At 37.6% G+C, this 135,964-nt stretch overlaps 12 protein-coding genes across 21 annotated transcripts; 6 read left to right on the forward strand and 6 right to left on the reverse strand.

The window, feature by feature from the left end:
• The first annotated feature begins 9,664 nt into the window (after positions 1–9,664).
• Positions 9,665–11,639, forward strand: LOC140887647 (small ribosomal subunit protein eS6). The gene is made up of 6 exons (XM_073295042.1): positions 9,665–9,757; positions 9,856–9,920; positions 10,537–10,594; positions 10,697–10,805; positions 10,882–11,154; positions 11,235–11,639. Exons 1-6 carry the CDS (start codon positions 9,752–9,754, stop codon positions 11,471–11,473), a joined length of 750 nt encoding a protein of 249 aa, XP_073151143.1. The 5' UTR covers positions 9,665–9,751; the 3' UTR covers positions 11,474–11,639.
• Positions 11,640–13,982: 2,343 nt separating this feature from the next.
• LOC140886630 (uncharacterized) lies at positions 13,983–20,073 on the forward strand. The gene is made up of 15 exons (XM_073293316.1): positions 13,983–14,254; positions 14,519–14,607; positions 14,905–14,971; positions 15,089–15,204; positions 15,470–15,536; positions 15,696–15,744; positions 15,880–15,965; positions 16,118–16,383; positions 16,494–16,549; positions 17,117–17,202; positions 17,962–18,054; positions 18,179–18,509; positions 18,643–19,166; positions 19,279–19,513; positions 19,585–20,073. The coding sequence occupies exons 1-15, from the start codon at positions 14,078–14,080 to the stop codon at positions 19,830–19,832; spliced, it is 2,490 nt and encodes an 829-aa protein (XP_073149417.1). The 5' UTR covers positions 13,983–14,077; the 3' UTR covers positions 19,833–20,073.
• A 1,305-nt stretch (positions 20,074–21,378) lies between these two features.
• Positions 21,379–24,697, forward strand: LOC140886631 (ABC transporter G family member 1-like). Of its 3 annotated transcripts, none has more exons than XM_073293317.1 (8): positions 21,379–21,622; positions 21,957–22,036; positions 22,191–22,658; positions 22,860–22,946; positions 23,037–23,162; positions 23,252–23,461; positions 23,573–23,659; positions 23,791–24,697. In XM_073293317.1, the coding sequence occupies exons 1-8, from the start codon at positions 21,439–21,441 to the stop codon at positions 24,460–24,462; spliced, it is 1,914 nt and encodes a 637-aa protein (XP_073149418.1). In that variant the 5' UTR covers positions 21,379–21,438; the 3' UTR covers positions 24,463–24,697. The 3 variants fall into 3 exon arrangements, with proteins under 3 accessions (XP_073149418.1, XP_073149419.1, XP_073149420.1); XM_073293318.1 differs by having other exon boundaries at positions 21,554–21,622; positions 21,957–22,049; XM_073293319.1 differs by having other exon boundaries at positions 21,592–21,622; positions 22,165–22,658.
• Positions 24,698–25,289: 592 nt separating this feature from the next.
• On the forward strand, positions 25,290–28,400 carry LOC140886315 (serine/threonine-protein kinase SAPK2-like). Of its 2 annotated transcripts, none has more exons than XM_073292860.1 (9): positions 25,290–25,609; positions 25,700–25,774; positions 26,285–26,386; positions 27,025–27,057; positions 27,145–27,237; positions 27,319–27,411; positions 27,510–27,614; positions 27,718–27,816; positions 27,974–28,400. In XM_073292860.1, the coding sequence occupies exons 1-9, from the start codon at positions 25,490–25,492 to the stop codon at positions 28,256–28,258; spliced, it is 1,005 nt and encodes a 334-aa protein (XP_073148961.1). In that variant the 5' UTR covers positions 25,290–25,489; the 3' UTR covers positions 28,259–28,400. The 2 variants fall into 2 exon arrangements, with proteins under 2 accessions (XP_073148961.1, XP_073148960.1); XM_073292859.1 differs by having other exon boundaries at positions 25,292–25,609; positions 27,004–27,057.
• A 634-nt stretch (positions 28,401–29,034) lies between these two features.
• LOC140886597 (peroxidase 17) lies at positions 29,035–30,330 on the reverse strand. Its single transcript, XM_073293259.1, has 3 exons — positions 30,082–30,330; positions 29,803–29,994; positions 29,035–29,728 (listed from the first exon to the last, which is right to left on the reverse strand). Exons 1-3 carry the CDS (start codon positions 30,268–30,270, stop codon positions 29,135–29,137), a joined length of 975 nt encoding a protein of 324 aa, XP_073149360.1. The 5' UTR covers positions 30,271–30,330; the 3' UTR covers positions 29,035–29,134.
• Positions 30,331–33,198: 2,868 nt separating this feature from the next.
• LOC140886596 (ubiquitin carboxyl-terminal hydrolase 4) lies at positions 33,199–37,680 on the forward strand. The gene is made up of 6 exons (XM_073293258.1): positions 33,199–33,429; positions 33,596–33,709; positions 34,444–34,542; positions 35,369–35,557; positions 36,189–36,370; positions 36,969–37,680. The coding sequence occupies exons 1-6, from the start codon at positions 33,313–33,315 to the stop codon at positions 37,372–37,374; spliced, it is 1,107 nt and encodes a 368-aa protein (XP_073149359.1). The 5' UTR covers positions 33,199–33,312; the 3' UTR covers positions 37,375–37,680.
• A 496-nt stretch (positions 37,681–38,176) lies between these two features.
• On the reverse strand, positions 38,177–46,370 carry LOC140887273 (calmodulin-binding transcription activator 3). 3 transcript variants are annotated; one of them, XM_073294418.1, is made up of 13 exons: positions 46,186–46,370; positions 45,253–45,372; positions 45,038–45,153; positions 44,746–44,834; positions 44,202–44,244; positions 43,585–43,789; positions 43,314–43,424; positions 42,727–43,028; positions 41,301–41,846; positions 40,437–41,134; positions 39,576–40,137; positions 39,130–39,453; positions 38,177–38,625 (listed from the first exon to the last, which is right to left on the reverse strand). In XM_073294418.1, exons 1-13 carry the CDS (start codon positions 46,226–46,228, stop codon positions 38,518–38,520), a joined length of 3,267 nt encoding a protein of 1,088 aa, XP_073150519.1. In that variant the 5' UTR covers positions 46,229–46,370; the 3' UTR covers positions 38,177–38,517. The 3 variants fall into 3 exon arrangements, with proteins under 3 accessions (XP_073150519.1, XP_073150517.1, XP_073150518.1); XM_073294416.1 differs by having other exon boundaries at positions 42,727–43,067; XM_073294417.1 differs by having other exon boundaries at positions 38,178–38,625; positions 42,727–43,052.
• A 471-nt stretch (positions 46,371–46,841) lies between these two features.
• Positions 46,842–54,427, forward strand: LOC140886481 (cyclin-dependent kinase C-1-like). The gene is made up of 12 exons (XM_073293069.1): positions 46,842–47,103; positions 47,920–48,001; positions 48,093–48,183; positions 48,277–48,306; positions 48,393–48,502; positions 48,587–48,659; positions 48,741–48,861; positions 48,944–49,061; positions 50,173–50,312; positions 50,409–50,466; positions 53,308–53,378; positions 53,493–54,427. The coding sequence occupies exons 1-12, from the start codon at positions 46,994–46,996 to the stop codon at positions 54,019–54,021; spliced, it is 1,533 nt and encodes a 510-aa protein (XP_073149170.1). The 5' UTR covers positions 46,842–46,993; the 3' UTR covers positions 54,022–54,427.
• A 378-nt stretch (positions 54,428–54,805) lies between these two features.
• On the reverse strand, positions 54,806–56,646 carry LOC140892038 (ras-related protein RABH1e). Its single transcript, XM_073300776.1, has 6 exons — positions 56,488–56,646; positions 56,145–56,215; positions 55,844–55,932; positions 55,623–55,734; positions 55,450–55,540; positions 54,806–55,238 (listed from the first exon to the last, which is right to left on the reverse strand). Exons 1-6 carry the CDS (start codon positions 56,602–56,604, stop codon positions 55,092–55,094), a joined length of 627 nt encoding a protein of 208 aa, XP_073156877.1. The 5' UTR covers positions 56,605–56,646; the 3' UTR covers positions 54,806–55,091.
• Positions 56,647–57,544: 898 nt separating this feature from the next.
• LOC140890439 (UDP-N-acetylglucosamine transporter ROCK1) lies at positions 57,545–61,059 on the reverse strand. Of its 5 annotated transcripts, none has more exons than XM_073298218.1 (8): positions 60,885–61,059; positions 59,603–59,651; positions 59,296–59,522; positions 58,840–59,038; positions 58,600–58,672; positions 58,234–58,308; positions 57,966–58,021; positions 57,545–57,867 (listed from the first exon to the last, which is right to left on the reverse strand). In XM_073298218.1, the coding sequence occupies exons 1-8, from the start codon at positions 60,995–60,997 to the stop codon at positions 57,703–57,705; spliced, it is 957 nt and encodes a 318-aa protein (XP_073154319.1). In that variant the 5' UTR covers positions 60,998–61,059; the 3' UTR covers positions 57,545–57,702. The 5 variants fall into 5 exon arrangements, with proteins under 5 accessions (XP_073154319.1, XP_073154322.1, XP_073154317.1 ...); XM_073298219.1 differs by having other exon boundaries at positions 57,705–57,867; positions 58,600–58,743; XM_073298221.1 differs by lacking the exon at positions 57,966–58,021 and having other exon boundaries at positions 57,545–57,864.
• Positions 61,060–73,392: 12,333 nt separating this feature from the next.
• LOC140891169 (uncharacterized) lies at positions 73,393–76,916 on the reverse strand. The gene is made up of 8 exons (XM_073299512.1): positions 76,674–76,916; positions 75,734–76,242; positions 75,565–75,637; positions 75,342–75,422; positions 75,190–75,253; positions 74,427–74,514; positions 74,243–74,327; positions 73,393–73,733 (listed from the first exon to the last, which is right to left on the reverse strand). The coding sequence occupies exons 1-8, from the start codon at positions 76,827–76,829 to the stop codon at positions 73,650–73,652; spliced, it is 1,140 nt and encodes a 379-aa protein (XP_073155613.1). The 5' UTR covers positions 76,830–76,916; the 3' UTR covers positions 73,393–73,649.
• Positions 76,917–78,411: 1,495 nt separating this feature from the next.
• LOC140892748 (uncharacterized) lies at positions 78,412–81,197 on the reverse strand. The gene is made up of 5 exons (XM_073301724.1): positions 81,058–81,197; positions 80,900–80,973; positions 80,036–80,171; positions 79,454–79,768; positions 78,412–78,929 (listed from the first exon to the last, which is right to left on the reverse strand). The coding sequence occupies exons 1-5, from the start codon at positions 81,163–81,165 to the stop codon at positions 78,657–78,659; spliced, it is 906 nt and encodes a 301-aa protein (XP_073157825.1). The 5' UTR covers positions 81,166–81,197; the 3' UTR covers positions 78,412–78,656.
• Between the last annotated feature and the right edge of the window lie 54,767 nt (positions 81,198–135,964).

The following is a 135,964-nucleotide window of genomic DNA, read 5'->3' on the forward strand; positions in this document are numbered from 1 at the left end:
GCCGCCTGCCGCCGTCCCAGCCACCGGAGAAGCTCCCCTAGGTGCTTAGCTTGGTGTTTGGTTGAAGTTCCACTCTCATCTCCTCTTCTTGTTCGAAATTTGTTGGTAGATTGGTGAAGGCAAGTGTAACTATTTCTTTGGGCTAACATTCAAGCAATATCTACCCCCACCCTTAAGACTTCTTGCAATAATTTCGAAAATGCATGATGTTGTGATGTTAGGGTTTCGAATTTGGGCATTTAAGGGGCTGATTTTGCTAAATGTGTTATGGGGTTGAGTTTATGTGATTTAATGTTGAGTATATGTGCAATGACATGGATTTATATGGATGTTCTTGCCAAAATTCGAATTTTCAGAATGTATAAGGACCTAAATTTCGAAATTTTGCATGTGTAGGGGCTGAAATTTAATTGATGTTGAAGTATTTAATGGTCTTGCATTGGTCTTGATTGATTGTTCAACATTTTGGAGTTTTGATGGTTAATTCTTGATGTTCTTGATATGTGTTGTGAAAGTGTGGATTGAGTGTAACCCAAGTGTTTGGGAAAAGTCCTAAGAGAGTTTATTTGAGGTGTTTGGGTGTTTGGTGTGGAGATAAGTTGAGGAAAGTGGGCTAAGTGTTTGAATTGTTGGAATTGGAGGTGTGTGAGTGTGCAGGGCAGCACTGTTCACGGGGAAGGGCAGGGTCGTGGCTGAGGTCTGGGCAGGGTTAGGCTATTCCATGGTAAAGTTCATGACGTTGTGGTCGCGTCGATATAAAATGGGCTCGATTCGGATAAGAATTGAGTGAGTTATGGATTTTTCAAAATTGGGTGCAAGTGCAGATTTTTCCTTTGAATAGGGGCTGTCCGATTTTTGTGTTTTGTAAATTTGCTCTTTTGATCTTTTGATGATACCACCTATTCCTTGGGATGATTTGGAGTGTTTGTTGAGTGTCGGTTCAAGCGGGACGGGTTTTGGATAAGGCATGACAAAGTTAAGGGCTTTTCGGTTTACTTGCTCGAGTTAAGTCAAGTTTGAGGATTTTGTTGGGTAAGTTGTCTTCTTTGGACTTAGGGGCAGCCACTCATCCACCTTAAACTCACATTTTCGAGTCGAGTCTCATGTCTTAAAGATTGCTTATTCGTGTGCATTTGACGTGTTCTTGAGTTTAATAAAGAAAAAGAAAGTTTACTTGTTTGCATGCCATTTAATGTATGAGTTGAGTCTTTATAAATGAAAAGGGAAAAGAAAGCAAATATTTTTGAATGAAGTGATCTGTTTGTGACAAGAGGGGTGTTGCTAGGCCGGGGGATGCCTCGGTCTACTCACCAAGAGGTTATAGAGGTTAGGCAAGGAGCAAGAGACATCTTGTTTACCCTTGCCACAGAGGGGCAATGTGGGATCGGGAGGCATCTCGGTCTCTTTGCCATAGAGGGGTTAAGTTCGTCAGGAGAAATCTCGTCGTCTTGCCGGCATAGTGCACTGCAGCCATGATCATGATCGAAACAGAGGGTCACAAATCAGAGATCGGATTTCTAAGAGGAAAAAGTAAAGAAAAGTTTAAAAGTTAAAGTTTCACAATTTTAGTTGACTCGTTTTGCATTGATGTCAGTCTTTCAGTTATGCATGAGTCTAAGTTGAATGTTATGAAAGTTAAAGTTTATCATAGTGTGAGTTCATTAATGCATGATTTCTATATCTTTCTAGTTTCATGCATATTACAGTTTAAGTTGAGTTTTTGCATCATGTATTTTAAACTCTTGTTATTATCCTAGTTATGCTTGTTGAGTCTTTAGACTCACTATGCTTGAATGTTTGCAGGTGAGGATTTTGTGGAGGAGACGGAGGGGCGTGATCTACTGGGATGAGGCCATCGGTAGTGCAAGGCCCAGTGACCGTTGCTTCCTTTTAGTTTATGTTTTTCCGCACAGTTATCGAATTTATAATAATGAAGTATTATTTGAGATCTTGTAGTATTTATAGCCAGGATGTGCATTTCCTGTGCTACAGCTTATGTTTTGAAGTACGTTTTCCGCTTTTGCAAGTTTATGATTATCGTTGGAATTAATTTTAAATGCTTTAGTTTACTTTATGCTGTAACCGGGAGGTGGTTACTAGGATTGCATGTTTATGTTTAACGCACTTAAGTTTTGAAGTCAATTTTCTTTCCTTATTTAAATTGCTGTTTGAGTCTTGATGGCTTATTTGTTTTACAAATAGGTCATGGCAAAATTTTTAAAAATCCGTAATTTTCCTTTATTTTAATTATAGTCTAGTAGCGAGTAGTTAGGGTCGTTTCAGTGGGTGGATCTTTTAATGAGGTGCGTGACTTCGGTATCTTACTCTTTTCGGTTAAATCAGAAAATATATGGAGTTTTTCACCCACAAAGAGGATTGCGACAAGGAGACCCTCTATCTCCATATTTATCTGTTCTTTGTGCGCAAAGTTTATCATCCATCCTCTCGAAAGCGGCAGAGCGACAGTTATTTAGGGGTGTTAAGATTTCTAATTCTAGCCCGATCATCTCGCACTTATTTTTTGCGGACGACAACCTGGTTTTCTTCCGAGCCAAGAGAGCTGATTGTTTGCAAGTCCGCAACTGTTTACAGGCTTATGAAAAATCTTCAGGACAGTTGATCAACTTTGAAAAATCAGCTCTAACATTTAGCCCATGTACTTCTGACTCGGATATTGAAGACATCAAAGAGGTGATGGCAGTGGCGGTGGTGAAGTCTCATGATTTCTATCTGGGGTTACCTACCTTTTCTATGCGCAGTAAACGTCTCCAATTTGCTTACATTCGGGAGAGAATCTGTAAAAGAATCCAGGGTTGGAATTCTAAACTATTTTCCATGGGTGGACGCGAAGTTCTTATTAAATCAGTGCTTCAAGCGATTCATTCTTATGATATGTCATGTTTTAAGTTGCCATCTTCTCTTTGCCAAGATATTGAGCAAATGTGCGCAAAATTCTGGTGGTACAATAACAAAGAGAGTAAGAGAATGCATTGGTTGAATTGGAGGGATCTTTGTAAGCCAAAATGCTTAGGTGGTATGGGCTTTCGCAATCTTGTGGCTTTCAATAAAGCTCTTTTGGCTAAGCAAGTGTGGAGAGTTATTCAAAATCCGGAGTCTTTGATGGCGAAAGTACTTAAAGCTAGGTACTTTAAACACTCTGATATTATGGCAGCTAACTTAGGTGCCAATCCTTCTTTCGTTTGGAGGTCTTTTCTGTGGGGGAGGGAGCTTCTTTCTAAGGGGCTGTGCTGGAGAGTAGGAGATGGTAAGAAGATTTTGGCTAAATCTGATCCTTGGGTCCCGTGCATCCCTGGTTTTAGAATTCGGCAGCATTCCTGGTTGAATGATAACCTCAAAGTGGCTTCTCTTATCTCTCCGAACGGTTATTGGTATGATTCCATTGTTAGACAAATTTTCTCCCACACAGAAGCAGAGGCCATCCTTGATATACCTCTGAATCGTCGCGGTGGCGCGGATGTTAGATTTTGGCATGAAAGATCCAATGGTAAATACTATGTCAATGTAGGTTACAATCTGGAAAGGAACAGCTTCTTACCTCCGCCTTTTCAATCTTCCTACTCTTTGCAGACATGGTGGAAATTTATTTGGAGTCTCAATATTCCTCCTAAAATACGTATTTTCTTATGGAGAGCTTCAAAAGACCTCATTCCCACGACTTCGAACTTGAAATTGCACCATGTACCTTCTAATGGTATTTGCCCATTATGAAAGTTTAGTTTCGCTACTACAAGTCATTGTCTCTTATATTGTTCTCTTGTTCGAAAGATCTGAAAAAACACAATATTTTGGGTTTTTTTGAGAAAACATCCCGGGATTTCATTTCTTGATTGTTGTCTGATGTTGTCAAAATTCTATGTGAGAGAAGAGTTTGAAGTGTTTGCTACTTTGACATGGGCGATTTGGATCGAATCTTGTAAATTAATGCATGATAAAAGTGTGCAGAGGGGGTGTGTTATTGTTGATTGGGCCTTTGTTTTCTTGGATGCCTTCCGAAATGCAAATAACAGGTGCTCTGTACAAGTGCAACAATTGCAAGTTCTTGGTGCGTAGAGTTGGTTGAAGCCACCTCTGAACCAACTTCGGTTAGATGTGGATGCGGGTTGTGATGTCCAGAGAAACGTGTTCAGTGTAGGGGTTGTGATTCGTAATTCTCAGGGATCTATTCTTGGTGCCAAGACAGGGGTTTTTCAGTACTTGGGCTCAGTTAAACGAGCTGAACTTGTAGCAATCAGATTTGGAATGGACTTATGTGTTAATCATAATTTCTCTAATGTTTGTGTATTCTCTGATTCCCTTCAAGCGGTTCAAGCTGTAACCGATCCTGGAGATGATCTTGATCCATCTGGAGTTTTGGCAGGGGAAATAATTCGATGCTTCTTGAGACTGCATTCCTCTCTATTCATCATATGAAAAAAAAGGCCAATGGTGCTGCTCACCTTCTTGCCCGCAAAGCTCTTTCGTTATCTTCTAATTTCGAATGGTTTTCGGGGGATTTCCCTCCTTGGTTATTATCTATTGTAAATGTAACACCCGATATTTTTAATACGTAAAATTCGCATGCATAATTAGGGATTTTATTTATTTAGAATTTTAGATTTTATGGGTTAAATAATGTTGTGAAATTATTGGTGCATGTTTTAAGTTATTTTTAAGCATTTAACCCATAATTAGAGATTTTCATGATTTATGGTAATTGAATTATTTTATCGCGTTAACGGGACCGTGGACGGACGAGATGACAACTTTCTATCCAATTTATTTCATGAGCATTTTTAGAGCCTAAAAATATTATTTTGAGTTATTTCCTCAAAATTATTAGTATTTAATTTTATATGATTTTAGAAGTCCATTTTTATTCAAAATAAGCCAAAATAATGACTTTTTATTATCTTTAAAATTCCTTTAATTATTTATTTCGGGATTTTTAAATTAGTTATCAGATTTTAATTATTATTTAGAGATTTTATTATATATTTCATAATTAAAAATCCATATTAATATTTTATTATCCTAAAAACCTATTTTTAAATTAAAACCTTACCCTAAACCTACCCAACCCTCACGCCTCCAAGCTCTCAGCCGACACTTCCACCTCTCCTTCATCTTCTTCATCGATCAACAGGCCCTAGGACTCCATAGCCGATTTTCTTCGAAGTTTCAAGGTTGCTCGTCGTCCCGTCGTCCCGGATTCGTTCTACACGCTCCTATCTCTTCTTTTAACGGTGCAAGACATGTCCATTTTCATTTTAACGTGCTATATCAGTGTTTATGCGTGTGTGTGTGCGTGAGCATCAATTTCCTTCAAGAATTTTCAGAAAAACGAGAGTTGTTATGGTTTTATGCGTTTGTTCTTGTGAATCTTGATCATCTTCATGATTTTCCTAGCCATGGTTCGTACCACTGCTGGTCGAAGGGTTGTAGGGTGTGTGAGGGTTGACTAGACTCGAATGGCTCGAGTGGTTCGAGCCAAACGAGCCCAGGAAACCACAATGTTCAGACGGCTCCCTTGGATGCGCAGGCTAGGGTTTCGTGGAAGGGGGCTCGGGTGTTGGTCTGTGGGTTGCATGGGACTGGGTTAGTGGTCAGGTTAGGACCGCCCAGACGTGGGCTACGTCTGGGGGGCGGCGCTCCGGCCAGGGGCGGCCGGAGCAGGCCGGCAGTAGCTAAGGAGTGGCTGCTGCTCGCGGCCGAGAAGGAACAAGGGAGGGGCGACGGGTTTAGGGTCTTCAGGGTGGGTCCGGGTCAAATTATGGGTTCGGGTCGGGTTTGAAAGTAAGTGGGTTAAGTTAGTTGGGTCCGGGTTTGGGTTAAGTTAGTCGGGCTCGGGTATTTTATTTTTAAGTTAATTATTAAGTTTAAGTGTTTAATGGGCCTAATTAAATCCCAAAATTTAATTGGGTTCCATTTAAATTCTTTTGGGTTGAATTTATTTGTTATTGGGCTTATTTAAATTTAGTTAAGTTAGTCCGATAATTTTTATGGGCTTGGGGGCCCATGGAAGTTATTGGGCCAGTCTTTGGGCTTTTGGGCTCATTGGGCCGGAATAGAATGTTATTGGGCCAGGATTGTTTTAATGGGCTTTAATTAATTATTTGGGCTTAGAATAATTAATTATTGGGCTTAAGTATGTTAATGGTCAGTCTCAGGGTTAATGGGCCAGAATTTAAGAAATTGGGCTTGAGTGTTAGGGCCAGCAGTTCAGTACAACCCATGAGAAATTGCATGTGTCCTGAATATATATTTAATTATTTTTATGCATGGAAGTTATTTTTAGTATTTATATGTTAGTATGAAATTAAATTAAATATATATAAGGACACACATTTTATTTAAGTACATGCATTCATGAAATAATTTTTATGCACGACTTAATGTTTAAGGTTGAGCAAAAGAAAATAATTTTATGTTGGAAGTTGAAGTAGTGTGAAAATTTAAGGGGGATTCGTCCCCATATGTGAACTATTGAAGGGCAGTTTACTGCCAATTTAAGAGGTGATTCGTCACCGCCACGTACGTTGGTTTACCACGCTGATCAGTATTTAATGTATGTATGGTTACACTATGGATACGACCTTGCGATGTTAGAAAATACTTTGCTCAACAAAGTTTATGTATTATTATGATTTTCAAGTTTAATTTAAGTTTATGTTATGTTCATGATATTTTTTTTAGCATGCTCATTCATGTATATGTTATGTATTAGTATTAAAGTGATTTAAATTATTTTAAACCCTTGTTATGTTAGCATGTTGGGCCTCTAGGCTCACTACACTGATATGGTGCAGGTGAGTACGTAGAGGAGGACGTAGTACCCACCGGCGGCGAGGATCTATGAGCGGATATTGCAGTAACCCCGTGACCGTTGTCTGAGTCTATATGCATGTTTTGAATATTTTTTTATCATGTCATACATTTTACTTATTTTCAGTGATGAATATTATTACACATTTTATTTTAATATTTTCAGTGCATGCAAATTTTTATTTATTTTGCTTATGTCAATATTTTATTAAATGTTAGACTCAGATATTTAATTTATTAAAGGTTGCATTTTTATTTAAGTTATTTATTTTTAAATCTATTTATTTTGTGCATATATGCATGGGCATGTATGCACATATTTTTACTTAGTAAGTATAAAAAAAAATTTCTCATATTTATTTATATTTAGAGAGTTAGGGTCGTTTCAGTAAACAAGGACTTGCTTTCGTCTTCGTAATGAAGATTTCGTTTCTCGTCAAAAAAAAAAAAAATTACTTTTTATGTCAAAATGTTATATTTTTATTTTAAATATAGCAATGATTGACTCTTCTATGAAAATTCGTGATATCATCTTGCAATAACCTATTCAGATTTATATCATTATTAATTGTACACAGATATTTTCAATTCTCAAACCATCACTTTTCTTTATCTTATTTGTAGGTCCTTGAATTATATTGAAGAGAAACTTGAAACGATCGACAATAATTTTTGTTATGTTTCTTTAACAAAATACTGAGCATATTATTATATGAGCAGTTGCACATATCTATAATTTGCAGAGAATAATATTTTTGATATATAAAGTAATATTTTTCACGAGTTGATCGAGTAGATTTATATTATAAAATTGGACATGTAAGATAATATCATAAACAATTTTGCATTATCAGAGTGATTTGCCAAACATCAAGCATGCACACAAAAATACGCTAAGGTACCGTTTGATTTAGATGATAGAATAATAATACAGAGATAACTAATATAATGTGATAAAAAATAAATAAAAAATTATAGTTAGTATAGTGATTGATTTGATTGATAGATTATACTATATTTGATTTGATTGATTATATTTTATATAAAATCATAAAATGACCATTTCGTCCTTTTAATAAATTAATAAAATATTATAATAATATTATTCATAAAGGGTAGTATAGTAATTTAAATTAAATGATTTGATTGATGTAAGAAAAATAATTGATAATTTGATTGATGTAAGAAAAATAATGAATATATGGATAAATAATATAACAAGAAAAACGTAGTATTGGATGAAATAAATTATGCATAGATTAATAATACTGGCAACCAAATGGTGCCCAATAGTTATGCATCTTGTGTAATATGTATAATATCTCTCCCTATATATAAAGAATCCCTCCTTAGACATCATATTTTAAATTGTCGAAATTGCCCTTATGTAATATAAATATTACAATTTTATTTTTATTTGTTTTTTTTTTGAAATTTTGAGGTTTTAAATTTTCATATTTTTCTCAAGTAAACATTGTAGATAAGATAATTGGATAAAAAAAAATTTAAATCTATTTTTATATTATTTTATAAATGTTAAAAAATAAATTTAATATTATTGAAAAAATAATATTTATACATAACATACAATATTAAATATATTGTATGAAACACACGCAACGCGTGTGCGATTATGCTAGTCTTAAGATAATATTTGCAACCTCTAAAAATAAGTTATTATGATTTTTTTAACAAATTTAGATACGTGGATTTTTTTAAAGGTTACAAACACTACCAAAATAATCTAATTTGTAGATACGTGGCCACGTCTTCGCAAATTTAGGAGTAAAATTCATTTTGATACACGAACTATTGATAAAATATCAAATTGGTATATGAACTATTGAAAATTGTTTAATTGGTACATAATCAATTTATAAAGTCAATTTTACCCTTTATCTACATTATTTTAAAGTCTAATATTTTTGTTAAATTAAAATAGATACACATTTTATTTTTCAAAATTATTTTACTAATAGAATTATAAGCATAAATTTATATTTTATATTATAAACAAGAAATCGTACTTATTATACGAAACATTGTAAATATTAATTAATACAAACATGCACATACACACATATATAATGATTGATAAATTATATATTCAAAAATAATATATATTAAAAATATATAATAAAACATATTTTTAGGTTTATCTATGTTATAATATTATTATTTATATTAATCAAAATAAAAATGATATATATGTGTGTGTTTTTTCATTTATGATCTACAAATTTTACGTTGAATATTTTTTCGTATACATGATATATAATATTCTTTTTATAGTATAGTAATTAGTAAATATGAATTTATATTTACAATTATAATTAATATAATAATTTAAAAGACAAAAATATGTATGTAGTTCAATTAATCAATTTAATAACAATATTCAACTTAAAAGCAATTTAAGTAAAGAACAAAATTGACTTTTGAGTTTGATCATATATCAATTAAACCATTTTCAATAGTTCATATACCAAATTGACATTTTATCAATTCATGTACCAAAATAATTTTTACTCCAAATTTAGAAAAAGAAGAGAGCTTTCGGTTGGAGTTAAAGTTACAAACACTCCTATTTTTCTCTTTTGTCAAATTAATTAATACTAATATTATAAATCAATACATATCAATTTGATTTAAAAAAATTATGGTACTCGACCAGGGGGAAAAAAAAACCGAAGAAGAAAACCCCAGTGCTAAAAAAATAATAATAAATCTTCGACAAAAGAAACACAGATATATTAGGGCCCAATGGTCTTCGGCCCGGTGCAATAAAAATATTTGGGCCGAGGATACCCTGAAAGCCCATTTATGCGCTACTTAATATGTATAGGTCATCACAAAACCCTAGCAACGGCTGAGCCATATTTGAGAACTCTTTCGACATCTTCGCCGCTTTCTCTCCGTTCCGTCGAAGATGAAGGTTTCTGCCCCTCCCTCGTACACTATGTAGATGTGATTGTGCACCTTTATTCAAAATGGAGTTTTTCTATCGTATAATGTTTGGCTTGTATCTCGCAGTTCAACATTGCAAATCCGACCACAGGATGCCAGAAGAAGCTGGAGATCGACGATGACATGAAGCTGTATGTCTTAATTTTCGATTTAATATAGATAATCTTGACAGTTACTATCGATGCTTTGATAACTCGTTTATTGGGTTTAGATCTCTGGAAGTTTATTTGCGAATTTTTTAAAAATTGCACTTCTTTTTTCATTGTTTTTGTTATAAAACTTATTACACCGGGGGCATGATATGGTGTTTCATAATGAAAGTACATCAAATTATTTTATCTTGTTCGGTTTCTCTTTTTATTGTTTCTTACTTGAAGAATTTAGTTGTAAAGAGCGTCAAAGCTGATGTCTTTGAGTAATTGAGCTGCATAGGGTACTGTAACCTTTGATTGATTAAGCTTTGATTTATACGCAAGTGCTATTTCTTTTTTCTTTCTGTTGCACGTCTTGTATAGAAAAAGTCTTCTACTGGAAAAATTAATGAATGAGTTCTGGCAATTTGAGCTTTACGCCCGCATCTAGCAATGCATTTCCCTTGGGCTTGATGTTGTTTTGTCAGGTGTTGTGTCACTCTTTTTCCTTTGCTCACTCAACAATCTGCCTGCATAGGAAGCAATTTTTTTTTTCTTTTGATTCAGCCCTTACTCTTGAGTGAATTTGGCTGTGCCTTGTGTATATAAATTGCAGTCGGGTGTTCTGGGATAAGAGGATCTCTCAGGAGGTCAATGGAGATGCCCTTGGTGAGGTATGATATTCATTTGAAGTTAAATTTTATACTTCTGACACGATTATGCATTTTTCAAGTGTTGATGGTTGCTTGACATGTCTATATCAATTGATGTTTCAGGAGTTCAAGGGGTACGTATTTAAGATTATGGGGGGTTGTGACAAGCAAGGTTTCCCAATGAAGCAGGGTGTGTTGACACCTGGTCGTGTGCGACTCTTGCTGCATAGAGGTGCGTATAATTTTCATCCGACCCCATCTAATCAGAGTTTTTTTTATATCTAAAAATTGGGTGTGTGACCGAACAGGTACCCCATGTTTCCGAGGTTATGGTAGGAGAGATGGAGAGCGTAGAAGGAAGTCTGTTCGTGGGTGCATTGTCAGCCCTGACCTCTCTGTTCTGAACTTGGTGATAGTGAAAAAGGGTGATAATGATTTGCCTGGATTGACAGATGTTGAGAAGCCTAGGATGAGAGGTCCGAAGAGGGCTTCAAAGATCCGCAAGCTCTTCAATCTCTCCAAGGAAGATGACGTTAGAAAGTATGTGAACACATATCGCCGTACATTCACCAACAAGGCTGGTGAGTTTCTACTCGAAAACATTTTGGGTTGATGAATTTTCATTCTGAAAAAGGGTTGATACGAAGTTATCTGATCACAGGTAAGAAAGTGAGCAAAGCTCCCAAGATTCAGAGGCTGGTGACTCCCTTGACATTGCAGAGGAAGAGGGCTAGAATTGCTGACAAGAAGAAGAGAATTGCCAAGGCCAAGTCGGAGGCCGCTGAATACCAGAAGCTTCTTGCCACTCGATTGAAGGAACAGAGGGAAAGGCGAAGCGAGAGCTTGGCAAAGAAGAGGTCTAGACTTTCTGCAGCTTCAAAGCCGTCGATTGTTTCTTAAGTAAGACCATGACTAGAATGCATATCTGCTGGTTATAAGGGGTGATGTTCTTTAAGATGAGGTGATTTTGGTGCTTTGGTTCATTAAAATACCTATGCGCACTGCAATTGATATTTTGTTTTGTTGATGTTGAGTCCCTTAATATATCTATAGCTTTCTTTCAGAATTTTATGGTCGTTTCAACTTGGTTAATTTGTTGAATTTTGTGATGTTTGGATATTTCAAACTATTTATGAATTTTATGTTTTTTGAAACTGAGATGAGATTTCAAACTTAAATTTTTGTGCATACTGATAAATGTTATGGGCAAACGTGACTTGACTAATCTTCTAGGTTCTAAATTTCGTTAGCCACTCTGGTGGCAGACAAGCGCCCAACACTTTTTAACACACATGCACACTCCATATGCCCATACAAATCGATTTCTCCCACTTGCTTTGAAAGTTGGGGCGACATAAAATTGAAAGATGAAGATGAAGTTTGGTGTTGGGGACTTGGGGCATAAGTTTTCTTGTTGGGCCTTAGTTTAAGGCCTACAAAATTGGGTGTTGGTAAGCCAACACAAAAAATATATTTTTTAAAGTTGATTAAAAGTACAAACTAAAAAAAGCCTTCTAGGCAGCCTTAACCAATTAGTCAGTGCCTGGGCTGGCCGACTAACAACTACTAACACTTTTTCAGTGCGGTTTGGTCGACTTCTAGCGGTGAGGCCGATTTTTAGAACTGATGTATGTGCAAGCTTTCTGGTGGTCGTGTGATATTAATTTAGACAACCTTGAGTGTTTCTTTCCAAGAAGCAACTAAAAAAAATTGTTAGAAGGATTAGATGATAATTTCAAACACTACGTCACTGCGCATGACAGCCATATAAGTATATATAGCATGTATTTGTTATACGATAAAACACAGATAAAACACAAGTAGTTAAAAAAAAAAGACGATTTTGATGTTAAATTTTTTGATTCCACCTGCCAAAGGGTGCAAACTCGTGAGTCTGAGCATGAAGTTCTTTGAAAGAAAATGCAAAATTACAATACTATACACACACACACACACACATAAATATAAATATAAATGAATGAAAAGAGTGAATGCCAAGGACCAAGAAAATTAATATAAGGCTCGAGAGATTATCAGAATTTTAAAAATTTAGGGACCTTTTTGTAATTTGGATACGAAACTACATTATTCTTTCCTTTTTCGAAACTACATAATTTTTATTTTCCATATTATTATTATTATTAATAAAAAATTTAAACCTAACAAAACAAGTGTTACACCAAGGGTAATACCCAATTCATACATCCAATGGTTCATATCTCTACACATAGCGTAATTAATGATATATTGTTGACGTGACAAATCATAAGACATTAGATCTATCATTGAGATAATACCTATAAGATAGTTTGAACTCTACCCTCGTGCAGACAAAATCAACACCCGAACAAGGAACCTCTAATCTAACACATTTCAGATTGTCCCACCAAAAAACACGAATTAATTAGATTTTATTAATTTAAAAATTATTAAAAACAATTTATAAGTTCATATAGTGTTTATAAACTATTTTAAGAGTTTATAAGACGGTGTAAATTCTTATTTCAAAACTATGTTATTAAAATGAGTGGATAAAGTAAGACAATGAATTTAAAATATGTTCATGTATTTGGTATATAATATATATAAGCTCTTTTAAAATGATACTTACCAAAATAAACCATAACACTAAAAACAAATACAATAATTATGTTAACATATTACCATTATAACTCTAGCCCTAATAATTAAATAATAGTATTAGTACTATTTAAATTTATAATATTTTAATAATAATTATGAACATTATTTTAATAATATCAGTATTATTATAATATATAATAATAAATTTATATGGGTAATAATACAATATTAATAATTATAATAATAATATAATATATTTATCATAATTAATTATATGTATAAAAATATTACTTGTAATAATTATTATAATAAAACTATAAAAGCCAATTACTATAATAAAATAATAATATTACTTATACTCTTTTTAGAAAAGTGTTGACCCAAAATGGACCCCATTTCACATGAGTGCCCATTAGCTCATGCGAAGGGTAAATTGAGGGATGTGCACGAGCGGCAGAGACCTGAAGGGAGGAAGCACATGACCCAATCCCCATAGCATACCCCTCACAATATTTCAGGAGAGAATATACTCCACACGAGGATCGAACCCGCAACGCTAAAAAATTTCTTTTATGTCATCTCAGATCTTACCAACTCGCCTATGGCCCTATGCCCCTATGCCCCTGTGGGCAATATTAATTGTACTCTTGAGTCTTGATGACGACGATGAAGAATATTTTGAAATTAACCGATAAGCTCTGTTTCAATTGGGCTTAACTCAGCCAATTCTGTGGACAGGGATAGGAAATGGGCTTCTGTTCACGAGGGCCTTAAACCCTAAAAAAATATTATTAAAAACTTAAAACCCAGAGTCAGCAGGTCTGGCCCTTAGTTCACCTCCTCTTCCTGCTTGCAGAAGCAGTAGCCAGCGGCAGCCAAAAAAGCAGCAGAAAAATACGAAAATCGAAGCAAAATTCATAAATGGGAGGAAGGGGAAGGTCTCGCACCCAGAGAAAGCACTTCCATCAGAGCAGAGAAAATGTTTGGAAGCGGCCCAAGTCCGATGGTTCTGTTACTGGCACACCAGATGACAACAAAAGAGATAATCCTTGGGAGCCTTTTACCTCACAGAATTCAGGTTTCGATGAGTATTACAAGGTAAGAAAGAAAAATGGGTCTGAAAAAACGAATCTTGAATCGAACTTTATTGGGTTGTTTTTTGGAGTGTGAATTGTTGTAGGATATGAATATAGGTAGAAAACGGATCACGCATGGATGATGGAACAATAGGCTCGTGTCTAAGAGTTTGAATTTTTGGTTTAATATGACTACTTTTGATGAATATGGTGAAAGACATGAATTTGCGTAGAACTGTTACTGATTCATTTCGTGGAGAATGAATGTGTTGTTTGACACGTATAGGAGCAAGAAATTGTGCCGAATGAAGAATGGGATGTTTTCATCGAGTATCTTAGGAAACCACTGCCTGCTGCTTTCAGAATAAATTCCAGGTTCTTAAATCTTACCCAAATTTCTTTCCGGTCTTCCCCTTTTTGATGTGATTTTGCCGCATGATTTTATTTTTTCTTTACTTGTCCATGCCTTTTGGCTTTTCTGTGACACTTTTGTCTTCATGAAATATTTGCAGTGCAATTGAAGTTCCGTGGAAACATTTTTATAATGTTTATTGCATTATTGTTAGCATGCAAAACATTTTTAATTGTCTATGCATTAAATCGTAACTTAATATTAATGCGCTGAAACTTGTTTGAGCCATATGCTTTTTTTTTTTGGGTCCAAATTTGCAGTAGCCAGTTCTATATTGATATCAAATCGCAGTTAGAGAATGACTTCATGAAATCTCTTCAGGCAGAGGTAGGGTGGTTGTACATATTCGTAGTTTTTTTTATTACAGTTGCAAGTGAGGTGTCACTGCTCTTTCGATATGGTTTTGTTTTAATGTTTTTTTGTCTCTGAATTCAATTTAATCAGGATTCTAATGGATGTGAAGTGGAGGCAGTAAAGCCTATACCATGGTATCCTGATAATCTTGCTTGGCAATCAAACTTTTCTCGGAACCAGCTGCGAAAGAACCAAACCCTTGAGAGGTTGGTGATTTTTTTTTCTTGACATGAGTTGTGGAGGCTAGATGTTTTAACTTCTAAGCATCTGATGTGTTTTTCATTCAACAAATTTTATATGGTTGTACATCTTTATCACTCATGTATGATTTTAAGCTGACTGCTGACAACCACTAACAATCACGGGGCGTCTAAATTTTCTATGATGGGTTTCCCGTCAATTTTCTCCATTTTATGAGAATGAACTATTTTAAATCTTTCATATGCACATAGTTTTAACCTCACTTTTCAGGTTCCATGAGTTCTTGAAGCTAGAAAATGAAATTGGAAACATTACGAGACAGGAAGCTGTCAGCATGGTAGGCAGCATTTACAAATCATTCTTTTTGAAATTTTTTTTTTTTACTCACCATTCTTTATGCAGCTCAATTAGAGACTATGTATTGAAGCTTTTGGCGATAAAAATGTATGAACCACTCTTTTGCTTTCTGAACTAATTGCTTCATTTTATGATTCAGGTTCCTCCATTGTTTCTTGACGTACGTCCACACCATTTTGTTCTTGACAGTAAGCTACACCTGTGACTTTAAATGCAATCCATGTCATGTTTTCACCAAGGGTGCTACTATTATAGTGTTATACTATGTGTCACCACATAATGACTGAGGTCCAAACTCTGTTAATTTCTTGTACATAATGCAGTGTGCGCAGCTCCAGGTTCAAAAACATTTCAGTTACTTGAGATGATACACAAGTTGACTGAACCAGGAAAGTTGCCTAGTGGAATGGTATAATTTCTTCTAGTTCTTCTTTCCTCATTAATTTTGGTTAGATGCTGACAAGACTTTGTTTCTGAGTTTCTTCAAACCATGTGGCTCGTGTTCTTGTTCTGATGCTCCTATGACTGGACAGCTATATTAAGAATGTGCGTTTGATACAGATCATAGCAAATGATTTGGATGTCCAAAGATGCAATCTTCTTATCCATCAAACGAAAAGAATGTGCACCGCCAACTTGATAGTTACTAACCATGAAGCGCAACACTTTCCAAGTTGTCATTTTAGAAGGAATCATTCAGTTGATTCTGAGGTGGAAATTGATCAGGAAATTGGTATCAGGCAGCTTGAATTTGACCGTGTCTTGTGTGATGTCCCTTGTAGTGGAGATGGAACTTTACGTAAGGCTCCAGACATATGGAGGAAATGGTAATTAGTTTAATATTTTTGCTTTCAATCTTCATTTTAAACCATTTCCCCCTAGTTTTGGGCATTATGTTATCTTCTGGCCTTATATCCTGTGCCCTTACTCATCGCAGGAATGCAGGAATGGGCAATGGTCTCCATGGCCTACAAGTACAGATTGCGATGCGAGGTGCCTCTTTTTCTTTTTCTTTCTTAATTTGATGTTTCTGTTTCATAGTTATGAGGTTTGGCAGTAGATGGCCACCATCATTTGTTTTAGCCTCAATAACTAACGTGATCTCAGCTTTTCTTAGAGATGGAGCTTTTAATGTTGTTTATTTCCGGCATGCATTGGTTGGAATGTTTCATAATTGATCACTAAATTACAAGTATACCAGAGATTCAATATGAATTGGGGTTGATTGAAACTCTCTCGTCTGTAATATTTCAGCATTCTTAAGACAAGGGATGTAATACTAGTGGTGAACTCATGTTTTTTTTGGTTTCGTCAGGCTATCAAAAAGTGTATAGTTTGTGTTAGAACATTTCATCACCGTCTTACATTTTCATGCCATCTAAGCGAGAGGTTTTGTTCTTATGTTGATGTAAGAATGGAAAATTCTGCATGTGTGAATTGCAGGCTGCAGCTATTGCTTATGTCCTGTCTAGCAGATAATTTCTTTTGATTTCTCATCTATTTTGGTTTATCTTGAGAAAAGCAACTAAAAATGTTGGTTTTCAACACAATGCATTTCAGGTGTAGCTTTGCTTAAAGTTGGTGGTAAAATGGTATATTCCACTTGCTCAATGAATCCGGTAGAGAATGAGTCTGTCGTTGCAGAGGTATAGTTTACAAAGTTTTAATATTATGAAATCTATATGAAAAAATCTTTACGTTTTATATTTGTTGTAATACTGTTTTTAAGTTTATAAGATTTTCATATGATCAGGAGATTAATGTGTTTATTGTGTGTAACCTTTCAATAAATAAGCTTCTCACTTGGGGGAAGAGAAAAATGATGAAATAAGTAGGATCTTATCTATGCATACTGTTCGTCAAGCATGGAAATACAATAAGCATATTTAGATCTTCTTGGTGGGCATGTGTGTATTCCGGTTCTTGCATGGCTTGTTGGGGTGGGCGTCAGGTCCGGTGTCGGGTAGTCATTTTGAATACCCAAACCTGGGCCAAAGTAGTTTTTTTTGGACAGCGAGTTCATGCTATCTTCTTTCACAAACCTCAACCTTTGACTCTGGCCGACGACATCTGTGTTTGCTCACTTTGTTGGATGCGTTTCTGTCGAGTTCACACAGGTGAGAGATTGACAAATATAAGGCCTTCTTTCTCTTATCTTTCTCCCTTGTGTTGAAAGGAAAGGCATAGGAAGCTAGCTAGGGTCAATCATTGCGTGACACTGTAGCAAATTACAAATGGGTAGACCTATATAGACTTTGTGGTTTTTTAAAAAAATCGGTACACAAACCCAAGCCGATTTTTTTTTTCGGAAAACTGACTGCTCCGGTAGGTTTGTGCCCAATGTAAAATGTCCCACCCTAAAGGCTTGATACCCTTGCGTTTTCTTGATGCCTGATTTCTCGCAGGTTTTACGGAGATCTGAAGGATCTATGGAGCTCGTGGATGTCTCCAATGAGCTGCCTGAGCTCATTCGTAGGCCAGGTCTCAAGAAATGGAAGGTTGGTTGTCGTTCTCAAGGCTTCTGTTTTCCCCGTCACAGCATAAGTAGGGAAGGAGAGTTAGCTAAAAGAAGATTGATAATTCTTGACAAGCAATTTCTTATACTTGCATAATTTTAATCAGGTTCGAGATAAAGGGCTGTGGCTGGCATCATATAAAGATGTCCCGAGGAATCGTCGGTCTGTAGTAACTCCAGGCATGTTTCCTTCAGGAAACGCTCTCGTGGAGACATCTGAACATAATGATGAAACAGCAAGTAAACCCTTGAGCAAGAACAGTGACGAGAATTCTGAAAACGGGGTTGACTTGATAGATGATTCTGTAGCTCCAACAAACAATTTAGAGGCTGAAGTCTCAACTCTACCTTTAGAACGTTGCATGCGGATAGTGCCTCATTATCAGAATTCCGGGGCGTTTTTTGTTGCTGTTTTTCATAAACTTTCTTCCCTGCCTTGTAAGTTCCATCTGAGGGGAAATCCAAAAATTCAGTGGAGTCGATTATTAAAAATTGCAAACTACTGGAATTATTGCTTCTCTGATTGCATTTTAATCGAAAATATCATACTCATTTTGTGATGATTCTGCAGCCGCACAGAAGCAATCTGAGAACTGTCCTAGAAAGACACATTCATGTAATGCTGAAGCTGAAAATTTGATAAATGAGGTGAAAGGCGATTCAAACTGGGAGGATACCGATTTAATTAGTGGCACAGACGATCCAATTTCGGAAGCAACTCTTGATGTTGACGTTTTGGGTACAGATCATAGTAAAAAATGCTTGGAAAATGAAAGAACGGAAACCGATACTTCTCCAGATGCAGAAACTGGTGTAAAAACTACTGCGGGTAAGAGGAAGCTACAGATCCAAGGGAGATGGAGAGGAGTCGACCCTGTTATCTTCTATAGGGACGATTATACTGTGGGCAGTATAATGGAATTTTACGGAATTCAAGATTCATTTCCATTTAAAGGTCGACTCATCACGAGAAACAATGACAACAAGCATGTGAAAAGAATTTATTACATTTCGAATTCTGTCAAAGAAATTCTTGAGTTGAATTTTCTAGCTGGCCAGCAGCTTAAGATTGCTTCTGTTGGAATAAAGATGTTTGTAAGTTATTTGCAATTTCTCTCTCTCTCGATGAGCCATCCATCTCACTTACTTATTGGTTAATGTTTCTCGTTCTTCTTAAGATAATAAATCGAATTTTGCTTAATTTCAGGAACGGCAGACGTCAAAAGATGGAACGGCTGCACCCTGTATATTCCGAATATCATCAGAGGGATTGCCTTTGATTTTTCCATACGTGACCAAACAAATCTTAAGCGCTTCTGCAGTAGATTTTAAGCATCTACTACAATACAAAAGCATAAAATTTTCAGATTTTGTTGATCCCGAATTTGGAAAGAAGGCATCAAACCTACTACTTGGTTGTTGTGTGGTGGTTCTGCATAAAGGTTCGAATTGTTTGTTACCTGATGTAGTCTTTTTCACACACTTTCCATTCTTGACATGACACTTTTGCCAGATGGCCACATTCCATCAAATGGTTGCGAGGAAAAAGAAAATCTGGTGGCTATCGGTTGTTGGAAAGGTAGAACGAATGTGACTGTAATGGTGACAGCACTTGATTGCCAAGAATTGCTGGAAAGAATGTCGATTCTCTTCTCAACAGACGAGAACAAGTCCGAGGCTGAGCCGGTAATGCCCAAGGTTAATTCCTCTACCTTGGATGCCGGTGCAGAAGCGAACAAGTCCGAGGCTGAGACCAACTAAGAGTTGATTGAACCAGCCGTACGTGAGTATGTTTATTGGATGTATCGCAAATGTTAGATCATGTTTATGGGAGTTGTGATTCTTGAATTTGAACTTTGTCTTTTAGTTTTATGAGTTGGGATATTGATTGGTCAATTACGGCGAGCCATTGTTGTAATTATAATTTACATCAAGTTTGTAGAGGATTTGATCCATTTGAATGAGAATTGTCTGCTTGAATCGGTCAAAACTCTTCATTTTTCCAAAACAACGAAGGGACTTTTGAGATGATAGATAAGTACTGTTTCCCTTTTTGGTACGTAATAACATTTCACGCTTTTGAATTCACATCATCATCCATTCAAACCATTAATTTCAACTCTTGTAATTAAATTCCAAATGTATTATTTATTCCTTCATTTATTTTCTCGTCAAGGTAACCTCCTACTAAAGAATTTATTTAACTAAATAACCTTCGTTTGACCATGATTTGAAAATATAACTTTCTCAATTTTTTCCTTTGTTTTGTTTTTGCATTTTTTTTGTATTTGAAGGTCATTTTGCAAATCTTTTTTGAAGAAAGATAATAAATTAAAAAATTTGGTTGATCAAAACCATTTTTCAAACTCTCTCGTTACTAAATTAGTTAATCAGAATAATTTAATATATCCATGATTATCGGTTGCATAGGTCAATATTTTGCCACATATTATCCACGATGGCGATACATCATTATTCTTGCATGAAACGCAGGCAAGCATATTTAGACTTTTTTGTCCCCCTTTTAAACACATTAATTATGATTATTTGAATAATAAGAAAAAATGAATATGATCGAGAAAAATAAAACGACATCAATACTGTGATTATTAGAAATTAAGTTGCCATGACGTCATTGAGTTTTTATTTATTTATTTATTTGTTTGAAAAAAAATTTAAAATTATGTAAATAGCTCACTTATAACTTTACAAGACCTTAATTTTTTCCTAAAAAAAAAAAAAATCTTTGTCAAACAGTTGACACGTATTATCAGTTTTTTAGATTACATTAAAAAAAATGAACGTAATTCAGTTGCATGAACGTGACGTGACTTAAGTTGTTATAATCAACTTTAAGCTACCCCCGAAAAGATGTTATAATACAAACAAAACTTTTATGTACTGTTTATTCAACAAGGAAACAGATGCTTCCAATGGCAGTGTCCGGCTTGTAGTTGTGCATTTTTCCTCCTTGTGCATTCAATCATGTGGACATCAACAAATTATTAATTGCACGTTCCAAGTAAATTCCTGTTCTTAAATATAATTAATGGAACTTTTATTAATTATGAATCATGTGATTTATAATACATACACGCACCCACCGACACATTAATTGTTGATTTGATCGTTGTGCATGGCTGAATATAATTAAATTACATGCCAATGCTCGTGTTGATTGCCATTCTCGTGTCAAATGCGTGCACGTTTTAAACTGTTTACCTTTCGATATGTACATTACTGTCGCGCGTCTATATATATATATAGAGCTGTTGATGTTTCAACATATACAATTTGGCAGCTGGTATATTTGTGCATTAATATATATATATATATCGTGCAATCTAGCTAGCTCGTTAGGTTCCCAATGGAAAATGGAGATGGCGGCATTAGCTTGACGTGGAAAGACTTGTGGGTGACCGTCTCCGATAAGAGGGAGGGACGACGCCCCATTCTCCGGGGACTAACTGGTTATGTCCGGCCGGGACAGTTTTTGGCCATCATGGGTCCTTCCGGATGTGGCAAATCTACTCTTCTTGATGCTTTGGCAGGTTGGTTCTATCATATATCAACCTGTTCAAATATCATTAATCTACCTAGCTATACATGTAATTACATACTACAAATTAATTAATGAAACAAAAATACTTCCCCTCAACTCGATACGTGTACGGCCATATATATATATATATATATATATATATATATATATATATATATATATATAGCTTTATCTTTTTGAGTTGGTCTTATTGTTTAACCGATTATCTAGCTAGCTATATATGTTGAGTACTCTAAATTACCCTTTTGTTATTCATATGAATAATAGTACGCTTGGAATAAATTGTAAGTAAAAAGAATTACAATATATATATGTGTGTGCAGGGAGATTAGAATCAAATGCAACACAAATGGGAGAGATCCTCATCAATGGCCGCAAGCAACCACTAGCCTTTGGCACTTCAGTAAGAAATAATGGTGACAATTAACCATTTTTATAAAGCAATTCATGAAGTTTATTAATCTATATATATTTGAATTCTTTCAAAGGAAAATTAAAATATGGATCGATCTACTAACTAACCAGTACTAGAATGAATATGAATAATATTATTTCAGGCCTATGTAACTCAAGACGACACCTTGATCACAACCTTAACAGTGCAAGAAGCGGTGTTCTTCTCCGCAGAGCTGCAGCTCCCGGAGTCCATGTCCAAATCGGAGAAAAAACAAAGGGCGGAAGCAACAATCAAAGAGATGGGATTACAAGAGTCGATCAACACAAGAATCGGCGGAGGGTGGAGGAGTAAAGGGCTGAGTGGTGGGCAGAAGAGAAGAGTAAGCATATGTATCGAACTCCTGACTCGGCCTAAGCTCCTGTTTCTGGATGAGCCCACCAGCGGCCTGGACAGCGCCGCCTCGTTTCATGTCATCAGTCGCATCATCAAGCTGGCGGAGCAAGATGGGAGGACCGTCGTTGCGTCTGTGCATCAGCCCAGCGCCGAGGTCTTCGAGTTGTTTCACAACCTTTGCCTTCTCTCGTGTGGGAGGACTCTGTATTTTGGCTCTGCTTCCGATGCAAATCAGGTCCATCATCCACTTATTACAAACAAATTAATATATCTTTTCCGATCCTTAATTTTAATCAATATCAATATTCCTAAAAATTTCTTGATCAGCTTTTGTAGATCAATTAATTTAAACAAATTAACGAGCTAGCTAGGCTTTTTTTTTTTTTTTTTAAAAATTCAATTTTAGTTGATGATGCATGTTTATTCATTAATGCAGTTCTTTTCTTCAAATGGGTTTTGTTGTCCGGCTATGAGGAATCCATCAGATCACTACCTCAGAACAATCAATCAAGACTTTGATGTGGTATATATAAATATTACATGCATGCATAAGTAATGTGTATGCATTGGACTTACGTAGTACGTTTGAATATTAATTGATATATATATATAGGATGTGGAACAAGGATTTGGTGCAAAGTTAACAGCTGCGGAAGCAATTAACATTCTTATTAACTCGTACAATTCATCGGAGACCTTCCAACAAGTCAAGAGAAGTGTCAATAAGATATGCCAACAGGTGTACATCAATATATATGATCAATTTAATATGTATATGTATGTATCACTTACCAAATCTAATTAGCTGTAATCCCTTATTCCGTGAAGAATAATTCTGGTGTAGCATTATTGGAGAAGACGTCGTCGGAAAGACGAGCAGGATTCACCACTCAATGTCTTGTTTTAACTCGAAGATCTTTCACAAATATGCATCGTGATCTTGGCTATTACTGGTTGCGCTTCGCTATTTACATTGGTTTAAGCTTGTCTATTGGGACCATCTTTTACGATCTTGGCTTCAGTTATAGTTCTATTCAGGTACGTACGTACGTACGTACTAATTTCCATCATATAGTAAGTATACATATATATGGTCTGATGATGAATATATATCCCATTTTTTCTTTTTTCGTTTGGCCGGATATATAGGCTAGAGGTTCAATGCTCGTGTTTGTCGCATCGTTTATGACATTTATGGCAATTGGAGGATTCCCTTCTTTTGTGGAGGATATGAAAGTGAGTCGCCTTATAATTAAGCTACACCTATAGCTAGCTCCTTTGATCCTTGAATGCTTCTTCTATCTCAAATCAATCTTGTTATATATGAACTAATTTTCTTTTTTTTTGGGGGTCAATTAATTATGTAGATATTTACACGAGAAAGATTAAATGGACACTACGGTGTGACAGCATTTGTGGTTGGAAACACAGTATCCTCCATTCCCTACATAATATTAGTATCCATAGTCCCCGTGGCAACGGCTTACTACTTATCCGGCCTACAAAGGAGCACAGATCACTTCGTCTACTTCGCGTGCCTCATCTTCACTTGCATGATGCTAGTGGAGAGCCTAATGATGGTTGTGGCCAGCATCGTCCCGGATTTCCTAATGGGGATCATAACGGGTGCTGGAATCCAGGGCGTGATGATATTGAATGGAGGCTTTTTCCGGTTGGTGAACGATCTTCCGAAGCCGTTCTGGAAGTACCCCATGTACCACATTTCTTTCCACAAGTATGCTAATCAAGGATTCTTCAAGAACGAGTTTCTGGGATTGAGATTTCCCAACGCGCATTTTGGGGGGACAGCCAATGGTACCATCAGCGGGGAAGAGGTTCTGACCAGTGTTTGGCAAGTGGATACAAGCCACTCTAAATGGGTGGATTTGGGCATCGTGGTAGCCATGTTGATCCTCTACAGGCTTATGTTTCTAGGGGTTGTTAAGGGCATCGAGAAGTTTAAGCCTCGATTGCGCGCTTTTCTTGCTGGTTTGGTCCGTCCCTTCTCTAAAAATCAAGAAGCCATTATCATAGTCTAGAGAGACTTGTGACTAATTAAAAAGGGAAAAGAAATTTTTTTATTCCTAGCTACATGATCTTATTATTTTGTTCTTTAATAATTTGTATTCGTTAGCGGCCAATATATACAAATCATTGTAGCTACAAGAAACTCATAAAACAGAGTTTGATGTTGTTTGTAAGATTATCTCAATCAAAGTGTATATTACGAATATAATGCTGAATTTGGAAACACTACCATTAATTACAGATTCATCAATCCAATACCGGACCGGGATTCCTTAGCTTTTTTTGTTTTGTTATGCTTTGCCTAATTAGCAGCATTTACGTACAGAAACCAATAACAAATGAAACAAATCGTTTTATTCCAACTTTTTAACGAAAACATGACGTCGTTTAGTTTCATCTGAATTTATATTTTCAAAAAAAAATATAAGAGAGATCGAGGATTGTTTGTTCCTCTTTTTATCTATTCGATCCTTGAAAAACAAATAAAATCAAGAATTTAATTAGTTATGGTCATTCATTTCCTGTCAGTGGATCCATAAGCCCATTTAGAAATGATTCACAGCCCAGTCTAGTTTATTATGGCCTGGACAAGATTTACTGAACAGTTAGCAAAGCCCATTAATCTTACTGGGAAACTTGCTACTGTAATAATGGGATGGAGTAATTGTTGTTTGTCACGTGTAGGTCCAAAAAAACATCTTGCAACCACTACTACTCCGCCACGTATAAGCAGAACAATTCTTCTGTCGTCGTAAATACTACATCCTTATTTAGAATCTTTCAAAAAAAAAAATCCTTATTTAGAGGATTAAGAATTTTCCAGTGTGCAAGACTTGGACATATCACTGTTTGACAGCTCCCACGCGACCATTTTTTTTTAATATCTTGAATGACAAATATATACACACAAGCAATAGCATAGGCTGCATAGCTGATCCTTCTCTCTCTCACATAGAGGAAAAACAAAAGTAAAAGATTGGAGCTGAGGAGGTATAAATTCGATTCAAGGGTTTTCTGTAATATCACTCGGTACAAAAAATGGAAAGGTATGAAGTTGTGAAAGATATAGGATCTGGGAATTTTGGTGTGGCCAAACTTGTGAAAGATAAAAGGAATGGTGAGCTCTATGCTGTCAAGTACATTGAAAGGGGCAAAAAGGTTGCATTTTTATGTCCTCTTTCGATTCCAATATTGCTGGATCTTAGTTGTCTTTAGAAAATTTGTTTTTATTCATTCATCTATTTGCAGATTGATGAGCATGTACAGAGGGAGATTATGAATCACAGGTCTTTGAAGCACCCAAACATTATTAGATTCAAGGAGGTAAATGTCTGGAACCCTGCCACACCTTGATTTTAAGAATATGGATATTATCCCTTGTATACATATAGAAGATAAAAAGGTTTTGTGAATGTTGAAATTTCTGGGCATGCTTGTGGTTTCTTCATCTTTGAGAATAATTGTGATTTTTTATCTTGATCTGAGATCAGTCCAAGATTTTGGTTGTAGGGGAACTTAAATTTATGTTAGGAGGTTCTTAGATTTTTAAAATGTTATGGATAAGTATAGCATTTAATTTTATTATTATTATTTTAATTCAAAACCGTTATCTCAACTCACCGGTGAAGCCTGATAAAAGAGCATAAAACATTATCGGATTCTCCTTCATCCATGTTTTCTTTTCTGGGTTAACTTTCGACTGCAATGCCCTAACCATGCTTTCAAAACTAGACGCTTTTCTTCGTCCCACGAGATGCACTGTCTAAGAGTTGAAAATTTTCCAGTTTGTATCTTATATTGTTCTTAATATAAGTGGCTTATTACATTTTTCAGGTTTTGCTCACTCCTACACATCTAGCCATAGTAATGGAATATGCTGCTGGAGGTGAGCTTTTCGAACGAATATGCAATGCAGGAAGATTCAGTGAAGATGAGGTACATTTTGTTCAAGAACAGGACCAAAAGTTTGATTTGATCAATAAACATTCATATTTGTAGGTATAAGGTAAAATAACAAACAGAGGAAGGACAGTGGAAAATCTCTGCGAAAATTAAATTAATTGCAAGTTGTGGAATGCATTGTGATGTTAAGGTCTCTTTAACCTAATAGCTAGGGTTTTTGAATGCTCCTGTGTATGGCCTAACACCAGTGCTCTTGTTTAGAATGTACACTCAGTGGAAGTGATGACTTGGGAATATAAATCAACGGTTAGCGTGGATAAAATGGACTATGCTTACATTATAGGTTGAATTTAAGCTGCATTATCTAAATACTGATATGTATTTAAATGCCGTTTAAGTTGGGTCATCATGGTCATCAATTTCCTCAGTGGAGGGGCAATCGTACATGCCCCGCATTGTCATCATAACAAGTCATGGAGTGGTTGATGAACTTGAAAGATCTCCCGCCTAGCCTAATAAACTATTACTTTGGGTTTGAATTATGATCTCGAATTATTGGCGTACCAGCAATCCTGAAGCTTAAAATATGAGTGTCATTATTGTTTTCATATAGTTCAATTTTGTACCTCGTTTGTTTTCATCCATTTCAGGCCAGGTTTTTTTTTCAACAGCTCATATCCGGTGTCAGTTATTGCCATTCCATGGTAATTAGGACCCAACTTAACTAATTAAATTCGTTCCTATTTATGCACACATGAGAAAATGTGAAAACCCATAAATTTTCAATGCAGCAAATTTGCCACAGAGATCTAAAGCTCGAAAACACATTGTTGGATGGGAGTTCAGCCCCGCGTCTCAAGATATGCGACTTCGGATACTCTAAGGTTGTTTCTCCATCATTTCTTGCATGTGAGAGCTAGTATGTACATGCAGAATTAGTTCTTAATTTGGTGTTCAAATTTCAGTCAGCTGTGCTGCATTCTCAACCAAAATCAACGGTCGGGACACCTGCTTATATTGCTCCAGAAGTCTTATCAAGAAAAGAGTATGATGGGAAGGTAAATTTTAAAAATTTGCTTGAGTCTTCCTTTTCGATGGGTGTCACGATTAGTCTTAACTCTTAATTTTTATTAATACTTTTCTTGAATTTTTAAAGATTGCAGATGTTTGGTCATGTGGGGTAACGTTATATGTGATGTTAGTTGGTGCTTATCCATTTGAAGATGCTGATGATCCAAGAAATTTCAAAAAGACGATAAATGTGAGTTGGTTTACCAAGTTAAAACATTAATTTGTTGACTTTATAATTTGCATTTAATTTGATCAGACTAACAATAATAAAATGTACTTTTTCCTTTTGCCAGAGAATACTTAGTGTACACTATTCAATCCCTGACTATGTCAGAGTATCGAAGGAATGCAAGCATCTCTTATCTCGAATTTTCGTGGCCGACCCTGAAAAGGTCTAGTTTTTTATTTTTCTCAAATATTCAACAGCCCTCTTTCAGAAACATAACAACATATTCATAAAAAGGATTATGTTTTTTGAGTTGATCTGTTTCTGTCATCCATCGGCCTGTTTTGTGACATTTGAATGTTATCATCAAATGTTTGGTGCAGAGAATAACAATCCGGGAGATAAAAAAACATCCATGGTTTATAAAGAATCTACCCATAGAATTGACAGAAGAAGATGAAAGCAGCTTGCAGATGAAAAATGGAGACGATTATTGTACTCAGAGTATTGAAGAAGCATTGGCAATAATTCAAGAGGCTAGGGTAGCAGGAGAAGCTCCCAAAATTGGTGGAATTTTGTTGGGAGGAAGCATGGATCTTGATGAAATTGATGATGTTGATGTAGATGATGATGTAGAGACAAGTGGGGATTTTGTCTGTGCTCTGTGAAATGGATATGTATTCTGTGTTTGTATATTTCGATTACCCTTCTACATATCTAAACACATGAAATATTACAATGTTGATTTTGTATGTTTTTAGGGTAAAGATAGGCGGTACGCTGCCTTAATAAACGTGTGTTTGTGATTTATCTTTGTACCATTACATATTAATACCAGTGGTCATAGTATTAATACTACAGACTCTCTATGCACACGTGAAAGTGTATTCTAACACTGATAAATTGATAACAGCTTAGTTACCATAACTTTACAAATAGTTGCTCAAGAAAAACGCTTTGAAATAATGATTACTTTCTGTGTGAATCCATATTTGGTAAGTTTCCGAAGACCATCCTCTTTCTTGCCATCTTTTCCGAAGATTGAAGGCGATCTCTCCCTCGAACAACAAAAGATTGACGATGATATGAATTTTGTGGTGTTTGGATATTTCATACTATTTATGAAGTTTAGGTCCTTTGAATGTGAGATTTAAAATTCGTGAATGCATGTATATGGCTATAAGTTTCAGCCATCTTTCTCCTGGTTCGTCCTGTGGTATATTTGGATGCGATCATATCCTATAGACCATTGTTCGTCCCCTAGGTAAATCCGACGGGCGAGCGAACCTGGTTGTCTTGTGACTGACTGTATACACTATTCAATCTTTGGCTGAGAAGCTGCTCAAAAAAGCTTTTATTGTTAAAAGGATTTGATCTCTAGTTGGATTATTAGTTTTAAAGAAATGTTGAAAGTACTGAAAATCATAACACAGTCATTGGACTTGGATGTTGGTGAATTTTATTATAACATTTTCATTCCATTCATATATGATTATAATAGCCTATCAACAATTTCATACACTAGTTTCCATGCTCCATATAATTCAAGCCTCAAAGAATACCTCCACGGGCTGGCTATTAACCAGCCTGCAGTTCCTCCTAATTTCTCCGGGGTGACCGGAGAGCAGGTCGCCCATTTTAATCATCCCTTCAACAAATGCTTTAAAAAACCGTGTCTGGCTCCGACCGAACATTTTTACATAATCTCTCGTCTGTGGAGACGTGAACAAAGTTTGATCTGAATTCAAGAACCCTCTCCCATTCATCAAGTCCTTGAAATATTGGTTATCGAATCTCTCCGGTGTGGCATCCAAGTCCCCTGTTACGCTATCGTCTCCTCCAAGTGGACATAACTCATCCAGCTTCTCCCTGAAACCTGGTTCGATGGAAGGGTCAGGTCTTCCTGAGCCAGATTGGTTGTAGAGTCGGAAGACGATGGAGAAACATCTAGCTTTGCCAATGGAGTGGGAGCCGGAAAGGGCTACTAAATCTTTGGTGGAGAGGTTGAATCTGGCGAAGAGTTGAAGGAGGGAAGTTGCATTTGCTCGGGGACTGGGCATTATTTGATTTGATGCTTCTTGGCTAGCTGTTAAACTATCTAGTCTTCCTAGTCTCACTTGCCAATTTGGTCCTCCACTCTGGTTCAAATTCCAAAATATATTATATGAGACGCAAGCCTAGAGTAGTTCCGTAGTATAATAATAAAAATTACCAGAACAACAGCATCACGTGCGGCCATGATGACAATATCAGCACAAGAAACAACACCTGGGCAACGAGTCTCTAATGCTTCCTTAATCTCATCAATCACCTCGTACGATCTCAAAGAATCTATGTTTGACAGAGCTTCTTTCTCTCCAATCATGTTTGGACTGTCATCCAACAACAATGATCCGTCACAGCCCTGCAACATAAATTAATTGTTTCGTTAATGTCTCCATCTTCATCACCAACCAAAAAAAGTAAAGCTAGCTTTTTGAAATGATATTACGTTAACTAAACAATCATGGAATTGTAAGCGCATAACAGAGGCAACGCTTCTGGACTCTCTGGCCATGGCACTCTTGAGGATCTCCCGGACGACGAGCTCCGCTTGGGGGCAAGTTTCCGAGTAAAATCCCGGTCGGAGGGCCGTGGTGGAGCCGAGGAGGATGGAAATGAGGAGAAGGGTGGGAGACATATTTTTCGATATTCTCAATTATGAGTGAGCTAGGTAGATGGACCCAACCCAAATAAGTTGTATTTTTAGAGGCATATATGTGTCAGACACTCATAGGCTTGGTTTGTTGTTGTGAATGAGTGTGGGAATTATTTGAAACAAGAGAGTTTGTTGCGTGTCGGGCCTCAATAATTTATTATTAATCGTAGAGCTATTCCTAGTTTTGTTACAACATTTATTATGCACTCATACATCATTTACCTCTTATGAACCATGGTCGAGAGTGACATGTCTATATGTATAGAACCCAAGTTTTCATAGGTTCAAAAAAATATCGAGTTGTTCTCAATTAGTGTCTAAGTTGGTGGAGTAGGTGAACTCTTGACAAAGGTCAAAAGTTCAATTCTTCCTACCAACATTTTCTTGGATTCTGTCACACAGGAATTGCCTAGTGTGGTTTACCTGACTAACGTAGTTTGTAGACTATTGCGTTAGTTCGGGGTTTATCCAGTGCGCATCAAAAAGTAGCAACCGCGAGTTTCCATATCATAAAAAAAGTGTCGAGTTTTATTAGGTTGTTTGCAAACAAAGCATAAACTTTATTGACTATCTATTCAAATCGTAGTTTTGCTGACTAGCTTGTTACATTTTTTATACCCATTTATTTTATTTTTTCTCTTTTTCTTGTGCAAATTTTTTCCTTCATGCACCATATAGTTTTGTCTTTCTGAACCACTACATGACAAAGCTAATCCATGTGAACACATTTTAATGCTAGTTCAAACTCTTTTCTAGGTAATTTTTGTTTTTACGAGACCAATACTTGTTCATTCCTCATTCTTTGTATGTAGAATAGGGATCGGTCGATGCTACCCCATCCGGGTAGTGTCCGGGTGAGGTATGGACGGCCCGAATCTCTTTGCAGGTCAAATGATTTGACCTGCATTTGACCTACAGCGATGATCTATGCCGTCCGATCTGGCTTCAGGACAGTGCCCTGAAGCCAACATCGATAGATCCAGTAGAATAGAGGTTTGTGAGATTGAGTTAATGAATCCTTTTCGATTCTTTCTTTTTCCCAACCTATGGACGCTCTACTCACGAAAATTGTTGTTATATGTCCCATTCGAAACACCTCCAAAAACCGTTTTAACAGTCAAATTGGTCAGACCAATCAAGAACCGAAAAAACGATTTTTTGAATTTTTTTATTATTAAAACCTTAATTTAATATTTTATTATATATATACATGATTATTTAAAATTTGTATTTTGTTAAAAATATTATTTAGCAAATACTAGATTTTTTAATTAATTTATTATCAAAAAAATATATAACTATAATTGATGTTTTGAATATATTTATATGCTTATTATTTAATTTTCAAACAATTGATGGTAAATATATATATTTTTAGTCTATTTAATATTTATGTACATCTTTTAAATTTTTAAGATTTAAAATATCAAAAAAAAATTAAAATATATTATTGATTATATTATATTATATAAATGGTCGACCGTCCGATTCAAACAATCCGATCTGTTGAACTATTTTTTAAAAATAGATTGATTTAATTACCAATTCAGTTATGAAGTCATTGATTATGATTTGTGACGTAAAAAATTTGATTTGAAGATATTTATTAAAGTTCACATAAAATATACTATCTTACATTTTATTTGAGTTCTATTTATATACAAAGATTATTTGAGCTCTATTTAACGATGTAAAGCAAACAAAAAATAAGAAGCCCACAAAATAGAAATTAAATCATATTTTATAAGTGATGTATTTGTTCAATCAAAAATTTGAAACCGATTCCCGAAAACAATGCATTCAACAAGAATGTATTGTTTGGGAGAGCTTCTAGGTAGCACTTCTCAGCTTTTCGTTGACAAAATTTTATTAATGAAAAGCCGAAAAACAAGGTTCTAAAAAACGCGAAACTCGTCGAAACGTGGAGATCAAGTTTTTCAAGTTTAAACGAGATTACTACGAGTTTAAACGAAAAAAAAAAACGTTTTCAATTTTAAAATAAAATGATAAAATTACCATAAATTTAAGATTAAACGAATAAATTTCAAGTTCTAAATAAGATAAAAGTATTAAAATTATATTAATTAATATTTTTCTACATATCTAAAAAATAATATAATAAAAATAAGTTCATTATCAATTAATAATATATTCTAAAAAGTAAAAGTCATGCTTCAAGCTTTTTAAGCTTAAGCGGTATTAATAAGGGGTTAAACATAAAAAAACGTTTCTAATTTAAACTAAAATTTTAAATATCTCACACAAATTAACGGAGTAAAGAATACATAAATATAATAAATGTAAGTGTAATGCATTGATTTTTTGCCAAAGTCTAATTCAATTTATTATATCATTCATTTTTATAAATTGTCATCAAATACAAACTCAATTTAACTGGACTACTTTAAAATATTAGCATTAACATTACTCAATATGTACTGCATAATCATCATTGCTACACTTAACTATCCAAGATTGTATATTTTTTACATTGCTAGCATTACTTACTAATAAATTTGATAGTTTATGTTCTTTCTTCGTCTTATTAATCAATTTTGGTATTTTAAAAAATCGCACTTAAGTGTATTTAATGACACTTAATATGGTCAACATGTGTTTGACCGTTTTTTTTAAGGTTTTTAGCCAAAGCGAGGCGTTTTGGGGAAGTTTAAAGCTTAAACAAAATTAAACGAGGTTTAATCAAGCTTTTTAAAACACTGCCGAAAAGTGGATTTCTAAAAAATCTTCCAAACACTAAAAAAACAGACATGCTTCTCATGTTGCAATGATTCACAGCCCATTTTTCTTTATTGTTGTGTGGGCAGCAAAGAAAGCCCATTTGGCAATGATTAGAAGCCCATTATCTAGTTTATTATTATTATTATTATTATTATAAAATGAAAGCAAAACCCAGGTGATGGTGGTGATCTTCTGAATATTTCCCAAATTTGAACCCTAAAAAATCAATTCATTTCATTTCCAGTTGGATATGCAAACTGACGAAGTGGAGTGAGACTGGTTCGGATGGGAGCAGCGGGTTCCAAGCTGGAGAAAGCATTGGGAGAGCAATTTCCTGAAGGCGAACGCTATTTTGGCCTCGAAAATTTCGGAAACACTTGCTACTGCAACAGCGTGCTTCAGGTCTGTGATTTTACAGCAGTTGTTTGCTTGGAAGTTGTGGTCCACCTTATGCTTTGTGTGGATTTTGTTAACGCTTGATTGCCAGCTTCTTTACACTAAACAAGAGCCTATTATTCATTCAGAACTTCCTAGATTTTTTTGAATAATCTTGTTTATTTCTATGCAGGCTCTTTATTTCTGTGTCCCATTTCGTGAACAGTTGCTAGAATATTATTCAAATAACAAAATCCTGGATGCTGAAGAAAATCTTTTGACATGCTTAGCAGACTTATTCGTGCAGGTACATTATCATTGAAATTGGCACAACTTCTGACTGAATTAGTTTATTGCATCAGTTGATTGTGCTTGTATTTAATTTTTCAATTTTTGTTTTTCAGAATTATTTTGTGTTCCTAAACTAGATTCATTCCCTTGTTCATTGCTCCTATTCTAAAAGAAAGAAACTGAAGCTAGAGTCCTGGTGTAAAATACTGAGAATTGTTGAGAAAATATGTTACTTTTTAGGTTGCATTTGGATCGATGGATTTGAAGTTGGAGATTTCAAATCCATAATAACAAATCCGTTGGTTTTATTTGGACAAATGCACTTGACAGAGGATTTCAAATCCCAAATAGATATTTTTTTGAGTCGTGGTGGAGTTCAAATTCATCCAATGTTGGGAGTCATTTCAAATCCTCCCTCTAATTCAAATCCTTCAATCCAACACAACCTTATTTATTTGATTAAGATTGAAATTAAAAATCAGGTGTGATCTATTTAGCCAGATAGTTTGACTTTATTATGTTACTTTTTTGTAATTACTTGCTGATAGTGAATGATTCAAAATGTTCATAATAAGGCTTCAGTTGGATTTTATGTCTCCACACATGAATTTTACGACTTTATAAAATGTTTCATTTCGTGGTTTTGTAAATTATGAAGGGATTATGTGCATATAACCGACAAAAAGCCAGTCTTTTCCAAATCTTATATGTCCTTTAGCTTCACTCTAATGATTACTCTTCATTTTGTAGATAAGTTCGCAAAAGAAAAAAACAGGTGTTATTGCTCCAAAGCGTTTTGTACAGAGATTGAAGAAGCAGAATGAAATTTTTCGCAGCTACATGCACCAGGTATGAAGTTACTGTGCCACTTGTGAATTATTCTGATGGCATGTTACAGAACATCGGCATTTCAAAAATTCCCTTGATAATTTAATCATAGATAAATAGAAACCGAGATATAGATTGGGTTGATACTGACACGTTCGTCATTGTTAGTCAGCTGTAGACACTGACAACTAGTGTTGTGTAAAATTAGGTCTCAACTTTTATTGCCCAACTGAAATCTTTTTCAGATTCTAGCAGTTTCATTCTTGGATGAACACCATAGGATGCGGAAGAAGAATTGTATCTTTGTAGAAAACTACGTATGGGGAGGATGTTGTCAGAATGTATCATGCAGTTGTGGTTGAGATGCGAGGATTTATGTGATTGTAGAAGTTGATGAAAGAGTAACTTGTGGGTTTAGATGAAGGCTTGTTGCGTACTCTGACGATTGCTTTAAATAATATAGAGTAATTATGATTACCTGACTAGCTGACTCTAGTAGGAGTTCGATCATCATATACCGGGACAACTTGATTTGTTTAACAAATGATCTTTTAAGTTTTAACAAGGAAAGTTTAGAGAGATTGATTTCCAGACAACAATGATTTTTTTAGTTTCCAACCTTTTCTTTGGTTTAGAATGTTATGTCTTACATGTTAAGCTTTCATGTTATGCACAACCACTCTTAGCCATTTAAATAGTTCTGTGCTATAACTTACAATCCATACCATTTATCTTCCTTGACATCTTAATTTACAAATATTGATGCTTTGTTACATTTTGCTCTTTAGTCATGAGGTCTTTTGACAATTTCAAATCGGTGTATGTTGTATGTGTTTTTCTTCTGTAGGATGCCCATGAATTTTTGAACTATTTACTAAATGAATTGGTTGACATACTGGAGAAGGAATCCCGAGCTTCTAAGGTTGATCAGGAAACTTCCTCTCCGTCTGAAAAGATTGCTAATGAACCAAAAAGTGTGTCTTCCAATGGTGCTCAAAAGGAACCATTGTTCACCTGGGTACACAAAAATTTTCAGGTGCCTTTGACTCACTATTCATCCTCAATCTACTACTTCTGTCTTGTGTATAATGAACATTATGAAATGTGCCTCAGCCTGTGTTACGAACCCGATCATTATTGGGCTCAGATATTTAAGAAAATTTAGGCCCAAGACTGGAGGGCCCATAGGCAATTACAGACGACAGTTTACGTGGAAGGGTAGGAAAGAAGAAGAATAAAATGAGAGGAGAGATGAGACGAGAATATTCATTCAGTTCATTTTCTTTGCTTGAATGTTAATTAGCTTGTGCCAGGGAGTAGCTTTGGCTAGGGTACAGAGATCATCTCTGGGTTATCTTCTTTATATTCAGCTTGTTCATCTTCTATTAACATATATAAAATTGTGGTTGTAACAGCCTGCTCTTGAAAATCCATTCTTGTAATCTTGTTTGAAAGAGCGGGATTTCCACCACTTTTTTACTTGTAGAAATGTCTCTTCTGTGATGACAAAATAGTGACTGATGTTGCTTTTATAACATTTGGATGTTGCTTTTATAACATTTGGGTGATCTTTTTTTGCCACCATCATGCAGCTAGTGAGATTTAAATGCATTACAGGGCTCTGTGGATACTTCTTTTCTTAATCCCAGTTTTCTGTAATGTGTTAGGGTATATTGACAAATGAAACAAGATGTCTCTGCTGTGAGACAGTGACAGCAAGAGACGAAACATTTCTTGATTTGAGCCTTGATATAGAACAGAACAGTTCGATTACTAGCTGTCTGAAGAACTTTAGCTCCACTGAAACTTTAAATGCAGAGGACAAATTCTTCTGTGACAAATGCTGCAGGTTAGTCATAGTTTACTTGTAGATTATGACTTTTGCTGTGTGTTAGGATTAATTCCGTTATCTATTTGTTGGATGTGATATTACATTGTTAAAGATTGGGTTAGACTATGGTATAACTTGGTCTTTGGTCAAGCTATCTATTTGGTAGAATTTTTTTGTTCGCCATAGAATTCCTCAAGGGCCTTAAGGCAACCATCAAAAATAGGTTTAATGTTGTCATTCACCAGAAATAAAGTGGTAGTAGGATTCACGAGATTGACTGTTATATCCGCAGCCATTTCCCAATAGAGAGGAGCAGCCAAGTCGATAATGACTTTCAATAAAGTGGCTATTTCAATAGCTCCATATGTGTTCTGCTGATTTTTTAATTTGTCTTTTATTGAATAAATTAAATGATCTTACAAATATTTTATTCAGCTGAGTTCTACCTATTCCCTGAAAATCATTTTCGTCCCCCTCAGCTTGTAAATACGATGACTTGTTTTTGAGTTTTGGAGTGGATGCTGGAGTTGCAGAAGAATAGCACATGTTAATTTGTTTTTGAAACTTTTTATTTTATTTTTTGTTATCCATGAAGTAAGCTTTGACCAATTTTCAGCTTGCAAGAGGCCCAAAAGAGAATGAAAATAAAAAAGCCACCTCACGTATTGGTCATCCATTTGAAGAGATTCAAGTACATTGAACAGCTCAGCCGGTACAAGAAGCTCTCATATCGTGTTGTATTCCCTATTGAACTAAAGCTCAGTAATACTGTTGAAGATGCAGATGCTGAGTATTCCTTATTTGCCATAGTTGTCCATGTTGGGAGTGGTCCTAATCATGGACATTATGTCAGCCTTGTGAAAAGCCACAACCATTGGTTATTCTTTGATGATGAAAATGTGGAGATGATTGAGGAGTCAGCCATTCAAACTTTCTTCGGATCAGTGCACGAGTATTCAAGTAATACAGATCATGGTTATATTCTGTTCTATGAAAGACTAGTTGCTGGCACCACAAACTGAGAGCTGATCCAAGTTCATCACGAGCCACTGTTTCCAATTTTGAGTCCATTTCATTTCTTGTTCCTATTTCCATTTTCGATGTATGGTTCTCCCGTGTTGCAATCAATGGGAGAGTTTTCTAATATGTTAAGAGGCTGAGATGACTTGTATTTTGATTAAATACTATTGAGGTAGCCCTGTATAGTTTGATGTACTTCCTCAATAAGATGAGAAATTGCTGTGTGGGTAATGCTTGTGTAATTTATATTGTATTTTGTGATCAAACTACTCCTTTATTCATAAAGAAATAACGTGCAGCTTGTGACTTTGGTGATCCGTACATTTTTTTTTTGGAAAGTAGACTTTGATGATCCGTAAAATTTTCTTTCCTCCCTCTGCTAGTCTACTTGATATGAGTCTTTTATTGCATTATTTTGCCAATCATGTCACGGGGATAGAGTAACTGCTCCTTGAATGGAGCCATCAGTTGCACTCGAACAAGGTAATGACCAGGCAGGATCAAAATGAGCTTGACATGCTACTTTCCAACGCTCATCAACAGTTTCAAGTTTAGTACGGACATGCCCGCACACTACGGGAGCTCAATTCAAACGAGTGGATGCTCGAATTTGACTCACTTCAAGGCCAGGGAGTATATAAACAATACAGCATTTGCCAAATCGAGTTTTTAGGCAAACAACAAAAGAAAATAGGTAAGATAATTGCAACCAAGCATATGACTTTTATTCATGATTGCAAATCTCCGCAAATATTTGATAAACATTAACATTGCATTAAATCAATGCCCGGCACGTCACATACATCAATTATGTTTGTCACGTGTGCTATATTGACTAAAAAAATATTACTAAAAGTACATACAAGTACATTACTAAAAGTGTCAGAAGATTTTATAAGTGGTTAGGTACAATAATCTAACTTTAATTGCATAAAATAGGTTAAGTTTTAACAATAGCGCTACCACTTGTATCAAATAACAGTTCTCTTCACACTAGTATTCAACTTTACCATCACTTCTTTCCACTCTTGACATACGGTTAACGGTTATACAAACTGATCGACTCTAATTTACAAGATAAAAATGTGCAACCCCATCCCATATCAATGGTCTTTTTACCTGAATAATAGGTTGAATTAATAAATTTAAGATATTGTAGGCATCAAGATATCATCCTCCAACAAAGCTTGTAGATCAATAAGATCGTTGTCAAAATGAACTTCTGGATTGGCCATTACTGTATCATGCGCAGCCTGCAGGACAAATCAGGCCATTCTAGATTATGCTGTAATGCAACATTTCAGAGAGATTTGTATTGCTCAAAAAGCTACAGGCCATTCTCACCAAGATATGAATTTACTTCAAATACAATATACTAATGTGACACGATTGGAAACTAGAAGGTATAACAAGTAGTACCAAACCTTTACTCATTATGCCAGCAATACAAATCACATTTGCAGGCTAGATTGTGGCCCTAGAGGTGACAAGAGAAAATGGAAAAAGGGCCCAAAATTACTTTTGTTTGGCAAAAGTATTGATCAAATACATATTCAACTTTTGGATGTATTTCTCCAGAACATCTACAATTTGCCCAGTTATCACACTTCAACACCATGTGGGAATGCAGTGACACAGTGAGTGAGTAGTCATGAAAATGGACACATGTACATGTGTTTTATTAGTTCCATGTGAAGCCTACATTTATGAATGATTCCGATATTATTCAAAAGTATGCAAACCAAGATTCGTTGTACCTTCGTTTCTTGCATTTCTGAAACAACATTGAGCAACCTGCGGTATTGATCTCGTGCTTCTGGATACTGAACCATCGATCTCACCCTATCAAGGGCTTTCTGCAGTCTCTCCTCGGTCTGCTTCCTACCTTTTTTCAAGAAATCATATTCATCTTCTTTTGATTCGGTTTCTTGCATACTTGAGCCTGTAGTAGGTGCTTCAGGTTTGAACCCACTCAATCCTTTCCCTTTTCGTCGCCAACGTAAAATCACCTTATCCAAAATTCCAACAGACCAGATTATCTTTTTATAGTTCTTCCTCACCTGGTGTCCCCTCACATGGGCCTTTTGCCAGAAAGCCAAAAGTCAGAATTTGTGCACGAATTTGTTCAAAAATCAATTGAAATACATTCAAAAAATTAAAATAAAAAAACATAAGCTGTTGTGTTTGTGACAATGCATAACACCTGAATTTTAATAATTCGCTGCCGCATTAACAGAAAATCGTTTCTGCCTTTCCAACTGCGAAATTTGTTTTGTATCCGTACTGCAGCAGCATGTGCGGGTTCATGCTGCCCCACCTTGTTGCCCTTTCGAGCTAGAAATGAAAGACGTTCGTTTGACACTCCAAATTCACCATCATCACTCTCTTTCCGCTGCTTTCTCTGAAATGACTGTACTCTATAGACTTGATGAATGCGAGCTGCAGCTTGAGTTGCATTACGCATAGCAGCTAATGAGTCCTTCAAGGACAGTCCATGGGGTAAATCACCAACGCTATATGGAGTTGCAATCCTCTCCGAAACTGTTTCTACATCTTTTACTCCACTATCACCCTCCTTCATATCCAACTTGAGTGACGATAGGTGGGAGCTCAAGGCAGACTCTGCCAGATAACCAGCAATGCCTTTGTGCCCATTGCTGGAGGCTAGGTCTGCTGGAGTTCTTGCCGAAGGATAAATGGGGGTGGGATCCGTCAATAATCCTGGAGCTGCACCAAGGGCGATGAGGAAAGCCACTGTACGCTCCCTGACATAGCAAGTGTTTAAAGCAAGAAGTTACCAGAGGAAAATAAAAGTTTGGCAGTTAAAATAAGTTGACTTCAGAAATCAACAAAGATTTCTGATCAACAAAATTAAGAAAGAGAATTTTAAAACATAACTCATGAAAAGTTGAACCCAGATGCTTTTAAAAAATAGAGGATCCTTAGTATACACACAACGAAAACAGACAGCAGCATATAGTTGATGTAAAGGAAGCATACACGAAAATGGTTAAGGCAGCAGAAGTATTATAAGAGAAACTCAGTATGTTTTTATCCCTCCTACCTGCCAAAGAGTGCTGCCCAGTGAAGCGCAGTCCATCCATTTGAATCCCGAAAATTGACACTAACTCCTGCAGCCACGGTGGGCGGTATAGCCCAGTCATAACCTAGAGCAGCTGCAAAATGCAGCACACCTTGACCACCCTCATCTAGTACACAAGGGCCCTTCCCACCTTCAGTAACCTTCTGGATAAGCCAACCGTGCAACTTCTCCTTTAAAGGCTTTTGTAGCAGTTGATCCTTTATCCCATCCTCGGAATCTTCATCCTGTTTAGTAAGGTATAGCATTTCTTCCCAGTCAAAATCATCCTTCAGCAATGCACTTATTTTACTACACAAATGGGATGTTTCAGCAGCACTGCTTTGGGTACAGGCTTGAGGGGTCACTGGTCCTAGAGATAATAATTTTCCAAATCTCATATGAAGAAGAGTTTCTACAGAGCTGATGCTTCCTACATCTGCAAGATCTATATCTTGAATAACACTAGTCCGGAATTCAAATTCTCGCACTTCACTGCACGCCAACCGATTCGAACATGTAACGTAAAAAGGCACCATTCCAATCTCATGCGGGGGAGTGTAGCAACAGAGAACACCATCGGCAATAATCTCTGCAGGAACTTGCAGTTCACCAAACATGCAAGCCCATCTGTAGTTCTGTATCTCCTCCCGACTCCTCAAGAATGTTCCCGTGATCAGCACCTGAACATGAATATGAAATGACTGAAGAATCTTCATGCATTTCTATACAGTAACATTTTTAAAGATATAGTGTAAATGGTGTCAAAGGCATAAAGGTTTAAATATATACTTGAGTAAATGGTGCAAGAGACATTTAAAAGGACAAAAGAGTAATTTTAATCCAAACCTTAATTTCTAATCCAGCATGTGCCCAATTTGGCGAGAAATCAAGAATGCTAAAAAGTTGGTCCTGGGAGAGAGATGGGCCAAGGAGGTAGTTTTCTGTGGGAACAGGAGCAGAGATACCAGAGTCATAAACTCCATCTCCAGCTCTGACAATCTCCCAGTCTGCCCCAGAATCAGACTGCATTCTTGTCAAAGTCACATCTCCGAGTTCTTTACTCATCCAACGGTCAAAGCTGTCCATCTTTTTCAGATCACCTCTTAGAAAGTCATCCAAAAGAGGTGGTTTTAAGGCTGAGTGGTTGGGTTTGTTTTCTAAGTTCAGGTTGCCGTCAGACACGGACACAAGAGAACTTCCTACAGCATTTAAAGCAGGTACCTGAAGATCATTTTGCACTGGGTGTCTACTTCGTTCAGGTAGATATGTATTGCCAAACAGTCGCATTTGATGAACATCATTCAGTTTGGAAGTAACATCATATACAGAACCCTGATGGGACTTCTTATCCATAGACCACTTTGATGTGTTCACTGAATCAACTTCAGAAGTCTGTTCAAAGTTGGAAAATTCAAAAAGCTGTTAGAGATGTCGAATGATGCTATCATCAAAACGCAGCATTCACAGAGAATTTAACTTTCGTGAATATGTGCATAGCATCAGATATCCCCTTAAATGTTGAGAGGATATTTTTCCCAGCTGCAGTTCATACATCCAACGGACAAATTTGAATTGCTTCACACATGTTTTGTGAATGAAACAGATAGCCTAGGTCTACACAAAATCAATGGTTAAACCATAAAGTCAGAAGAGGTTTAAATTAAAACTTTTTGGCTATCTTTACCATTATTTCCCATTCGTTCTATGCAGAAGCTTAGAGCCCGTTAGAGTAAAAAAGGTGCTTCATTATTATTATATATTTTTTAAAAAAAGTCCTTTTATAATTTTATTTGTGTTTGGATGTGCTTTTAAGGGCTTTAAAAAGCACTTAAAGCTTAAATTAAGGCTATTCCAAAAGCCCAAATATGTAGCTTTTTAAGTGCTTCTCTAATTTCTATTAACATAGAAACACCCAAAACAATTCTTTTTAACTAAGGAAAAATTTCCTAGATCCTGAATCACGGGGCAATTTTCTACACGAAGCTACCATATGAAGGACCAGTCACGGGGCAATTTAATGCCATTGAATTAACTTCCAATAATTTAACAGGATAGATCCCATTCATAACATATGCATCCACAAGATATTCCTTGCTTACTCTTACCAAACCTACTTATTCCACATCACATGCTCCTCCCCAAAGTGTTGTGCCACATCCCATAGGTGGAGCGGATGGAGGGAATAGTTTAAAAGAAGTTGCAAACATCATGCTGTAATGTTGTAACAGAGTTATGGTACATAATGAACGTGCAAATATTCATATTTAAATACCTGACATGCATCCAAGCCATCAAAAAAGCCTCCAAAGTCCTGCCTTTCGCCAGCTGCACCAATCAAAACTTTCCTCAACAGTTCATTTTCTCGTCCAAGCATCATGCTAGTTGTACCAGGTTGGATCATAGGTAGTAAAGGCTGAACATTTACAGAATTATAACCACCAGTACCGCCGCTTCCCCCAATATTTTCCCATGAAGGGTATTCAAGGTCTCGGTCAAGCTCGTATGGTAAGCCACTATCCATAGGTCTCTCTTCGTTTTCTCTGTGCCTAACTAATCCAATCATACCAGGAGTACCTGAAAATTGTCCTTGATAATTATCTGTCAAAACGTAAACTGTCAAGTCTGTTACTGACATAAAATAATAAAAAGTTCGGACTTTATAATTAATCACTACTACTTGAAAGTTGATGAGTATGAGAAAATAACGTATACAACAATTTATACTTTAACCACTGAAACAGCCAAATGACACCGAACAACCAGATGCAGTTCCAGACAAAGGAGTAATGGTTGTGACCAGAATCCAGATAACAGGAGTAATGCATGGTTTGTGATAAGAAGAGGACAACAACACATTACTTGATGCAAGGATTGGATTGTAAGGAACTGAACCCCTTTCCATCTTCTGCACTGCAGGTGACTGTAACTCTGGAATAGACTGGAATCCTGGGCTTGATTGCTGCCGGTATGCTGCAGTAGCAAAATTTATTGATCACAGAATAATGAGAAGACGAGATAATAGAAAATTCACAATTTACAGATTAAGACAAATGTATATAAAAAATACAAAAATAAAAATAAAAAAAAAAAAATGATGGTTAACAAAATGATAAACGTCCAGAAACAAAACCTGATTCAGCATCTTCATACTCCGTATTTTGCGAACCGCTAAGGCTTGTTGTATATGTGACTGGTGATGCTCCTTGATGATCGTAAGGTTGATATTCGGAAGCAACAGAACTGTCTATCTCTGAATTGGGTAGACTTTCTACAGTTTGGACAGAATCAGAAATAACCCCCGAGTTCCTGATGCGATTGAAAGTTGTTCTGTTCCCCTAGGGAAAAAGCAGAAAACAAACACAACGGACTTTTAGGAAATTACACTTGTACAGTAAAGGTAGGAAATGAAATACACTCTTCATACAAAAGTAGGTATTGGGGATGAAAGTAAATTTAAAATAAAAGAAACAATCCCGAACAATGTATGTAAATTAGGTATTGGAGATGAAAATAAATTCAAAAGCCCAAAAAGAAAGAAAAAGAAAAATACTTACCTGCATGTAATGCTTAAAAAACTCATATTTATCAAAGTTAAAGTCACATTGAATGCATTCCAAAATCTTTTATTGATACTAATTAATTCTCTTCCGATTTAACCAAAAACTAATTTCAAAAATCAAATTTCTGTCCGATGCTGACTAGAGTTGACCTGACATATGAAAGATGATAGGTGTTGTAGAATCATACCTTTACCTCCCGGTAATGGACAAGAACTATGTGAGACAGCTCCCTGAGAAAGAAGAAAGTCATATGAAAAGAAATCATACTCTGCTGAGCAAGCTCCATAATGATAAAAAAGAATAAGCAAAAAGACTGTAACAAAAACTTTAATGCTTCTGTAGTCCATGTAAAAAACCATAGAAGAAGAACAAGAACTATGTGAGACAGCTCCCTGAGAAAGGAATCAGTCATATGAAAAGAAATCATACTCCGCCAAGCAAGCTCCATAATGACAAAAAATATTAAAATAAGTAAAAATTCTGTAAGAAAAACTTCAATGCTTGGGTAGTCCATGTAAAAGAAGAAGTTTATTACTTCATCTCAACCATGGGTCACCTAAGGAAGTGCTAAGTGACAAATCAAACCATTTTAACACTTCACGAGAGAGCACAGCTCATCCCAACTAAGGTGTGGAGCCTATGGATCTACGAGCAAAATAATTGGATAGTTGACTGAACCATAGTTTATTATGATATTATCAGGTGTTGAGAGACATACGATTATAACTTACTCTTCAAGCATCCAGTAGCTACGCCTTTGGAAATTCTCATTCTCCTCTCCATGAGCATAGTAGCAGTGTAACACATCGACACTTCCAGCCTGAAAATGTAGTTTCTTCCAAAAGTCAAATCCAACAAAACTTTTAAACAAGAACGGCTCTTCACATATCTTATAGGTTTCAGTTTCCATGTTAAATAATCTGCCAATAGAAGGGCCGTAAACTTCGATGACAATGTCTGGATTCCTGCCCACAAATAGAAAGTCATTCAACAAGTGTCACCAAATAGATTAATAGAGTTTACCTTGAGCCTTTCATGAGCTTCCTTTACAGTCTTCCCATCTTTCTTCTTTCTCCAAATATGTCCATCTTTTCGAAAGTACCGCAGTACCTTTCGGTCAAAAAGAAAGAGAGAACCACCTGACCAAAAGGTGAAATAATATATGAATACATACAACAATAAATATAAAAGAATATGGAAACATCATTCCAAAAGGTAAAATACAAACGAAGACGTACTTGGGGGTCTGTTAGGAGGTTCTGAAGCAATGCGAAACCGTTTGTAATTTTGAAGAATTTCACAAATCTCAGCAGGGCGTAGCCAGCGATGCTGTGCTTCCAATAATATTTGATCAATATCTGCGTAAATTAGGCAAACTACATTATGGAATGAAAAGAATAAAGTTCTGTATGATCCTTTCACATATGGATCACAATGAAAAGGCAAAGGCTACACACGATCTATCCTTTTTAAAACATAAATTATCCATTAATGGCAAGTTATCCCCAAACATGCAAGGGGATTCATATTGTTATGATTAATATTCTTGAAATTTTTCATATTTCTTCCATGTCTTGGCAACTTCATGGATTACTCTCTGTGTCTTACTCCCCTGACAGCAGTAGCATTCCATACTTGCGCTCAATCTGACATTCTTAGCCTCAATTATTAAATTGCAGTCATTAAGAGTCGTCCAGATTTTTTTCTGAAGGCTAAAGTCATCCAGGTTTTGAACGAAAAAAATGTAGCAATTGGAATGCACAAAGCATTCGAGACAGAACTAACACTGTTCCTGCAGTTTCCAGAGACTCGATGAATACTAACTACAAAGCCATTAACATGAAGAAACTAGCCTCCTGGTAACAGAACAAACAGCTTAGAATACTATAGAATAAAAAGATAGCATTATCAGCATTTGGCTGCTTTACAGTTGCAGCAGCATCAAAACATAGTTTATTTATTTTTGAACCCTTGCTAAGCCCTACCTGATTCAGACATCATAAAAAGGTTGAAAATTTGAACATGAATAAAGGAATGCAGATGATGACACACTAATTTTGAATAAAAACAGATAAAGGCGCGTAAAATCAATCAATGAACTTGTGTCTCTCTCAGGGGAACGAAATTTCAGGAATCACAAATAATGAACACAACACCAAAAGAAAGATCACCTAATTGTGCGTTGAGAGCATATCTGCGGGTCTCTGCCATCATCACATGATCCAACAAAAGCTGTTTCTTATAAACACAATCAAAAGAGGAAAACCTCAGTGATTAAATTAGGTTAAAGAAGAAAATGATGAGAGGAAGTAACTCAGAAAGTGAGCAAACAGCCGAGCCGCCCAAATGGAAGCACAGACAACCCCACCCCCTAATTTTTCGCAATAATAATAATTTAATAATTTCATGTATTTTTTTCTAATTATATTATATTATAAATAAATAATAAATCCATCCATGTGTACTAAAACTTTGTATGTATAAATTAATAATAATAATTGATGAAATTTGATAAAAGAAGAAACTGAGAGAGGGAAAAAAATTGGGATAGTCCTTTGAGATTTAAATTTTGGGGTTGAAATGGAAGAAATACTGGTGTAATATAGATTATTAAAAATAAAAATAATAATAATAATAATAATAATAATAATAATAATAATAATAATAATAATAATAATAATAATAATAATAATAATAATAACCTTTAAAAATTACTAGAAATTCATTAAATTATTGGAATGTTGCTTGGCGGCGTCGTTAAATTTAATTAATTAACTTAAATTAAATTAAATTAAATTAAAATGGTGGGCGGGTACCCGAACGGAATCGAATCGCTATCGAAAAAAAAAATCAAATCGAAGAAAGAAGCCCTGCCGCTGTTGCGGTTGGTGTTGGTAGCATCTCTTCCATCTTCAACTACGTACATTTTCTGAATCATAATAGTCTTTGAAAGAGATAGGGTCGAGAAATTGTTGTGTAATGGCGGCGGCGACAAATAATCTGCTTAATGTGGAGGATTCGCCGTCGTGGGGTTCTCGAAGTGTGGAATGTTTCGAGAAACTTGAGCAGATTGGGGAAGGAACCTACGGGTAAGACTTGTATTTTTTTTTTCTTTCCAATTTGTTTGTTATTATTGTTTTTTGAATAATTAGTGAGTTGTCCGTTGTTTATCAGTAGGCCATTGCTTTTTATTGTTTGCTCTTAGGTGCTCAGTGCCGGGTATTTTCCCCGGCATCCATTTTCGTCTTATGTTGGTGTTTGGTCTGAGCATTGGTTGGTTAGAAACCAGCTATGGCTAAGCTTCCTTGCTGGCCATCCAAGTGCCGTGGTTTACTCTCTAAAATTAATTTGCGAAATAAGAATTTCTATATGGACTGTTATCTATTATTTTTATATGTCTCCTAATCACTACTGCAGATAGATCTAGAATCACATCGAATATATTTGAAGAATAACATAGGTGAAAAAGAGATTCAAGGTCTCAAACCAATACAGATACCCTTGAGCATGGAAACCGATGCTCATTCTAAATGATCTTTTATTATGTTTTGTGCTACACAAGAAGAGAAAAAAACATTTAAGAGCAAACATGTGCTACACAAGAAGAGAAAAAAACATTTAAGAGCAAACTTATGTTTGCTTCCTTGAATAATTACAATCCAAACTTACCCGAAGGACAGAATGAAGTCCTACCTGAACAATTAAACTGTTTTAATCTGATGCCAAGGGTTTATATGCTTGTTGGGAGAACCTCTTTGATTGTATGTTTTCTATTGTGAAGTAAATCTTGTGACAGTTCTACCTCATCACACTAGAAATAATTATTGCACTTTGCTTCAATATTTAGATTGTTTTCAATTTTCCTTGTTTGTTCTTGCTTCTTACTTATCATTTTTGTTTTCCAGACAAGTGTACATGGCTAAAGAGAAGGATACTGGAGAAATTGTTGCTTTAAAAAAGATACGCATGGATAATGAAAAAGAAGGGGTATTTTTATTCTCTTAAGTAATTATTTGTTGCCGTATCATTGACAAACTTTTAGTTCTGATGTAATATTTAATTTTGCTTTTATCTGCAGTTTCCTATTACTGCCATCCGAGAGATCAAAATTCTAAAGAAGTTAGAGCATGAAAATGTTATTAAATTGAAAGAGATAGTGACATCTCCAGGTATTTTTTTTGGTCTATCTAGGAAAGATTTCCTTTCTCTTTGAGTTTTTATGCTTGTTTTCTCACGCTTTTTATCCTAAATACAAAATCAAGGTCGTGAAGCGGTTGGGCAAGGAAATTCTGGTATGTAGCATAATTTTCTCTATCTTATATTTATCCATCTCAGTATATGTCTGCACTTAGGGAACACATCTTCTTTTGTATTGCAGATGGTAATAAGTATAAAGGTAGCATTTACATGGTTTTTGAGTACATGGACCATGACTTGACTGGCCTTGCTGATCGTCCTGGGTTGAGATTTTCAATTGAGCAAATAAAAGTACTGTAAGCTTTCCTAGTTGGAAGAATATATAGCATTATGTCTTTTTAACACTCGAAAGTTTACTTGAATATTGGTTTGCAGTGTTATATGAAGCAACTGCTCACTGGTCTTCATTACTGTCACGTAAATCAAGTGCTTCACAGGGACATCAAAGGTTATCCTGTATTTACTTATGCTATGTGTGAATTTTAATATGTAGAAAATGGACCATATTCACAGGATAGCCGTTCTGCAGGCTCCAATCTTCTCATTGACAACCAGGGAAATTTGAAGCTTGCAGATTTTGGACTAGCACGTTCATTTTCCAATGACCACAATGCTAATCTGACAAATCGAGTTATTACTTTATGGTACAGGTAATTGTTTCTTATCAGTTGGAAATTAATTGTCACCAATAACCAACATACTGTGTGTGTCATTTACGTCAAACCATTGCAGACCTCCAGAGTTGCTTCTTGGAGCCACGAAATATGGTCCTTCTGTTGACATGTGGTCTGTTGGTTGTATCTTTGCTGAGCTTTTGTATGGAAAACCAATTCTACCTGGCAAAAATGAGGTTAGGCCATTTGGGATGTTAGGCTTTAATGCATTTTTGTTTAGTATGTCAGCTGTTATTCCTCCAAGTGCAACTATTTTGTGTTAATGGAGATCCGTGACAGGCAAAGTTCTTGTGCAAGCTTTAGTCGATAAACATCATTTTAATCCGCTGTTATTCCTCCAAGTGAAACTAGTTTGTGTTATATACTAGCCTTTCATGAACACACTCTTTGTGTTCATAACAATTATGCATGAAACAGAGTTTAGCTCCCTTGTTTCTCCTATATAGTAGTTCTCTTATTCATGGCATACAGTTTTTTGTATCTACCAATTTATACTCTCTATCCATTTTAAATTTTTTTTGTGGATCCCTTCTTAAATATAATCAAGGTAAAATTTGCAGCCGATAAGAAATCTATAAGGGGGATTTTCATAGGCTTCTTAAAAATCCTGCTTTACAAGTTTGATATTGTTTAGAAAAGATCTGGATGTTTAAGCCTTAAGGATAAGGATTTTTTTTACTGTCCCTTCTTGCCAGTATTAAACCAAGTGTTCTGCTTACTTTAAACATAAATTGAGGCAGAATACAATTTCTTCATTTTTGGAGGAACCAGATGTATTTTTTTGTTGAGATCGTAATGATGGAGTTTTTGCAACTTCCTTGGTGATGAATACAGAGCTTATACATAGTCACGGAGTAGTGTAAATTTGTTATTGTTGTTTGTAACCTGAAAAGGAAATGTATTCCGGTTATCCATGGGGGCCTATTAGATGTCTGTAGATGACAAATTGCTTTCTCTTTGCTACATGGTCTTCTCTCATTAAAAGGAGTGCCAAGTTCCAGTTTCTTGGTTACCTCTGCATCCATGCAATCCAACCTATGAAATAAGTGAAATAACAAGTTGAAAATGACTGCTTTCATGAGTTAAAAGAGAATTCATGTTCGAAATTTTATCAGGCAATCTTTGTGTTGTACCTGAATCATCCTCCTTTGCTAGTCTTTTGAATTGATGTGCTGAATTGATATCTTGTCGGAAGTTTGTATTATATTTCTCAAGTCTGCTTGCCTGTTTCCGTTTGAAAACAAACCCCTATTAACCTGAGGGTGGTTTTATTTTCAACTTTTACAGCCTGAGCAATTGAATAAGATATTTGAGCTTTGTGGAACCCCTGATGAGGGTAATTGGCCTGGTGTTTCCAAGATCCCCTGGTATAACAAATTCAAGCCTGCACGTCAAATGAAAAGGCGAACTCGAGAGCTTTTTAGACAGTTAAGCATATTCTCTAATGTTGTGGAATATTCCATTGAGGACATAGTTTTTTTTTTATGCATAATTATATGTGTTCTGGTTGATCATCTCTTCAGTTTTGACCGTCATGCACTGGAGTTGTTGGAGAATATGCTGGTTTTAGATCCGGCTAAGGTATTTGCTTGTCTATGAACTTGGTCATATCCTCAAATATAATTGCATGCCTTTGTGTAGAGATGTCAAACGGGCCGGCTCGCCCCGCCCCGCCCCAACCCGCGCCCGTTTAGGCCCGCCTGTTCTTTGTGTAGAGATGTCAAACGGGCCGGCTCGCCCCGCCCCAATCCGCGCCCGTTTAGGCCCGCCTCCAAACAGGCGGGCCATTAAAACCCCAACCCGCCCCGCCGCGGGTTGTGGGCTAGAGGGACCAACCAACCCACTGAAAATTTTAAAAAAAAACTTAAACAAAAATAAAAAAAAAACCAATACTAGTATTCGGAATTGAAAAAAATATATTAACAATGTTACACGAAACAAATAATAAATGTCACAATCAAACAAACATATCAAATTTTGATGTTAGCTATCATATTTTGTATAAAAAATCACATATCCAAATAATATAAATAACATAAGTAGATATTTAACCATAAAAAAATAATAATGTAAGATAATAAAAAACACATCAAATAGCATTTTTAAATTTTTTTTTATAAAAAATTTAGAATGAGTGTTTTTATGCCATAATTTTTTTAAAAAATGAAAAAAATTATTTGTTTAAAAAACGGGCAGGCCCGCTCGCCCCGCCTCAACCCGTGGCCCGTTTGGGTTGGCCCGTCTCCAAACAGGCCAGTAAAACCATGACCCCAACCCACCATTTTTTCATGGCGGGGTGGGCCTGGCCCGTTTTGACAACTCTACATGTGTCTCATTTTGTGGGATTGATCACCTCACAAACTAAAAAAGTCTTTAATTTTGATTTGTTCAAAACTAAGGATTGAAACAACAAAATTGTATAAAATAGTGGAGAACATGATTGAGAGATGCTAGAGACACAGTTTGGGTGATTGATTGATGTAATATGGTCATTGTTGTGATCACAACGTTTTAACAGCAAATTCATGGAATTGAACAATATAAGAAACAAGAACTGAATGAGGGAGGTTTAGATTAAGAAATTGAAAATAAGAAAATTAATGTGAGATGGCTGTCGACATGGGAGAAACCCTAAATTGCGTGAACACTGAACTCTAGATTCGTATTGGCTAGCTGCCTCTAGCGCACTACATCTTTGGATTAAAATTTCTACACAAGCCTAACTATATAGGGGAATTGTTTTCTTGATCCATCGAAACCAATGAATGGTTGGTCATGTCATGCTATCTCAAAAAATTGTTTGGTCTTTCCGAACCATTGAAGGTTGGCATTTCAATCAACATAAAGCTTGTTTAAAGTTATTCAAACCCCTCTTTTATACTATATTTCCATGTCTTTGCATTTACTAATATTTTTTTTGATAAGAAACAATATTATAGTAATTACGGGAAATCTATTGAGTACAATAGGCGGACAAGTGATCCGCAATCAACAAAAATCTTGTCATGACCTTACTCATATCAACAATAGACAAAAACCCAATCTCTTAATAAATCTGAAATGAGACATTCTTAAACTCTACATCAGACCCAATCCAAGTAGAAATTCGAATTTTGATCTTTTCCCAGCACTCGTCAATCGACTCTTCAATGTTTTCGAAAATTCTTCTATTCCTCTCCAACCACACGGACCAACATATGCCATGAACGACCACCATCCAAAAAATTCTTCTTGCCAAGGAGATGTCCAAGATCTATAGCGAATAATTCTTGCTTTGATATTGGAACCACCCAAACCAGCCTCATCTCTGCCAAAGCTACTATTTCCATCTCTGCATCATGTGTCAGATCCTTTTGCTTGCCAGCGGCTCCATAGGAGCTCCATGTGGCATGTCCAAAGTTATTGTCACCCTCTTCCAATCTTCCATTCCTCCTAGGATTTGTGGATACCTTCTAGTTTTTCTTGAGTACTTTTGAGTTTGTCTCTTTCATCCAGTCTAGTTTCCGTTTTTCCAATACCTCGGAATTTTCTCTGCTTGTGTGGTGATCATCATTGTCAGACGTCAAGGAGAATCCGACTGACTGGTCAAATTTTTTACCTAAATTTCTTGAAATTTTTTTGGCTTGGGAGTTGGAGTTTCAGTCTCAGCAAAAGCAACCTCCTATCTAGGAAGTTGAGGACAAGAAGTAAAACAGTGAACCCCAAAGGAGAGTCCAACCTGACCCCCACAACAAGAATCGGCTAAGCCAATTAGCAGTTGGTGGCCATGCTTCACTCCATGTCAATTTGATGTCAGCCCCTTTGCTTACTGACCCTTGCACTTTAAACAGAATACCAGTTTTTAACCAGGCAGAAGAAGCAACTAGAATTGACTTCTTTGTTGGACCAAGGGATCAATCAGGACCAGTACGGAGCAATATCATCTTAAACTTTTCCAAAGACCAGTACTCAATAACCGAGAGCAGGGAGATGCACCGTACTGTTGCATATGTTATAGAAAGTGATGCATGCTGAAATTCTGTTGATTAGGTTGAGCTAGTAGGAAATGAAATCAGACACGGGGATAGTTTTTTTCTGAATGAGTATGGCTTAAATTGTCTAGCGCACCTTCATGAACTAGTTATATGGATATCCATTTTGCTTTCCATTTTTTATAGTTACTGGTCGTTTTTAAGATTAAATAAATTGTTCAATCCTGTTTTTTTTAAAAATATATTTTTACTGTAGTTGACCCCCAATAGGAGTATTGACAATATTGTTAATTTCAGAGCTTTATCATTTTGTTTTAACAATTATGTTAATCAGTTGTCTAATTCAATCACATCGCACTATGTGTCTATGTCCAAGTTCTTGGTAACTACTTTAGAACATTTATGTGCTTCACTGTTTCATGTCTTCCATCTTAAACCTGAAATTTTACAGAGAATATCAGCGAAGGATGCTCTAGATGCTGAATATTTTTGGACCGACCCCTTACCTTGCGATCCAAAAAGGTATGTCCGATACCCTTGTTATGCTTGTAGTATTGCTACTCTAAATAGCTTCCTAACGTGCTTGAACTTGTGCAATGTTTTTCTCATGCCAATGCCTTGTGAATTATGATACAGCTTGCCAAAATATGATTCCTCGCATGAATTCCAGACAAAGAAAAAAAGGCAGCAGCAGCGACAAAATGAAGAAACTGCGAAAAGACAGAAGTTACAGCATCCACAACAGCACACTCGCCTGCCTCCCATCCAACAGACGGGACCTCATGCTCAACACTGGGCTGGACCTGGTCATCCAATGAACAATTCTCAGCCTCCTCTGCCTGCCGTTCCTAGTCATAATCAGTATGGAAAATCTCGTGGTCCACCTGGTGGACCTAATAGATACCCCCAAAGTGGGGTCACTGGTTCGTATTACCAAGATCGTGGAGGTCAGAGTGGAGCACATAATAGTGGGCCATATCCCACGCAGGGACGAGGGGCCCCATATGCTGGAAATAGTGCTCCGCCTAATGGCCCTCAAGGAGCTTCAGGCGGATACGGAGCTCCCTCTAATTATCCACAGAGTGGTCAATATGGAGTTTCGGGTGGCAGAGGCCCAAATCCGATGGGGGCAAACAGAAACCAACCGTACGGCTGGCAGCAGTAATGGAATAGGCAAGTAGTTGGTGCACGTGAGATGTTGAAGGATCGAAGCAGTTTGCAATTGATGCAGCTACAGCTTTGGTGATGATGGGTTTGGAATTTTTGACCAGATGTGTATAGTCGTTTGTCTGTCGGGCTCCATGTTTTGTGAATCTGCTCAATGAAATTAGATCTGTGTCAGGAGAATGACGAACATTGTTTGGAGCATTTGCATCGGTAATAGTAATACATGTACAACCTTCTTTCACAAATTAAAGTACAACTTCCCAATCTTGACACGAATGGTTACAGTTTTGATGACCCTCCTGTTTTGACTTAATATCTTGGTGATGAATGACGGATAACTTTGAATTTGTGCGTCATATATATAAAATTGAGAAGCTCTTTTAACAGTGTCTTGGTTCTAAATGTTTTTGTGTGTGTTTGTATCTAGTTCTATTTTATATCAAGATCTCAAGTTGTTTTTTGCATTTTAAATTCTATGTTATTCTCAGTATTTTTTATCAACTGTCTGTGTTACATCAATAACAATAACTAATTATACAGTGATTTATATGTGGCTGGCGAGTGGTGACCATGAATATGGTTTTCGCTGGAATTTGTGTGCATTGGCCATCCAAATTTGTCAAACAAGCTTATCAAGATACGAAATCTCAAACTTCGGTGACTGTTCCCAACAATGTCGCTTCGATAGGACATCGCTGGTGCAAATAACTCCGGTAACGTACTTGGGACCGGCCAAACTGTTAGTTTTTTAGGCACAGGTTCAGGTGTGTAAATGTGGATATTTAAACATAATGACAAAAGCGATCCAGCAACCTCAATGAGTACGTGTCACCTTGAAGGAGGGAAATTATGGAATTAGTCTAAACCCTGCTATAAAAAAAAGAAGAAGAGAGAGCTACAGATGGAGCTAGTGAACCATCCATCCTATCCTCAATGATAGTTAGCTTCATACTGTGTTAGCAAAAAATTTGGTAACATACTGAAAAATTCCCATGTTCTGATTTTCCCTCTTTAAGTCTGCCACTATCTTTGTCTATCCATTATTAATATCCATGCACTTGATATTTTCTAGCATGCACAGCCTCCTCCTTGCTGTTGTTCTGCATGTGATGTGTTAGTGGTGGGCTTCAAATTCACATCAACCATGTCTTCCTGTTTTGTTGAGGAAAGAGTTTCCATTCCCGGCAATGCTGCGGCTATTTTCCTGAACAGAGGCTGCAATACAACTTGAACCAATAAACATACGCCAACTTACATCAAGAAATTGACTTCAAACCAAAAATAAACAATCTGTGATAACAGAATTCTGGAATTTTTTAATATAAGAAAACCTTGCCCTCCACCTCAAAAAGTTTGGCATTCCGAGAATCACAACAGTGTGTGAAAATGAGCTGCTCAAGCAGTATCACATCTGAAAATCGTTTACCTTTATGTTAAAACCAGCTTTAGCACTAGTTTCTATAAACATGATGCCAACTTCACGAGCCTTTCCATCTCCTTCTTCAATTGACACTTGCCTTTTCATCATTCACAATAAAAAAGTATCATCAAACCAACAATAACTAGTACATCATAAATAAGTTACAAATACTCCCTCACCTTTTGTCAACAAGATCAGTTTTATTCCCTACGAGAACAATAATAACATCACTACCACGTTCTGTTCGCACTTCCTCAATCCACTTGGATGTATTCAGAAATGACTGTCGGTCTGCAAAAATCGGAAGAAAATGTTGAGTTTGCACAAAGGAAAATCTTGCAGGAATGTTCATGACATGGATGGAACAGGAAGGACGAGTATATTAATATCACCAACTTACTAGCTACGTCGTAGACAATCACTGCTACTGAAGAATCTCTGATGTAGCTTGGAATCAGACTCCTGAATCTCTCTTGACCAGCAGTATCCCTGTTAGCATGGAGTAATATTATTTTGTAAATGCTGTAAATAAGCATCCGGAAATTGAACAATATATAATAACATGTGAAACATGAAAATCGATGCTTAATAATATGACATGAGTGGTACAATAAGACCTTAAAAGACAGTTATAAAACGACTCGAAAGACATAATTTTGATGCATGCAACTTGATCAAAATCGTGGAGAAAGCATTAGTACCAGAGCTGCAATCGAACCGTTCGATCTTCAAGGTACATGGTTTTGGACAAGAAGTCTATGCCAATAGTAGCCTGCGAACATCATTAATTAACAACAAAGATTGGAATTGTTAGGGATTACAATTAAAATGTATATATATATATGATCACAAGAGAAGAATGGAAGGGAAAAAGATGGATTCATTAAATCCCAATGGACATACATAAATACATACATATATTTTCATGTAGAATATTGCATGAATGATCTCTTACATGATATATATATATATATATATATATATATATATATACATATATATTGATTGTTGTTGAAAAATTGAGAAGAAAATTGGGAGACAGGCCTGATAAGTGGTGTCGAATTTGTCGTACATGAAGCGGGTGATGATGCTGGTTTTGCCGACGGATTGATCGCCCAGAAACACGAGCTTATACTTGGCTAATGGTGACACCACCGCCATTATTACAAGCACAAAAAAATTATGATGATGATATTGATGAGATCTGAATGTGATTGTGAGGAGAGAAATGAGAATCATCAAACGACTACTATTTATACCCACCACCAAATAGAATTATATCATTATAATAATAATTAATTAATACTCGAGGATTTGATTCGTTTTGTGTTTGGTATTTTTTAAAATTTGATGATTTGTATTGTGATTATTAAAACGCCCTCGTCATAGCTTAATTCATAATATACATAATTCAATCCTCGTCCTAAGCAACATATCTTATATTAATTTTACGGTAATTAATTTGATATGGAATGTGAAAGGATTTACCTAGCTAAAATAAACTATTATATCGTGATATACTGATATATGTGTTTTTTTAATTTTTTTCCCCTTTCAATTTAATTTAGATTTTAAAAATGCAAATATATTTACAGTAACAAGGACCCATATTGTCAATTATGGCATCCCCACCCCAAAATTTCCTCAAATGTAATACAGATGCAGCGATTAATTTGGAGGAAAAAAGTAGTGTTGTGGGAATGGTGATTCGGGATCCGTGAGACGGATCAATTCTACCCATATCAAATTTGGGTCAATTGTTGAAAAATGTAGAACGATGTTGCACGGAAAGTTGGGATTCTGTTTAAAGTGGATGAGTAAAAAGGCAAACGTTGTTGCTCATACCTTGGCTCAAGAAGCTCGTGTATTTTCTAGTACTAGGGCGTGGACTGAACCACCTATTTCTATTGTGAATCTGTTGAACTATTTCTGTATTAACCTTTCTCATTAATGATATTTTATTTGTAAAAAAAAATGGAACTGTAACGATCGCACAGTAATGTTCTCTTCAAAAAAATTAAAAAAAAAATAGTTGTTGAAAGAATTTGAATTCCATCCCTTTCTTCTTATCCAGCGTTCCTACAGATGTTTCAGAAGAATATTTGCATTTACCATTGAGGGACGTGACTCCCACTAGAGGATATAATATTATTAGCTCGTTAAGAAATCCCATCATAAAATATGAGCTAGTTGACGAATAACCAAATATGCAATACATGTTAAACTCTCCTTTTAAGGCAGCATCAAATTACACCCAACCTAGGAAGCCTTCTTCTTAACATGATACGGGTATTTTTGGTATACTGATATACTAGTGACTACTAGCGGTAGCGCCACAATGCAGTATGGAGAAGGTGGTTTCCCATCAAAGACGAATTGTAGCAGAGCTGTGACAAGAAGCGCAGAAACTATGACAAATCCCTGGAAAAAAAAAAAAAAAAAACCATTATGAAAACCAGAAAGATGGCGCCGGTCAAAAGCCTCCCAGTCCATGGCATTAATTAGTCAAGCAGAGTGACATAATATACTCTGGATATCCGAGACTTGTGTTTATAAGAAGTTGCTTTGAAGTCGTAACCTAAATCAATCTCCCAGTAAATCAATGCAGTCATTGTAGTCAAAAGTTGAGGAGCCCTGGTATTATCATGTTCTCAAGTGTTTTACCAACAATTTATAGTGCAAAAAACCGTGACTTGTTGCAAGACTACCAACCCAGTGCAGGCAACACTATGTAAAACCCACTAAATTTTGTTACATTTGTGTTAATACAACTTATAGTGCAACAATTACCTTTCGAACACCGCCAGCATAAGTTGTCACAAGACCTACTAGAATTCCACCAACAGCATTGAGTACAACAGGTATCTGTATCAAAGACACCATGACACTTCAGATTATGCAGTACCGAAGATTAAGATGCCGTGTTACGATCAATGAGTTTCAAAGTGAATGATTACACACAAATTATATTTCCAAACAAATGCACTCAGTTTGTGCGTGAACACATACGCCGATGATGGCACAACAGTTCGATAAATTTACCTTTAACAGTCATAGTCGATTGTTGAGGCAAGAAAATCTCACATTAATTTTTGACATGCGATAAATCGAGAACCTGTACTTGCCTAAAGAGGTACGGTCATCAAAGTTATTTACCATTGTCAATGGAGTCCAGCCATAAAAGAATCCATGTTGTCTCATAGCTAATCCATCTGGAGACTTGTATGCACTGGCCAGTAAGCAAAGGCTCCCAATTATGGACATCTCCACCGTCATCAAATAAGAGGTGTGTTTCTTAACCTTTGTTCATACGGAGCACACCCGAAGGGAAACAATGATATATCTGACATAAACCATTAACACATAACTTGGAAACACGAAAATATTTTTGCTTACTTGCGATGCCCATTGACACAATGCAGAGGCCAGACCAGAAAGTACAGAAGCCACCAGCACTGGAACAATTCCATAAAATAGGATCTCATCAGGATTACTAGATCTAGCTGCTTTACTTGAGCCCTCACCAATACTTAGAAGGACTGCAGCAATGATCAACAAGAACAGGGCCCCAATCTGTTGAATCGACTGCTTTTGCCTATAAATGTTACCAAAAGAAAAAGAGGATACAAGAAGTCATGGAAATTCTAATTAGCGAAAGTTTTAACTTGAAAAACTGATAACATCAATTAAGTGTCAGAATGCTTGGTAATGCTACTCTAGACTTCTATTCCAGCTAAAACTGAACATGTAGGGGATTGGTAACTTTCAAGACGGTTTGCACTATTGTATGAAGGACAATTTGTATACAAAACACACTTGCATGAAAAGCAACCCGCGCAAATGAGGAAATACCTAAGAATGATATAAGTAAACAATGCCGTGAAAAACATTTTTGTCTGGTTCAGCATTGAAAATGTGAGCGAGTCAAGATTTCTGTAAGAAATTTGCAACAAGCTATTTTGCAGGGCATAGATGGCTGCTGGCAGTCCTGATGCCGTGAGAGAGCCAAGCAAAGTCCACTCCTTGCATAACTTTCTCAAAGTACCATCTTTTGCTAAGAGAATCAAAGCACAAAGCACCTGCACACTTATGAGTAACCATGTGAAAACAGTTCCACAAACCACGACTAATTGTGGAGGAGAACGAAAAAATGAGTTACCTTTACCACCTCACATGCCAAAACAGATGAAGTCACGATAACTTGTCGGCTGCATCAAGAAGTGTGAAGCATATGATGGTGAGTAGCAAAACAAGGATGAATAGAATTTTAAAATTCCCTTTCCAGATTTTTGATTCAGAATAACCAACAGACGACAGAGGCAACCATTAGTCCAACACATTATTGACAATGCTTAGTAACAAAATTACTAAAGCAACTCATTAACACCCCATCCTTCCCAAAAATGAAGATAGAAAACCGAATGAAAACAGGTTATTGGCAAATCACTCAAGCCCTAATAATCCATCTCAGACATTGAAGCACTTTTGTTATGAACAAAGGCATCACCCACATCATAAGCACCTTGATTGTCCATGATAGACAAATTTCATTAAATCATTGTGAAAGACCTATTGAGAAACTATTTAGCGATATGTGAGACGTAATGGCACATGAATATCATGTGGTTAATAGAAAGGAAGGCTTCAATTATCTACTTATCGGTTATATGATAACCATGTTTGACGGCAGTGAATTGGGAGTGAAATCTTAGTGATATAACTATAGAAGCTAATTTTTTTTTAAAAAAAGAACCTTCTGAGCTATCATGAAAATCAAGATTAAGTTCCAGCTACCATTTCATCGCAACAAATCTCAAAACTTAAATAATAACCATCAATTTGAACTATAATAAGGGCGAGAAAGATATTTAAAAGGGGGGAAAACTGATTTACTTCAACTTATAACATCAAAATCATATGTCCCTCTCTTTGAAGACAAAATGACACAAATTATGATGCTGAAGTGAAGGCCTCCATATCTATATTGAGCTAGTTTATTCAACTCAAAACCAAATTTTACTTGAAAAATCCCCACCTTTACAAAAATATCGTTCCAATAATCCAGCAAAATTATTTCACCGCACCTAGAACAGGCATATGGTGGTGAATCTGGTAATCAGCGAAGAGCAAACCATTTCAAAATTTACTAGAACTTTTTTCTAAAACAAGAATCTCACCACAACCGCAACTTACATTAAATAATCCACACTTGACCGCTCAATGGACTAAACCCTGTGATCGCAGCCGACCTCGTCAAGAATGAATGCATATAGCCCGAGTAAGGGGCAAGAAGCGTGATTTCCAAGTTACAATATTTTAAAAGCTTAAGCTAAAAATACATTAAACAACCCCACTCGACCAAATTATCATGCAAAGCGAAGGCCCACCGTAATTCGCAATAACATCAATTAATGCGAAAAATAGAAAGAAAAACAAAAAACCTGGTAAAATTTTTCGAGATAAGAGGTTGAGCTCCATACTGAAGCGTCAGTAAGAGAGAAAAAAGCCAGACCTTGGCGCCAGCCTGCGCAGAATCGATCTTCTTGACCGCCATTAACGAGGGGTCGAGGAAGAACAAGGAATGCTTTCTTTCTTCCTGCTTGAGTCAATTCAACCCATTTTTCGCATTTAAGTAAAATTTAATATTATTTTGACGTCCTATAATGATTAATCATATTTTAATTTGCTGTCAAAAAAGTTTATTTTAATTTATTATCATATATGGTGTTTTTTTTTTTTTTTTTTTGTGAAGACAATGGATATTTTGTTATAAATCATAATAGAAATAGAGAGATGTTCAGAGAGAATTTATGAGAGAATGAGAGAATTCATATAGTCAATACTCAGGTGCATAATTGCACTCAATCACTCTATTTATAGGAAAAGATTACAAGATACAAATCTTTACAAATATTATTTTTACATATTTATCTTGATCACATATCTTTAATAAGATAATCATCTATAAATAATAATATATTTATAACACTCCCCCTTAGATGATTATTTGCACAAGCAACTGATTTTTCAAAATCTCCATTTGGCAAGATGGATGCTCGGGAACTTCATCGGGACTCAAGTGCTGCCTCGTTAAAACCTTGACAGTAAAACCCCGTGGGAAAAATCTGAACGAAGGAAAAAAAGTACAACACCATATACTTTCTTTGGATGTCTTCCCGACGATAGATTCGCCTCGTTAAAACCTTATTAGGAAAAATCCAGTGGGACAAAATCCCAATAAAGGAAAAAGAGTACGACATCTCTCGCGATACTTGTTAATTGTCTCATTAAAAACCTTGTTATGAAAAACCACGTGGAAAAATCATAGACAAGGGAAAAAGAGTACAACTTTGATTCATCCCCTCTTGCAAGCATCACTTGAAATTATTAACTCTTAATATTTCAATCTTATGCACTTATTTGCCAAAAATTGATTTAGATGCTGATTTTGTCAAATATATGGTACTTCAAGACCAAATATATTTTATTCTTCTTCAAGTTGACAAAAATAATATTTTGAGCATCGAATCCTTCGAGGATGTTTCTATATGTATCACCATCAAATCAGTGCATCCACGATAAGTGCAAATATTTTATCATAATCCGCTTGAAATACTTTGAGAAACTTTGCTAATATTTGCTCATATTGCCACATATCATTGTTATTGAAAGTTCAACAAGTTGTAGTTTAAAATAATCATCATTTTGCGTAATACCAAAAAACACGAATGATTATATCATTTCGATCCCAAATAATTTGTGAAATCTCATATTTTGATATACATGTTATTCTTCATGAATAACATAATCCAAATTAGATTCATTTAAATAATTGGTCGTTCACGCTTCTAGCGTCCTTTTCCATTTACTTGCAAGTAATATAAAATATGGTCCTGCAGGACGTCGATTTATTTCATAACGACCAGCCTCCATTATTCTTTCGACATTGAGATGTTCACTCATTTTCTTTAAAGGAGTTCTTCGTCACTAAAGACGATTTAAATTATTCAACTTGAACATAAATGAAGCTAAACGATCTTATACACAAGATCAAATAATATATTTGAGATTTAAACTTTGAACATCATGTTCACTTTATATTTCATTGGGATCGATCTCAAATATTCTTGTAGCTTCTATTTCCTTCTCTCAATGTTGGAAACATTGTTTTACAATAATAATAAATGAGAATGTCGCGTCATAAAATCTCATTTCTCAAGATAATTGATCATAAGATTCAATATATTTTCAACATATTTACAATCCCTTCAAAAGATTTATTGTAGTGCATTTCTCGCACAAACATTAACTTTCAGTACATGAGCATTTGACATAATATTTATAATATATCTTTCAGATATCCCCAAATATGACGCATTTATTCTCATGGTTTAATAGTTGATTGGATGCAAAATAAATCAACTAAACCAATGTATTTATAATCATGAAATTGATATGCATATCCTCTTTTGATCAAGCTTGTCTTGATTACATATTCTGGAAATTTTCTCAATACGTATTTTCGCAAACATCATGTTGCGCTTTGTGGGACCACGTTATTTATTCATTTCAGATAATATGGGGATTTTCTATCAATTTGAGCTAATGATAGTGACATCAAATTTGATAAGCCAATAAGAATTAATAAAATCTTCTGGATTTTTGATTCAAAAACATTCATATTTATCGATCCAGGAACTTTTGGCTTATTCATTAACAACTTTGTGCACTATCAATAGTTTTTCAACTATTTATATAATTTGAATGCTCAATTCAATCCATTATGCCAAACTCTGAAAGTATTTGTATGAATGATACTTTTGGAGCTCTTTAGCTCTTCTAGAAATATTGATTTGTAATATATTATTTAAACCAAATCAATATCTACTAGATTCAAAAATACATATACGTCATTATTGTGTATCACTATTTTATAATATCAAGCACATCATATTTTTTCATCGTCAATCAAGCGATCTTATAGATCTTTCAAACATTCAATCAACAAACGATGAAACATATGATTTGGATAGACATCAATGATCTCCACAAACTTTTATATCTTGCTTGATAGATATCAAAAATCTTTTTACGTACTTTCAGGTACGGTAGTAATACAAGATACCGATATACGTTTAGTACAATACTTGATTATGACGTATATCTCAATATTTTGTGCGAAATTTATGATTCATATCTCGCTTCATACGAGATGACATATTATTCCTTGAAGAATTAAACTACAGTGTATCAACTGTGTTCATTGGCACTGTCACATTAACTTAAAAGAATGGACCACATTAATTAGACAATTGTCATAATTGTCTTTCCTTGAACAAAATAATATAAATAATATATTATATTAAAATAATTAAAATTGTGAAATCGGACGTACCTTTTAAAATTCTTGTATACACCAAGTAGATCTTTTACCTTCAACAATGACATTCAATCTATAACAAATGTCATCTCACATTAAATTTATGTTCCTACATGTAAGATAATAACATGTGATAAAAATATTTTATCATTCATTTAAAGAGTAATAGCTTAATCAAAAATTTTTGAAAGAGTTCAAAATTTATATTCACAATCAAAATTGAGTAATTTAAATTCATTATCAAATTTTATGAAATAAAGATTTAACAACCCAATATATTATTAAAATATAAAAATTAGAAAATTAGAAAAATTTTCACCAAATTGCATATTCAATTAATGCAATAACTCATGCAATATATTGATAGAATTTATAAACTATAATCAAAAGTTTATATAATATCTAAAATATATATAATCAATACATTAGGATTCATACTCCGAACGAAAAATACAAACATGAATCAACCAAATAATAAAATCAAATATGGAATATAAGATATAAACACGATCCATTTATGAAATGATATATAATTATTATCATTGAATATCAAATCTGTAGTGACCCTGCATGGTATCACATACTAACTGACAACTAATAACATGCATTAAACTTAATACATCAAAATAACTTAACAGAGTAAAACGTGCGAAAACATAACCATAAATTACATATCAGCTTAGTATAAAAGTGTCAAGCTTATTCATCAGTAGTGATACAACCATATCGAAATACTTAAAAATAAACATTATACAGCTATATCGAATTCTGCTGTATAACTAACTCCTCAAGGCCTGCTCCCTAATCCTGCCTTGAACCACCAGCTCCGTCCATCCTGCGACCTGCCCCATGGAATAGGGTGTCCAAGATAACAACTAGGACGTGAGCGCTAACGCCCAGTACATAAATATGAGTACACGTATAAATATGATGCATGCAACATGATGACTGGTAAAGGGTCATCTGAAAAGTCATGCTCAGTACCGGCGCCACATGAGTGCTGCCACCGCACGGATCAACCTCTGGGTGCAACCACATTCGTCAAGTACACCAGAGTAGACAGACATAAATGCCCCCGCCGTCGCGGTACTCTCAATGACAGACTATCGAATATAGAGCTGAGCGGCTCTATAGTCAGGTATAACAAGGTATAGGCTCAACGTGTATATGCACATGCCATATGAATATAGAAAGCGGTAAATCATATATCATGCCATATAATAATGCCAAATTAATGCAACATATAAACATGTATACTCGCTGGCAATCTCAGTCAATGTGTACGTACCTCTAGGCTAGTTCAAGTATAGTATGATCCTAGGTTCCAAGCCTATATTCAAAAGTTCACCGTATCACTACATAAATTCTATAAGCCTTAACTAAGCTAATAAGTACTCCCAAAACTTAAATAGATTCCCGGACCATACCTTCGTCCGTAGATAGCCCTTTGGAGTCGCTAGTCCCGGATGACTATAACGACTCCTTGATTATTCTAGAACCTCTATTATAACCAATAGGGCCCTCAAGTGTATATCTCACACTATATAACTGAAGAAGGAACCTCGGGAATTCGTATTCAAATTATGACTCCGAAGAGCCCTATTTATAGGAAAAGTTTCGGACGAGTTCGGGCCCTCCAAACCTGAGTTCGGATCGTTCAATCCAACTCACTGTCTGCATGCGAGACACGTCGAGTTCGGATCATCCGATCTCCACTTCGGGTCGTCCGAAGTGCTCTAAGTCTGACATTTGTCAAAATTCATTGCTGAGTAATCCTGCCTACTTGGCACGAACAAGTTCAGGCCGTCTGAACTTGAGTTCGGATCGTCCGAACCAGCCTTAACTCCGAAGTCAACAAGCTCACCTTCGGAGCCCCCGGTGGTCAAGTTCGGGCCGTCCAAAGTCCTCTTCAGATCGTCTGAACTGGCTCAGACAATGAAATTTCATTTCTTGCTTCTGAAGTCCGATTAAATCCCGGAATTGGTTATTTAACATATTATTATCTTAAAATGAGTTCTGGGTTACTACATTCTCTCCACCTTTAGATATTTCGTCCGCGAAATAACATCTAAAGACAAATCAAAATAACAATATGAAATATCAAACCACGTTTTATTACAATAACTGTAATTACAACTACATGGTAATCAAAAATACAAAGCAAATAACTCAGGATATTCTGCTTGCATACGACTCTCAGTTTCCCAAGTTGCTTCTTCAACGCCTCGGCGCTGCCACTGTACCATCACAAGTGGTATAGTATTGTTCCGAAGAACTTTCTCCTTTCTGTCTAAGATACGGATTGGTCGTTCAACAAAAGACAGATCTGGCTCTAGCTGAATATCTGTAGACTGAATCACATGAGATTCATCAGCTATATACTGTCGAAGTAACGACACATGAAAAACATTATGTATACTGGAAAGATTTGGCGGTAAAGCCAAACGATATGCAACATCTCCGATCTTCTCCAGTATCTGGAAAGGTCCAATAAAACGAGAAGACAACTTGCCTTTCACGCCGAATCTCATCACCTTCCTGAAAGGTGATACTCATAGAAACACATATTCACCAGGCTCAAACTGAAGTGGCCTGCGAAAAATATTAGCATAACTGGCCTGTCTATCTTGAGCAACTTTGATCCTATTCTTGATCAAATCTACCTTGTCTATAATCTGCTGTACCAATTCAGGATCCTCGACTTGTCGTTCCCCGACTTCATCCCAGAATAACGGAGTACGACACCGTCGATCGTACAATGCCTCGAAAGGTGCCATATCAATACTACGATGATAACTGTTATTGTAGGCAAATTCGATCAAAGGTAACTGATCCTGCCAAGATAAGCCAAAGTCCATGACAGAAGAACGTAGCATATCCTCCAATATACGAATCGTCCGCTCTGACTGTCCGTCAGTCTCCGGATGATATGCAGTGCTCAAACTCAGAGTGGTACCCAACGCCTCCTGAAAACTACCCCAAAAACGTGAGGTAAATCGCGGGTCTCTATCATTGACTATGCTCACTGGAATCCCATGCAATCGCACTATCTCCTGGATGTATAAACGTGCCATGCGATCATAATAATACTCCCGGTTATAAGGAATAAAGTGTGCTGATTTTGTCAAACGGTCAACAACGACCCAGATAGCATCACACTGACGTGAATTCATAGGCAAGTGGGTAACAAAATCCATAGTTACATGCTCCCACTTCCATTCGGGAATCTCAAGATTCTGCAATAATCCACCTGGTCGTCGATGTTCAGCCTTGACCTGTTGATAAACCAAACATCTTGAAACAAATTGATACACACTCCTCTTCATCTCTTTCCACCAGAATCTAGTTCGCAAGTCCTTATACATTTTCATGCTTCCAGGATGAACTGATAATCGACTCCTGTGAGCTTGAGATAGAATATCGTTCCTGAGCTCCGAAACATTAGATACAACCACTCGATTAGATAAGCACAATAAACCATCTGCCTGAAAATGAATTTCAGATGTATTAACTCCATTGGCTAAACGTGCCAAACGCTGAGTCTTAACATCAGATATCTGAGCATCTCTGATCCGAGAATACAATGCTGGCTCAGACAAAATAGTATACAATCGAATCCCATTTCTCCCTTTCTTGTGCTTGAGCGTAAAACTCAATGAACAACACTCTTGAATCATATGAGATACTTCACTAGTCTGAAGTGCAGAAAGTCTCACCTGCCGACTCAAGGCATCAACAGTAAGATTAATAGAACTTGGATGATATTTGATTTCACAATCATAATCCTTCAGAAGATCCATCCAGCGTCTCTGTCGCATATTCAACTCCGCCTGAGTGAATAAATACTCCAAACTCTTATGATCCGTGAATATCTCAAATTTCTCGCCATAAAGATAATGCCTCCAGATCTTGAGTGCAAATACAATGGCGGCTAACTCGAGATCATGTACTGGATAATTACTCTCATAAGTCTTCAACTGTCGAGAAGCATAGGCAATAACATGTCCATGCTGTGTCAGAATACATCCTAACCCCTGACCAAAGGCATCAGTATAGACAACATAACCTCATGATCCAGAAGGTAGAGCTAGCACAGGTGCAGTAGTAAGACGTCCACGCAGCTCGTGAAATGACTCCTCACAATCCAAGGACCATATGAAGGCAACATCTTTCCGTGTATGCTGTGTCAAAGGTCTGGCCAACTGTGCAAAATTCTCGATGAACCGACGGTAATATCCAGCTAGACCCAAGAAACTACGAATCTCAGCAACCGTCGTCGGACGAGACCAGTTCAGCACTATCTCTATCTTACTAGGATCAACAGATATCCCTTCATTAGAAATCACATGACCGAGAAACACTACCCGATCAAGCCAGAATTCACACTTGCTCAATTTCGCATACAGCTGCTTATCTCGTAACGTTTGTAAAACAATCCTCAAATGCTGTGCATGCTCATCCTTGTCATGAGAATAGACAAGAATATAATCAATGAAGACGATGACAAATCTATCCAGATATTCTCGAAATACCTGATTCATCAGATTCATAAAGACTGCTGGTGCATTCGTCAAACCAAATGGCATAACCAGAAATTCATAATGCCCGTATCTGGTCCTAAAAGCAGTCGTAGAAATATCTGAGTCTCGTACCCGCATCTGGTGGTATCCAGATCTCAGATCTATCTTGGAGTAAACAGAAGTACCCTGTAGTTGATCGAATAGATCATCAATCCGCGGCAAAGGATACTTATTCTTGATGGTGACACGATTCAACTGCCTGTAATCAATACACAATCGCATTGATCCATCTTTCTTCTTGACGAACAAAACAGGTGCTCCCCACGGAGAAACACTCAGACGAATATATCCCTTATCAAGCATATCCTGTAACTGCTGTTTCAATTCCCTCATCTCTGATGGTGCTAGACGATAAGGCGCTCGGGATATAGACGTAGTTCCTGGTACTAAATCAATACCAAATTCAACCTCTTGCACCGGAGGAAAACCAGGAATCTCATCAGGAAATACATCAGGAAACTCACTGACTACCGGTAACTGATCAATACCCGTACTACTCATGGACATATCAACTGCATAGATAAGGTAGCCCTCCCCACCTGACTACAAGACATGACATGCCTTCAGAGCCGAAACAAGTGGCATTGGAGGTCGCGCACCCTCACCATAAAAATACCAGCTATCACCCTTAGCAGGATGAAATTGTACCAGACGCTGATAACAATCCACAGTAGCGTGATACAAAGTCAGTAAATCTATTCCCAAAATACAATCAAAATCTGCCATCGCTAATATCATCAGATTAGCTGACAATACATTACCCTCAAACTCTAGAAGGCAACTCATCACTAGACGCTTAGTTACTATCTCCTGCTCCAGCGGAGTAGATACAACTAAATCCATATCTAATGATACATAAGGTAATCTATGTCTCTTAACAAAGCGACTAAAAATAAAGGAATGCGATGCTCCAGTATCAATTAAAACAAGTGCAGGAATACCCCATAACAGAAAGGTACCTGCAAACATGTGATCACTTCCCTCAGTAGCCTGTTCTTGAGACAAAGCAAATTCCTGCCCTTGAGTCTGGGGATGGTAACCAGAAGAACTCTGTGGTGCTGGCTGCTGTCATGGAAAAGTAGAAGCCTGAGATCCAACCTGTGATCCCGATCCACTAGCAGAACCCATGCGCTGAGGAGAATCTCTCCGCAGATGTCCCTGCTGACCGCAAATATAACAAGCACCAGTAGCTCTCCGACATGAAGCTGCAGGATGCTTCCTTCCGCAGTGACTACAAAACTCCTCCTTCTTCTTCTTCTTCCCAAAACGGAACATACCTCGTGAACCACGAGATCAGATGAAGTAGTAGGAGTAGAAGAAGATGTAGGTCCAGATTGCACAACAGATTGAGCTCTAGGCTCAAATGATCCACTAAGCTGTGCTGGCATCAACAAATGTGCATGCCTGTTGCTAGTTTCCACAAGACGGCAACGGTTTACCAAAGTCTCATAAGATACTGGGTCATCACAGACAATAACCTGTGAGTAGATATCTTGGTTCAGGCCTTGTAGAAAGAGATCATACTTCGATGCATCACTCTCATTAATATGAGGACTGAAAGGTAGCAGATCAAGAAATCGTTGCTGATATTGATCAATAATCATTGATCCTTGCCTCAGAGTAAGCAACTCCATCGATCGTGCTTGGCGAACAGCTGGAGGAAAATACAGTTTCTGGAACTGCTGACAGAAATCTCCCCAAGTCACCTGTCCTCTCTCAGTACGTGCCTGAGCAGCTTTGGCATCCCACCAAAAACGTGCTCGATCCTCTAGAAAAAATCTTAGAACTTCCAATTTCTGATCCTCAGTACAATCGAAAGCACGAAAAGTACTCTCGAGTTTAGACATCCAACTTCTTGCTTGTTCAGGATTCTCGCCTCCCACCAAAAGTTTCGGTCCTACTTGCATGAATTTATTGATAGAGTAGCGACGTCTACCCTCATGATGACGATGTTGATCATCATGATGGCGGTGATGACGATGATGATGACCACCTCCCTTGCCAATACTACCGTGACTCTCGTCAGCCATATCCTGAAAAGAATTGCACATTAAAATCCCAAATGCGCCAGAATTACTAATTCTAAATCTCAAGTACTAATCCAAAAATCTAAGCATGCTCTGATACCAAAAATGTAGTGACCCTGCATGGTATCACCTACTAACTGCAACTAATAGCATGCATTAAACTTAATACATCAAAATAACTTAACAGAGTAAAACGTGCGGAAACATAACCATAAATTACATATCAGCTTAGTATAAAAGTGTCAAGCTTATTCATCAGTAGTGATACAACCATATCGAAATACTTAATAGTAAACATTATACAGCTATATCAAATCCTGCTGTATAATTAACTCCTCAAGGCCTGCTCCCTAATCCTTCCTTGAACCACAGCTCCGTCCATCATGCGACCTGCCCCATAGAATAGGTTGTCCAAGAGAACAACTAGGACGTGAGCGCTAACGCCCAGTACATAAACATGAGTACACGTATAAATATGATGCATGCAACATGATGACTGGTAAATGGTCATCTGAAAAGTCATGCTCAGTACCGGCGCCACATGAGTGCTGCCACCGCACGGATCAACCTCTGGGTGCAACCACACTCGTCAAGTACACCAGAGTAGATAGACATAAATGCCCCCGCCGTCGCGGTACTCTCAGTGACAGACTATCGAATATAGAGCTGAGCGGCTCTATAGTCAGGTATAACAAGGTATAAGCTCAACGTGTATATGCACATGACATATGAATATAGAAAGCGGTAAATCATATATCATGCCATATAATAATGCCAAATTAATGCAACATATAAACATGTATACTCGCTGGCAATCTCAGTTAATGTGTACGTACCTCTAGGCTAGTTTAAGTATAGTATGATCCTAGGTTCCAAGCCTATATTCAAAAGTTCACCGTATCACTACATAAATTCTATAAGCCTTAACTAAGCTAATAAGTACTCCCAAAATTTAAATAGATTTCCGGACCATACCTTCGTCCGTAGATAGCCCTTTGGAGTCGCTAGTCCCGGATGACTATAACCACTCCTTGATTATTCCAGAACCTCTATTATAACCGATAGGGCCCTCAAGTGTATATCTCACACTATATAACTGAAGAAGGAACCTCGGGAATTCGTATTCAAATTATGACTCTGAAGAGCCCTATTTATAGGAAAAGTTTCGGACGAGTTCGGGCCCTCTGAACCTGAGTTCGGATCTTCCGATCCAACTCACTGTCTGCATGCGAGACACGTCGAGTTCGGATCATCCGATCTCTACTTCGGGTCGTCCGAAGTGCTCTAAGTCCGACATTTGTCAAAATTCATTGCTGAGTAATCCTGCCTACTTGGCACGAACAAGTTCGGGCCGTCCGAACTTGAGTTCGGATCGTCCGAACCAGCCTTAACTCCGAAGTTAATAAGCTCACCTTCGGAGCCCCCGGTGGTCAAGTTCGGGCCGTCCGAAGTCCTCTTCGGATCGTTCGAACTGGCTCAGACAATGAAATTTCATTTCTTGCTTCTGAAGTCGATTAAATCCCGAAATTGGTTATTTAACATATTATTATCTTAAAATGAGTTCTGGGTTACTACAAAATCATGATCACTTTTCATAAAAAGTGTGACAAATAATAGATAATGTTTCTTTTAGAACATTAACAAATATATTATTTGAATCGATATCAAGTACATATCTTTTGATATATTTGTCACATATATCTTTAATAATATTTTCTTATGGATATTGACAATTTTAGATCATATATCGATATGCATTGAGAAATTGTACTAAATTTATTATTCATAAGATCCTCAACAACCAAAAAGGCATTAAATTATATTATTCGAAAATATTTCCAAATCTTGGATCTTATATTAATATTCTTCACGAATATTATCAAATCTTGCATCTTTTTATTAATATTTCAATATTGATACACTTTGACATAAGATCTATTTTTTCAATGATATTTATAGATCTTGGATATCATATCAGATATCAATCATGATTTTTTCATTTTCTTGATATACGAAATCATATATCATATATTTATCATGAATCTATTCAGATTCTCAATATATTATATTATAACTAAGAATCTCTTTAGATTCTCGATATATTTGATCTTATATCAGATCTTAATCTTGAATATCTTAATATTCAATATATTATATCATGAATTCATGAATATATTTCGATATATCAAAATTGAAATCATGAATCTCTCAAAATTCTCAGTATATTATATCATGATCATGAATTTCTTCAAATTCTCAATATAAAATCATGTTGTGCTACTTTATAGCCATTAACATATTTATGATATTTTATGGGCACCAATATATCAATTATTTCATTGTGCTACTTCTGGAGCACCAATGAATATCTCTTTTTGTGCTACTTCTAGAGAACCAATGAATATCTCTCATAAATTTGAGTATTGATAACACGTTGTGCTATTCCAATAGCATCAATAAAACGAGAATTATTTTCATTCTCAGTTGGTTACAGCATCGTGCTGATAACATGTTATAAATTATAAAAGAATAAGAGAGATGGGTAGAGAGAATTCATGAAAAAAGAGAAAATTCATAAAAAAAGATTACAAGATACAAATCTGTACAAATATTATTTTTACATATTTATCTTGATCACGTATCTTTAATAAGATAATCATCTATAAATAATAATATATTTATAACATATTTAAAATTTTGATGTTTATTTCAAAGAATGTGTATGTCTCAAACAATATTCTGTCAAAAAAAAAAAAACAAAACAAAAACAAAGGAAAAAACACGTTAACCATTTTGCCAATTTGGTGTGTGTTTTAAAAACTATCGTGACATTTGTGTCCCCCCTACTCGATCCATCCCAATATATCGGTAATAAATACACTTCCAATTAAATTTATATGGAATGTGTCGAAATGGTGTAGCATATAGCATATAGCATATAGCATATAGTATAATCTATATATAAAAAAATAATTAGCTTGTAGATTCTCACTGCTCGTTTTGTCGAACCAACAAAGAAGCTAAGAGGACAACAGTAACACCAGTGAAACAGTATACGGCCAAAACCGAGGAAAAAGGAGAAACAAGCAGAAACCCAATTTATTATACATATGTACAACACAACTTCGCACATATCTGTACAACTGCAAAGCTCGTCTTTACAAGGCAACTACATCACATCGAGAGAGAAATACAAGTTGATATCGTATCAAGAATCTTTTACCAGTGGCAAATTCCTTGGGACTCTGTTCGAGATGATGCTATCAACTCTTCGTACTTGGAAGCATACACAAAGCCCCATAGCTGTTGTGGAAACAAAAAAAACAAAAGATGACTCCAAGAAGTTCTCACATGAATAGACGTTTGAATATTCGTTCAGTACTTGAACCTTCGATCACTCAGAATTGTTGGATATCAATTCTTCAGAAAGCTCAACCTCGCAAAACGTGATTGAATTATACTATACTTGTACAATTTACTCCTTCCCTTACATGTGAGCCATGAGCATGTTGGTTGGTAATTAGCTGGTGGCGAATGTGAAAAGCACTCAAGACCAACTTTACAAAATATAAGGCATTTTGCGAATCAGACTCTATTTTATTATTTGTTTCTCTCAAATACTCAACCTCATGGAGCTCAGTTAACCAGAATTTTATGATTTAATACTAATTTAACACTCTTTCAAAAAAATATATATATTAATTTAACACAACCGCACCATCGAGCATTTTATGAATAAAGGGCATAAGCAAATTGCATGTGAACGTCAAGAAACGAGGGGGTGTTGGAGGGGCTGAAGGTTTATTGAATACCTCAATTTCCTTCACTTCGAAATCTTGGGAATGTGATAAGCACGGGTTACCATATGTTTCTGAAGACGAACTTGACCCATTCAATCTATAGCGCAATCAGGAGGAGATGATTGAATGCAAGGAAAAGAAACAAAGAAATGATGATGTTATGTATATTTTAATACCAAAGCAAGTGAAAGCTTACAGATCTCCATCCAAATAGAGTGCAAAATGACTGCCCCCGCCCAAGGCCAGATACTCCGAATTGCACAATGTAAAATACCGATTTATTCCTGTTTTATGGGCTTACAAGTCAGAATAAAATAACAAAGCAGGTTATGGAGTTATTGATCCCAATCTCATCAGAACAGGGGGGAAAAAACAGGGAAAAAAAAATTTAGAAAAAGAAATGAGTCCAGAAAAAACATAATGGACACCTTACAAACTGAGGCCATATTAGTGACAACATACAACACCAGAAAGGATTATTCATAAGCTGTAACAATACTTTATTTAAGAAGATTTGCCAGCAAGAATGAGGGTTCTAGGAATTTTGTGATGCAGCGCAAATTCATATGAGTGAAATACTAGGTGTTAAGATCAGTTCTCGATGTTGATGCTTCATTGATAAAGGATTCTATGATAACATAATGTCAGAATTTAAAGACTCTTGAAGAATACATGGGCTGTCAGCTTGTGACCATCGTAGGATGGTAAAAAAAATTCGACAGGATTAGTGAGGCATATTTTTCCTCTCTCCAAATGATAAAGTGACATAAAACTACCATATTAAGGCAAATCATAACCAATGTTCAATGGTGCGGTCCAAATCATACCAAGAACTTATATAAGAAATCTCCAACCTAAATATTTTCATTCCAAGTTTGCAACTGCTCAAAGTTATTCCGTTAATTAAAAAGGGATCATCCAGAAACTCAATATGAGAGAGACCAAGGAGGAATTGATACCTGTTGGACGAAATATGAGAGGTTGCCCAGAGGTATCAGTGAAAACAAATGAATCATTTGTTCCCTATTACAAATTCAGCTCTGGATTAGGTGAAAGTGATTAAATTAACTTCATTCTGTTTGCAACTGAGAACTTATAGATTCGAAACTACCTGATACTTTCGCTTATTTATTGGTCTCAAAGGTGCCTCAACCAAGCCACCAAACACCGCTCCATTTCGGTCCCCAACAACCTAAAATTAACAATGGGAAACATAAACACATGTATGCGCCCCAAGCGGAGACAATTATCACCTCATTCGATATAATGTTTATTTTATATTGCATGATTTTCCTGCGCCATAGAACTTTAAAAATTGTTTCTGTGAATATTACCAGCAGGCTGAGGCCAGGCCAAAGCATACTTCTCCTGTATAGTGTCGAAAGAGAGATGCCATGCCTCCACGTACTAAAAGTTAATGGCATAAAGTGATTAAAGTGAAATGAACGGACAAATGAAACTAAAACAAGACACATATCAAACAAAAGTTCACAAATATTGGACCTGTACAATAACATCCATTTCCGCCCCTGAACAATTACAGGTAGTGCAGCATAAAGGACGCTTCGTGTCTTCTCAGAGAGAAGCACTGATGGTTCAGAAGTTCCAGGGAGCATTTCTGAACATTGAGATTCCTTTAACGTTTGCATGGCGATCCCCTCATCTACAGAAACATTAGAGCTATTCCCATTACCAACAGAACTGGTTTTGGGGGCTTGATTTTGAAAACCACCAAATTTAGCAGCTTGATTGAATGCTCTGCCCAGGGATTGTTTACCCTTCGAGAAAATACTTCTCTTTTTGACATTTTCTCTCGTTATTGGTTCCGATTGTGTCTTCAGTTCATCGTCTTGAGAAGCACTTTTTTCACTTGAGGTAGGTGCATCCTGAGATTCAGAGGAGGCTAATAGAGAATACAAGAATGCGGTAAATGATGATGTATCAGGAGCATCGACAGATTCCACGGAACCCTCCAATTCTGACTGGCTATGTTCACTATCATCCGCATCATCCTATCAAAAATGAATAAAAAAAATAGGAGGGAGAGTCATGGTTTATCTAGTTGTTCACCAAGTCCAGTAAAGCGTGTGCCATTATTCAACTAGGATAACAAACAGACACCGTGGATTGAAAACATTCCTCCCCCTTTCTTATAGCAAGTTCACGGTCACAAAATTATAACTCCACCGGTCAACACAGACTTATGTTTCAAAATACCAACAGCACAAAGCTATTGAAAGCTAAACAATCAACTACACACATAAAGCCACTATAAAACCCTAACAATCGACTTCAAGATAGAAATTTCAAAAGCCAAAAATAATAACCAGGACCGAAGCCCACAAATTACGATGAAACTGAAAGAAAAGAAACAAATTTACAAACATATATAACACCAAAATGAGAGAGCAGAAAACAAAATCAGATTCCAAGAAGAAATTACATGAGGAGGCGGGCGAGCCTTGGAGGGTCTATCAGAAATGGGGTTGAGTAAAACAGTGGTAAGATCAGATACAAAATGCGCTGCTTTGGTCTTCAAAGATTTGGACTGCTTCTTCACGATAATATCATCATCTTCTTGCTGCTGCTCCCTCCCCATCCCACACTCTCTCCTGAGGAGAATTCTACTCGAATGCGGTGATTATTGATTTTTTTTCACTTCCGGCTTAACTTATTACGTAACCCATCTCCCTTTTGTTGTTTGCAAAAATTGAAATTACACTACCCAACATAATAATAAAGAATGACGCTCCGGACCAATAAGGCTCTGGCCCTTTGATTCTGTCTTTTTTTTTTAATAATAATAATAATAATAATAATATATAAGATAAAATATTTTCGCCCTTGGGAAACTTGTAAGTTGTAACATGCATCGTTGTGTTGATATATGCTATCAAGGTCGATAAATTTTGTAGGCACGTACGGTATATACATACAATACAATAGATTAGTAGCTGGAGTTTGAATTAAGTAACTTCTAATTATTGTTCTATCTTACCAGGATCTAACTTATTCAAGGAAAAAAAGGGCAAAATCTCGTTTCAGTCCTCAATATTTGGACACATTTCCGGTTCAGTCCTAAATGTTTGGACGTTCCCGGTTTGGTCCTAAATATTTTCTAAAAGTTCCCGGTTCAGTCCTAAATGTTTATACGTTTCCGGTTTGATCCTAAATATTTCCTAAAAGTTCCCGGTTCAGTCCTAAATATTTTTACATTGCAGATTTTGTGCCAAATATTTCTCAAAATATCCAGGTTTGATCATTCCATCTACTCATGTGTTAAAACTAACACCGCGTAGTGTTATATCATTTATGATTGAGTTTTATATTATTTATTATATATTTAACATTAAACAAGTTGTAAATAAAACATAAATTTATTAGAGTTTTTATCCAAATTTAAATCAATTTTACACAATGTTCAAAATGAAAATATTAAATTCATGATGCTACAAAATAAAAACTTAAATAAAATAAACGAAACTTGAAGAATTAAAATTTAATGATATTATTTCACATTTCTATTAATTTTGTTATATTCTCATTCATGATGCTTGCACATTTAAGAAAAAATTTGGAGGTTGGAAAAATATATATATCTTTTTAAAATTCTTTTTATAATTTAAATAATTAGTATTTGATAAAAAATTACTATTAAATAAAACTTAATTTCATATCACTACTTTAACGGTGGTCAAATAATTCATTATATTTTCTCAATTGTTAACCATAAGTATTCTTCTCTTGAAAAATTTATTGAAAATTTCAAATATTTTTGTGAAATAAGTAATACTAGTTATTTGCTATAAAATTTGTTTATTTGTTTGTAATTCATAATGTTTTTAACTATAAGATTGCACGGTTCAATTATTTTTTTATTCTATAATTTTATTTTGCATAATTTATATTATATTTTCATTTGAAAAAAATTATTGTTCATTTATTATTATTATTATTATTATTATTATTATTATTATTATTATTACCTTCTATTTTATTTAACTTTTTCTTTTGTTTGTAAGTTTTTTTTATCACGCTTTGTTTGTAAATAGAAGAACCAAACCGAAAATTTTTTAAAATATTGGGACCAAATCGGAAACATAAAAACATTTAGAACTGAATCGGGAATTTTTGGAAAAAAATTGGGACCAAACCGAGAACGTTCAAACTTTTAGGACTGAACCGGAAATGTGTTCAAACATTTAGGACTGAACCGGGATTTTTCCCGAAAAAAAAATAACAATAATAATCTAAATGATACACTTCTAACTTAAAAATGACACCTTGAATTTGGAACAAACATCCAATGAATACAAGAAATTTGATAAATAGTCCAACTGGTTTCAGCTTCCATGATACTAATCTAAAACTTGTTAGATCACCATACTCAAGAAACTTAACATCTACGCAATTGCAGCACTCGAGGCTAAAGCAACGCAATGCTGCTCTCTCCACCAGGGGGCTTGCGGACACCACCGAAGTAATCCCTCGACTTAACCTTGCCATCTTCAAATATGTTGCTGCCGCTCATTTCTTTCAACTTGGCCTCACTCAATGGCTTCTCAGCAGATCCTGGAGGAACATCTCCTCTGAATATGTCAGTACCTGTCAACTCGGCAAACTTCTGGTCATGGAGTTTCTTTGGTGCCCTCACCTCAGGTTCCTCACCAAACAAGATGTTGCTTTGACCTCCAGCAGGCTGCAATTGAGCAATGAAGTTTATTTCTGATAAGAATATATGAACACAGACGAGAAAAAATGATCCATCCCTGTGACAGCCGACAGGGAATGTGGATAATAAGGAGACAATATCAAGGAGACTGGAGGAGATGTGTAATTAGATAGATCATAAATAAATGAAATTTATAAATCATTTACATCATCAGTGATTTAGATCTCCACAAATTATAGGCCCACATCTGCTTGTTGAAACAAAGTCTACGAGATTTGAAGACTACAGGTCATAGAAAAATGAAAAGATTCAATTAGTAGTTCAAGGTCCGATGTGAAAGTTTGCAGAAAAGTTTAATTAATGTAAGTGACTGAGTGATCGATGCGGTGTATCTTTCATTCTTTTATCTAGTCATGAAATTTAGTAGTTCATGTTGAAATTTTTACATATGCTCTTCAAAAGCTATGAATCATGGAGAATGAATCACGAAGAAAGCAAGAGATTTGCAGGAATCGAAAAGAAAAAAATAATGTCTAATAAATTGGACTCACATTAGAAACTTTGACAGAAGTGCGTAAACTTCGTGGAGCGGGCTCGTCCATATCTTTGATATGTTTTGGTTCCACATTTCGTGCAGATGCCAAAGATCGAGGAGGAATTTCGGGAGTAGGGCCAAATATGTCATTCCCACTAAGCTCCTTACATTTAGCATCAGACAGAAGCTTCTTGAGTTTGCTTTCCGACTCATTTTCCAGTGTTCCACTCAATTCACGCTGTTTCGCAACCTCTGGGACAGAAGTTGGTTTCTTAGGAGAAACTCTTTCTTCGGTGCCAAATGATATCTGGCTTATTCCATTGGCAGCTTGCTGTTAGTGGAAGAGGAAAAACGACAAGGAAGAAATTTAGGTATGGTTTTGAGACTGCACGACAAACACTGGTGTGGTTGGCATCCCCAACCCCTCTTGGAATTTTTTTTTACTTGTATTCACAAAAATATGATTTCATCCCCTCCAAATTTTTTGAATTAACTTTCATCCCTGCACCTCCTTTTGTCAACGGATGCTGATATCCATAAAGTAACTATGGCTAAAACATAATTAAAGGGAAAAAAAAAAGAAATAAAAAATGTATACCTGCACAATTCGGACAGAAGTTCGACCATTAAAATTACCATCAAATCTACCAGGTTCTGAATCACCATTTTCTCCGTCAGTAGCAAATATTTTGCTTCCAGTCATCTCCTTCATTTTATAGCCTGAACTAGGCTTCCTGAAAGCAGCAAACTGTTTTATTTCTACGCGTGCAACATAACATTGAATTTGATTTTCCTTTTTTTCTGTCCATAATCCAGGGGCACAACCAGTATTTACTTCAATGCCAACTACTTTTAAATTTTCTGAATAAAGCTCTACTCTGTAATTAAACTTGAGAGCCATGTAAAAACTACCATGGTGTACTTCCAAAAATATCTACTTTCTTTATTTAAATGTAACCTCTCCAAACCTTTTCCATTTTTCCCAAATTGAAAATTGAGAATACATAAAAGGGAAAATATCTTTTTTTTAAGCTTCTATTCATTCCAAAATTAGATTTATAATGAATTAGAGAAAAGCTTCATAGAGATTGCTATCATCGTATAATATGACAGGCACACAGAATTTATATTAATTGTGTTATTCGTACACAAAAAATGTGGCTAGAAACTATAATAGAGCAAACTCGGATGAATTACTGGAAAATATGCATAAAATTATATGTGCTTGGGTGTAAGTTTATTCCATGGTTTGTTTTCCTCGTATTGGGTTGGATAATTTTGACAAAACAAGTAATTAGTAAGACCGAAACAAACTTTAAAAATGACGCAGCAGCAGCACAATTTCAAAAAATATCTCAGTGCTGCAGCTGGTGATTTGTAATGAAGATAGATAAAATAGTATCACACTCAAATTACTGACACAAGAAGATCCAGCAAAGACAAATTATCGAGAAAACATTACCTCCGATTAAGAATTTCGGCTTCCTCTTCAGTGATCTGACCTCCAAACAACACCTTTGTAATTCCATCCGACGGCTACTCAAAGTGACAAAAATATATGCGTGTGAGTGAGGTCGGCGAAGAAATAAACAGTGACGCAAGAACGTAATGCGGTGGTACCTGGCTAGGACGTAGGGAGCGGGAAGCAGAAGACTCGGCGGCGGCGGCCGTAGTGTCCGACCAGGTGAGCAGATCTGAGGTGGAAGTGTGAGGCTTTCTTCTCTCCATTTGCTATTGCGCCGTTCGACTTTTGAATTTGGTAAGAGGGGACGTACCATTATAATTTTGTTTTAAATTAGATATTTTTTTATATATATAAATGGTATAGAGATGATTTACACATTTGACCATTGTATCAATTGTTGGTCACGATTTAAAATGAAAGGAATTTTTTGATTCCGACCCCAGAAAAATTAAATATTACAATAACCAGACCATCTTAAGTAAATAAAACAGAGTCTATATTATAGTTTTAGATTATAGACTTTTTGAGGTTAAATTAAGAGTTAAATTAAGAGTAAATTGTGAATAAATCCCTAAACTCAAACCTAACTTTTTTATAAATCCCTACAATAAAATTTTTTTCTTAAAATTCCCTAGGACCACCAAACTTGGTCAAATCCAATGTTTAATTCTTGTACACAATTTATGCATTTATGTACTTCATTTATGCTATTTTTGTGCTCAATTATGGTACTTGAATCATCCGCAAAAATGGTATCAGAGCCTTAGGTTAATTATTCAGACTTTATATTATTCGTTAATTCATACTTTTCTTTGTTGAGGAGAAGATTTTCTACAAAAGATGACTTCAAACGAATGTTTGAATCAAGAGAATTTTATTCATATAAAATCCTATAAACAAGTTAATCTACTCATAATACATTACTTGCAACAGGTTGTGATTAATGTTCTTAATTTTGAAGGAAGTAAGAAAGATGATCTCTAACTCTAAATTTTTAGAGATTACCCCAGATTCCTCTAAACTCTCCGAAGATCTTAGAGAAATTCAAAAGACGGTACAATATTACAGCAATCAGCTGTATGAAATACCTCGGCAAATTGAAGAAATCCTTAAGAAACAAGAAGAAATTCTTGGAATTCTAAAGGATCTTCAAAATAAAATCATAAATCTAGAACACATTTCTGGTTCTAGAAAAGGAAATACAAGAGGACGGTTACCACTCTCGTTTGGTACTGAACCTTTGTTACATCAGAAAGGTAAAATCAAAATGGTTCAAAAACCTTTAACTGATGATGAAATGATGATTAATCTTATAAAAGCAGTATCAGAGAAAAACACTATCTGATGACTACTTTAGAAAGATTAAATCTCGAGGATCTACAAGATCTTGCGGATTCTTTTGCGAATCTCAAAGTAGTAGATCTAAAAATAAATTCCCCTGAGGGTGAACAACTCATAGGGAATCCCCCAAGATATGTGGTTAAAACAGAAGAACCACATAGTGAGTTCCAGGTTGGAGAAAATTCACATCCAGCAGGAGCCAAATCAAGAAGGAGTAAAATCCCACTCCATCAAACTCCTTACGGAAAAACTATTTTAGATCCAATACATCCTTACGGGATTATGTTAAACCTTGATGTTTTGGACTTCAAAAACAGAGAAGATCTTATAGATGATTGGACGTCAGCTATGAGAATTGCAGCAGGGACATTAGATCTCAATAAAGAAGGATTCATTAAACTTCTAAAAATGAGTCTAATGGGATCTGTCAAGATTGCATGAGAGATGACTATGCCAAATACGAAAAAATCAATCTTAGCAGGAGAATCCCTCAGCGAGATTGGAAAAAGAATGGTCACCCTATTTAAAGCACAATTCATAGGGGTAGACTATTTCAATAATCAAGATACAGAGAAAAAGATAAGATATACTCAAACTCTGTATAGCCTCAAGTTACATGATATCTGTTTAGTTGATGAATACATTATGTTATTCACCAAATACAGATGGAATTCAGGAGTCGAGGAAAATGTAGCTATTCAGCTATTTTTCGCAAAAATGCCAAGTTCCTGGAGAGAAATGCTGATTAAAGAATACGTTTCAGGTCATCTTGATACATTGGCAAGACGCGCATCCTTTTTGAAAGGAAAATTGGCAAAATGGTGCCATATGACAGCATTACAGAAGAACTACAAGAAAATAAGGGGTATAGATAAACGTACACCTTTATGTTGTAGAGAAAATGATCTTCCAACGATCATTGGAAACAGATCACAGGGATTTAAAAGGAAGAAATTCAGAAATAATCCCTATAATAAAAGAATGAGAAGTTCTTGGAAACCAAGAACATTTTGGTCCAAACAAAAGTCCAGATCTTATAGATCAGGAAGAAGAAGTGGACCTACAAGAACATTGAAACATCCTAAAACTCCTACTGATTTTTTTTTTTTTTAACAAAACTCTCTGATAATAAAATAATGAATATAAATATATATATGCCCATACATATATATATCATACTTAAAAATAACTTTACTTAATTTAAAATACATAAAAACAATAAATACAATAAAAGTACACACATTCAATTAAATACTTAAAATTAATTACTAAATAATCATTTATAAATATTCCATAATAAAATTCCTAAATAATATTTCTTTCACAAAAATTCAGGAAAACTTAGAAAATAAATACTTAAATCTAAAATTCATGCATATACTAAAAATCTATAATAATAAAACATATGCGGAAATAAATGTTCTAGTCTCAACATAAAATTCATCTTAGAGCAATGGTCACGGGTTCTAGCCGCCTGAATACTCATACGCCCTCGCCGCCAGTCGGGAACACATTAACTTCATTAACATTCTGCTCACCTGCACCATTTAAATCTAGTGATCCTAGAGGCTCAGCACGTTCTATCCTTACATAACAAAATGAAACCACACACAAGCACACATCATATAAAATACGTGAATATAAATATACGTGTATGATCTTAAAATTATATGCATATAAACATGAAATAAAAATAATTATACTGATTTATCATAATGCTAAACATGTATCATCATACTAAATAAATCTCATAAAATAACTTATCATAATTTCTTAGTTCTCAACAGGTCGTATCCATGTCGGTGGCATCATACTAAGCGATTGATCAATCTTAAACCAACGTACGCGGCGGTGGGGTTTCCACCTCTGCGCTGCCACTTCACCAGCCCTCTCAGCTGGATCCATAAGCTCATCATACTTATACATCATTAGGAAGGTCACCGGGCCCAGTTATCCCGACCTCCAACCACATTACTTTCCACCTTCACTTCAACTTCCATAAAAATATTTTTCATAACATGCTCTTAAACTTATCATGAAAATTCTTAATGATGCATGAACATAAAAATTCTCATTATTTCTTTATTTCATGAAAATTTGCCCGTAGATATATATTTAATTTATTTTCTTAAAAATCATACTTATATATCTAATAAAAATGCATGCATGAATTAAATATATATTTACGGACATTTATTTTCCAAGGACTTGTTCGAGCTGCTGAGCACTAGACTTAAAACTCAAAAATTCTTAGACTGGCCCAAAAACCAAAAGCCCAACCTGACCTGGCCCATTAAGCTTCATGGGCCCCAGGCCCATGAGAAACTAATGAGCTTGCTTAAAACATAATTTAAGCCCATTAACTAATTAACTTAAAATTTAATTAATAAAAATATTATTTAACCATTAATTATAAACTAGGCCGATAAAATTATTAAACCCGACTCAACTTGGCCCAATAATTTTCATGGATCACACGGTCCATGACAAATTAGTGGGCTCACCTCTATAATTAATAAAACACATTAAATTAGTCCAATTAATTAACTAAGTCAAGCCCAAACCCATTAATTATTAACTAAAACTCTTAATTAATTAAATTAAAATACCCAAGCCCAAATAATAAAAATTTAGACTCGGACTAAAATTAAATTTGACCCATCAAGACGTGACCCGACCCGAACCCAGATCCAAAACCCAAGCCCAGCCCACCTAAAGACCCATAACCCGAATTAATAAATAAATAAAAGAAACCCACATTCCCAACCCACGTACAGACTCCCCCCCTTCTCTTTACTATCGGCCCTGTAGCAGCAAGCTTTATGGCCTGCTTCCGGCCAGCTCCGGCCGCCGAATGGCCGGAGCTCCACTACCCAGACGTAGCCCACGTTTGGGCGGTTCCAACGAGCCATGCCTCGCTTTGAACCGATACTTATACAGCCTTAGCGAACCACGTTTCTGGGAATCCCGAAACTGCCGTGCAACCTGTGCAGTCCATAATCCTTGGACTTTCTGACCAGCTCCGGCCACTAACGGCCGGAGCTTTGATACCTGGACCACCCCAGGGTCTAGGTGCAAACCCATGGACCAGGCCTGGCTCGAGCCCAGACCCTGCAAGAAGAGGCCGAACCCTTCTTCCTCCTACATGCCTGTGCGGCAGTCCACCCCGGCCCCCATCCTTTGAACCTCACGCTCAACAGCTTTTCCAACCACTCCCATGACTGAAACCAATGCCAAACCAACCTTAAGGACTCTATTTACAACCCCAAACCATGGTGCAGCAATTCGAACAGTCCCTAGCCATGTAACATGCCCAAAACCGAGCCATATGCATAAAAACGTGAAAAACAAGTATGAACTATGAAGAATGTCATTCAAATCTGAAACACATGCAATAATATCATCATTTATCTTAAAAATAGTTTAATATGATCTAAACGGTGTTCAAGAATGGAAATCAAACGTGCCTTATTGAAGATTTGGACCAAAACAAAGAAATCAACGCGTATCGGGCTCGCCGGGACGAACGGCTTGAAAATCCTTGCCGAAAAACTTCAAGAAAATTGTGTGTGATGCGTTCTTGACGATGGAAAATTTTCTGAAGATTTATGGAGGCGGCTAAGAGAGTTTTGGCGTGAGATAGGGATAGAGTTTTAGGGAGAATAATTTAGGTTAAAATAAATTAAATTACACTAATTAAGCTAAGTAGATAATTATACCATAAAATATATTTAAAACTCATAAATAAAAAATATAGATTAGGTAACATAATGAAAATCCCGTAATAATAATTAAATGAAATTTTAAAAGTTATTAAAAGTCATTAAAATGACTTATTTTGGATAAAAATGGACACATAAATATACATATATATAAATATCATAATTTTCTTAAAATCTAACCTTAAAATAATATTTTAAAGCTCTTAAAAATCTCATAAAACATTTTGGGTGAAAACAACATCTCGTCCGTCCACGGTCCCGCCTACGCGATCATAAAATAAAATTTCTCAAATAAATTCATAAATCATATCATACAGATTTAAATGTCGAAACAATATTTAAAACATGCAAATAAATCAATTAATTTAAATAATCACTCATAAAAACAATTTAACATATTTTCACATTATTATAAAATCCCCTAGTTATGCATGTGAATTTACGTAGCAAATTTCCGGACGTTACAAACATCCCCAGTAACAATCTCATCATAAAGCAGGGGAAGAACACCATCAAGAAGAACTTTTAGAAGAACTCATACAAGAGCAAGTGAAAGTTTCAAGGATTGCAACTGCTGGACATGTGGAGCAAGAGAACATATATCTATAAATTTCCAGAAAACGAGAAAAAAGGAGTTAAACTCTTTGAAGCAACACCAGATATGGATGATGCGGTCTTCTTTCAAGATCTAGTCCAAGTATATCAATTTGAGGATATCTCCTCAGATGAAAGCATATACGAAGAAGAGATATTGTTTAGTCAAGAAGATTCTGAGGATGAATCAGAATCAGAATCAGAATAAAGAAGAAGTGTTTCGGCAGGAAACACATGAAAGTTTGGCTGGATTCTTTAGCCAAACCATGATATCTCATAATATGGTCCAAAGGATTATGAGAGAAAATCCAACGTTACAAAAGTACCAGGGATTTTCGGCAGGACAAGTAGAAAGAGTCTTAGGCAACCTAGGGCTTAGACAAAGAAGACATAATTTGATTTACAAAGTATCCAGAAGGGAAATGACAATCCCCATGGAGTTAACAAGTAATCAAATAGAGATGCAGTTAATTCCCTTTGAAGAAATAAGAGAGGAATTGCAAAAGTTGAAAAGTAAGGTAGCAAAGACGATGTCTTGGATTCATATTGGAGCAATCCAAATAATGATTAAGGCAACTTTTAAAGAAGTAATAGATTCACCTATAGATATCGTAGTATGCGATAAAAGAATGGGGAATATTCAAGATGTTGTCCTGGGTACTATCTCAGGAAATCTTTGTGCAGGAAAAATTGTAGGAGTTATTTATCCAAGAATAGCCTACAATTTAGCTGACAGGGACTTTAGTCGAGCCTTGACGTTGCATCAAAACTTCAAGGAAAAAAGACTAATGAAGGAAGGTAATAGGCCATATTCTATTACATATCAAATTTCATATCCATTCTGAATTATTTATTAGAAATGAGTTCATTGAAATTCCAGAGATCTTTGGGAAAGTTGCTCATGCGATATACCCATAAAGAATCGAGTTTTCTTTAATTCAGGAAAAAGACATTCAAATTCAAGACAGACCGGTTCTATACAGAGACCTTAAAATAGAACCTCGAAGGTTATCTTTTCAAGGAAACCGAATGACAAGTAGGAGATGGGACAAATCTCCTATTCAAGAAATTCCACCAGAAGAAAAAGAGTTTTCTATAATAGGAAAACTTAGATCTCCAGAAGGATGGAAAGAAGTAAAAATAGTATTCAAAATTACAAGTCATCGGAACCAGTTCCCTTGTAACTCGATTTACTATTTGGAACAACAGGAAAAAGGAACTTACCAAGGATTGATAAATATTGGAGAATTGGAAGTTCAAATCTGTGGAATTCCAGGAAAAGAAGTGGATCAGCTCATTCTTGGGCTAGAGTTTCTGGATGACCATAAACCATGGAAACGCCTTGAAAAAGGAATAGAGTTCATGGCAAAAGAAAAGACTTGGATGATTCAATAAGAATTCTACAAAATGGAAAACCAAGAGAATTGGATAAGGGACAATCCCTTAATCAAATTCGAAAACTCTGTTTACAAACAGAGGAAGAAGCAATTGTTGAAATTAGTAAGTCATGAACATGATTTACTAGAACGCATTGAAGAGGTGGAAAAGAGTAACCATACTCTACCTTTTGAAGCCTTAGAAAGACTAAAGGCGAATAGTCTTAATCGGATTACTGAGTTACAACACATGCTGTTAAAAATAGCAGGGCCATTTAGTAATCCCTTTAAAAAATGACAACAAGTTCATTCTCCATATACATTCCGATAGGGATGTTGTTTGAACAATATAAGGCTGAATACTTTGCAGCTTATATTGATTCGGGAGCAGGAATTTGTACAGCAAAAATAGGAGTCTTCCCTGAAAAATGTGAAGAAGAATTACCAAAAATTGCTGGACGAGATTTCTCTAGAAGAATTTTAATTCTTTGTAAAGGAATAAAACAAGTAGAGATCCTTATGGGAGGAGCAGGTCAAACACCTTGGTACAAGGTAAAGACACCACCAATCTATTTCCATGATACAGGAGCTGATATCCTGTTGGAAAATAACTTCTTACAAATGTTTAAGAAGTACACACAAGACAATGAGTCAAGAAGGCTTATGTTCACTACAATTTGTGATCACAAAATTATCGTTCAAAGACTCAAGATTTCTTTTTATCGACAATTGCCGATAATATTTTGCAGCCAGCGTGGTGATAAAGGACAACTTTTTCACCCAAAAATGAAAGATCCAAGAAGGTTTGGAGAAACCGTGTTGAAAATAACAACAGAACAAGAACTCCAAACAGAGGATATGGAGCTTTCAAGGTAACTCTACATCACAGAGATATAGAGTTAGAAAATAAGGTTGAAACGACCAAATTTTCTAAAATAACATATGCGAAAATTAATATTTTTTTTTAAATACTAAGTAAAATAAATGTACATACATGCCCATATATATATGCACAAAAATAAACAGATTTAAAAATAACTTAAATAAAATGCAACATTTCATACTTAAATATCTGAGTCAAACTTAAATAAAATACTGTCAAAACAATTAACTTAAAAGTTTGCATGCAATAAAATTACTTAATAAAAATACTATTAAAATTCGACACTGAAAAGACTTAAAAGAAATAAATAAATAACAGAGTTTAAAATTCTTAAAAATATTCATAATGACTCAGACGACGGCCGCGGGGGATCACTGTCTGTCTGCTCGTACGTCCTCGCCGCCGGTAGGTACTACATCTTTCTCTACGTACTCACCTGCATCATATAAGTGTAGTGAGCCTAGAGGCCCAACATGCTAACATAACAAAGATTTAAAATAATTTAAATTACTGAAATACTAATACATAACATATACATAAATGAGCATGCTTAAAAAAAATCATGAATCATAACTTAAAATCTTGCTTAAACTTGATCTTAAATATAATCATATAATACATACTTACACATTGTTGAGCATAACATTTTTCTAGCATTGCATGGTCATATCCATAGTGTAACCTTAAACTTAAATGGTTCGACTGATCAGTCTCTTAAAACCAACGTACGCGGCCGTGAAGAATCACCTCTTGCTGGTAGTAAACTACCCTTAAATTGACAGTAAACTGCCCTTAACATGTGGGGACTTGCCCCCCTTAAATTGTCACACTACTTCAACTTCCAACATAAAATTATTTTCTTGCTCAACCTTAAACATGAAATCATGCCATAAAATTTTTTCATGAATGCGTGTACTTAAATAAAATGTGTGTCCTTCATATATATTTAATTTAATTTTTATACTAACATATAAATACTAAAATAACTTTCATGCATAAAATAATTAAATATATAATTAGGACACATGCAATTTCTCATGGTTTGTACTGAACTGCTGGCCCTAACACTCAAGCCCATTTTCTTAAATTCTGGCCCATTAACACTGAGACTGGCCCATTAACATACTTAAGCCCATTAACACATTTCTAAGCCCAATAAATCAATTAAAGCCCATTAGCACACACTTGGCCCAATAACAACTTAATCTGGCCCAATGGGCCCAAAAACCCAAAGACTGGCCCAATAATTTTCATGGACTCCCAAGCCCATAAAATTATTGGGCTAACTTAATTTAATTTAATTAAGCCCAATAAAAATTAAATTCAACCCAAATAATTAAATGGAACCCAATTAAATTTTTGGAATTTAGTTAGGCCCATTTAACACTTAATTAAACTTAAAACTTAAAAATAAAAATACCCGAGCCCGACTCACTTAACCCGGACCCGGACCCAACTAACATAACCCATGACTTTCCAGACCCGACCCGGATCCAACAACCCGACCCGGATCCACTCTGTAACACCCAGTATTTTTAGTACGAAAATTCGCATGCATAATTAGGAAATTTATTTATTTAAAATTTTAGATTTATGGGTTAAATTATGATGTGAATTATTTGTGCATGTTTTAAGATTTATTTTCAAGCATTTAACCCATAATTTGAGATTTTTATGATTTTTAGTATTTAAATTATTTTATCGCGTAGACGGGACCGTGGACGGACGAGATGACAACTTTCTATCCAATTTATTTCATGAGCATTTTTAGAGCCCAAAAATATTATTTTGAGTTTTATTTCCTCAAAATTATCAGTATTTAATTTTATATATTTTTAGGAGTCCGTTTTTATTCAAAATAACTTAGATTATTTATTATATTATCTATCTAACTAATTAAATTATATTATCTATCTAACTAATTTTAATTATTTATTTTAAAAACCTAGATTAATCTAACCTACCCAACCCCACACCCCTGACCCCACTACCATCACTCAGCCGCCACCCCACCATCTTCATCATCTTCTTCATCGGCCATCACCCCCTAGGACTCCATAGCAACGTTTTTGAAGCTCCAAGTCAAGTTGTCGTCGCCCCGTCGTCCTGGAATCGTTCTACGCGCCTACTTCTCTTCAACCTACGGTGCAAGGCATGTTTCCTTTCGAATTTTTTCTCCATATCAGTGTTTATGCGTGTGTGTGTGTGATCATCAGATTTATTCAAGAAATTTTTTTTTAAAAAATGAGTTGGCTTTGATTATGTGTTTTATTCATGTTTTGTGGAAGCATGCTCACGTTTTTTTAGCCATGAGTGCGTCTAGCTGCTGGCCAAGGGTCCCTAGGCTATGTGAGGGTGGTCTGGACTCGAGTGGCTCGAGTGGTTCGAGCCAAACGAGCCCATGTAAGGGCTGGTGCAAGGATTGGTCCTTGTGCGCACAGTTTAGGGTTCACGAAAAGGGCTCGGGTTGGCTAGGGACTGGGCTGCATGGCTCGGGTTCAGGGACCAGGTTAGGACCGCCCAAACGTGGGCTACGTCTGGGCGGCGGAGCTCTGGCCAGGGGCGGCCGGAGCTCTAGGGCTGCTGCTCGCGGCCGAGAAGAAACAAGGGAGGGGCGACGGGTTGTAGGGTTTTGGGGTGGTCCGGGTCGGGTTGTTGTGTCCGGGTCGGGTCTGGAAAGTCATGGGTTATGTTAGTTGGGTCCGGGTCCGGGTTAAGTTAGTCGGGCTCGGGTATTTTATTTTTAAGTTAATTATTAAGTTAAAGTGTTTTAATTACGTTAATTAGATTAATTAAATTAATGGGCTACATTTAAGTTTATTAATGGGCTTGAATAATTATTTTAAGTTAGCCTAATAATTTTTATGGGCTTGGGAGCCCATGGAAATTATTGGGCCAGTCTTTGGGCTTTTGGGCCCATTGGGCCAAAATAGAGTGTTATTGGGCCAGCAATTCAGTACAACCCATGAGAAATTGCATGTGTCCTGAATATATATTTAATTATTTTTATGCATGGAAGTTATTTTTAATATTTATATGTTAGTATGAAATTAAATTAAATATATATGAAGGACACACATTTTATTTAAGTATATGCATTCATGAAATAATTTTTATGCATGATTTAATGTTTAAGGTTGAGCAAGAGAAAATAATTTTTATGTTGGAAGTTGAAGTAGTGTGACAATTTAAGGGGGATTCGTCCCCATATGTGAACTATTGAAGGGCAGTTTACTGCCAATTTAAGAGGTGATTCATCACCGCCACGTACGTTGGTTTACCACGCTGATCAGTATTTAATGTATGTATGGTTACACTATGGATACGACCTTTCGATGTCAGAAAATACTTTGCTCAACAATGTTTATGTATTATTATGATATTCAAGTTTAATTTAAGTTTATGTTATGTTCATGATATTTTTAAGCATGCTCATTCATGTATATGTTATGTATTAGTATTAAAGTGATTTAAATTATTTTAAACCCTTGTTATGTTAGCATGTTGGGCCTCTAGGCTCACTACACTGATATGGTGCAGGTGAGTACGTAGAGGGGGATGTAGTACCCACCGGCGGCGAGGACCTATGAGCGGACAAGCAGTAACCACCCCGTGACCGTTGTCTGAGTCTACGTCATGTTTTGAATATTTTTATCATGTCATACATTTTATTTATTTTCAGTGGTGGATATTATTACTCATTTTATTTAAATATTTTCAGTGCATGCAAATTTTATTTATTTTGCTTATGTCAGTATTTTATTAAATGTTTGACTCAGATATTTAATTTATTAAAGGTTGCATTTTTATTTAAGTTATTTATTTTTAAATCTATTTATCTGTGCATATATGTATGGGCATGTATGTACATATTTTTACTTAGTAAGTGTAAAAAAAAAAAATTTATTTTTCCGCATATTTATTTATATTTAGAGAGTTAGGGTCCTTTCAGTTGGTATCAGAGCCAGGTTCTTGGAGGGGTCATTACTGCTATGCGAGCTCAGAAATCCACGCTACCGGTCTGTAAGTTTTAAGTGTTTATAGCATGATTTACTTTTAAGAATTTAAGTTAGCATTAATGTTAAAGAACTTAGCTATGCATGGCGATTTACGTAGAGATATATGTGGTGGTGCAGAATGCCTCCTAGACCTGTGAACAGACGTGAGGGATCTCCACCTCCACCCCGAGATCCACTTGCAGCATTGGAGCAGGCCAATGCTAATATGATGGCAGGGATTACTGCTCTGTTGGAGCAGCAGGCTGCACGTCCTAGACTGTCCCACGAGGAGGACGTTGCTGAGCGGTTCCAGAAGAAGGGGCCGAAGGAGTTCACTGGTACCACCGATCCATTGATGGCTGAGGGGTGGATTCGCTCTTTGGAGTCCATCTTTGCATACATGGGGATTACTGACGCCGACAGGGTGAACTGTGCGACTTATATGATGAAGGAAGATGCAGCTCTTTGGTGGGAGGGTGCTGCCAGGGGAGTACATCTTCCTACATTGACTTGGGCGGAGTTTAGGCGTATCTTCTACGCCAAGTATTTCACGGAGGATGTGCGCAGTCGCATGATCCGGGAGTTTATGAGTCTCCTACAGGGGGACAGGTCAGTGGTTGAGTATGTGAGACAGTTCGAGAGGGGTTGTCATTTTGTGCCTCTGATTTCAGACAGTCCACCGGAGAAGATAAGGCAGTTTGTGGAGGGACTGAAGGCGGATATCAAGCATGATGTACGTATGATGGACGTCGCTACATATGAGGCGGCAGTTAGTAGAGCACTGAGGTCAGAGGAGGGTAGGAGAGAGATATAGCGAGAGCAGCAGGGAAAGAGACAGATTCAGTCTGGATTTCAGCGACCATCTTCGCAGCCTCCTGCGAAGAAGCAGTATACTGGGCCGTCTAAGGGCCCGAACCAGCAGCAGAGGCCACAGCAGCCGAGGGGCGGGGCCCCTAATACTGGAGGTTTTCCTACTTGCCCGAAGTGTCAGAAGATGCATTCGGGACCTTGTTTTCTAGGAGCAGGAGTTTGTTTCCACTGTAGAGAGCCAGGGCACCAGATAGCTAATTGCCCGAGGAAGAAGAACACTGCTGGTAGAGTGTTCGTTATGCAGGCAGAGGAGGCAGACCCAGACACCTCCTTGATCACCGGTATATCTTACCCCTAGTATTTTATAATTTCTTCCTTTGGTTAAGAATTTCGATTTTTTTTTGTGAAATAATTTGTATTTGGGATTTTTCTATCTGCATATTAGAATAAGAAGCATGTTTTACTTGTGATTAGAATTAAGGGTTATTAGTGACTTATCTTTGGGGGAACGTTTAGTAGTGGTATGAAATTGTTGGGATTCTTCTGCGTGCAGGGAGAATTTTAGTTGGAGGTAACTCCACGTTTGCGTTGCTAGATTCAGGGGCTACGCATTTGTTTATCTCCCTGGATTTTACCAGACGGATAGGCATCACACCTGATATTGTTGACAGTGGTTATGATGTCACTATGCCGTCAGGACAGATTATTTCTACCTCTAGTGTCATTCGAGAACTGGAGTTGGAGCTTCAGGGGCACTCCATTCGCGCAGATGTGGTGGTTTTGCCGTTGAGTGGATTTGATTTGATATTGGGTATGGACTGGTTGACAGTCAATGGAGCTTCGATTGACTTTTGTCGGAGATCAGTGTCAGTGAAACCATCAGAAGGCGACCCGTTTACCTTACATGCATCTCAGAGCAGTGATATTCCTCAGGTGATATCTCTTATTCAGGCGAGGAAGCTGTTGAAACGGGGTTGCCAAGGTTTTATAGCAAGTATTGTCACGGCCTCAGGACCATCTAGCAGATCATTATCAGAGATAGAGTTGGTTCGTGACTTTCCGGACGTCTTTCCGGAGGATGTTGCAGGAATTCCACCAGTGAGAGATGTGGAGTTCAGCATCGACTTAGTGCTAGACACAGTGCATATCTCTAAGGCACCATACAGACTTACTCCTACCGAGATGAAAGAGTTGAAGGAGCAGATACAGGAGTTATTAGAGAAAGGCTTTGTTCGTCCTAGCTTTTCTCCATGGGGAGCTCCAGTGTTATTTGTGAAGAAGAAGGATGGCAGTATGAGACTGTGCATTGATTATCGAGAGCTCAACAGGGTCACAGTGAAGAATAAGTACCCACTGCCGAGAATAGAGGACTTATTTGATCAGTTGCAGGGAGCTTCAGTGTTCTCCAAGATTGACCTGCGATCTGGTTATCATCAGCTGCGAGTTAGAGATGCAGATGTGTCCAAGACTGCTTTTCGGACACGTTATGGGCATTACGAGTTCTTAGTGATGCCATTTGGGATGACCAATGCTCCAGCGGTTTTCATGGATCTCATGAACCGGGTATTTCAGCCGTATCTTGATCAGTTCATCATAGTCTTTATTGATGATATCTTGATCTACTCCAGGAGCATTGAGGAGCATAGGCAGCATCTACAGACATCCTTGCAGACTTTGAGGGAGCATCGTTTGTATGCCAAGTTCAGCAAGTGCGAGTTTTGGCTCGAGCAGGTGGCATTTCTTGGCGACATTATTTCGAGAGATGGGATTGCAGTGGATCAGTCGAAGGTTGAGGCAGTGCAGAAATGGGGTATTCCGAGAATGCTTCAGAGATTCGCAGTTTCCTGGGTTTGGCAGGATATTATAGGAAGTTCATCAAGGGTTTTTCCTCTATTGCAGTACCCTTGACTTCCTTAACCAAGAAGAACGCGAAGTTTATTTGGAGTTCAGACTGTCAGAGGAGCTTCGATCAGCTGAAGGAAGCACTCACTACTGCACCGGTTTTAGTGATGACAGTACCACACGAGGAGTTAGTGGTGTACACCGACGCGTCTAAGCTAGGTTTAGGCGCAGTACTTATGCAGTGTGGTAAGGTTATTGCTTATGCGTCGAGGCAGTTGAAGATTCATGAGCAGAACTACCCGACACATGACTTGGAGTTAGCAGCAGTGGTCTTCGCTTTGAAAATCTGGAGGCACTATCTGTATGGCGAGAAGTGCAAGATTTTCACTGATCACAAGATCCTCAAGTACTTTTTCACTCAGAAGGAGTTGAACATTAGGCAACGGAGATGGTTGGAGTTGGTTAAGGATTACGACTGTGACATTAGCTACCATCCGGGTAAAGCTAATGTAGTGGCCGATGCTTTGAGTCGGAATTCGTCAGTGGTATCGTGTGTGTCAGTGCAGTTACCACTGCAGAGTGAGATTCAGAGGTTTGATTTGGATTTTTACTCAAGTGGTCATGCACCGAGCTTATCAGTGTTGACGGTGGTGCAGCCAATTTTACGGGATCGGATCAGAGAGAGATAGTATACTGATGAGGAGTTGCAGCGTTGGAGACAGAGAGATGAGGCCAAGGGTGGTCTTCTGTATACAGTTGTGGATGACATTGTTCAGTACCGTGGTAGGATGTGGGTACCGAACGTCGATCAGTTGAGAGCTGAGATTCTAGCAGAGGCTCACACATCTCCGTACTCCATTCACCCCGGAAGTACGAAGATGTACCGAGATTTGCAGCTATTGTATTGGTGGCCCGGGATGAAGAGAGACATCGGGAGAGTTGTGTCAGAGTGCTTGACTTGTCAGCAGGTCAAGGCCGAGCATCAGCGTCCAGCAGGACTTCTTAGACCTCTTCCTATTCCGGAATGGAAATGGGAGAATATTACAATGGACTTTGTAGTTGGTTTACCGAGGAGTGCCAGAGGTTGCACAACTATTTGGGTGATCGTGGATAGACTCACCAAGTCAGCTCATTTCTTGCCGGTGAGGACTACTTACTCGTTGACACAGTATGCAGAGCTTTACATCAAGGAGATTGTTAGACTGCATGGCATACCAGTGTTGATAGTATCAGACAGAGATCCGAGATTTACGTCTGCGTTTTGGAAGAGTTTGCACACTGCATTGGGGACTAGACTTTTGTTCAGTATAGCGTTCCATCCCCAGACAGATGGTCAGTCTGAGAGAGTGATCCAGGTTTTCGAGGATCTACTGAGAGCTTGTGTCATCGACTTTCAGGGCTCGTGGGAGACTAGACTGCCATTAGTGGAGTTTACCTATAACAACAGTTTTCAGTCGTCTATAGGTATGGCTCCTTATGCAGCATTGTACGGGAGGAGGTGCAGATCTCCTGTGCATTGGGATGAGGTTGGTGAGAGGATTTTACTTGGTCCTGAGATCGTGCAGCAGACAGCTGACATTGTGACTCAGATTCGGGATCGAATGAGGACTGCTCAGAGTCGTCAAAAGAGTTATGCAGATACTCGACGACGAGATTTGGAGTTCGCAATAGGTGATCACGTGTTTCTGAGAGTGTCACCTATGAAGGGAGTAGTGCGATTTGGCCGGAGAGGCAAGCTTTGAAAGAGTGGGTGCCCGGTTAGCCAACTTGTGGCTAAGGGTTTTTATGATTCTATGTAAAACAATCTTTTGTTTAATATAATTTACACTTTTATAATGGTATTGACTTTATCTTTCTTCATATTGTTATATTATGATATACTATTGTTGTTTTGATAAATACCTTGAATATACTATAGTGTATGTAAAATGTGATATCACATGGGGATGGCTATCATGAAACACATCTTATAGTCACTGTATATTCTAAACAGTTCCTAGTCAATTGAGCCGTCCGCAAATAAGGATAAGGATCGCTCGAGATTGAGACTAGCATTTGCGATGCCGAGTACCACGTTTCATTGGTATGGAACATAGAGATGTTCAAAGCATGCAAATGGATATTCATATGATGAATGATCGAACTACCCTATTCGGACTTTCCAAGTGGTTATCACTTATCGAGTGGATAAAGTCCGCGGTTTTGGTTGTACACCATTAGTCCTTATTACTTGAAACATCATTGAGACTCTATATGCTAGTACTGTACTTTGACTCGTTTACCGACTCTATTGGGGTCATCAGGTGTCGGGATTGGATACAGTTACGACACATATAGGAGTCGATGCTTTGTTGTTAAGGATTCACCACATACTTGCGAGTATGGATATCCTATGCGATCTGAGGAGATATTAGTGTGACGAATCTCTGGCCAGAGTACATGATGTGTTTTAGGTTACTTGGTGTTCTTAGTAACACATGCGATGTCACTAATAGATCTCCAAGATGTTATGCATAGTTATCGAATCTCGAACGACTCTCGATGCACCAATGGTTGTTGATTCGATCGGGATATTTGGTTGAAGGGACCGTACTGTACGCTAACCAAAATCTATTGGTTCTTGCAGGCACTATCAGTAATACCTAGGGAATCATGGGGCGATGTTGCTAGGCGCTCTTACCATGATTCGATGGGTAAGTCGGAAATTGTTGTTTCGAGTCACAAGGAGTTGTGAGCCCACGGCTAGCTGTATTCCTGAACCATTGAGAGTTACACAAGTAATGGATTACTAAAACCCCGTAGAGATAGTTAAATTTAAAGAGTTAAATTTAATGAAAGAGAAGTTGGATTTTTTAACTAAAGGGAGTGGGATTTCCTAAAATGACATAGGGATGGGCATTTTTGAAAATCACTGAATTCGGATTCAAAAAAATTATCTTGACTCTAAAAGATGCAGAAATGGTTTCTATGCACATTGGTGAAATCAGTTTATCAATCGGAGTCACGATGAATTTTATATTAATTTCTATAACAACAGGCTTGGCTTGTTGGGCTTAAGTTATGGATTGTGGGCTTTAAGGAGTTAGAGTCCTGATACAATTATAACTAGAAATTATCTATAAATAGAGGTGTTGGGTTCAAAAATTACACACATTGAATACTGAAATTTTCGAAATTCACTCTATACTATTCAAGAGGTTTTTTCGAAAATTCCTCTGTCCCTTTGGAGAAAATTCGACTTGTGATTTTTGTGAAAAATTACAATTCGAATTAATAGATCATATTTGTTTATTCTCTATGTAAAACTTCTGATTGATTTCTAGTGCAGTCAATCAGAGGGTTTCTGTTTTTCATTCGTGGACCTAATTCCGGAGTTAGATCGTGACTGTCATCGGTTCCCGGGATTTACAAGAAGAGCAGATTAAATTCTGTTGGAGTCCACGATCAAGCCTTTGCTTGACGAGGTAAAAATATTATTGTGATTTTATTTTTACTTGAACAAATTTAATCGTAAAAGTTTTGATACCCATATATGGAATCGTTCCATATAATAAAATAAAAATTTTAAACTTCCGCTGCACCGGGTATCAATTCTTAATTGATCTGAACACCGTTTTCCAACAAGCTTAACTCTAGATATATAGGGCCATTCGAGATCTTGGAGAGAGTTGGCACGTTGGCCTACCGTTTAGCTCTACCACCAGGGCTAGCGGCAGTGCACAATGTATTCCATGTATCCATGATTCGGAGATACATCTCGAACCCGTCACATGTGTTGGATTTTGAGCCTCTTCAGTTGACACCGGAGTTAGCATTTTAGGAGAGGCCTATATGGATCTTGGCTAGGGAGGAGCGCAGATTGAGGACACGGGTCATACCGATGGTCAGTGTCCAGTGGCTAAATCATTCGGAGGAGGAAGCTACTTGGGAGACCGAGGCAGACATGAGGACTCGCTACCCGGAGTTGTTCGGGTAAGTACTTTAATTTTGAGGACGAAATTCAAATTAAGGGGGGGAGAATTGTAACACCCAGTATTTTTAGTACGTAAATTCGCATGCATAATTAGGAAATTTATTTATTTAAAATTTTAGATTTATGGGTTAAATTATGATGTGAATTATTTGTGCATGTTTTAAGATTTATTTTCAAGCATTTAACCCATAATTTGAGATTTTTATGATTTTTAGTATTTAAATTATTTTATCGCGTAGACGGGACCGTGGACGGACGAGATGACAACTTTCTATTCAATTTATTTCATGAGCATTTTTAGAGCCCAAAAATATTATTTTGAGTTTTATTTCCTCAAAATTATCAGTATTTAATTTTATATATTTTTAGAAGTCCGTTTTTATTCAAAATAAGCCAAAATATTGACTTTTTATTATCTTTAAAATTCCCTTAATTTTATATTTCGGGATTTATGTTTTTATATTAGATTATTTTGTATTTTTTAAGAGTTTAAAATTTTATATTTTATGTATATTACCTATCTAATTAAATTATATTATCTATCTAACTAATTTTAATTATTTATTTTAAAAACCTAGATTAATCTAACCTACCCAACCCCACACCCCACTACCATCACTCAGCCGCCACCCCACCATCTTCATCATCTTCTTCATCGGCCATCACCCCCTAGGACTCCATAGCCACTTTTTTGAAGCTCCAAGTCAAGTTGTCGTCGCCCCGTCGTCCTGGAATCGTTCTACGCGCCTACTTCTCTTCAACCTACGGTGCAAGACATGTTTCCTTTCGAATTTTTTCGCCATATCAGTGTTTATGCGTGTGTGTGTGTGAACATCAGATTTATTCAAGAATTTTTTTTCAGAAAAATCGAGTTGGCTTTGATTATGTGCTTTATTCATGTTTTGTGGAAGCATGCTCACGTTTTTTTTAGCCATGGGTGCGTCTAGCTGCTGGCCAAGGGTCCCTAGGCTGTGTGAGGGTGGTCTGGACTCGAGTGGCTCGAGTGGTTTGAGCCAAACGAGCCCAGGTAAGGGCTGGTGCAAGGATTGGTCCTTGTGCGCACAGTTTAGGGTTCACGGAAAGGGCTCGGGTTGGCTAGGGACTGGGCTGCATGGCTCGGGTTCAGGGACCAGGTTAGGACCGCCCAGACTTGGGCTACGTATGGGCGGCAGAGCTTCGGCCAGGGGCGGCCAGAGCAGGGCGGCAGCAGCCCTAGAAGGGCTACTGCTCGCGGTCGAGAAGAAACAAGGGAGGGGCGATGGGTTGTAGGGTTTTGGGGTGGTCCGGGTCGGGTTGTTGTGTCCGGGTCGGGTCTGGAAAGTCATGGGTTATGTTAGTTGGGTCCGAGTCCGGGTTAAGTTAGTCGGGCTTGGGTATTTTATTTTTAAGTTAATTATTAAGTTAAAGTGTTTTAATTGGGCTAATTAGATTAATTAAATTAATGGGCTACATTTAAGTTTATTAATGGGCTTGAATAATTATTTTAAGTTAGCCTAATAATTTTTATGGGCTTGGGAGCCCATGAAAATTATTGGGCCAGTCTTTGGGCTTTTGGGCGCATTGGGCCAGAATAGAGTGTTATTGGGCCAGCAGTTCAGTACAACTTATGAGAAATTGCATGTGTCCTGAATATATATTTAATTATTTTTATGCAAGGAAGTTATTTTTAATATTTATATGTTAGTATGAAATTAAATTAAATATATATGAAGGACACACATTTTATTTAAGTACATGCATTCATGAAATAATTTTTATGCATGATTTAATGTTTAAGGTTGAGCAAGAGAAAATAATTTTTATGTTGGAAGTTGAAGTAGTGTGACAATTTAAGGGGGATTCGTCCCCATATGTGAACTATTGAAGGGCAGTTTACTGCCAATTTAAGAGGTGATTCGTCACTGCCACGTACGTTGGTTTACCACGCTGATCAGTATTTAATGTATGTATGGTTACACTATGGATACGACCTTTCGATGTTAGAAAATACTTTGCTCAACAATGTTTATGTATTATTATGATATTCAAGTTTAATTTAAGTTTATGTTATGTTCATGATATTTTTAAGCATGCTCATTCATGTATATGTTATGTATTAGTATTAAAGTGATTTAAATTATTTTAAACCCTTGTTATGTTAGCATGTTGGGCCTCTAGGCTCACTACACTGATATGGTGCAGGTGAGTACGTAGAGGAGGATGTAGTACCCACCGGCGGTGAGGACCTATGAGCGGACAAGCAGTAACCCCGTGACCGTTGTCTGAGTCTACGTCATGTTTTGAATATTTTTATCATGTCATACATTTTATTTATTTTCAGTGGTGGATATTATTACTCATTTTATTTAAATATTTTCAGTGCATGCAAATTTTATTTATTTTGCTTATGTCAGTATTTTATTAAATGTTTGACTCAGATATTTAATTTATTAAAGGTTGCATTTTTATTTAAGTTATTTATTTTTAAATCTATTTATCTGTGCATATATGTATGGGTATGTATGTACATATTTTTACTTAGTAAGTGTAAAAAAAAAAAAAAAAATTATTTTTCCGCATATTTATTTATATTTAGAGAGTTAGGGTCCTTTCACACTCTAACCCTAAAACCCGATACCCCCTCTCTTGCGCAGCCCTCGGCCTCGAGCAGCAGCCACTCCATGGCTGCTGCCGGCCTGCTCCGGCCCCCCCTGGCCGGAGCTCCGCCGCCCAGACGTAGCCCACGTCTGGGCGGTCCTAACCTGACCACAACCCCAGCCCCATGCAGCCCTAGCCACCTAGCCGATCACCCCTTCCTCTGAACCCTAAACTGCGTACAAAAGGGACCCGATCTTGCACCAGCCCTTACCTGGGCTCGTTTGGCTCAAACCACTCGAGCCACTCAAGTCCAGACCACCCTCACACAGTCTAGGAACCCTTGGCCAGCAGCTGGACGCACCCATGGCAAATAAAACGTGAGCATGATTCAACAAATACATGAACAAGGCGCATACATCCAAACCAATCTCGATTTCTCTGAAAATTTTGAATAAAACTGATGCTTACACACACACATTCATAAGATCCGCGTCCTCAATCTCCGCTCCTCTCTGGCTAAGATCTGAACGGGCCTCTCCTCAAATACTAGATCCGGTGCTACCGCAAAGGCTCGTGATCTAGTACATGTGCCGGATTTGAGACGTATCTCCGCAGCATGGATACATGGAAGACGTCGTGCACTGCTGCAAGCCTCGGCGGTAGTGCTAATCGGTATGCCAAAGTGTCAACTCTCTCCAAGATCTCAAATGGCCCTATATATCTAGGGTTAAGCTTGCCTCTCTGGCCAAATCGCACTACTCCCTTCATAGGTGACACCTTCAGGAATACGTGATCACCTACAGCGAACTCCAAATCTCGTCGTCGAGTATCTGCATAACTCTTCTGACGGCTCTGAGCAGTCCTCATGTGATCCCAAATCTGAGTCACAATATCAGCAGTCTGCTGCACTATCTCAGGACCCAATAGAATCCTCTCTCCAACCTCATCCCAATGAATAGGAGATCTGCATCTCCTCCCATACAAAGCTGCGTAAGGAGCCATACCTATAGACGCCTGAAAGCTGTTGTTATAGGTAAACTCCACTAATGGCAATCTCGTCTCCCATGAGCCCTGAAAATCGATGGCACAGGCTCTCAGTAAGTCCTCAAGAATCTGTATCACCCTCTCAAACTGACCATCTGTTTGGGGATAAAAAGCTGTGCTGAACAGTAGTCCAGTTCCCAATGCTGTATGTAGACTCTTCCAGAACGCAGACGTAAATCTCGGATCTCTGTCTGACACAATCGACACTGGTATGCCATGCAGTCTAACAATCTCCTTGATGTAAAGCTCCGCATACTGTGTCAATGAGTAAGTAGTCCTCACTGGCAAGAAATGAGCTGACTTGGTGAGTCTATCCACGATCACCCAAATAGTTGTGCAACCTCTGGCACTCCTCGGTAAACCAACTACAAAGTCCATCGTAATGTTCTCCCATTTCCATTTCGGAATAGGAAGAGGTCTAAGAAGTCCTGCTGGACGCTGATGCTCTGCCTTGACCTGCTGACAAGTCAAGCACTCTGACACAACTCTCCCGATGTCTCTCTTCATCCCAGGCCACCAATACAATAGCTGCAAATCTCGGTACATCTTCGTACTTCCGGGGTGAATGGAGTACAGAGATGTGTGAGCCTCAGCTAAAATCTCAGCTCTCAACTGATCGATGTTCGGTACCCATATCCTACCACGGTACTGAACAATGCCATCCACAACTGTATAAAGAAGACCACCCTTGGCCTCATCTCTCTGCCTCCAACGCTGTAACTCCTCATCAGTAGGCTGTCCATCTCTGATCCGATCTCGTAGAATCGGCTGCACCGTCAACACTGACAAGCTCGGTGCATGACCACTCGAGTAAAACTCCAAATCAAACCTCTGAATCTCGCTCTGCAGTAGTAACTGCACTGTCAAACACGATGCCATTGACGACTTCCGACTCAAAGCATCGGCCACTACATTAGCTTTACCTGAATGGTAGCTAATGTCACAGTCGTAATCCTTCACCAACTCCAACCATCTCCGTTGTCTCATGTTTAACTCCTTCTGAGTGAAGAAGTACTTGAGGTTCTTATGATCAGTGAAAATCTTGCACTTCTCGCCATACAGATAGTGCCTCCAGATTTTCAAAGCGAAGACCACTGCTGCTAACTCCAAGTCATGTGTCGGGTAGTTCTGCTCATGAATCTTCAACTGCCTCGACGCATAAGCAATAACCTTACCACCCTGCATAAGTACTGCACCTAAACCTAGCTTAGACGCGTCGGTGTACATCACTAACTCCTCGTGTGGTACTGTCATCGCCAAAATCGGTGCGGTAGTGAGTGCTTCCTTCAGCTGATCGAAGCTCCTCTGACACCCTTGATGAACTTCCTATAATATCCTGCCAAACCCACGAAACTGCGAATCTTCGAAGCATTCCTCGGAATACCCCATTTCTGCACTGCCTCAACCTTCGATTGATCCACTGCAATCCCATCTCTCGAAATAATATGGCCAAGAAATGCCACCTGCTCAAGCCAAAACTCGCACTTACTGAACTTGGCATACAAACGCTGCTCCCTCAAAGTCTGCAAGGCTGTCTGTAGATGCTGCCTATGCTCCTCAATGCTCCTAGAGTAGATCAAGATATCATCAATGAAGACTATGATGAACTGATCAAGATACGGCTAAAATACCCGGTTCATGAGATCCATGAAAACCGCTGGAGTATTGGTCAGCCCAAATGGCATCACTAAGAACTCGTAATGCCCATAACGTGTCCGGAAAGCAGTCTTGGACACATCTGCATCTCTAACTCGCAGCTGATGATAACCAGATCGCAGGTCGATCTTGGAAAACACCGAAGCTCCCTGCAACTGATCAAATAAGTCCTCTATCCTCAGCAGTGGGTACTTATTCTTCACTGTGACCCTATTGAGCTCTCGATAATCGATGCACAGTCTCATACTGCCATCCTTATTCTTCACAAATAACACAGGAGCTCCCCATGGAGAAAAGGTAGGACGAACAAAGCCTTTCTCTAATAACTCCTGAATCTGCTCCTTCAACTCTTTCATCTCGTTGGAGCAAGTCGGTACGGTGCCTTTGAGATAGGCACGGTGTCTGGCACTAAGTCGATACTGAACTCCACATCTCTCACTGGTGGAATTCCAGCAACAACCTCCGGAAAGACGTCCGGAAAATCACGAACCACCTCTATCTCTGATAATGATCTGCTTGATGGTTCTGAGGCCGTGACAATACTCGCTAGAAAACCTCGGCAACCCCGTCTCAACAGCTTCCTCTCCTGAATATAAGATATCACCTGAGGAATATCACTGCTCTGAGATGCATGGAAAGTAAACGGGTCGCCTTCCGACGGTTTCACTGACACTGCCCTCCAACAAAAATCAATCGAAGCTCCATTGACTGTCAACCAGTCCATACCCAATATCAAATCAAATTCGCTCAACGGCAAAACCACTACATCTGCGCGAATGGAGTGCCTCTGTAGCTCCAACTCCAGCTCTCGGATGACACTACAGGTAGTAATAATCTGTCCTGACGGCATAGTGACATCATAACCATTGTCGGCAATCTCAGGGGTGATGCCTATCCGTCTGATAAACTCCAGGGAGATAAACGAATGCGTAGCCCCTGAATCTAGCAACGCAAACGTGGAGTTGCCTCCAACTAAAATTCTCCATGCACGCAGAAGAATCCCAACAATTTCATACTACTACTAAACTTTCCCCCAAAGATGAGTCACTAATAACCCTTAATTCTAATCACAAGTAAAACATGCTTCTTATTCTAACATGCAGATAGGTAACCCAAATAACAAATTATTCCACAAACAAAAATCGAAAATCTTACCCAAAAGAAGAAATCTTAAAATGCTAAGGGTAAGATATACCGGTGATCAAGGAGGTATCTGGGTCTGCCTCCTCAGCATGCATCACGAACACTCTCCCTGTAGTGTTCTTCTTCCTCGAGCAATTGGCCATCTGGTGCCCTGGCTCTTTACAATGAAAACAGACGCCTGCTCCTAGAAGACATGGTCCCGGATGCATCTTCTGGCACTTCGGGCAAGTAGGATGTCCTCCAGTATTAGGGGCCCCGCCCCTAGGCTGCTGTCTCTGCTGCTGTGGCTTCTGCTGGTTCGGGCCCTTAGACGGCCCAGTAAACTGCTTCTTCGCAGGAGGCTACGAATATGGTCGCTGAAACCCAGACTGAAACTGCCTCTTACTCTGTTGTTCCCTCTGGATCTCTCTCCTACCCTCCTCAGAACGCAAGGCTCTACTGACTGCAGCCTCATAATTAGGGACGTCCGACATGCGAACGTCATGCTTGATTTCTGCCCTGAGCCCCTCAATAAACTGTCTCATCTTCTCAGGTGCACTCCCAGCAATCAACGGCACAAGGTGACAGCCCCTCTCGAACTGTCGAATGTACTCCACAATGGTCTTGTCCCCCTGTCGGAGACTCATGAACTCTCGAATCATGCGGCTGCGCACGTCCTCAGTGAAATACTTGGAGTAAAACATCCTCCGAAAGTCTGCCCATAGCATAGTAGTCAGATTCACTTCTCGTGATGCACTCTCTGAAACATCTACCACTAATAAATGCGGAAATTTTTTTTTTAAAAAATAATACTAAGTAAAATAGATGTACATACATGCTCATACATATATGCACAAAATAAACAGATTTAAAAATAACATAAATAAAATGCAACATTCTTACTTAAATAACTGAGTCAAACTTAAATAGAATACTGTCAAACAATCCACTTAAAAGTTTGCATGCAATAAAAATTATTTAATAAAAATAGTACTAAAATTCACCACTGACAAACATAAAAGAAACAGAGTTTTTTAAAAATTCTTAAAAATATCCATGAAGACTCAGCCGGCGGTCACAGGGGATCACTGCATGTCCGCTCATACGTCCTCACCATCGGTAGGAACTACATCTTCCTCTACGTACTCACCTGCACCATATAAGTATAGTGAGCCTAGAGGCCCAACATGCTAACATAACAAGGGTTTAAAATAATTTAAATTACTGGAATACTAATACATAACATATACATGAATGAGCATGCTTAAAAATCATGAATCATGACTGAAAATCTTGCTTAAACTTGATCTTATATATAATCATATATTACATACATAAACATTGTTGAGCATAACATTTTCTAACATCGCATGGTCATATCCGTAGTGTAACCTTAAACTTAAAAGTTCGACTGATCAATCTCTTAGAACCAACGTACGCGGCGGTGACGAATCACCTCTTACTGGTAGTAAACTACCCTTAAATTGACAGTAAACTGCCCTTAACATGTGGGGACTGGTCCCCCTTAAATTATCACACTACTTCAACTTCCAACATAAAATTATTTTCTAGCTCAACCTTAAACATTAAATCATGCCATAAAATTATTTCATGAATGCATGCGCTGAAAATATGTCCGTAATATATATTTAATTAATTTTTCATAATATAATATACTTATACTTAAAATAGACTTTATGCATAAAAATAATTAAATATATATCCCGGACTTATTTATTTTTCATGGGTTGGTCCAGACTGCTGGTCACTCACTCTAAGCCCATTAAACTTAAATAAAAGCCCAATAATCATATCTTAGCCCAAATAACTTAATTAAACTTAATTGGGCCTAAATAAAAATATTTAAGCCCATTAGCTTAATTAAACCCAACAAAATTCTAAATTGGCCCAAAAACCCCTTGACTGCCCAAAAATTCCTATGGGCCCACGAGCCCATAAAAATTTTTGGGCTAACTTAAAAATAATTTAAAAAGCCCAAACAAAATTATTTGGAGGCCCAAATAATTTTCTAACTAATTTTAAAAGCCCAAAATTTCTCTTAAAACTATTAAATACTTAACAATTGAAATACCCAAGCCCGACCCACCTAACCCAGACCCGAACCACCTGACCCAACCCTGCTACTACCCAGACCCCCAGGACCTGACCCAACCCCCACCCATAGCCCAACCCGATCCCCCCCATTCCCTTTTCCCCTCGGCCGTGAGCAGCAGCCCTTCCAGGGCTGCTGCCGCCTTGCTCCGGCCATGGCCGGCTGGAGCGCCGCCGGCAGGACCTTCCCAGGGTCCTTCCGGTCCTAACCTAGGCCACGCCCCGCTGGTCCATGGCCATGCATGGACCAGCCGAGCCTTCTTCCGTAACCCTAGCCTGCGCGCCCTAGCTGCCTATCCATGGTGTTTCTGATCGGCCAGCCCTTAACCAGCCTATAACTTGGACATGGTTCGATCCTTAGGACCCTAACTGACCTCTGACCCGAGCCCCAAGCCCCTGGACCGAGCCATGCTGAAGAAAACGTGAGTCATGGAATGAAAACACTCAAATATGCATCAAACATCAATAAACTAGCATAAATTCGAAATATTCATATGAAATCTGAAAAAAAAACATCATGTCTGATTAATAGCTTATATGGTGTTCAAACGAAGGAAAAAGACATGCCTTGCACCGTAGAATTAATATGGCAAAGTGCGTAGAACGTTTCCGGGACGACGAATGATCAAAAAAACTCAAGGAAAACTGATGCACGACTATGGAGATGGCTTGCTGCTGTTGGAACGATGGAATGGGGGTGAGAAAGATGATGGAGGAGGCTAGAAGCTTGAACGTAGGGTTGGGGTTTATTTTTGGTGATTTTTTATTAATTAGAATATAGGGTAATTAAGATATTAATAAGGGTTTTAAATATACAATATATATAACTTAAAAAACTCTAAATAACAAGTAAAATCTGATACCAAAAATAAAATCCCGAAATAATTATTTTAGGGAATTTTAAAGGTAATTAAAAGTCAATATTTTGGCTAAATTTGAATAAAAATGGACTCCTAAAATTATATAAAATTAAATACTGATAATTTTGAGGAAATAAAACTCAAAATAATATTTTTGGGCTCCTAAAAGACTCCTAAAATAATTTGGGTGGAAAGTTGTCATCTCGTCCGTCCACGGTCCCGTCTACGCGATAAAATAATTAAATTTTCAAAAATCATGAAAAATCAATAATTATGGGTTAAATGCTTTAAAATAACTTAAAACATGCACAAATAATTTCACATAATTATTTAACCCATAATCTAAAATTCTAAATAAATAAAATCCCTAATTATGCATTCGAATTTACGTATCAAAAATACTGGGTGTTACAATTCTCCCCCCCTTAATTTGAATTTCGTCCTCGAAATTAAAGTACTTACCCGAACAACTCCGGGTAGCGAGTCCTCATGTCTGCCTCGGTCTCCCAAGTAGCTTCCTCCTCCGAGTGATTCAGCCACTGAACTCTGACCATCGGTATGACCCGCGTCCTAAGTCTCCGCTCCTCCCTAGCCAAGATCCGCACTGGCCTCTCCTCATAAACTAGATCAGGTGGCAACTGCAAGGGCTCGTAATTCAATACATGCGACGGGTTAGAGACATATCTCCGAAGCATGGATACATGGAAGACGTTGTGTACTGCTGCAAGCCCTGGCGGTAGTGCTAATCGGTATGCTAAAGTGCTAATTCTCTCCACGATCTCAAATGGCCCAATATATCTCGGATTCAACTTTCCTCTGCGTCCAAATCTCATCACCCCTTTCATTATACTTTCAGAAACACATGATCACCCACTGCAAACTCAAGATCTCATCGTCGAGTATCAACATAACTCTTCTGACGACTCTGAGCTGTCCTCATACGATCCCGAATCTGAATTACAATGTCTGCAGTCTGCTGTACAATCTCGGGACCCAATAGAATCCTCTCTCCAACCTCATCCCAATGAATAGGGGATCTGCATCTCCTCCCATACAAAGCTGCATAAGGAGCCATACTTATAGACGCCTGAAAGCTGTTGTTATAGGTAAACTCCACTAATGGCAATCTCGTCTCCCATGAGCCCTGAAAATCGATGACACAGGCTCTCAGTAAGTCCTCAAGAATCTGTATCACCCTCTCAGACTGACCATCTGTCTGGGGATGAAAAGCTGTGCTGAACAGTAGTCGAGTCCCCAATGCTGTATGTAGACTCTTCCAGAACGCAGACGTAAATCTCGGATCTCTGTCTGACACAATCGACACTGGTATGCCATGCAGTCTAACAATCTCCTTGATGTAAAGCTCCGCATACTGTGTCAATGAGTAAGTAGTCCTCACTGGCAAGAAATGAGCTGACTTGGTGAGTCTATCCACGATCACCCAAATAGTCGTGCAACCTCTGGCACTCCTCGGTAAACCAACTACAAAGTCCATTGTAATGTTCTCCCATTTCCATTCCGGAATTGGAAGAGGTCTAAGAAGTCCTGCTGGACGCTGATGCTCAGCCTTGACCTGCTGACAAGTCAAGCACTCTGACACAACTCTCCCGATGTCTCTCTTCATCCCGGGCCACCAATACAATAGCTGCAAATCTCGGTACATCTTCGTATTTCCGGGGTGAATGGAGTACGGAGATGTGTGAGCCTCAGCTAAAATCTCAGCTCTCAACTGATCGACGTTCGGTACCCACATCCTACCACGGTACTGAACAATGTCATCCACAACTGTATACAGAAGACCACCCTTGGCCTCATCTCTCTGCCTCCAACGCTGCAACTCCTCATCTGTAGACTGTCCATCTCTGATCCGATCTCGTAGAATTGGCTGCACCGTCAACACTGACAAGCTCGGTGCATGACCACTCGAGTAAAATTTCAAATCAAACCTCTGAATCTCGCTCTGCAGTGGTAACTGCACTGTCAAACACGATACCACTGACGACTTCCGACTCAAAGCATCGGCAGCTACATTAGCTTTACCTGGATGGTAGCTAATGTCACAGTCATAATCCTTAACCAACTCCAACCATCTCCGTTGCCTCATGTTCAACTCCTTCTGAGTGAAGAAGTACTTAAGGCTCTTATGATCAGTGAAAATCTTGCACTTCTCGCCATACAGATAGTGCCTCCAAATTTTCAAAGCGAAGACCACTGCTGCTAACTCCAAGTCATGTGTCGGGTAGTTCTGCTCATGAATCTTCAACTGCCTCGACGCATAAGCAATAACCTTACCACACTGCATAAGTACTGCGCCTAACCCTAACTTAGACGCGTCGGTGTATACCACTAACTCCTCGTGTGGTACTGTCATCGCTAAAACCGGTGCGGTAGTGAGTGCTTCCTTCAGCTGATCGAAACTCCTTTGACAGTCTGAACTCCAAATAAACTTCGCATTCTTCTTGGTTAAGGAAGTCAAGGGTACTGCAATAGAGGAAAAACCCTTGATGAACTTCCTATAGTATCCTGCCAAACCCAAGAAACTGCGAATCTCCGAAGCATTCCTCGGAATACCCCATTTTTGCACTGCCTCAACCTTCGACTGATCCACTGCAATCCCATCTCTAGAAATAATGTGGCCAAGAAATGCCACTTGCTCAAGCCAAAACTCGCACTTGCTGAACTTGGCAAACAAACGATGCTCCCTCAAAGTCTGCAAGGCTGTCTGTAGATGCTGCCTATGCTCCTCAACGCTCCTAGAGTAGATCAAGATATCATCAATGAAGACTATGATGAACTGATCAAAATACGGCTGAAATACCCGGTTCATGAGATCCATGAAAACCGCTGGAGCATTGGTCATCCCAAATAGCATTACTAAGAACTCGTAATGCCCATAACGTGTCCAGAAAGCAGTCTGGGACACGTCTGCATCTCTAACTCGCAGCTGATGATAACCAGATCTCAGATCGATCTTGGAGAACACTGAAGCTCCCTGCAACTGATCAAATAAGTCCTCTATCCTCGGCAGGGGGTACTTATTCTTCACTGTGACCCTATTGAGCTCTCGATAATCGATGCACAGTCTCATACTGCCATCCTTCTTCTTCACAAATAACACAGGAGCTCCCCATGGAGAAAAGCTAGGACGAACAAAGCCTTTCTCTAATAACTCCTGAATCTGATCCTTCAACTCTTTCATCTCGGTAGGAGCTAGTCTGTATGGTGCCTTTGAGATAGGCACCGTGTCTGGCAATAAGTCGATACTAAACTCCACCTCTCTCACTGGTGGAATCCCTGCAACATCCTCCGGAAATACGTCCGAAAAATTACGAACCACCTCTATCTCTGATAATGATCTACTAGCTGGTTCTGAGGCCGTGACAATACTCGCTAGGAAACCTCGGCAACCCCGTTTCAACAGCTTCCTCGCCTGAATAAGAGATATCACCTGAGGAATATCACTGCTCTGAGATGAATGAAAAGTAAAAGGGTCGCCTCCCGGCGGTTTCACTGACACCGTCCTCCGACGAAAATCAATCAAAGCTCCATTGACTGTCAACCAGTCCATGCCCAATATCAAATCAAACCCGCTCAACGGCAAAACCACTATATCTGCGCGAATAGAGTGCCCCTGCAGCTCCAACTCCAGCTCTCGAATGACAGTAGAGGTAGAAATAATTTGTCCTGACGGCATAGTGACATCATAACCACTGTCGGCAATCTCAGGTGTGATGCCTATCCGTCTGATAAACTCTAGGGAGATAAACGAATGCGTAGCCCCTGAATCTAGCAACGCAAATGTGGAGTTGCCTCCAACTAGAATTCTCCCTGCACGCAGAAGAATCCCAACAACTTCATACCACTACTAAACTTTTCCCCCAAAGATGAGTCACTAATAACCCTTAATTCTAATCACAAGTAAAACATGCTTCCTATTCTAACATGCAGATAGAAAAAAAAATCCCAAATAACAAATTATTCCGCAAAGAAAAAATCGAAATTCTTAACCAAAGGAAGAAATTATAAAATACTAGGGGTAAGATATACCGGTGATCAAGGAGGTATCTGGGTCTGCCTCCTCAGCCTGCATCACGAACACTCTCCCTGTAGTGTTCTTCTTCCTCGGGCAATTGGCCATCTGGTGCCCTGGCTACTTACAATGAAAACAGACGCCCGCTCCTAGAAGACATGGTCCTGGATGCATCTTCTGGCACTTCGGGCAAGTAGGATATCCTCCAGCATTAGGGGACCCGCCCCTAGGCTGCTGTCTCTGCTGCTATGGCTTCTGCTGGTTCGGGCCCTTAGACGGCCCAGTATACTACTTCTTCGCAGGAGGCTGCGAAGATGGTCGCTGATAACCAGATTGAAACTGCCTCTTACCCTGCTGCTCCCTGTGGATCTCTCTCCTACCATCCTCCGAACGCAAGGCTCTACTGACTGCCGTCTCATAAGTAAGAACGTCCGCCATACGAACGTCATGTTTGATCTCTGCCCTGAGTCCCTCGATAAACTGTCTCATCTTCTCAGGTGCACTGTCAGCAATCAATGGCACCAAGTGACAACCCCTCTCGAACTGACGGATGTACTCCACAACTGTCTTGTCTCCCTGTCGGAGACTCATGAAATCTTGAATCATCCTACTGCGCACGTATTCAGTGAAATACTTGGAGAAAAACATCCTCCGGAAGTCTGCCCATAGCATAGTAGTCAGATTCACTCCCCGTGATGCACTCTCCCACCATAAGTCTGCATCATCCTTCAGCATGTACACTGTGCATCTCACCTTGTCCGCATCAGTCAACCCCATGTAAGCAAAGATGCTCTCCAAAGAACGGATCCACCCCTCAGCAACGAGTGGATCTGTGGCACCTGAGAACTCCTTCGGTCCCTTCTTCTGGAACCTCTCAGCCACGTCCTCATCATGGGAAAGTCTCGGACGTGACACCTGCTGCTCCAACATAGCAGTAATCCCAGTCATCATGTTTGCATTGGCCTGCTCCAATGCCGAAAGCGGATTCTGCGGAGGTGGAGGTGGAGGTCCCCCGCGTCTGTTAACTGGTCTCGGAGGCATTCTGCACCACCACATATTTCTTTACGTAAATCGCCATGCATAACTAAGTACTTAAAAATTTTCTGCTAACATAAATGCTTAAGTCTTAAACATGCTACTACTAAATCATACTAAAAGCAATTAAAACTTACAGACCGGTAGCGTGGATTTCTGAGCTCGCATAGCATGATGACCCCTCCAAGAACGCGGCTCTGATACCAATTGAAACATCTACTACTAATAAATGCGGAATTTTTTTTTTTTTTTAAATAATACTAAGTAAAATAGATGTACATACATGCCCATACATATATGCACAAAATAAACAGATTTAAAAATAACATAAATAAAATGTAACATTCTTACTTAAATAACTGAGTCAAACTTAAATAGAATACTGTCAAACAATCCACTTAAAAGTTTGCATGCAATAAAAATTATTTAATAAAAATAGTACTAAAATTCACCACTGATAAACATAAAAGAAACAGAGTTTTTTAAAAATTCTTAAAAATATCCATGAAGACTCAGCCGGCGGTCACGGGGGATCACTGCATGTCCGCTCATACGTCCTCACCACCGGTAGGAACTACATCTTCCTCTACGTACTCACCTGCACCATATAAGTATAGTGAGCCTAGAGGCCCAACATGCTAACATAACAAGGGTTTAAAATAATTTAAATTACAGGAATACTAATACATAACATATACATGAATGAGCATGCTTAAAAATCATGAATCATGACTGAAAATCTTGCTTAAACTTGATCTTATATATAATCATATATTACATACATAAACATTGTTGAGCATAACATTTTCTAACATCGCATGGTCATATACGTAGTGTAACCTTAAACTTAAAAGTTCGACTGATCAGTCTCTTAGAACCAACATACGCGGCGGTGACGAATCACCTCTTACTGGTAGTAAACTACCCTTAAATTCACAGTAAACTGCCCTTAACATGTGAGGACTGCTCCCCCTTAAATTGTCACACTACTTCAACTTCTAACATAAAATTATTTTCTAGCTCAACCTTAAACATTAAATCATGCCATAAAATTATTTCATGAATGCATGCGCTGAAAATATGTCCGTAATATATATTTAATTAATTTTTCATAATATAATATACTTATACTTAAAATAGACTTTATGCATAAAAATAATTAAATATATATCCCGGACTTATTTATTTTTCATGGGTTGGTCCAGACTGCTGGTCACTCACTCTAAGCCCATTAAACTTAAATAAAATCCCAATAATCATATCTTAGCCCAAATAACTTAATTAAACTTAATTGGGCCTAAATAAAAATATTTAAGCCCATTAACTTAATTAAACCCAACAAAATTCTAGATTGGCCCAAAAACCCCTTGACTGCCCAAAAATTTCTATGGGCCCACGAGCCCATAAAAATTTTTGGGCTAACTTAAAAATAATTTAAAAAGCCCAAAAAAAATTATTTGCAGGCCCAAATAATTTTCTAACTAATTTTAAAAGCCCAAAATTTCTCTTAAAACTATTAAATACTTAACAATTAAAATACCCGAGCCCGGCCCACCTAACCCGAACCCGAACCACCTGACCCGACCCTGCTACTACCCAGACCCGACCCAGACCCCCAGGACCCGACCCAACCTGTAACGCCCAGAATTATTTAATTTTGATCCGAGAATATTTAATTTGGGAATATTTAGAGTTTTGATTTAAATTCTAATATTCTTAAATTATTTAGGATTGAAATTGAATAAATTGAGAATTTGAGAACTGAATTGCAATTAGTGCATAGTTGAGGGGCCAAAGTGCAAAATCCTGAAATTTGGCAGGACACTTGCTATTGTTTTGTTTCCTCACGTGTACAATCCATATTTTTATCAGATTTATCAGAATTGGAAAAGGAAGAAATCGTGAGGCAAGAACAGAGAATTCTTCCAAGCTTTTCTTCATCTTTCAATTGCGATATCTTTTGCTACGGTGATCCGTTTTCGATTCCGAAAGATGTTCTGGAATCCTCGCAAGACGACCTTCGATTTGATGTAAGTTTCTTCTTTGTTCATCAAGGTTTGAGAAGTCGAATTTGACAGAGATCATATTTGGATATGAAAGTGTGGTTGTTAAGCTTCTATCTTATGTTTTCTCAAAGTTGGGTTGAGGATTGGTTGATATATCATATTCTTGTGATGTTCCAGCTTTGATTTGATCTTTATACCTGCTGATATGTTGGTTTTGAAGCTTCAACAGTTGATATATATGTGAGAATTGTTATTGATATGTTCGAAATCGCCGAAGTAATACCGATATGCCGTCGAACTCTTGATTTGAAGTGATTTGCTATTGTTTTTGGATTCCGAAGTTGCTGAACTATTGACTGATGATTCCTTGATTGTTATGCTATTGTTTCAGTGCATAAACAGAGTATATAAACTCAAGAAGTCTACTCCGAAACCGATAGAAGATAGAACAAGGTTGGTAAAGTTTGCCTTGAAATTCTTGTTGAAGTTTGGGTTGATAGTGAGCAGACTTTGAGATGAGTTTTTGGTGATTGATCTTGTACAGATTTTGACAAGTTCGAAGACATCCTAAACACCATATTTGAAAGGTAAAAGTGGACTATTATTTGATTGGGAATACAACTCGAGATGGTTTGTATCGAGTTCCCCTAAATCACATACTTGTTTGATTATTTGTTCTTATGTGTTTTACTATGAGTTATTGAATAAGTGTTGATATAATGAATTCCTTGATGATGATATATATGTTGCATTCATCTTGAAGACTTATTCTTTGATTTTGAAATGAACGGAAACGTTCGAATAGACGATTTGAGGAATTGTATATGTATGGCCTGGGTGTTTGTTTTAGCCTAGCGTCTGATTTGCATATATGATTGCTTCGAAGTCTAGAGAAGAAAGATAAGTAACCCCACCTCGATCGGGAGAGTCGGTGGATTAGTTATGATATCTACTTCTCGGGATCCCAACTGATGAATGATGATACGAGCCTTGTTTTGAAAACATGCATTGTATTTACTTTTATATCATGATTTTGATATATGATTGTTATGCATGTTTAGTTGCTTTTACTGGGAAATCTATTTCTCACCGGAGTTATCCGGCTATTGTTTTGTTGTATGTGTCATTGCAATAGGAGGGAGTGGATCCGGACAAAAGCGGAATTGAAGAACAAGGGAGGAGAGAATATAGCGTGATGATCCGAGTTTGAAGTTGAATGAGCTGTCATGTTGTAGAATTGAGCCTTAAACATGATCTTGTTATAGCTACTTGATTCACAACTTATAGATGATCTAGTTGTGGTTTGGTTGATGTTTATAGGATTTGAAATGTTATGTAAATCCTTTGAATCAACTTGGGGATCATGATCTTGAATGGTATAACAATGCTTCTTGCTTGTTGTGATAGCCTTGTTTATGTTTTAAGGCCTTGTATTGATCTATTTGTATCCATTGTATAGCATGATAAATGTTGATATGATTTAGATCATGTATGAAAACATTAGGAGTTGATGCTTGAAGAAATGGCATGAAAGATATTGAGTTTTGACAGCAACTTTCTCTGTTTTGTTTTCTGTTCCTGTGCTCGCTCGATCGGTAGATCATGACCGATCGAGCGAGGCATCATTTTGTTGGAACAGAGGTGTGAGCATGGAGGGCTCGCTCGATCGGTGCATTTTAGCCGATCGAGCGAGAGCAAAACTTGGTTCACCCGAGAGTTTGAGTGTTTGTGCTCGCTCGATCGGTAATCGGTAGGTGCTCAACTTTTTAAAAAAAAAAATTTTTTTTATTCTTTTATTTAGACATAGATTGTTGTCTATTATGTTTAATGATTTGATTATGAGAGATTAGAACTCGGGTCGTCACAACAGGTGGTATCAGAGCAAGACAATTCTGGACTTAGATAGACCATGAGTGGGGTAGATCGAGTCTTCTGCCTTACTTATTTATTTTTTATCATGCTATGATTTAATTACGTGATTGAATTACATGTTTTAAATGCTATCATGATTTACTTTCAAGTATTTTAATACAAGATGTTGTATTTATTTTATTTGAAAGTATGATTACGATGATTAAAGATGCATGCCTACTGGAATATCTGAACTGATTAGAGGCATGGATTCTAATGATTTATGATATGCTACCTGATTATCTGAATTGATTGGAAGCATTTCTTGTTGAGTACTTCGATTATTTATTTATAAATTGAATCAGAACCGAGTCTTGATCAGAGGTAAGATGATCAGAGGAGGACTGAGATAATTTGATGATTTGGTATCCTAACCATTTTGATAATCAGATATGTCTCGAAGACCAGGACGACCTCCTCTGAGATCCCATGTTCCTATTTCTCTACCAGAACAGACAGTTCATACTCCACCGACAGTTGTCACACCGATAGTGCCTGCAACTGCAGTCCCGAGTAATGAACAGGGCAGTACATCACGAGATATGACAGATATGACTGCGACTCCCATGGAAACACTACTGAAACGTTTTCAATCCTACAAGCCGCCAACTCTGAAAGGTACCGAAAATCCCGTTGAATGTGAAGGATGGCTTGATGATATGGAGATGTTGTTTGATTCACTTGACTACGGTGATGAGCGAAGAGTCAAACTTGTTGGACATCAGTTGCATGAAGTTGCTAAAAGCTGGTGGTTCACAACAAAGAAATCTCTGGAGCGTCGAGGAACTATTCTGACCTGGAATGTCTTCAAGACAGAATTTTATCAACGTTTCTTTCCGGTATCTTATCGAAAAGACAAGGGTGCCAAATTTGCTAATCTGAAGCAGGGAAACTTGAATATTGAAGACTACGTTGCAAAATTCACTACATTGCTAAGATTTGCTCCACATGTTGCAGATAGTGACGAGGCTATGGCTGATCAGTTCATTAATGGACTGAATCCTGATGTTTTTACACTGGTGAACACAAGGCGACCGAATAATTTTGTTGATGCCTTGAACAGTGCCAAAGGAGCAGAAGCTGGCTTGATACAGCAGCGAGGAGCTTCGTATATTGCACAGCCTCCGAGACAGTCACAACCTTCAGCTTCAACTCAGCAACAGTCGTCTCGATTTGACAGTGGTGGCAGTAGCAGTGGCAAGAAGGGATATTTGCAAGCTAGAGAAAAACAATTTAAGAAATCTGGAAGCAGTTCTTCAAGTTCCAGTGGTACGAAACAGAAGTCTGGGGTATTCTGTAACACTTGTGGTGGAGGACATCCAACTTATCAGTGTCGAGGTGTATCTGGGAGATGCCATATATGCCATCAGACTGGCCATTTTGCGAGAGTATGTCCTCAGAGAGGTGCTGGACAGGCACGAGGTGCAGAGTCATCACGATCAGTGGCTCAACCCGCGAGACAAGCCTCCTCTGTCCATTCCTTTCAACCATCACTACCTCAGCAACAGTCGAGGCCAGGAGGAAGTCAGGTAGGCAGTCAGCCATAGAGACAGCAGGTTCATGTCTATGCATTGACGGAGGAGCAGGCACAGGGAGCACCAGATGACGTGATAGCAGGTAACTGTTCTTTTTATGGTTATCCTGCATATGTATTGATAGATACAGGTGCATCCCATACGTTTATATCTGCCAAATTTGTTGCATTGCATGCTTTGCCTGTTGAAACATTACCTGTTGTAGTATATGTTTCTTCTCCTTTGGAGAGGGGTCTTATATCGATTCAGATAGTTAAGAACTGTTTACTACAGTATGAGGGTAATGAAATTGAGATAGATTGCTTCGTACTTGGTATGTCTGATTTCGACTGTATTATTGGGATTGATATGCTGAACAAGTACAGAGCTACCATAGACTATTTTCAGAAGATAGTGAGATTCAGACCTGAAATGGCTGGAGAATGGAAATTCTATGGTAAGGGTTCACGTGCCAAGATTCCTCTTATTTCTGTATTATCTATGACCCAGCTTTTGCAGAAAGGAGCATAGGGATTTCTTGTTTATGCAGTTGATGTGTTGAAAACTACCCCGAACCTGGCTGATTTGCCAGTGGTTAGTGAATTTGCGGACGTTTTCCCTGATGAGATTCCAGGATTACCTCTGTATCGAGAGATTGATTTCAGCATAGAACTGATGCCAGGAACTGCACCGATTTCGAAAGCACCTTATCGAATAGCACCAGTTGAACTGAAAGAATTGAAGGAACAGTTAGAAGATTTACTGGCCAAGGGATACATTCGACCCAGTGTTTCTCCTTGGGGAGCTCCAGTACTGTTTGTCAGAAAGAAAGACGGTTCAATGAGATTATGTATCGATTACCGGCAACTGAACAAGGCTACGGTAAAGAACAAATACCATTTGCCTCGTATTGATGATTTATTTGATCAGTTGCAGGGTTCTTCTGTGTATTCCAAGATCGATCTGAGATCTGGATACCATCAGCTGAGAGTTAGGGATTCTGATATTCCTAATACTGCGTTCAGAACCAGGTATGGCCATTATGAGTTTATAGTTATGCCGTTTGGTTTGACAAATGCTCCAGCTGTGTTTATGGCTTTGATGAACCGTGTATTTCAGAAGTATCTCGATGATTTCGTGATTATCTTTATTGATGATATTCTGATATATTCAAAGAATCTGATTGATCATGTTGAACATCTGAGAACAGTATTGAAAACTTTAAGAGCCGAGAAACTGTATGCTAAACTGTCGAAATGCGAGTTTTGGCTGAAACAGGTTGTCTTTCTTGGACATATTATATCTGGAAATGGTATTTCTGTGGATCCAAGTAAAGTCGAAGCAGTGATCAGTTGGTCAAGACCGACATCTGTTCCTGAGATCCGGAGTTTTATGGGATTGGCTGGGTATTATCGTCGATTCATTAAAGATTTTTCCAGTATTGCAAAGCCGATTACTCAGTTGACTCAGAAGAATACTCCATTTGTCTGGTCTGATGCTTGTGAATCCAGTTTTCTGGAGTTGAAGAAACGATTGACCAGTGCACCAGTCTTGACGATTCCTTCAGGTACTGGTGGTTTCACTGTTTATTGTGATGCATCTCACCGAGGTTTAGGTTGTGTTTTAATGCAGCGAGGTCATGTGATTGCTTATGCCTCGAGACAATTGAAGCCTCACGAAACCAGATATCCGATTCATGATCTTGAATTGGCCGCCATTGTATTTGCTTTGAAGATTTGGCGACATTATCTGTACGGGGAACAGTTTGAAATCTATTCTGATCACAAGAGTCTGAAATATCTGTTTTCTCAGTCAGAATTGAATATGAGACAGCGGAGATGGCTTGATTTGCTGAAAGACTTTGACTGCGAGATTAAATATTATCCAGGAAAATCGAATGCAGCAGCTAATGCATTGAGTCGAAAGGTTTGTTCTTTATCCTTATCGACGATTGGTGTATCGAATTTGATTGAAAATTGCTGTTTATCTGGATTAGTATTTGATACAAATTATCAGCCTCTTCGACTCTATCAAATGCAAGTTGAACCAGCTTTATTGGTAAGAATTCGAGATGCTCAGAAACTTGATCAGAATGTACAGAACTCGATTGAGAAAGTTCGATCAGGGCATGTATCTGAATATCGGGTTCAAGATGATCTTCTATACGTTCACAATCGCCTTGTAGTGCCTGATATTTCTGATGTACGTCAACAACTACTGAAAGAGGCGCATTGTAGTCGTTACAGTATTCATCCTGGTGGTAGGAAGATGTACAATGATCTGAAGACTCATTATTGGTGGAAGCAAATGAAGACTGATATCACTGATTTTGTAGCTCGATGTTTGAATTGCCAACAGGTGAAGGCTGAGAGGAAGAGACCGCCTGGTTTGTTACAGAGTTTGTCTGTACCTGAATGGAAATGGGATCATATTTCCATGGATTTTGTGACTAGATTACCTCGATATTCTAGAGGTTATGATGCTATCTGGGTGATTATTGACAGATTGACGAAATCAGCGTGTTTTATTCCATATCGTATGACGTATAGACACGATCAGATGGCAGAGATTTATATCCGTGAAGTTGTCAGATTGCACGGAGTGCCGAAATCTATTGTATCAGAACGTGATCCTCGATTCACATCACATTTCTGGCATAGTTTGCAGAACGCTTTGGGTACTCAGTTACATTTGAGCACAGCTTATCATCCACAGACTGACGGACAGTCTGAGCGTACTATTCAGACATTGGAGGACATGTTGAGAGCTATAGTGCTTGATTTTGGCACTAGTTGGCAAGAATCACTACCTCTTTGTGAATTCTCATACAACAACAGCTATCAATCGAGTATAGGAATGGCTCCTTTCGAAGCTTTATACGGAAGAAAATGTCGATCTCCTTTGTATTGGGATGAGATTTCTGAAGTACCTGATACTGGTCCTGATATGATACGTGATATGAATGACCAGGTGAAGCTTATTCAGAAACGAATGAAGACAGCTCAAGATAGACAGACGAAATATGCCAACATTCGACGTCGACCATTGTCTTTTGAACAGGGGGATCGTGTATTTTTGAAAATTTCTCCGTTCAGAGGCACTGTCAGATTTGGCAAACGAGGAAAGTTGTCTCCACGCTACATTGGTCCTTATGAAATTCTGGAGAAAATAGGCAATCTCGCCTATCGATTAGCTCTTCCTCCATCGTTATCTGGAATACATGATGTCTTTCATGTATCGATGCTTCGTAAATATCTTGCTGATGAATCTCATGTGCTTCAATCTGATGAGGCTGAACTCGACGAGACCTTGAGTTATTTCGAAAAGCCAATTCAGATTCTTGATCGAAAAGAGAAGCAACTACGAACGAAGACTATTCCACTTGTGAAAGTCCAATGGAGTCGTCATGGTATTGAAGAAGCAACTTGGGAGACTGAATCTGATATGAAGCAAAGATTTCCAGAGATGTTTCATTGATGTGAGTCTTCTTTAGTTTTCTGTTATCTGATATTTGATATATGATCTGTTAATATTATTTCAGATTTCGAGGACGAAATCGTGTCTTAGTGGGGGAGAATTGTAACGCCCAGAATTATTTAATTTTGATCCGAGAATATTTAATTTGGGAATATTTAGAGTTTTGATTTAAATTCTAATATTCTTAAATTATTTAGGATTGAAATTGAATAAATTGAGAATTTGAGAACTGAATTGCAATTAGTGCATAGTTGAGGGGCCAAAGTGCAAAATCCTGAAATTTGGCAGGACACTTGCTATTGTTTTGTTTCCTCACGTGTACAATCCATATTTTTATCAGATTTATCAGAATTGGAAAAGGAAGAAACCGTGAGGCAAGAACAGAGAATTCTTCCAAGCTTTTCTTCATCTTTCAATTGCGATATCTTTTGCTACGGTGATCCGTTTTCGATTCCGAAAGATGTTCTGGAATCCTCGCAAGACGACCTTCGATTTGATGTAAGTTTCTTCTTTGTTCATCAAGTTTTGAGAAGTCTAATTTGACAGAGATCATATTTGGATATGAAAGTGTGGTTGTTAAGCTTCTATCTTATGTTTTCTCAAAGTTGGGTTGAGGATTGGTTGATATATCATATTCTTGTGATGTTCCAGCTTTGATTTGATCTTTATACCTGCTGATATGTTGGTTATGAAGCTTCAACAGTTGATATATATGTGAGAATTGTTATTGATATGTTCGAAATCGCCGAAGTAATACCGATATGCCGTCGAACTCTTGATTTGAAGTGATTTGCTATTGTTTTTGGATTCCGAAGTTGCTGAACTATTGACTGATGATTCCTTGATTGTTATGATATTGTTTCAGTGCATAAACAGAGTATATAAACTCAAGAAGTCTACTCCGAAACCGATAGAAGATAGAACAAGGTTGGTAAAGTTTGCCTTGAAGTTCTTGTTGAAGTTTGGGTTGATAGTGAGCAGACTTTGAGATGAGTTTTTGGTGATTGATCTTGTACAGATTTTGACAAGTTCGAAGACATCCTAAACACCATATTTGAAAGGTAAAAGTGGACTATTATTTGATTGGGAATACAACTCGAGATGGTTTGTATCGAGTTCCCCTAAATCACATACTTGTTTGATTATTTGCTCTTATGTGTTTTACTATGAGTTATTGAATAAGTGTTGATATAATGAATGCCTTGATGATGATATATATGTTGCATTCATCTTGAAGACTTATTCTTTGATTTTGAAATGAACGGAAACGTTCGAATAGACGATTTGAGGAATTGTATATGTATGGCCTGGGTGTTTGTTTTAGCCTAGCGTCTGATTTGCATATATGATTGCTTCGAAGTCTAGAGAAGAAAGATAAGTAACCCCACCTCGATCGGGAGAGTCGGTGGATTAGTTATGATATCTACTTCTCGGGATCCCAACTGATGAATGATGATACGAGCCTTGTTTTGAAAACATGCATTGTATTTACTTTTATATCATGATTTTGATATATGATTGTTATGCATGTTTAGTTGCTTTTACTGGGAAATCTATTTCTCACCAGAGTTATCCGGCTATTGTTTTGTTGTATGTGTCATTGCAATAGGAGGGAGTGGATCCGGACAAAAGCGGAATTGAAGAACAAGGGAGGAGAGAATATAGCGTGATGATCCGAGTTTGAAGTTGAATGAGCTGTCATGTTGTAGAATTGAGCCTTAAACATGATCTTGTTATAGCTACTTGATTCACAACTTATAGATGATCTAGTTGTGGTTTGGTTGATGTTTATAGGATTTGAAATGTTATGTAAATCCTTTGAATCAACTTGGGTATCATGATCTTGAATGGTATAACAATGCTTCTTGCTTGTTGTGATAGCCTTGTTTATGTTTTAAGACCTTGTATTGATCTATTTGTATCCATTGTATAGCATGATAAATGTTGTATGATTTAGATCATGTAAGAAAACATTAGGAGTTGATGCTTGAAGAAATGGCATGAAAGATATTGAGTTTTGACAGCAACTTTCTCTGTTTTGTTTTCTGTTCCTGTGCTCGCTCGATCGGTAGATCATGACCGATCGAGCGAGGCATCATTTTGTTGGAACAGAGGTGTGAGCATGGAGGGCTCGCTCGATCGGTGCATTTTAGCCGATCGAGCGAGAGCAAAACTTGGTTCACCCGAGAGTTTGAGTGTTTGTGCTCGCTCGATCGGTAACTTTTTACCGATCGAGCGAGGTGCTCAACTTTTTAAAAAAAAATTTTTTATTCTTTTATTTAGACATAGATTGTTGTCTATTATGTTTAATGATTTGATTATGAGAGATTAGAACTCGGGTCGTCACACAACCCCCACCCATAGCCCAACCCGATCCCCCCCCTTTCCCTTTTCCCCTCGGCCGCGAGCAGCAGCCCTGCTCCGGCCATGGCCGGCCGGAGCGCCGCCGGCAGGACCTTCCCAGGGTCCTGCCGGTCCTAACCTAGGCCACGCCCCGCTGGTCCATGGCCATGCATGGACCAGCCGAGCCTTCTTCCGTAACCCTAGCCTGCGCGCCCTAGCTGCCTATCCATGGTGTTTCTGATCGGCCAGCCCTTAACCAGCCTATAACTTGGACATGGTTCGATCCTTAGGACTCTAACTCACCTCTGACCCGAGCCCCAAGCCCCTGGACCGAGCCATGCTGAAGAAAACGTGAGTCATGGAATGAAAACACTCAAATATGCATCAAACATCAATAAACTAGCATAAATTCGAAATATTCATATGAAATCTGAAAAAAAAAACATCATGTCTGATTAATAGCTTATATGGTGTTCAAACGAAGGAAAAAGACATGTCTTGCACCGCAGAATTAATATGGCAAAGTGAGTAGAACGTTTCCGGGATGACGAACGATCAAAAAAACTCAAGGAAAACTGATGCACGGCTATGGAGATGGCTTGCTGCTGTTGGAACGATGGAATGGGGGTGAGAAAGATGATGGAGGCGGCTAGAAGCTTGAACGTAAGGTTGGGGTTTATTTTTGGGTGATTTTTGATTAATTAGAATATAGGGTAATTAAGATATTAATAAGGGTTTTAAATATACAATATATATAACTTAAAAAACTCTAAATAACAAGTAAAATCTGATACCAAAATTAAAATCCCGAAATAATTATTTTAGGAAATTTTAAAGGTAATTAAAAGTCAATATTTTGGCTAAATTTGGATAAAAATGGACTCCTAAAATTATATAAAATTAAATACTGATAATTTTGAGGAAATAAAACTCAAAATAATATTTTTGGGCTCCTAAAAGACTCCTAAAATAATTTGGGTGGAAAGTTGTCATCTCGTCCGTCCACGGTCCCGTCTACGCGATAAAATAATTAAATTTCCAAAAATCATGAAAAATCAATAATTATGGGTTAAATGCTTAAAAATAACTTAAAACATGCACAACTAATTTCACATAATTATTTAACCCATAATCTAAAATTCTAAATAAATAAAATCCCTAATTATGCATGCGAATTTACGTATCAAAAATACTGGGTGTTACACTCTCCCACCATAAGTCTGCATCACCCTTCAGCATGTACACTGCTCATCTCACCTTGTCCGCATCAGTCAACCCCATATAATCAAAGATGCTCTCCAAAGAACGGATCCACCCCTCAGCAACGAGTGGATCTGTGGCACCTGTGAACTCCTTCGGTCCCTTCTTCTGGAACCTCTCAGCCACGTCCTCATCATGGGAAAGTTTCGGACGTGCCGCCTGCTGCTCCAACAGAGCAGTAATCCCAGTCATCATGTTTGCATTGGCCTGCTCCAATGCTGAAAGAGGGTTTTGCGGAGGTGGGGATCCCCCACGCTTGTTAACTGGTCTCGGAGGCATTCTGCACCACCACATATTTCTTTACGTAAATCGCCATGTATAACTAAGTACTTAAAAATTTTCTGCTAACATAAATGCTTAAGTCTTAAACATGCTACTACTAAATCATACTAAAAGCAATTAAAATTTACAGACCGGTAGCGTGGATTTCTGAGCTCGCATAGCAGTGATGACCCCTCCAAGAACCTGTCTCTGATACCAATTGAAACGATCAAATTTTCTAAAATAACATATGCGGAAAATTTTTTTTTTTTTTAAATACTAAGTAAAATAAATGTACATACATGCCCATACATATATGCACAAAAATAAACAGATTTAAAAATAACTTAAATAAAATGCAACATTTCATACTTAAATATCTGAGTCAAACTTAAATAAAATACTGTCAAAACAATTAACTTAAAAGTTTTAATGCAATAAAATTACTTAATAAAAATAGTATTAAAATTCGTCACTGAAAAGACTTAAAAGAAATAAATAAATAACAGAGTTTAAAATTCTTAAAAATATTCATAATGACTCAGACGACGGCCGCGGGGGATCACTGCCTGTCTGCTCATACGTCCTCGCCACCGGTAGGTACTACATCTTCCTCTACGTACTCACCTGCACCATATAAGTGTAGTGAGCCTAGAGGCCCAACATGCTAACATAACAAGGATTTAAAATAATTTAAATCACTGAAATACTAATACATAACATATACATGAATGGGCATGCTTAAAAAAAATCATGAATCATAACTTAAAATCTTGCTTAAACTTGATCTTAAATATAATCATATAATACATACTTACACATTGTTGAGCATAACATTTTTCTAACATCGCATGGTCATATCCATAGTGTAACCTTAAACTTAAATGGTTCGACTGATCAGTCTCTTAAAACCAACGTATGCGGCGGTGACGAATCACCTCTTGCTGGTAGTAAACTACCCTTAAATTGACAGTAAACTGCCCTTAACATGTGGGGACTTGCCCCCCTTAAATTGTCACACTACTTCAACTTCCAACATAAAATTATTTTCTTGCTCAACCTTAAACATGAAATCATGCCATAAAATTTTTTCATGAATGCGTGTACTTAAATAAAATGTGTGTCCTTCATATATATTTAATTTAATTTTTATACTAACATATAAATACTAAAATAACTTTCATGCATAAAATAATTAAATATATAATTAGGACACATGCAATTTTTCATGGTTTGTACTGAACTGCTGACCCTAACACTCAAGCCCATTTTCTTAAATTATGGCCCATTAACACTGAGACTGGCCCATTAACACACTTAAGCCCATTAACACATTTTTAAGTCCAATAAATCAATTAAAGCCCATTATCACACACTTGGCCCAATAACAACTTAATCTGGCCCAATGGGCCCAAAAACCCAAAGACTGACCCAATAATTTCCATGGACTCCCAAGCCCATAAAATTATTCGGTTAACTTAATTTAATTTAATTAAGTCCAATAACAATTAAATTCAACCCAAATAATTAAATGGAATCCAATTAAATTTTTGGGATTTAGTTAGGCTCATTTAACACTTAATTAAACTTAAAACTTAAAAATAAAAATACCTGAGCCCGACTCACTTAACCCGGACCCGGACCCAACTAACATAACCCATGACTTTCCAGACCCGACCCGGATCCACTCTAACCCTAAAACCCGATACCCCCTTCTCTTGCGCAGCCCTCGGCCGCGAGCAGCAGCCACTCCATGGCTGCTGCCGGCCTGCTCCGGCCGCCCAGACGTAGCCCACGTCTGGGCGGCCCTAACCTGACCACAACCTCAGCCACATGCAGCTCTAGCCACCTAGCCGATCACCCCTTCCTCTGAACCCTAAACTGCGTACAAAAGGGATCCGATCTTGCACCAGCCCTTACCTGGGCTCGTTTGGCTCGAACCACTCGAGCCACTCGAGTCCAGACTACCCTCACATAGCCTAGGAACCCTTGGCCAGCAGCTGGACGCACCCATGGCAAATAAAACGTGAGCATGATTCAACAAATACATGAACAAGGCGCATACATCCAAACCAATCTCGATTTCTCTGAAAATTCTTGAATAAAACTGATGCTTACACACACACACGCATAAACACTGATATGGCATAAATAAAAACGAAAAGAAACATGCCTAGCACCGAAGGTTGAAGAGAAGTAGGCGTAGATGACGATTCCGGGACGATGGGACGATGATCAACCACCTTGGAAGCTTAAAATCGATCTCCTATAGGGTTTTCTGGGCTGGCATGATGAAGGAGGTGAAGAACAAGGGAGGGGGTGGCGGCTGAAAGCTTGAAGGCGTGTGTTTGGGTAGATTTAGGGTGTAATTTCAATAAAATAAGGTTTTGGATAATTAAAATATTAATAAGGGTTTTAAATATAAAATATATATATATATATAACTTAAAAACTCTAAATAATAAGTAAGAATCTGATAACAAATTTAAAATCCCGAAATATAAATTTTAGGGAATTTTAAAGGTAATTAAAAGTCAATATTTTGGCTAAATTTGGATAAAAAGGGACTCCTAAAATTATATAAAATCAAATACTGAAAATTTTGAGGAAATAAAACTCAAAATAATATTTTTGGGCTCTAAAAAGACTCATAAAATAATTTGGGTTGAAAGTTGTCATCTCGTCCGTCCACGGTCCCGTCTACGCGATAAAATAACTAAATTTCCATAAATCATGAAAAAAAATCTCTAATTATGGGTTAAATTCTTCAAAATAACTTAAAACATGCACAAATAGTTTCACATAATTATTTAACCCAAAATCTAAAATTTTAAATAAATAAAATCCCTAATTATGCATGCGAATTTACGTACTAAAAATACTGGGTGTTACAAAGGTATCCCTTGAAGATGTCAAAAAGAGGCTCAAAGAAAGTTATAACGAACATCCTTTGGCATGGTGGGATAAAAATTAACTCAAAGCCAGTCTTACTCTAAAGGAAGGCAAAGAGTATGAATTCGTCAGATATAAGCCTATCCCGATGAACTTAACAGATCAAAGGGATATGAGAATGATTATCAAGGAACATTTGGACCTTGGTCTAATCAAAGAAGGAGTTTCACCATATAGCAGCCAAGGATTTCTGGTCAGAAATCATGGTGAAATAAAAAGAGGAAAACTCAGGTTAGTTATTAATTACCAAGGTATTAATAAAATCCTGGAGTTTGATGGGTACTTCCTACCCAGTAGAGAATATCTAATTAGCTGTGTACGAAATGCTAGAGTGTTCTCAAAATTTGATTGTAAGTCTGGATTCTACCAGATAAGAATGGAAGAAGGCAGTAAGAAATTCACAACCTTCTCTACTCCACAAGGACACTATATTTGGGATGTTATGCCTATGGGATTGGCTAATGCACCCCAGATATTTCAAAAAAAGATGGATAACCTTTTTAAGGATTATTTCAAATTTATGTTTGTTTATATTGATGATATTCTTATAGCATCAAAAAACATCGACGAACACGTTAAACATTTAGAGATTTTCTCTAAAATTTGCAAACAAGAGGGATTGGTCTTATCTGAAAAGAAAGCAGTCATAGCAACAAGGAAAATTGAATTCCTTGGTATTGAGATTGATGAATCCGAAATAATTCTGCAACCCCAAATTGTGGAAAAGGTAAAGAATTTTCCATATAAACTCAAAGACGTAAAACAACTCCAGAGTTTTCTTGGAGTAGTTAATTTTGCAGGGATGTTCATTAACAACCTAGCAATGTACAGAAAGGTGTTCAGTTATTTGTTAAAAAAGGATGCTAAGTTTATATGGACCGATGACCATACTAAAGGGGTAAACCAATTAAAGGAGATATGTAAGAATCTCCCAAAAATGGCTATACCCGTAGATGAAGATGATCTGATGTTATTCACGGATGCCAGTGACGAATGGTGGGCAACAGTCCTTACCAAGATCACCCCAAATGGAGAAATACCATGCAGATACTGTAGCGGTCTTTTTTCAGAATCAGAGGCCATCAGATGGCATATCAACGAGAAGGAATTTTATGCAGTTAAAAGGGCTTTCGAAAAATGACCATTTTTTTACTTGCTAAAAAATTCACACTCAAGGTTGATAACACCCAGGTAAAAGCTTTCCTAAGAAATAAGATTGAATCTAAACCTGAGAAAGCTAGGTTATTAAGATGGCAAACATTATGTCAAAATTATATTTTTGATATTGTTATTATTAAATCTCATGAAAATATTCTTGCAGATTTCTTAACAAGAGATGGAAGGCAGTGACGTGGATTCCATCATGAAAATGCAGAGGCATCTCAGGGAACACCTTGGGTTGCTTCAAACCAAGTTCAACCAGTTAGCCATTAATGCTGAAATGGCCGGCAGGTTACAACAAGCTGATTGGATCAAAGTATCTAATCGAATTACAGGATGTATGCAGGCTCAAACACAACTTTGAGCTGCTATTCAAGGGCCAATTGTGAAGGCTATAGAGAAACCATTGATTTCTCATAAACAAGATATGCTAAAACCACTGGTTTTACAAAAATAAGAAATACAACCACCGATTGTGAAACAAGATGTTGAGGGATCTAAAACTCAAGAAACAAGTGTGAATCTATCATCAGCCTTTGATGATTTGGATGAAGCAACAATTGATGAGGATAACTCATCAAGTCAACCCTCCGCCTCTGGGGTAAAAGAGAAAGAGATCAATCTTAGGCCCAACACAGACAAGGGCAAATCTAAGATCGATACTAACCCAACTATTATTTCTCCATTTCAGGTTTATCAACAGAGGTGGGAGAAATTAAGTACAAGAAATAAAATTAACCCTAACACTTGCAGGGTTGATGTAGCAGGGATATATCCAAGGGTTTGGCTAAAAAACAATGTCAATCCTAAGGATGTAAAGCTCTGGTATGAATTTGGGGTTTTGGCCTCAGTTTATACAACGTCACCAAGCTTTTCGGAGATATCACAGTTACCAAAATGGATTCAGGAAGCAGTCCAAGAAACATGGGCAAATAACGACCATTTGTCCAGAGAAGATGTGCTTGAATTATATTTCTTTAGTGCAGCTTCAGAACCAACCGGGAAAGGATCACACGAGCCCTTTCATTTCATCAAGCTGAGGAAACCTGACATGAATAATCAAAAATTCATCAAGGATCCCCTATCTGAAGAAATACCATTAGTGTCCACTTTTGGAGAAGATGAAATTTCAACCAGAAGGGCATGGGGTATTTGGGTTTGTCTCACCGAGATGGACAAGGTCAAGTTTTCGTTCAAATTTTATCAGAATTCTGTGAACGGATCATTCCTGTTAAACACAATGACAGGAAAAACTACGGCTTTTGCGGAAGAACTCTTCGAAAAGAAGAGAAACTTTTTGTGGAACAACAAGCTGCCGGAAAGTAAAGAGACTCGCCGAAAATTTTGTAACATGGCTCATATCGGAAGATGGTCAGAAAACATCTGCCCAGAGTGTCCAAACCAGAAGGAGCCAGAATTCAAAAAAAACTTCAGACCCCGAACGGATCGAAAAGAATTTTTCGAGACAAGCAAAGGTGGACAGGGACCACCAAAGATGCATTTTTTCAGGGGACCACTGCAAAAGCAGAAGATGCCCCGACAACAATAAAAAAAGCATGTGAGGAAGATAGAGCCAAAAGAAAAAGGACAGCATGTGACTCCACCAAAAGATGCCATCAATAATGGCATAACAGGACAAGGTGGATAACGGATGACTCATCCACTAGCTAAAGATGCCATTAATAATGGCATAAAAGAACAAGACAAAATAGCTGTAAGATTCTCTGAAGTTTCTCGGTGAAACGAGTGGAACCTCAGCTATAAATACAAGCGTTCAAGGAAGCTGAAGACATCGAACATTCCTGTAGTGACCCTTACCTGGATCACCTACTAAACAGAACTTAGGCATGCAATTAACTTAATTAAACAGATATCAGAATAATCTTGCGGAAACCATAAACAAATACAATCCCAAGAAAGGAATCTGTAATTTATCCAAATATTATACAACCAAATCGAATAGTTGTATCAACCCAAAACAACAAAAATAAAAACCTAGACGAAGCTCCAGCAGGCCAACCACTGACTAGCCCCTCTTGGATCCACCCGCCTCGTCCAATCGCAAACCTGTCCCATGGAATAGGGTGTCCAGAAACACAGAGTACGAGACGTGAGCGTAAGACGCTCAGTATGAGAGTATGAGTATACATTCATGCAAAGTGAACTCCCTATAAACTCGAGGTCAAGGATCAGATAATAGAGACAGACCGGACCCTGGTATGTAGCACGCTGTGCCGTCGCTTCAGGAGGTGGCTCCCATACCGAAATACAAGTGGATATGCCGGACCCAAATCGATGGATGTCCAACCACTAACAGAATAGGAAAAAATCCTACTAACAGACATCTCGAAAGAGATAGCTCAGTATGCAAATGAATGCAGCATAAATCAATGACCTATCATGCAGTCACATAATACATGCATACTCAGTCAGGATATCTCGAACAGTACTTTCGTACCTCAAATACTAGGCAAGTGCTATCAGCCCTAGGTCCACGCCTATAATCCGCGCTACACTTCCAAATGATACTACTATCATTATAGCGCTCTAAAAGCCTTAACTAAGCTAAATCATACTTCTAAATATTTTTAGGAAGCAAAAGCTATACCTTCGTCTGTCGTTAGCCCTTTGATGTCGATGCCTCCAGAACTTGGGCACAACTCTGCTATGACTTCCGAACGCCTCGACGACTCCCGGGTCAAGCCTAGGAAGGCTAGAATAACTCGAATACGACTAGAATAGAGAGGAAATCCGGAATTGGCAATTGAAAATGAATTCTCGGCCTTCTATTTATAGACAACGATCGGAGCCTCCGAACCTCGATCGGAACGTCCGAACCTCGATCGGAACGTCCGATCCTGCCATCAGAGCTTCCGAAGATCCTGATCTGCCACGTGTCAAAATATCACTTGTTGACTTCGGATAGGGGTGATCGGAGCTTCCGATCCTGATCGGAGCTTCCGATCCAACCACACGTCATGCCTGACGTAATACCATCGGAGCTTCCGATCCTGCATCGGAGCTTCCGATCCTGTTCGGAGCCTCCGAACTCACCTTCGGAGCTTCCGAACTCTTCCCAAGTAATTATGATTAATTTCTTAATTACTGATTTTGGTTACGGGCTACTACATTCTCCCCCACTTAAGATATTTCGTCCTCGAAATCAGATCTTAAGTACTGAATGTAATACAAAAATCAGAAATATTCTTTATTCAAATCAAACGTTTACAGAGTTTGCAACTGAATACAACTAAAAGAATGAAATCAAAACAACTCAGGATGGTCTTCACGCATCATGTCTTCAAGTTCCCAAGTAGCCTCCTCAGTGCCTCGGCATTGCCACTGAACTAAAACCAGAGGAATGACTTTGTTCCGCAAAACCTTATCCTTATAATCCAGGATACGAATAGTTTTCTCAACATAAGTCAAATCCTTGCTCACCTGAACCTCAAACCGCTGCAGAATATGATATTCATCCGCCACATATCGTCGCAACAGAGATACGTGGAACACGTCGTGAATACTGGAAAGATGCGGTGGCAAAGCTAGCCGATAATCCAAATCGCCAATGCTCTCCAAGATCTCAAACGGACCGATAAACCTGGGAGACAACTTGCCCTTAAGGCCAAATCTGAGAATCTTGCGGAAAGGTGACACTCTCAGAAACACTTTCTCCCCGACATCGAACTGGAAAGGCCTACGCTTGGTATTAGCATAGCTGGTCTGACGATCCTGTGCAGTCTTAATCCGTTTCTTGATCTGATCAACAATGTCTATTGCTTGCTGGATAAACTCTGGTCCCTCAGCCTGTCTCTCCCCCACTTCTTCCCAGAAGAGTGGAGTACGACAACGTCGCCCGTACAACGCCTCAAAAGGTGTCATTCCAATACTAGTATGATAGCTGTTGTTGTACGCGAACTCGATCAATGGCAAATGATCCTGCCAGGCTGAACCAAAATCCATGACACACGCTCTAAGCATATCCTCCAAAATACGGATAGTGCGCTCTGACTGACCATCAGTTTCCGGATGATAGGCAGTACTCAAATTGAGAGTAGTACCCATCGCACGCTGAATACTCCCCCAGAATCTAGAAGTAAACCTGGGGTCCCGATCGCTGACAATGCTCACAGGCACTCCATTAAGTCGAACGATCTCCTGAATGTACAATCGAGTCATACGATCCACATTTTACTCCCGGCTATAGGCAATGAAATGCGCTGACTTGATGAGTCGGTCCACCACAACCCAGATAGCATCACAGTTCCTCGGGGATACCGGCAAATGGGTCACAAAGTCCATTGTGATAAACTCCCATTTCCATTCAGGAATAGGCAGACTGTGAAGCAATCCTCCAGGTCGTCGGTGCTCTGTCTTGACCTGTTGACACACCAAACATCTCGAAACAAACTGATAAACACTGCGTTTCATACCCTTCCACCAGAAACGAGTACGTAGATCCTTGTACATCTTGTTGCTCCCGGGATGAATACTCAACTTAGTGCGATGCACCTGAGACAAAATCTTCTCTCGCAACTCTTCATCCTGCGGAATCACAAGCCTACCAGACAAACACAGAAAGCCATCTGACTGATAATGAAATCCAGACGAGCTACCCTCGTTAGCTAGACGAGCTAAACGCTGGGTCTTCGAATCAAACATCTGAGCATCTCGAATCCGCGAATAAAAAGCTGGCTCAGATAATATCGCAAACATCTGGATACTCTGCATACCTTTCTTATACTTGAAGGTATATCCTGAAGTACAACAGTCACTGATCGCACTAGACATCGAACAAGTCTGAAGTGCGGATAGTCGCACCTTGCGACTCAAAGCATCAGCAGTGAGATTAGCAGCTCCCGAATGGTACTTAATCTCGCAATCATAGTCCTTAAGCAAGTCCATCCAACGTTTCTGCCTCATGTTCAACTCCGCCTGAGTGAACAAATACTTGAGACTCTTATGGTCGGTGAAGATCTCAAATTTCTCGTCATACAGATAATGACGCCAGATCTTCAAAGCGAACACAATGGCTGCTAACTCCAAATCATGGACTGGGTAGTTGTCCTCGTGAAGCTTCAGCTGTCTAGAAGCGTATGCGATCACATGCCCATTTTGAGTCAGGACACAACCTAACCCTTGAAGAGAAGCATCAGTGTACACCACATACCCTCCAGATCCTGACGGTAATGCCAACACAGG

This window comes from Henckelia pumila, chromosome 3, assembly GCF_033568475.1.
Source record: "Henckelia pumila isolate YLH828 chromosome 3, ASM3356847v2, whole genome shotgun sequence".
NCBI classification, from domain to species: domain Eukaryota; kingdom Viridiplantae; phylum Streptophyta; class Magnoliopsida; order Lamiales; family Gesneriaceae; genus Henckelia; species Henckelia pumila.

Bases quoted from the DNA above. Each gene is read 5' to 3' on its own strand.
- LOC140887273 (XM_073294416.1), bottom strand. From the start codon at position 46,228: ATGATGGCAGAGACCCGCAGATATGCTCTCAACGCACAATTAG. The intron at 39,454-39,575 runs GTGTTATGCATT...TTCTGGCAAAAG, and splicing joins AGCGAATTATTAAAATTCAG to GCCCATGTGAGGGGACACCA. The intron at 38,626-39,129 runs GTACAACGAATC...TTTGTCCTGCAG, and splicing joins CAGAAATGCAAGAAACGAAG to GCTGCGCATGATACAGTAAT.
- LOC140886315 (XM_073292859.1), top strand. From the start codon at position 25,490: ATGGAAAGGTATGAAGTTGTGAAAGATATAGGATCTGGGAATTTTGGT. The intron at 26,387-27,003 runs GTACATTTTGTT...CATCCATTTCAG, and splicing joins GAAGATTCAGTGAAGATGAG to GCCAGGTTTTTTTTTCAACA. The intron at 27,615-27,717 runs GTGAGTTGGTTT...TCCTTTTGCCAG, and splicing joins ATTTCAAAAAGACGATAAAT to AGAATACTTAGTGTACACTA.
- LOC140886597 (XM_073293259.1), bottom strand. From the start codon at position 30,270: ATGTCTCCCACCCTTCTCCTCATTTCCATCCTCCTCGGCTCCACCACG. The intron at 29,995-30,081 runs GTAATATCATTT...TTTATGTTGCAG, and splicing joins TCCATGATTGTTTAGTTAAC to GGCTGTGACGGATCATTGTT. The intron at 29,729-29,802 runs GTAATTTTTATT...AATTTGAACCAG, and splicing joins CACGTGATGCTGTTGTTCTG to AGTGGAGGACCAAATTGGCA.
- LOC140886631 (XM_073293317.1), top strand. From the start codon at position 21,439: ATGGAAAATGGAGATGGCGGCATTAGCTTGACGTGGAAAGACTTGTGG. The intron at 21,623-21,956 runs GTTGGTTCTATC...ATGTGTGTGCAG, and splicing joins TCTTCTTGATGCTTTGGCAG to GGAGATTAGAATCAAATGCA. The intron at 23,660-23,790 runs GTGAGTCGCCTT...TTAATTATGTAG, and splicing joins CTTTTGTGGAGGATATGAAA to ATATTTACACGAGAAAGATT.
- LOC140892038 (XM_073300776.1), bottom strand. From the start codon at position 56,604: ATGGCGGTGGTGTCACCATTAGCCAAGTATAAGCTCGTGTTTCTGGGC. The intron at 55,933-56,144 runs GTACTAATGCTT...CCATGCTAACAG, and splicing joins ACGGTTCGATTGCAGCTCTG to GGATACTGCTGGTCAAGAGA. The intron at 55,735-55,843 runs GTAAGTTGGTGA...CGATTTTTGCAG, and splicing joins GATTGTCTACGACGTAGCTA to ACCGACAGTCATTTCTGAAT.
- LOC140886630 (XM_073293316.1), top strand. From the start codon at position 14,078: ATGGGAGGAAGGGGAAGGTCTCGCACCCAGAGAAAGCACTTCCATCAG. The intron at 14,972-15,088 runs GTAGGGTGGTTG...CAATTTAATCAG, and splicing joins TGAAATCTCTTCAGGCAGAG to GATTCTAATGGATGTGAAGT. The intron at 19,514-19,584 runs GTTCGAATTGTT...CACTTTTGCCAG, and splicing joins TGTGGTGGTTCTGCATAAAG to ATGGCCACATTCCATCAAAT.
- LOC140890439 (XM_073298216.1), bottom strand. From the start codon at position 60,997: ATGGCGGTCAAGAAGATCGATTCTGCGCAGGCTGGCGCCAAGGTCTGG. The intron at 58,744-58,839 runs GTAAGCAAAAAT...GTATGAACAAAG, and splicing joins TGTGTCAATGGGCATCGCAA to GTTAAGAAACACACCTCTTA. The intron at 58,309-58,599 runs GTAAATAACTTT...TCTTTGATACAG, and splicing joins GCTGGACTCCATTGACAATG to ATACCTGTTGTACTCAATGC.
- LOC140891169 (XM_073299512.1), bottom strand. From the start codon at position 76,829: ATGGGGAGGGAGCAGCAGCAAGAAGATGATGATATTATCGTGAAGAAG. The intron at 75,423-75,564 runs GTAATATTCACA...TGTTAATTTTAG, and splicing joins GGCCTGGCCTCAGCCTGCTG to GTTGTTGGGGACCGAAATGG. The intron at 74,515-75,189 runs GTATCAATTCCT...CCCATAAAACAG, and splicing joins TCTCATATTTCGTCCAACAG to GAATAAATCGGTATTTTACA.
- LOC140892748 (XM_073301724.1), bottom strand. From the start codon at position 81,165: ATGGAGAGAAGAAAGCCTCACACTTCCACCTCAGATCTGCTCACCTGG. The intron at 80,172-80,899 runs GTAATGTTTTCT...TGCTGCTTTCAG, and splicing joins GCCGAAATTCTTAATCGGAG to GAAGCCTAGTTCAGGCTATA. The intron at 78,930-79,453 runs GTGAGTCCAATT...GCTCAATTGCAG, and splicing joins CTTCTGTCAAAGTTTCTAAT to CCTGCTGGAGGTCAAAGCAA.
- LOC140886481 (XM_073293069.1), top strand. From the start codon at position 46,994: ATGGCGGCGGCGACAAATAATCTGCTTAATGTGGAGGATTCGCCGTCG. The intron at 48,002-48,092 runs GTATTTTTATTC...TTTTATCTGCAG, and splicing joins TGGATAATGAAAAAGAAGGG to TTTCCTATTACTGCCATCCG. The intron at 48,307-48,392 runs GTATGTAGCATA...TTTGTATTGCAG, and splicing joins GGTTGGGCAAGGAAATTCTG to ATGGTAATAAGTATAAAGGT.
- LOC140887647 (XM_073295042.1), top strand. The intron at 9,921-10,536 runs GTATGTCTTAAT...TATAAATTGCAG, and splicing joins ATCGACGATGACATGAAGCT to TCGGGTGTTCTGGGATAAGA. The intron at 11,155-11,234 runs GTGAGTTTCTAC...ATCTGATCACAG, and splicing joins TACATTCACCAACAAGGCTG to GTAAGAAAGTGAGCAAAGCT.
- LOC140886596 (XM_073293258.1), top strand. From the start codon at position 33,313: ATGGGAGCAGCGGGTTCCAAGCTGGAGAAAGCATTGGGAGAGCAATTT. The intron at 33,710-34,443 runs GTACATTATCAT...TTCATTTTGTAG, and splicing joins TAGCAGACTTATTCGTGCAG to ATAAGTTCGCAAAAGAAAAA. The intron at 34,543-35,368 runs GTATGAAGTTAC...TTTCTTCTGTAG, and splicing joins TTCGCAGCTACATGCACCAG to GATGCCCATGAATTTTTGAA.